General features: G+C 39.2%; 1 protein-coding gene and 2 pseudogenes across 1 annotated transcript; 2 read left to right on the top strand and 1 right to left on the bottom strand.

Annotated features, from left to right (window-relative positions):
• The first annotated feature begins 10,320 nt into the window (after window positions 1-10,320).
• On the top strand, window positions 10,321-74,170 carry LOC130843883 (prolyl 4-hydroxylase subunit alpha-2-like). The gene is given in 7 exon segments (XM_057719789.1): window positions 10,321-10,467; window positions 20,470-20,473; window positions 21,308-21,404; window positions 31,333-31,481; window positions 58,082-58,321; window positions 72,449-72,645; window positions 73,879-74,170. Coding segments are annotated over 7 exon segments (1,125 nt in total). The 3' UTR covers window position 74,170.
• On the top strand, window positions 46,830-47,668 carry LOC130860516 (chromobox protein homolog 1-like; annotated as a pseudogene).
• LOC130860507 (STE20-related kinase adapter protein beta-like) lies at window positions 59,572-61,068 on the bottom strand (annotated as a pseudogene).
• Window positions 74,171-144,179: the final 70,009 nt, after the last annotated feature.

Genomic DNA, 144,179 nt, shown 5'->3' on the forward strand with positions numbered 1-144,179 from the left:
TTCACTAGTTTTACTGTGATGTACCTAGTGTGAGTTTCTTTTTTTTATTTTCTGGCCTGGCGTTTACAGAACTTTTGGAATTTGTAGGTTGATGTCTTTGATCAGTTTTGAAAGTTTCTCAGACATTATCCAGATATTGTTTCTGTCTCATTTTCTGTCTTTCCTCTCTTTCTGGGGTGCCAGTAATCTGGATTTTCATTGTTTTTCATAATGTCTCCTTTTCTATATCTCCCATTCTTTTCCCCTTTGTGCTTCAGACTATTTTATATTGATCTGTCTTCCAATTCATTCATTTCCTTTGTTTTTTTCAGTTCTAGAATATCTTTTCAATTATTTTTAATAGGTTCTAATTCTTTGGGGAATTTACCTTTTGTTTTTTCATGTTTTTCTTTAATAACGAATCAGTAATTTTAAAGTTCTTGTCTGATAAATCCATGATTTCGATTTTCTATGTATCTCTTTCTGTTGTCTTTTTTTCCCCTGTGGTTTTGCTCATTTGGTCCATTCTGTTGATATGCCTGATAATTTTTGATTGAATGCTGGATACTGTGTATGACAAATTATAGAGACTCTGGGTGGTGATAACCTCCTACACAAAGGGTTTACCATTTCCTCTACTAGGCAGAATGAGGATTGATCACCTTAATCCAGTCAGGGCCTGGGCTGACTTAAGGCCGGGTTGCAGGTTTTTAAAGACACTACTTCTGGTTTACTCTTGTTATCCCATCAGGGAGGGGAAAATTTCCCCCTCTACTTCTCTTGAGTTCTTGTGGCTGATATAATAATAAAATTGACACAAGACAGATTAACAGGAGAAAAAAGCATTTTAAATCATGCCTACAGAGGTCTCATAGAAATGCGATCTAAGAAGTGGCCAAAGCAGGCAGCTTTTATACCTTTTAGACAAACAATAAAGTTGTGAAACATTGTCAGGAAAAAGACTTAGATTTTGGGTGCTCAGTTAATAAAAACTCTAAACAGAGTTTGGACTTAGGTTAGTAAATTAAAGAAGTAACAGAGTTTATGCAGGCTCTTCAGCCTGAATTCCCTAACTGTGGTGATAAGGGTGTCCTTCTACCTCCAGATGCAGGGAGGGCACCTTTCACATGAGAGATTTATTTCCTGCTTTCAGGGAGACAGAAAGGAGGGTCAGAGTGTCCCCCTTGTGATGTCTATTTCTTAAGTAACTTTAATTCAAAATAATATGCCATTGAGGTACATTTTGGGGTGGCCTACCCCAGGCCCCGGTACCCCCTTATAGGATATAGTCCACCAGAGGTTTTTTAGTTAACAGCCTGGAGTGTTTCCTGGATCTGTCTCACAGGCAGTTCTACACTTCTAATCCTGGTATTCTCAGTATCTAGACACTTCCCCCAAATCCTTTTTTTTTCTCAGAGGTTTTCTGCTTAGCTTCTTAATCTTCCATTGTGCATGGCTTCAGATTTCAGAAAATGTCCTAATGGGTAAACAAGCTGAGTGGTTGACAAAGTTCCACACCCCTCCCTCCTATTCAATGTTCTAAAAGAATTATAGACCAATTTTTGTCTTTCAGTGCCCTTTGAGACCACTAAGACCTCTGCTGGTTTCTCTGTCTCTTAGCTGTTGCCCGTTGTTTGAGTCCTTTATCTGAATCCTCATGTCTTTTATGCCTAGAATCAGTACGTGATCAAAGGATAAAAGAGACCAGACTTTTGGCTCACCCACCTGAGATTCATCCTTCCCCAGGATATTGATGCTCAAGCCCTTTTTGCTTCAGCAGTCTGTGTCTTCAGATTTTTAAGAGACTTTTAAGAGATTTATCCAGCTTTTGTGGTTGTTCTTCCCATGAAAGTTGATCTACCATAAGCTGTTCCATCTTAGCTAGGAGTAGAAGTCTCTTGTTCATTTGAGTTTTTGAAATTTATTTTCATGTGAAATGAAATACAGATACAGAAAACCTTGCCTTTGATATCTTCCTTTGTTATCTAGTATGACAAGATGTTCCACATTCATCTTAAACATTTCCTACATTAAGCATGGAATCTGCCATTAAGGAATCTGTTATGTGTTGGTGCCTTCCTGTCAATCCCAGTGTGGTCCTGGAAACAAACTGAACATAACCTTATAGATATGGCACTGTTTGCAGTAATCTTTATTAACCTACTTAGTATTAACATGTTCACTGTGGCACCAAAGAGTTGAGGATTTCAGTGTGCATTTGGTAGTGTGCTAGGAATGTTAACAGTCTGTTCTTTCAAACTCCCAACTCTCTGGAACAGATATAGAAGAAGCCGAAGGTCAGAAAGTTTAGATAATGTATCTGAGGTCACATGAGATCTCATCTGGTTAGTGAAAGGCTTGGGAATGAGACCCTGATCTGGCAGTTTCCCAAAGTCTTTGCCCTAAAAAAAGTATATGTTTATTCATTCAGTAGTTATTAAAGATTCGATGTGGTAGCAAAGATAAATACTGCCTTTATCTTTAAATAATTTTGGGTAATGGAAGAGATTCATAAATAGATGTGTAAAGTTTGAGAGGTTTGCAAACAGAGAACCCAGTGCTCGAGTAACAGGAGAGTGAGGTCTCATTTAACCAGGGAGTTGGCACCACATTAGATCTGGGTCTTGAAGCATAAGTAGAATTTTTTTTCTCTGCTATCCCAGTTTAAAATACATGTACGTGGCTTAAAAAATAAAGAACAGAAGGGCTTACCATTAATAATTTTTCCACCCTACTCTCCCCTCCTCTAGTCTCCCTTCTTAGAGGAAACTTTTTCAATTGTTTTTAATTTTTCTGACTATAAATCATATATTTACAAAGTGCTGCCTCGATTTTTCCACTTTAGAAATTTGAGAGATGATCATCTAGCTTTATTCACTATCCTCCGTTACATCTTCCCCCCGCCCTTTGTCACTTTTTGATGGTTATTTATAGTCCTTTCTTCTTTGCCTGGTAACACAAACATCTGTTTTGTTTTGTAAGCCTAAGGTAACATCTCTGACATTTTAGTGTATGAGCTGAAGATCTAGACTAATATTTGACGAAAGAACTGGTCACCATTGTCTAGCCAAATTAACATTTAAAATTAACTTTCACGTGTCCTTTTACTCCACAACTTATGTCAGTTATACTTCGGACACTTTTAATATCCAGGATAAGTTGAGTTTAAAAGTTGAAAAACCAAAAACTATGTATGTATTTTAATTTAATTGAACTTATAGTCATTATGATGTTGATGTAGCCATTGTAAAATGGAATCTGTGCCTTATTTGTCTAATAAAATACAAAACAAATTTACAATGTGTAATAGTTTGCTAGGGCTGTCAAAACAAAATATCACAGACTGGGTGGTTTATTTTTTTAATTTATTTTCTTAACTGGTGAAATATACAGACTTTATTCACTCAGTCCCTTATTTATGGATTTTGTATTTATTTCCAGACTTTTGGTCTTACCAATATTCAGCAGGATTTTAACCAAATCAGACATCATTTGTTCACTCATTTAACATTAGTAGAAAGCCAGTGTAGACTTCATTTTTAAATGGCTTGTACTCTACTACAAAAGGTGAAATTATGCAAATAACTGTAGCACAACGTAGAATTTTCTGGATATCAACTCAGTTCTCCCTAAATTCTAAGGAATTAAGATCACTTTCAGCTGCACCAAGAAGGAAGGACTTAAAGGAGGTGCTAACCAATTCAAGTGGACCTTCAAGATGGTGTCAGATCTTACCAGAGAAAGCATTTCAAGAAGATGGAATGTGAGCTGAGGCATCACGTCAGGAAACCCACCACGTTCAAGCAGAACCTACTTCTGTTGCAGCTTAGACCATAAATTCTCTGAATGTGGTTCCCAGAGCAGCAGCATCAGCACATATACGTGTCAGGCTCCATCCATAGCTGGGAACAGGTCCAACAGTCTGTGTTTCAACAAACCCACCAGGTGATTCTGAACCACAGGCAGAGAGTATATGGAGAGTGGTAAAATAGGAAAGTTGTTCCCCAATTTTTTTTAAAATAAATTTATTTATTTATGTACTTATTTATTGGCTGTGTTGGGTCTTTGTTGCTGTGTGCGGGCTTTCTTTAGTTGCAGTGAGCAGGGGCTACTCTTCATTATGGTGTGTGGGCTCCTCATTGCTGTGGCTTCTCTTGTTGCAGAGCACCGGCTCTAGGCGCGTGGGCTTCAGTAGTTGCGGCACACAGGCTCAATAGTTGTAGCTCACAGACTCTAAAGCACAGGCTCAATAGTTGTAGCGCATGGGCTTACTTGCTCTGCGGCATGTGGGATCTTCCTGGAGCAGGGATCAAACCTGTGTTCCCTGCATTGGCAGGTGGATTCTCAACCACTGCGCCACCTAGGAAGCCCTGGTAAAACATCTAGGGTTATGCATACCCATGTATCTATATTTCTTTGTAAGGTAATATGCACTGTATATTAATCTTATGTAAATTGTAAGACATGACAATAGATATAAAAAGATAAAATAAGTAGGAATACAAGCTCTAGTATGTTCTTCCAGCACTCCACAGATCATCTTGACCATCCCAGTTTGGAGGCCACTGAAGTAGGCAGTAGCTGTGTGGTTCAGGCTCTCCTGTTCCAGGCAGGGTCCTTCTCCATCTTCCACTGCAGACCTTCTAAAGGTTGTGATCCCAAACGCTGTCTGCTCAGCGCCTGGGCCCACACATCACACCATGCAGCTGCCTCTGCTGCTCTGTCGGTAGCCTTGCTTGGGAGCCCCACCTGTCCTCCCACCTTGAGGTCTGAATGGGGACCCCCGGAAGTCAGCCCAGCGCCCCCAGCCCTAGGCTGGGTGTTTGAAAACAAGTTTATTTTCTCACAGTTCTGGAGGCTAGAAGTCCAAAATCAAGGTGTCAGGAAATTTGGTTTCTTGAGGTCTGAATGGGGACCCCCGGAAGTCAGCCCAGCACTCCCAGCCCTAGGCTGGGTGTTTGAAAACAAGTTTATTTTCTCACAGTTCTGGAGGCTAGAAGTCCAAAATCAAGGTGTCAGGAAATTTGGTTTCTTCTGAGGCCTTTCTCCTTGGCTTGCAGATGGCCACTTTCTCACTATGTGGACACAGACAGCACATCATATGGTCACCCCTTGATGTGCTGTCTGTGTCCAAATCTCCTCTTATGAGGACACCAGTTATATTGGATTAGGGCCCACCCATATGACCTCATTTTACCTTAATTACCTTGTTAAGGCCCTAATTCCAAATACAGTTGCATTTCAAGGTACTAAGGGTCAGGACTTCAACATATGAATTTTGGGGAGATACATAATGCTGCTAGGAAATGATATTAGATCTGAAACACTATTGAGAATAAAAGGAACAAAATACTTTCCCTTTTTGTATGCCAGATATAGCCAAACATGAACAAGTATGTCAGATTATTAAGTATGTTTGCATTAAAAATATCATAACAGAGTCTTCTCTGCTGGTCCAGTGCTTGGGAATCCGCCTTCCAATGCAGAGGATTGGGTTTCATCCTTGGTCAGGGAACTAAGATCCCACATGCCCCAGGGCAACTAAGCCTGCATGCTCTGGAGCCCACGCACCACAACTAGAGAGGCTATGCCCCACAACTACTGAGCCTGTGTGCTCTGGAGCTCCTGTGCCGCAATGAAAAATCCTGCATGCCGCAACTAAGACCTGACGCAGCCAAATAAATAAATATTTTTTAAAAAAGAATATCGTAACAATAGAAGAAATTTTTATTTTACTTAAGAGATTAAGGTATATGAGCCATCTTATGAAATGAAATTCTTAATAAAAAACCTTTAAGGACAGGGTTATGTTAATGGAACAAATATTGCAGGTGTGTATATAGGGTATACAAGCCATTATTTCCCCCCCAAAATGATTATGCCAGATTTGTGCCTTGGTCGGCTCATAATTTAATGTGCAAAAAGACTGCTTTCAGTGACTTCAAATATAACCTTTTTAGTACTGTACAGAAGATATATATATTGATATAGATACACATACAATTCAATGAGCAGTTAGAATATTATGACCATTCTAAAAACTACATTAAAACACAAATACTAATCCTGAGGGGCATCAAGATCAAATGCAATCAAGGCACTTCACACAAATTAAAGATGTTTGTCAAATGTTAAAAGATAACATCAAATGACAACATACAAGGTGCTGAAACATAAAACATCGTGGTGCAAACAGGTTACAAATTTTTATGCAACTTATCTGGGATGATGTTTTGAACTAAGAAAAAGTTTTTAAAAAATCACAACTATATACAAAGCTGCATGCTTAATAAAGTCCTATCGCTTAGCTTATAACAAATGAGAGCAAGTAACTGAACATGTTTGATTAACGTTAAACTTTAGCAAGAGATATGAATATACTTCTTGAATTTGAAAGTGAAAAGAAATTGGAAATGTAAAAATTATTGGATGAGTCTATCAATTATTATAGGAAAAGTTTATCAAATGGAAATTAAAGAGATTATAGATATCCTAGATATGGACTTATCAAATGAAGTGTCTTCAGATATTTTGAATTTTTACCTGGAGAAAAGTTATTTTCTATGAATACATCTGATTTACAAAAAGTAGCCTCATAAATAGTCTGATAATTTAAATACTGTGGGAATTCCACCTGAAGTAATTTTTAGCAGAATACAAAAGCAATGATTTGTAATATAAAATCAGCATTGTGTCTGGATCCTCTAAAACTGATTCACAAATTTTTCTTAGTGCAGTCTTATCCAAACTTGTAAGTGGTCTAGGGATTTTTATTCTAAATATAAGTCACAGTGGCATCCTACAAAACAAGTTTCAGTAAACTGAAGCTAATTTAAGATGACTTAAGATTGCACTTGGTCAAGAGGTAAATTTTGAAATTTTTACTGACAAGTTTGCTTCCATTAAAACCAGGAAAACAGAACATAAATACTTTTTATTTTTGGTATAAATAAAATATTTAAACTTAAAAATAATGTGAATTTTAATATACCAATCTTTTCAATTTTTGCAATATTTACTACTTTGGGCACACTAACAAAAATACACAAAAACATGTATATGAAGGGCATGCGATTTCCTCTGCTCTAATATGGCTTGGCAAAGCACCATTCTGAAGTTCCCAAACCTAGCATCTGAACTCTAACATTAGCGTTGCCAGATTTAACAAAATACAGGGCACCCAGTTAAGCTTTAATTTCAGATAAACAAAGAATAATTTTGCATGAGAGATAATAAAAAACTATTCGTTGCCTATCCGAACTTCAAATTTAACTGGGCACCCTGAATATTATCTTCCAACCCTAAACATTATTTTACATGGGCGAGAAAGCTGTCTGCCTGCTTCTGGGTCCACCAAGGCCGTCTCGTCACGCTGACCACTGGTTATGCAGAGGTGACTAAGGCACGTCGGGGCAGTTGCGCGGCTTAGAGTCAAGCTGAGCGGCCTGGGGGCACGTCCAACTCTTCCAGGTTGGAGGACCCCAACCCTAACCCTAACGGAGGGCCAGGGGCTGGGGAAGGCGGAAAGCACCTTCGGACTCCCACCACCCTCCCTCTTCTCTGCCTCCGCTCCAAGACTATGGCCTCCTCAGGCCTTTGGGCTTGCTGGTCCCTCTGTCTGGAATGTTCTTCCCCCATGTAGTGAAGAGAGTTTCTATCCTCAGTCCCTTCAGACTGACCGAGTCCCACCTGCTCAGACACCTCCTCAGACAGGCCTTTCAGGACTTCCGTGAAGACCTGCTTCCTGATTCCCGCGCCCCGCCCCGCCCCGCCCTGCCCCACCCCACCCCACCCTGCCCCACCCCACCCCACCCCACTTTTCTTTCTCCATAGCACACACTGCCGCCATTAAATGACATACTTATTTGTGTGTCAGGCTTTAACTCAACTCGAATATAAGCCCCCTGAAGGAAGGAGCTTTGTTTTCCCACTTTATCCCCAGCGTCCGAGATAGCGCTTGACTACCAGCAGCCCTCTCTCAACAGTCGCTAACGCTGGGCCTTATGGAGGCAGCTAAGTCCGCGGATACGGCGGGGCCTGTGGGCAGCCTTGGGAAGGGGCGGGGCTCGTTGTGGGAGTCCGCAGGAAGGGCGGGGCCAGAGGTTTCTGGAAAGGCTTCGGGCTTGTGTTGCGTGTTCCCAGAGGTGAGGTGGTGAGAGCTGGTGCTGTGGGCCTCGAGGTGAGGCAGTCTGTAGCCGCCCTGGTTTAGGGCTTCTGGGCCGCCCCTTCGTTCAGGCTAGTCCTGTCGGAGCAGCGCCCCAAGTTGGTCCTGCCTGGGCCTGTGGGGCTGTGTCCCTGTAAGCGGCTCTCAGCGCGCAGGGGGCGTGGAGTACGCCCTCTGAGGGAGGGCTGGGGAGTACCCGGCGCTGTCTGGGACGTCATTTCCAAGGCGGAGGCTGCCTTGAAGAGGTCTGTAAACTTTTGTGAAAGTTTTTTATTCCTCTAAACTCGGGGAAAACTTTGTGTGTGTGAAGCGTTTGAGGATTAAGAGACTAAGTGGAAGGAAGAGGACACGGGGATTTGGCAAACCCAAAGTTGTGTGTTTCTGAAAGTGCTGTTATAGTATAGGGGCTCAGCAAACCCCCAGGTGGTCTCTTGTCCCTGATAATACTCTCTTCCCTGAAAAGTCAGCCTTTCTTTCCCTTGCTTCATGAATTTGCATTCACTAGGCGTCACTGAAGTCATAACCAAAACCCCTGATGGGCTCACAGCTGTCCTCTTGTCTGTTTTCTTGGTTTCATTGGCAAGCTACTTAAAACTATATACTATATTTACTGTCCTCTCACCTCCCATTCTTTATTTTTTGACATGCTAAATCTACCGCAACTAATTCCCTGAAATTGTCTGTTGAAGTGTTCAGGGTCCTCCTAGTGGCCAAACTCAGTAGACACTTTTGACTTTTTTCATTCAATGCAGGAAAAATAACTTCACGATGCTTGATTTTTCTTTCTTTCTCAGCTTCCCTTGCTCACTTCTCTTCATTGGACTACATTTCTCCTGTATATGTTCCCTAGTGCATGTTTCCTTTTCACAATGCTGTACTTTAAGAGGAAAGATCTTATTTACTCTCAGTGCTGTAACAATCATTTATGTGCTTATGATTTATTAAACTGCGCTCAAATCTTTCTCTTGGAATTTGTTCTAGACCCTCATGTCCAATTTCCTAGTGGACATATCTACCTGGACCTTGCACATAAGTCTGGAATGGATGTCACAAATTATTTAATGAATGATCACCAGTAGGGCCTGAGGTAGAAAAAAAATACTCAGTTCATCAGACTTATTTATAGAAACGTGGTCTTTAGCAGTAGAATCAAAAATGAAAAGCCTGGAGCCGAAAGAAGAACATTTCTGATTAACTGTGTAGATTTTGTGTATCACAGTCCAAATGGGATCTGCCTTAGCCTGGTCAGAGATCAGGGTCTGCTGCAGACCTTTCAGAAAGTGCTTGCTAGTGAAAGTGTAGCCTCCTTCTCTCCTCTGAGTACAGATCTGAAGCCTGAGTAAGGAGGCAAGAATGATAGAGGTGCAGGAGAGTTCAGGTTTGTTGTTTTAGCAGAACTTTACTTCTTTGATGATTCGTAGGGCCAGTGATCAGTGGTTTCTCAGTTCCTGAGTAATTCCCTTCAGTGAGTGCTACTTTGAGATTGACCCCACTCTCTCCTGAATTAAATCTATTTCATCTCTTTTGTTCTCGTTCCAGTAGTCTACTTAATATATATATATTTTTTAATAGAGATGAGATTTAAGGAAACAGTAGCCGCTTAAAAAAAAAAAACCTTCTCTTGGCTTCCATGAGAAGCCAAAGCAGTTGCCTCCTGGTTTTTCTTCTATCTCTTTGACTACAACTACTCAACTCTCCTCTGGCCCTTCCTTGTCAATCCTCAGTTATGGCTTAGAGTTTCTTTATAGCCATATTGCTTTCCCTGATGGCTTATGATTTCCAGATACTGCCCATGTATTGACAACTCTTGAATCTTTAATTCTAGCTTTTATCACTTTCCAGCTAGCAGCTGTAGCTCTACTTAAAGGGCCCACAGTTTCTTCCATGTTAATATATCCCAAACCAGATTCCTTACACTTCCCTTAAGTTGTTCCTATTTTTGTTTTGCCTGTTTTTGTGAATGGCAAAAGAAACTGATCATTTCTTGATGACTCTCTGAGCCCCACTCGTGTGTCTATCCACACGTACTCTTTTTCCTCCTAATAAACACTTTACTTGTTTCACTACTTTCTGTTTCTTTGTGGAAATTCATTTTCTGCAAAACTGTATGTGCCAGGGCCTTGTCACTGCCAACTGACCTAGTGGCTAGGATTCAGGGCTCTCACTGCTGCGGCCTGATGTCAGTCTCTGGCCAGGAACTGAAACTTCAAGCTGCTGCAGATCAAGGTCACCTGAGATCAAAGGCAGCAAGTAGCCGGGCCACCAGGGATGTAGGGATAGAAGATGAAGCTGCAGTCTTGGGCAGGACCACAGAAGTTCTGAAGGTCAGAAGTCCAAAATGACTCCCATGGAGCTGAGATCAAGGCATCTACAGGGCTGGCTCCTGCTGGAGGCTCCAGCAGAGAATCTGTGCCTCACCTCTTTGACCTGCTAAAGGCTGCTTCTTGCCCTGTCCTCCATCTTCAAAGCCAGCACTACAGCATCTTCTCTTCTCCATGACCTCCTGCTTCCCTCTTGTAAAGGACCCTCATGATTACATCAAGCCCACTCTGATCATCTGGAATCAGCTCCCCACCTCAGGATCCTTAATCACATCTGCAAAGCCTCTTACCAGGCAAGGGAAGACATTCACAGGTTCCAGAAATTAGTATGTGAATGTCTTTGGGGGGAGGTGTTTATTCAGCCTAAGAAGGTTGTTATAAGCATAAATGAGATAATATAAATGGAGGGCTACAGAACACCATCTGGCATGTTGCTATATAAGTGTTAGCTGCTGCTATTAATAAAAGTCTCTACCTCCCCCACCACACACACACACACACACACACACACACACACACACACACACACACACACACATGAGGTGTGTATCTAAGATTTGAGCCCATGCCAAAAAAAAGCCCAGATGTCAGAGGAACCATAAAATCCCAAAGTGAGGTGAAAAATTCCAGATGGGGGAAAAGTCTTGCTTGGTTCTGAAACAGACCCAGCAGTGTCTGTCTGGATTCCTTAATTAGGAAGTGCCTTGGATTTACAAGTCAGTTGATTTCGACTTCGACCAAGAAAATAATACAAAATGTCAGACATGATCTCTGAATTATGGAAGGAACTGGGTCCTCAGCTTTTATCAGGGTCCAGATGTTTCCCAGGGCATAAGGGAAATTGAGCTGTAAACTTAAACAGAATCACGAGTCACACCCTCAAGTGTTACTAGTAAGTTGGGGAGATTCCCCCATCTTTTGAAAGGGCAAATAGGCTCTCATTAATTTCATTCCATCATTTAGCCTTTCTCATGGTTTTGACATTCTAAAACAATGAGTTACTGCTAAAAATAAATAAAAATAAAAAAATTTTAAAAAAGGCTACTATTTGGAAGACTGCCTGGTGAAATAGAAGGAGGGAAGAAGTGGGTTGGGAGCCACCAGGTGTGGGCTCCCATTCGGGGTCTGAACCAACATCTGCAACCAAGGATGAGCCCCTTCTGGGCCCCTCCCCTGGCGAGGCCTCAGGCCTCAGTTTCCTCATCAGTAAAGTGAAGGGGCTGAGGTCCCCCCAGGGTCTGTTATTAGATCATTCGTTGATTCAGTTTCTTCTGAAATGCCTTCCTCTTTACCGTGCTCCCTCTCTTTCTGTCAGAGCACCAACAGTTTCATCTTTTTCCCCCCACCAAGGGATGTGTTTTACTTTGAAAACACTCATTATTTTTAATTTACACAACAAGTTTAGCTGGTTTGAACAGATAGTAGAATAAACACAGATTTGGGTTCTGGCTCTGTCATTTACCAGCTGTGTGATTTTGACCAAATTACTTAATCTTTCTGTTTCCCCAGCCCTAAAACGCAGATCATTCTTCCTCACAGGAGTGTCATGAGGCTTACATAAAATACGTGCAAAGACCTTAGAATAGTGCCTCCTGCATAGCGAGTGCTTAATAAAAACTGACATTAACTGTTATTATCGTTATATATGATGTTATTATCCTTTTCGTTGGCAAATCTCTTAAATCCCACCTTTTGGTGATTTTAATAAAGGCATTTTGAAAAGATCATTTCAGATGGAGAAAAAAAAGTAACTGATCATTTCTCTAGCTACAAACTCGTGTGATCCCAGGTTCCATCTTCTCTCTCCACTGCTCTTCATAACTAATCATGTGAACTTTCTCACTTTCATTGTTTTGGTTTTCTCACTGCACCAGGAAATTGATGATTTATTTCTATTTTGTTTTTAGTATTTACAGTAACCTTGAAGTTTAGGCATGTACTTCCCATTTTACGCATGAGAAAATAGCCTTGTTTTTAGATTATTAATTACATAAAGAACATGTATGTATATATTACCACTAAGCAATTTAGGCAAAGCAGAAATAGAGCAAAATGTTACAATATTGCATCCCCCCATTTTCCTCTTATCTCTAGTGCAGTGGTTTTCAACTGGACACTATTTGCCCCACAGGGAACATTTGGCAAGGTCTGAAGATAATTTTGATTATCATTACTGAGAGGATACTATCGGCATCTAGAGGAGAGAAGCTAGGGATGCTTCTAAATATCTACAGTGTGTAGCCCCCACAGTAAATAATTATCGAATCTCAAATGTCAGTAGTGCCGAGGTTGAGAAACACTGTTCTAGAGGTAATCATTATATATTTAACTATAACTACACTATCCAAATTGTAGACACCAACCACATGAGGATGTTTAAATTGAAGGTAATTCAAATTAAATTAAAAATTCAGTTCCTCAGTTGTATTAACTACATTTTAAGTGTTCAACAGCCACATGTGGCTACTGAATTGAACAGTAGATTATAGAACATTTCCATTATTGCTGTAAGTTTTATTGAACAATGCCTCAGGTATATATCATGCAAATAAATTGTTTTACATAAATAGAATCATTTTAAACATATTGTTCTACAGTTTACTTTTGTTAATACGTCTTGAAGATTTTTCTGTTTTTAGTATATACAACTAAATATTTAAGTGTTGTGGTCTTGTGAGATAATTCAATTTTATAATTCAGCAATATACTTTAATTTTACCTTTTTAAAAGTTTCTGTTCATGAACTCATACACTGTGTATTCTATTTGGTCTAGTTTATTTTATTCAGTGTTATGTTTTTAAGATCTATCCATGATATTTTTGTGTATCGTGTGTAGTTTGTATAGTCCATTCCTTTTGAGTACTCTGTGGTATTCAATTGGATAGAAACAGTGGTATACCGTGGTTTCTTTATCTGTTCTACTACTGATGGACGTTTGAGTTTCTTCCACTTTAGGAATATAATGAACTCTGGTGTGAATATTTTTTTTTAAAGGAAGTTCTCTTTTAAATTTTAATTTAATTTTTATTTTATATTGGAGTATAGTTGATTTACAATTTTGTGTTAGTTTCAGGTGTACAGCAAAGTGATTCAGTTATACATATACATATATCCATTCTTTTTCAGATTCTTTTCCCATATAGGTTATTACAGAATATTGAGTAGAGTTTCCTGTGCTATACAGTAGGTCCTTGCTAATTATCTATTTTATATATAATAGTGTGTATATGTTAATCCCAAACTCCTAATTTATCCCTCCCCCCCCCACCTTTCCCCTTTGGTAACCATAAGTTTGTTTTTTGTGTCTGTGAATCTGTTTCTGTTTTGCAAATAAGTACATTTGTATCATTTTTTAGATTCCACATATAAGTGATATCATATGATATTTGTCTTTCTCTGTCTTAACTTCACTTAGTATGATAGTCTTTGGGTCTACCCATGTTGCTGCAGATAGCATTATTTTCATTTTTTTTATGGCTGAGTAATATTCCATTCTATACATGTATATGCCACATCTTCTTTATTCATTCCTCTGTTGATGGACATTTAGGTTGCTTCCATGTCTAGGCTATTGTAAATAGTGCTGCAGTGAACATTGGGTCCATGTATCTTTTTGAATTATGGTTTTCTCTAGATATATGCCCAGGAGTGGGATTGCTAGATCATATGGTAGCTCTGTTTTATTTATTTATTTATTTATTTATGGCTGCACTGCATAGCATGCAGGATCCTAGTTCTCTGACCAGGGATTGAACTGGTGGTGCCCCCTGCAGTGAAAGTGTGGATTCTTAACCACTGGACCACCAGGGAAGTCCCTCTATTTTTAGTTTTTTAAGGAGCCTCCATAATGTTCTCCATAATGGCTGCACCAATTTATAGTCCTGCAAACAGTGTAGAAGGGTTCTCTTTTCTTCATACCCTCTCCAGCATTTATTGTTTGTAGACTTTTTTTTTAAGATTTATTCATTATTTTATTTATTTATTTTTGGCTGCATTGGGTCTTTGTTGCTGAGTGTGGGCTTTCTCTAGTTGTGGTGAGAGTGGGGCTACTCTTAGTTGCTGTGCATGGGCTTCATTGTGGTGGCTCCTCTTGTTGTGGAGCGTGGGCTCTAGGTGCGCGCACTTCAGTAGTTGCAGCACGCAGGCTCAGTAGTTGTGGCACACGGGCTTAATTGCTCCGTGGCCTGTGGGGTCTTCCAGGACCAGGGGTTGAACCCATGTCCCTGCATTGGCAGGCGGGTTCTTAACCACTGCACCACCAGGGAAGTCCCTGTTTGTAGACTTTTTGGTGATGGCCATTCTGACCAGTGTGAGGTGATACCACATTGTAGTTTTGATTTGCATTTCTCTAATAATTAGCGATATTGAGCATCTTTTCATATGCTTTTTGGCCACCTGTATGTATTCTCTGGAGAAATATCTATTTAGGTCTTCTGCCCATTTTTTGATTGGGTTGTTTGTTTTTTTTAATTTTGAGCTGCATGAGCTGTTTGTATATTTTGGAGATTAATTCCTTGTCAGTCACTTCATTTGCAAATATTTTCTCCTGTTCTGTGGGTTGTCTTTTTGTTTTGTTGATGATTTCCTTTGCTGTGTAAAGGCTTTTAAGTTTAATTAGGTCCCGTTTGTTTATTTTTGTTTATGTTTTCATTACGCTAGGAAGTGGATCAAAAAAGATATTGGTGCAATTTATGTCAGAGAGTGTTCTGCCTGTGTTTTCCTCTAAGAGTTTTATAGCATCTGGTCTTACATTTAGGTTTTTGATCCATTTTGAGTTTATTTTTTGCGTATGGTGTTAGAGAATGTTCTAATTTGATTCTTTCACATGTAGCTGTCCAATTTTCCCAACACTACTTATTGAAGAGACTGTCTTTTCTCCATTGTATATTCTTGCCTCCTTTGTCAAAGATAAGGTGACTGTATGTGCTTGGGTTTATCTCTGGGCTTTCTGTCGTATTCCATTGACCTGTATCTCTGTTTGTGTGCCAGTATCATGCTGTCTTGATTACTGAAGCTTTGTAGTGTAGTCTGAAGTTGGGGAGCCTGATTCCTCCTGCTCTGTTTTTCTTTCTCCGGATTTCTTTGGCTCTGGTATAAATATTCTTGTGCTTGTTTCTTGTACACATATTTCTATTCAATTCATGGGAATGAAATTACTATTCATTTCATGGAAATGGAATTACTGGGTCATTGAAATTTATTAGATTGTGCTGCTTTCTCGAAACAGTTGTATTTTCACTTCACCAGTCATGTGCAAGAGTTCCCATTGCACTGCTGTCCTTACCAGTGTTTTGTATTTATCAGACTCTTAAATTTTAGACTTTCTGGTGGTGTGTAGTTGTATCCCATAGTTTTATTTTGCATTTCTCTGATTATGAATGATACTGAACACCTCTCATATTTTTATTGGCCATATGGATATCTTCTCTTATGAGTTCTTTTTGAATCTCTAGCCCACTTGCCATTGAGTTGTTTTTCTTACTCATTTATAGGAATACTTTATATATTCTGGATACAAGCTTTTTATTGGTAGTTTATGTTGCAAAAATATTCTTCTGCTTTAGTGGCTTGCTTTTTCTCTCTCTTAATGGAGACTTTTTTGTTTTTTGGAAGAAGACTACCAGGGTTTCTTCCTAAGATCATTCAGCAACAGTAAAATAACAATGAGAAACTGCTTTCAGTTTAAGTGAGTTTAGTTCCTCAGTTCTACAGTTTATAATCACTTTAATATACTCTGAGAAGAGAAAAGAAAAATATTTCTATAAATCATGGTCTGTGTAAAAATTAGTTAAACTGTCTCTGTTCTCTTACATTGTATTCCGGGTTTGGAGATAGACACCAGTAAACTGTCTATACATGGATGTATCACTTAAATGTTTAGAGCACTGGGTTCTTCCAAACAGTAGAAAAGACCTTGTCTTATCTACCTTATAGAGTTTGTTGGATGCTATGTTAGTGCTAGTTAATAGTTAGAACATGATTACTCACTTTTTAAGCTTTTAAGCTCTTCATATCCTGGTTAGACAGTAAGATATCTGACTCCACCACTGAAGTGTGTGACCTAGGGCAAGTTAGCTTAATGATGTTGTGCATTAATTTCCTTAGCTATAAAAGTTGGATAATATATCAATTCCGTAACTTTATTGTTACAGCAAGTAGTCTATTCTTTAGATAGAACAATTGAGAGAATTTATAAACGAAAGGACTAAACAGATGGTTTAGTTTTCCTGATTGGTCATCTCAAGGGGGAGAGTTATAAGGACTGTAGAGTTCTAGATGAAATTACAGCATAACCTCAAAGAGACAACCACTTGTCTCTGGTTAGATGTTCTTCCTGAAGTATTTCTTGGGGATGGGGATGGGTGAGGATGCAGTCATGAGCCTGACCTCAAGTTACTAGTAGGGAAATGAGTGGTCTGCCAATTTATTTCAGGGGACTAAGCATAGATGTCCTTTAGGGAAGACTTCCCTTGTCCTTCAGGTAGTGTAAGTCCTTCAAGTTCATTCTTTTTCAAGATTTCTCAGGATTTTTCAAAATTTTGGTTATTCTGGTGTGAAATGTGAAATAAACTGGAGTCACTTATGTCAAGGAATTTTTTAATGGAGAAAGGAGGTCATTAAGGAGGTGAACTTTACTTATGTCCTTACCACATGGAACTGAACTTTTGAACTGGGCCAAACCACAAATATTCAAAGGACTCTGCAAGAACACCTACAACTTGTCACAGTAACAAACTTTTACTTGCTTCTGGTGATAGCCTTAGCACTCAATCATATTTAGCCAAGACTAACTTCTGCCTCCAGCTCCAATTATAATTCTTTGTAATGTAAACCTCCTTTCTCTGCCTTTAAAAGCCTATGACTTTTACTCCCTACTGGGACACTGGGTTGCTGCCCAAATCTGTGTGCCCCATATTGCAATTCTTTGATCCCAAATAGTTGCTTTTTGCTTGATTATTGCCTCCTAAGTTTGTTTGGATTGACACCTTGCACTTCCATATGAATTTTAGAATCAGTGTGTCAATTTCTGCAGAAATACCAGCTGAGATTTCAATAGGTATTGTATTGAATCTTTGAATCAATTTGGGGAGTATTGCCAACTTAATATTAAGTCTTCCAATCCACAAACATGGCATGTTTTTTCATATGTTTAGAGTTTTAAAAATTTCTCTTAGCAGCGTTTTGTAGTTTTCAATGTATGTCTTATACTTTTGTTAAATTTGATTCTATATAGTATATGCTTTTTGATGCTATTGTTAATGGAATTTTTTTTTAGTTCCATTTTTGTTATGTTCATTGTTAGGATATATAAATACAATTGATTTTGATATATTGATTTTATACCATCACCTTGCTGAACTTTTCCATTAGTTCTAGTAGTTTTCTTGTGAATTCCTTAGATTTTCTACCTGTTGTAAATGACAGTTTCATGTCTTCTAATTCTTAAAAATTATCTTATTTCTCTGGGTAGAACTTCTAGTACAGTGTTGAACAGAAGTGGCATGAGTAGACATCCTTACTTTGCTCCTGTTCTTATTAGCAGGAGAGCATTTGGTCTTTCACCATTAAATATGTTGTTAGCTATGGCAGTTTCACACATGTCTGTATCAGGTTAAGGAAGTTCTTTTCTATTTACGTTTTGTTGAGTTTTTTTTTTTTAAGTCATGAATGAGTATTCAATTTCGTCAAAATTTTTTTCTACATCTAATGAGGTGATTGTGTTTTTTGTCCTTTATTCTAGATAGTATCGTACAGTAATTGAATGTTAAACCAACCTTATATTCTTGGGATAAATCTCAATCATGGTGTTAAATTGTTTTTACATATTGCTGAATTTGGTTTGCTAATAGTTTAGGATTTCCATGAGGCTTCTTTAGTTTTCTTTTCATATGATGCCTTTGTCTAACTTTGTTATCTGGGTAATATTGACATTATATATTGAGGTGGGATGTGTTTTCTGTTTTCTGAGAGGGTTTGTGAAGGGTTAGTATTATTTTTTTAGTTAAGTGTTTAATAGAATTCACCAGAATTCACCATCTGGGCCTGGATATTTCTCTGTGGTAATATTTTAAATTACCAATTCAATGTATTTAATTGTTATAGATCTCTTTAGATTTTCTGTACCTTCCTGAGTTCATTTTGGTAATTGTACCTTTCTAGGAATTTTACTCTTTCATCTAAGTTGTTTGCTTTGTTGGCATAAAGATGTTTATCATATTCCCTTATAATTTCTTAAGTTTCTGTAGGGTTGATACTGCTATTCTCTGTTTCATTACTCTATTCCTTTATTTATTTGCCTATTTACTTTTAAATTTTCTTTTTTTCTTGTCATTTGAACTAAAAGTTTGTTAATTTTGTTCATCTGTTCAAATAAACAGTATTTGGCTTCCTTTATATTCTCCATTTTTTTTGTTTTCTATTTCATTCATTTCTGTTCTTATCCTTATTATTTCATTTCTTCTACTTGTTTTGATTTGTTTAATTTGCCTTTTTTTTTTTAAGTTTCTTAAGGTGGAAGCTTAGGTTATTGATGGGAGACCTTTGTTTTCTGATATAGGCATTTAAAGCTATACGTTTTCTTCTAAATATTGCTTTAAGCTGCAGCCCATGATTTTGATATGTTGTAGTTTTTATTCAGTTCAGAATATTTTCTAATTTCTGCAAATTCTTCTTTGAGCTATGATTTATTGAGAAATATGTTGTTCAGTTTCCAAATACTTGAGGATGTCTAGGATTCCTTGCAGTTTTTTATTTTTAATTTTATTCCATGTGATTGGAGAATGTATGGTTTAAATCCTTAAAAATTTATTGAAACTTATTTTATGACCTAGCTTATGATCTGTCCTGGAGAATGTTTTGTGTGAACTTGAAAGATATATGTATTCTGCTGTTGTTTGGTGGAGTATTCTATAGATATCAGATCATGTTGGTTGATATTGTAGGGGAAGCAAAACTTTACTCTCTTAGGGCTTCTGTCGGGGCCTGAGAATTAAATTGATGTAAGACAGATTAACAGGAGAAAAACACAGAATTTAAAATGTACATGAGAGTCCCCATAGGAAAATGAAGATCCGCAAAATGGATAGGCCCAAGTGTTTATATACTAGGTTGAACAAAGAGTAGCAGATGTGGAAAAGTGACCAAAATATATGGGGAGACTAAAGGAAATTAGGAGTTATTTTAACAGGGTCTGTTTATACAGATTTCTCTTGGCCTCTACTTCCAGTCTCTGGAATTAGAATGTTGCTTTCATCCTGGTGTACAGAGGACATCTTTCACATAGGAGTTTTATCTCCTGCTTTCCAGGAGAGAAAAGGAGGTCAGAATGCTCTACTTGCACTTGCTGTTTTTTTAGGGTCTTTAGCTCAAAATAATTCTTATGCCAAAGTAACATAAGGGTGCCGTATTAGAGTGCCATATTCTACCACTTCAATAATATTGTTCAAGTCTTTTGTATTCTTACTGATTTTTTGTGTAGTTGTTCTATCAGTTATTAAGAATGGGCTATTCAGTGCAGTACTATTTACAATAGTCAGGACATGGAAGCAACCTAAATGTCCATCAACAGATGAATGGATAAAAAAGATATGGTACATATATACAATGGAATATTACTCAGCTGTAAAAAGCAAGGAAACTGGGACATTTCTAGAGACATGGATGGACTTGGAGACTGTCATACAGAGTGAAGTGAGTCAGAAAGAGAAAAGCAAATACCTTATATTAACACATATATGCGGACTATAGAAAAATGGTACAAATCAACCGGTTTGCAAGGTGGAAATAGAGACACAGAAGTAGAGAACAAACATATGGACACCAAGTGGGGAAAGTGGGGAGGGTTGGGGGGGAATGAATTGGGAGATTGGGATACCAAATTGTACACTCTAAATATATGCAGTTTATTGTATGTTAACTGTATCTCAATAAAAGTTCTAAAAAAAAAAGAAGAATGAGCTATTCAGATATCCCGCTATTGTTGAATCATCTGTTTCTTCTTGCAGTTCTGTCAGTTGTTGCATCATATATTTTGGGGCTGTCATTAAGTGTGTATGAAGTGATAACTGTTATCTTTCTGATATATTGACCCTTTTTACATTATAAAATGTTCCTTTTGTCTCCAGTACTATTTCTTGTTTTAAATTTTTTTTCCTTTTTGTCTCTAGTACTATTTCTTGTTTTAAAATTTATTTTGTCATACTCATATGTTTTTACCTATAACTAGGGGATAGTGAGAAAGGGATTTCCAGAAATTAATACTTTTCATTTTGGAGGCCATTAAGGGATTGGACCTCGCATAGCCCAAAGGTTTTTTTCTGGGAAACATGTGTTTGTAGTGTGTATCCTTTTTGTGAGGTCTAGCTATATTCTCAGGACCTTTAGGACTGTTCAGATACTTTTTGTGGAATGTCAGTGATTGTAGGTAGTGTTTATTGTATGGCCTGAGAATCCAGTCTTGCTCTTTTCTTCCTCACCTGAAACTTCAGAGTTCATTCCTGTGTATTGAAGTGGTTTTATCCTCCAGGGTTTCCATGTCCTACATGATAAGATTACCTATAGAATGAAAGGATGAGATAAAGGTCCTTTCCTGATGACAGAGTTCACTGTACGGGGAAAGTGTTGAACATCCCTCTGGGAGTGCCATTCTCTCTTTCTTGAAGCCAAAGGCTAGAACAGTGTGACCATCAGATCTCCTTTAGCTCCTCAACTCAGTGATCCAGAAAGAGCTGATTCTCTCCTGGCTCAGGGGACCTGCCTTTCATTGGAGCTTTTGTCCCAGTGAAGCAAGCTGGGAAGCCACTTGTCCAGTTCTGATGGGCCCTTTCTTCTGTCCCCTTGTAGGGCACATGGCTAGCTTGATTTCTGTAGAAGAACAACTGGTCCAGGCTCTGAAAGAATATATCGTTTTGGATGAAGCCAAACTGTCTGTGATGAAAAGGTAAAGATAGTTCATTGTTTCCACAGTCAGTCTAGGACTTTGCCCTCTCTTTACTCTCCAGACATAGAAATTGACATGAATATGATCCTCGAGCATGCCTAGCAGAAGTAAATGCAAATCTTCTCTGAAGGAACACACTTTAAGTCCAGGCCACACAGGCCCTGATGAACATGAATTCACAATTCTAAATTCCAGAACCCGTTCATTGTAAGTGTCAGCAGAAACAATAGAAAACAAAATTAAAATTAGACCCTCAAGAACTTGAGATAATAGAGGCTTATAAGTATGTTTACAATAACTAAACATATAAAAAATGAAATAGAAAACATTAAAAAGCAACAAAATTCATCAGAAGGCCATGCAGATTAGAAAAGAACCAAATATATATTCTAAAAGTAAAAAGTTCTTAAAATTGAAAGCTCACCGAATGGGTTAAATAACATGTACTGGTTATTAAGCTATTCAAGAGATATCTTGGATCCAGACTTACCTTTCTATATTCTGCTTTGGTCCTGGAGATGGGACTTGGCAAACTACATTTCTCCTTTATTAGTTGGCTTCCTGTCAGTTTCTGCCAACTGGAGGGCACTAAAGGTAGAATGAAATGCAGCAAGAAGAAATGACCTGTACTTTTCCTGTTTTGCCTGCTGTTCCTGTGAATGTCACTCCATCAATAGTTGTAAACTTCAGCATTGGTAGAAGTTTCCAGTTTTTTCCCAGTCTTCTAGAAGCAGTCTTTTTTTTTTTTTTTTAATTTTATTTATTTATTTATTTTTTTTGGGGGGGTACACCAAGTTCATCTGTTTTTATACACATATACCCGTATTCCCTCCCTCCCTCGACTCCCCCCCATCCTCCCCCTCCCAGACCTCTAAGGCATCTTCCATGCTCGAGTTGAACTCCCTTTGTTATACAACAACTTCCCACTGGCTATCTGTTTTACAGCTGGTAGTATATATATGTCTGTGCTACTCTCTCGCTTCGTCTCATCTTCCCCTTCACCCCCCGCTCCCTCCCAAACCTCGAGTTCTCCAGTCCATTCTCTGCATCTGCATCCTTATTCTTGTCACTGAGTGAAGTAAGTCAGAAAGAGAAAGACAAATATTGTATGCTAACTCACATATATGGAATCTAAAAATGGTACTGATGAACTCAGTGACTAGAAGCAGTCTTGTTGTGTGTTCATAGATAGCAGTTTCATCAAGTCAGTGCTCTTTCTTCAAAGACTTGAGTCTCAGACCTTTCGTGCCCCCTGCTCCAGCTCCAGAAATAGTCAGACGGCATCATCCTCTTCAGAAGTCTGTTTTATAGCTCTGCAGGGTCCCTAGGTTTAAGCCAGGGTTGGCCTTGTACTTCTTCCCTTGTTCCCCTAGTTGTAGGGATGTGAGCTGCTTCTGCAGTTACTATCACAGTGTTACTTCAGTGTTCCTTTTCTGTCTTTTCATTCCCTGTAGTGAGTTCTCTTTGATTTAATGGTGTGGTTTCATAGCAGATACACAGCAGATTAGGCAAGCTAGGGAAGGAATAGGTATCCTGGAAGATTTCCTGGAGAAGTCAACCAGACATAAAAGGCCACGTATTGTATGATTTCATTTATATGAAATGTTTAGAGTAGGCAAATACAGAGAGATGGGTTTTAGGTTAGGGATTGCCTAGGGCTGGGTGGGAGGAAGGAGATTGGGAGTGAGTAGAGGGTTTCTTTATGGGGAGATGAAAATGTTCTGCAATTAGTGGTAATGTACAATTCTGTGAGTATACTAAAAACTACTCAATAGTACATGTTAAGTGGATTCACTTTCTGGTGTGTAAATTATATATCAATAAAGCTATTATTTTAAAAAGTGAGTTCACTCAGTTTTACATATAAGACAAAAGATCCCCAATTATGGTGAATGAGAGAGCCCATTTACTTCATCAAGGCAAATATGTTGACCAAAGAACATTTCAGTGAAGGATTCCATCAGTTCTTGGATTTCCTGGTCAAGATGGAACTGGTTGGCTAGCAAGAAAAAGCCATAATTTTTCAGAAATTTACCTTTTGTTCTTTAGATGCTCTACTATTTTTAATATGCATTAAAAGTAACATTGTAGAAATAAATCTGAATATAATGATAATCACAAGGAATGTAAATTTTAAACTTAGCAATTAAAAAAAGTCACTATTCAACGAATACTCATGGAGTGTATACTTTATGCTAGGCTCTATTGTAAACACTTGGGACATCAGTGAGTAAAACAGACAAGAATTCCCATTCTTACAAACTAACGTTCTAGCTGAGGGAAAGAGACAATACAATATACTGGGTAAGTGTGTTATATAGTATGTGAAAATATAACAAGTGCTGTGAGAAAAGAAGAAGAATAGAATAAGGTAAGCAAGACTGAAGGTGCTAGGAGGCTGCAATTTAACTGATACATTCTCAGATTCAATAAAAAAAGTTTAACTATATTATGTTTACAAAAGAGACAGAAAACCCAAGAATACAGAAAGGTTGAACAGTAAAAGAATTGTAAAATATACTCCAGGCAATTATTAAAGCCAGTATGGCAAATTAATATCAGACAAAATGATCTTTATGGCAAAATAATGATATTAGGGATACTAAACTTGTTTGGGTGCATTATAATATAGTATACAGATACTAAAACAAATGTTTATAAAATTGCTGGGAAGAATTGATAAAGCCATAATTATTGTGAGATATTTTAACATACATACATAGTCCTTGATAGACCAAACAGATAAAAACACATTAAAGTAGTAGATGATTTGAATAACACAGTCAATAAGCTTGGTATAATCAGTACATATAGAACTTTGCATGCTCATTTCAAGTGCATATAGAACATAAAAAAAAAATTCCTTACACAGTAGGTCATGAGATAAACTTTAGTTTTAAGAATAGGTATCACTGATGAACCCAATGACAGGGCAAGAAGAAAGATGCAGATGTAGAGAACGGACTTGAGGACGTGGGGGAGGTGGGGGCAAAGGGGAAGCTGGGACAAAGTGAGAGAGTAGCATTGACATATATACACTACCAAATGTAAAATAGATAGCTAGTGGGAAGTTGCTGCATAACATAGGGAGATAAACTGGATGATGGGTGATGACTTAGAAGGCCAGGATAGGAAGGGTGGGAGGGAGTCGTGGGAGGGAGGGAATATGGGGATATATATATAAATACAGATGATTCACTTTGGTGTACCTCAAAAACTGGCACAACAGTGTAAAGCAATTACATTCCAATAAAGAGCTTAAGAAAAAAAAAAAGAATAGGTATCAGACCATGTTCTCCATTCACCATTCTTTTAAACAGTTTTGTTGATTAGCACATGAAGACATAATACCTCGATTGTCAGGAAGATAACCAATGTCTGACAAATATAGTTTATATCTTTAATGAACATATAGCCCTTCTACAGCAATTATTTTTAAAATCTTCCTTTCTTATAGCAAACCCTTATAGTCTCAGAGGTATAAATTAAACATACTTTGAAATTATTAAAACAAACTTTTCAACATGACTCAGAAACTTGATTACATGTAATGACAAGATGAAAAATAAGTATACATGTAAGTTAAACTTTGTAAGAACAGACATTAAAGATTTGGTAACCTTTTCCTTATTGAGCTAACTAGTTGTAATTGTGACATGGCTTCTCTTTTCAAAATACCTTTAAAAGTCTTCTATGCTTTCAAAGTTAGTTCAGGTTGTTAACTGAGACTTGCCAACTCCTGACTTCATTTATTTTATTTATTTATTTTTTAAAATTTATTTTTATTTATTTATTTATTGGCTGCGATGGGTCTTCACTGCTGCTCGTGGATTTTCTCTAGTTGTGGAAAGCGGGGGCTACTCCTCATTACGGTGCCTGGGCTGCTTATTGTGGTGGCTTCTCTTGTTGCAGAGCATAGGCTTTAGGCATACAGTCTTCAGTAGTTGCAGCATGCAGGCTTCAGTAGTTGGAGCATGCAGGCTCAGTAGTCGTGGCTCGCGGGCTGTAGAGCACAGGCTCAGTAGTTGTGGTGCACAGGCTTAGTTGTTCCACGGCATGTGGGGTCTTCCCAGACCAGGGATCTAACCCCAGTCCTCTGCATTGGCAGGTGGATTCTTAACCACTGTGCCACCCAGGAAGTCCTCCGTCACTTCATTTAAACTTTTCTACACAAACTGAGTTAGCAGCTATGGGGCTTACAGTTTTCTGTTTCCACAGTGTGCCAGTCAGAGAGTTAAAAAAATAACAGGGGAAACCCCCAAGAAAGTAGAAGAAAAGAAACAATTCAGATAAAGCAGAAATTAGTGAAGCTGGGAAAAAAACATGCAATTTAGAGAATCATCAAAACCAGAAGCTGGTAATGTTTGTAAATATTAACAAGATAATCTTCTGGCTGGGATGGTCAAGAAAAAAAGAAAAAATACAGATAAACAATATTAGAAGTAAAACTTGGGACATAACTGTACATACAGTGAGCTTAAAATGAATGTACAATGTGATTCAGGTGATTCAAAAAATGGGCAAAGGAATTGAGTAGACATTTCTCCAAAAAATATACTCAAATGGCCAACATGTATCTGAAAATACACTCAGCATCACAAGTCATTAGGGAAGTGCTAATCAAAACCATAGTGAAATACCATGTCACACCTGTTAGGATGGCTTCTATCAAAAAACAAAGCCAGAAAACAATCAGAAAATAACAAATATTGGCAAGGATGTGAAGGCATTAGGACACTTTGTACACTGTTGGTAGGAATGTAAAACGTTGCTGTCCCTATGGAAAAAGGAATGGCAATGCCTCAAAAAAATTTAAAATAGAATTACCATATGATCTGGCAATTCCACTTCCAGTGTATACCCAAAAGAATTGGAGGCAGAGTCTGCAGGACTTATTTGTACACCTATGTTTATAACAGTATTATTCACAGCAGTCAAAAACTGGAAGCAAACCAAGTGTCCATGTACAGATGAATGGATAAACACAATGTGGTGTAGACATACAATGGAATTTTATTCAGCCTTGAAGAGGAAGAAGGTTCTGGTACATGCTATAATATGGGTGAACCTTAAGAATATTATGCTAAGTGAAATGAGCCAATCATAAAAAGACTAATACTGTATGGTTCCATTCATATTAGGTATTTAGAGTAGTCAGATTCATAGGAACAGTGGAATAGTGGTTGATGGGGGCTGCAGGGAGAGGGGAAAATGGGGAGTTGGTTAGTGGGTAAAGAGTTTGTTTTGCAACATGTAAAAGTTCTGGAGATTGGTTGCACAGCAGTGTGAATATATTTAACAGTGCTGAACTGTACACTTAAAAATGTTTAGGATGGTAAATTTTATAAGTATTTTAGCACAATTAAAATTTTTAAATTGATAAATATTAGTAATTTAAGAATTATGAAAACTGTATCCTAATAATTTTGAAAAGTTAAATGAAATGGACAATATCTTAGAAAAATGTAAATTACCAAAGCTGAAAACATGAATAGACCTATAATTATTAAAGACATTAATTCAAAAGTTTAATACTGCCCAAAAAGGGTAAAACCACTGTTGCTTTCATTCCCACATTCTTCCCTGACTGACCTCAGCCCTTCTCATCTCTGCTAGTGACCCTTCTCATCTCTGCCAGTGAGAGTTGTGAGGGAAGAGTTCATGAATCAGCGTGTTAGAGCCTATGTCCCTTCTCCATGTGGTCCCAGCCACCTGGAGCTTTAAATCCCATTGCTTCCCTATACCCACCCCCTGCTTCAATCAGTCTGATGTCGTCAGTCTTTCTTCATAGTCTCTGTTTTGAAACTGTCTTTGTATAGCTTCTGCTTGGAAGCCTTCCTTTTCATTTATTTTTCCAGTTGTCCATTATTACAGTCCATTTAAAATCTCCACTGATCAAAGGGCTTGATAAGACTCTAGGAGGCTGTCCTACTAGCCTAGTCCTTGATGGTTCATACTTAAAAAGTGTGGATTTGACATTTCACATGCTTACTTTGAAATTGCTCATGTTGGAACTTCCCTGGTGGTGCGGTGGTTAAGAATCTGCCTGCCAGTACAGGGGCCACGGTTTCGATCCCTGGTCTAGGAAGATCCCACATGCCCGGATCAACTAAGCCCATGCACCACAACTACTGAGCCTGTGCTCTAGAGCCCACGAGCCACAACTACCAAAGCCCGTGCGCCTAGAGCCCATGCTCCACAACAAGAGAAGCCACTGCAATGAGAAGCCCGCACGCTGCAACGAAGTGTAGCCCCTGCTTGCCACAACGGAGCAACACAGCAGCAACAGAGCCCCAGTGCAGCCAATAAATAAATAAATAAATAAAAATTAATTAATTAAAAAAAAGAAATTTCTCATTTTGCCCTGTCCTATTTTGGATTTTACCAATGTCACCTGTTCGATTGTATTCCCCCTGGTGTCATGGGTGATACTTGGATAGTTAGGGCGTGAGTTCAGGGTTCTTGAGGTTGGGGGAGAAGGGGACAGTTACTCTGCTAAGAATGCTCACCTCTTCAGCTAAGCTTCTGATGACCAGACTCCCTTCCAGGCTCTATGTCTGCTTGTTGCCTCCCTGGGGTTCTGATTACACCCTGAAAGCCCAGTTCACAGCATTCTTCCTGCACTGTACTCAGCTGTCTGACCTATTAAGATACACGTGGATAGTTTCCTGACTATCTTAAGTTTCTTGTTTCTCAGATTGAGAGATATTTTTGGAACAATGGCAATTGTTTCATCACCTCTCCTCCATTTATTCATGTGTTCACCATGCAACAAATATTTAGTGAGTAATTATCATGTGCCAGACACTGTTTTTGGAGCTAGTATACAGCAGTAAAAAACAAACAAAACAATAATTCCATTCCCAGTAGCAAGGGGAGACAAAAAACAAAAAACAACCGCCAAACATATATATAAGTAAATTATTTGCTGTTGTAGAAAGTGTAAAGAATCATGGTAAAAAAAGTAGAACAGGGTAAAGGGGATCTGGAGTGCTGCAAGTAGGGACTGTTTGTACTACTAAATAGGATGGTCATTGTAGTCTTCATCAAGGAAGTGATATTTAAGCCAAACAGTGATGTGAGGAAGATAGCCAGATGGCTGTACAAGGAGGCAATATTCTAGGTATGAAGAACATCTGCAGCAAAAGTCCTAAAGGAGGAGTTTGTCTGGTGGGTTTAAGGAGTAGTGGAAAGCCAGGAAGCCACAGAGTAAGCAAGGGGGAGAGTAGTAGAAGATGAGGTCAGTGAGGCTGTGAAGAGCCAGATTATGTAGTACTTTGTAAACCATGGAGACTAATTTTTACTGAGTGAAATTTGGAGTTTTTGAAAGATTTTGATCAGAGGAGTAACATGGTCTGCTCTCATTTTGAAAGGATCTCTCTGGCCCCTATATTGAGAATAGATTGGCCTGTTAGGAAAATTACTGGAAAAATGTAACTAAGAGAACATGGTGGCTTGGACCAGAGTGGCCATGGAGGAGTTGGTGAGAGGTTGTCATATCCCAGTGTAATTTTGAAGGTAGAAGTGTTGTTATTTTGTGATGGAGTAGAGAAGGAAAGACAGAAAATGAAAGTGAATCTAGTTTTTGGCCTTAAGAGCTAGAAGAATAGAGTTGTTAACTGAGATGGGGAAGGCAGTGAGTGGGTGGAACATGTTTGGGGGCAAAGTTCAGCAGCTGAATTTGAGTTATCTATTATAAATAGAGATGTTAAAATCACACATTAACATTGTAAACAAATTTGACTATACAAAAGATTTTAATTAGAGATGCTTTTGGCAAACGATAATACCTTAAACAATGAGGAAAATGTAATATCACATGTAAAAAGAAATCCCAAGATCAGGCAGTTTTAGGGCTGGTTGATGGGGAGGCTCAACCATGTTATGAACTCAGGTTTTTTTCTTCTCTTTCTTCTCTTGTTAACGTATCTGCTTCTTCTCAGTTTAGCTGTCTTTAGTTAAGGTATCTTTAATAGCTTTAGGTATCATATTTAGAGACAGCACAATAACCAGCCAAAGAGCTATTTTTTTACTTTTATTTATAACACTGAAGAAACCTTTTCTGATGTCTCCCAGTAAACTTATGTCTCATTGGCCTAAACTGCATTAGTTGCCCATGCTGAGACAAATCACTAGCAAGGGGAACAGGAACATCGTGATTAATTTAGACTACTTAATACATGATCAGTGGATGGCCCTAGCTCTTCTTGAAGCATATTTCTATGTGGAGGGGGTTGGATACCTGAACAGAGTTATTTTCATGGGAAACGAGAAGATTATCAACATGACAGCAGAGTTGACAGCCGGCATGACACTTGTAGCAATAAAAAAGTAAAAAACACCTGTAATCTACCTGATAAAAATAACCATGATGAAAAAAAAATAGCCATGATGTCTATGTTTACAGGCTTTTTTTTCCCTCACATACACTGATATAAAAATATATACAGGCATACCTCAGAGATATTGTGGGTTCAGTTCCAGACCACTGCATTAAAGCAAATATTGCAATAAAGTGAGTCACGTGATTTTTTTGTTATCCCAGCGCATATAGAAGTTATGCTTACACTATACTGTAGGCTATTAAGTATGCAATGGCATTATATGTAAAAAACAATGTACATACTTAAGTAAAAAATACTTTATTGCTGAAAAGTGCTAACCGTCATGACAGTAGAGTTGCCACAAACTTTCAGTTTGCAAAAACACAGTGTGAATGCAGGAAAACAACACTCAATAAAATAAGGTATGCCTGAAAAAATAATTTAAAAAAATAAAATAAGGTATGCCTGTATTTCTTTTAACCAAATTTAATGAAATTAAGTTTTAACCAAAATTGGATCTTAATATTTACTATTTTATAACATGATTTGCTAGCTAGTGCCTTTCTGTTAGTAAATATGGATTTCATCATCATTTTGATGGTGCCCTATTCTATTATGTATTTGTATCATTATTAATTTAATAAAGTTCCTTCTGTTGAACATTTTGAATATTTGGAAAAACGCTTCAGTGAACAGTGTGTGTTATTCTTCCATCTTTGCACACTTCCTCATTGTAATGTCATACAAATGAAATTGCTGAGAGGCTTCCTAGGTGGCGCAGTAGATAAGAATCCACCTGCCAATGCAGGGGAAACGGGTTTGATCCCTGCTCAAGGAAGATCCCACATGCCACGGAGCAACTAAGCCCATGCGCCACAACTGTTGAGCCTGCGCTTTAGAGCCCGTGACCCACAACTGTTGAGCCCATGTGCTGCAACTACTGAAGCCCACATGCCTTGAGCCCTTGCTATGCAACAAGAGAAGCCACAGCAATGAGGAGCCCACATGTCACAACGAAGAGTAGCCCCCACTCACCGCAACTAAAAAAAGAAAGCCCACGCACAACAAAAAAGACCCAACACAGCCAATTAAATTAATTAATTAATTAATTGAAAAAAAAACATTTAGAAAAGAAAATGAAATTGCTGAATCCTAGACTTGCACAGTTGTCCTTCAGAAAGGTTGGTTCTAGCTAACTGTGGATGTACTTATATTTCCTAACCTTTTCAACCAGATATTGCTGATATATTTGTTGATCTGTGAAGCAGTTATAACTTAGTGATTAAAGCATTGGTTTAGGAGTTTACAGCTACCTGGGCTTATATCCTAACTCTTTTATTTATTGATTGTATGACTTTGGGAAGTCATGTGACAACTTTTCTGAGCTAGTTTTATCTGTATAGTTGGGTAGGGGAGGTGTTAATACTTGATTTACGGGATAGTTGGGAAGATTAATGGAGATTATTTTTTAATTCCTTATTCTAGGGCCTGGTATATAGTAAAGTCATAGTATATGAGAGATGCAGTTTAAATTTAAGATAAAATCTCTTAATTTTGATTAATTATTCTTACCTTCTTGTTTATCCCCCCAACAAATCCCAAAGCTGGGCTGAGAAAAGAGATGCACTGAACCTTGTAATCCCTGAAGATAAGGAAGAATTTGGCAAATTAGTGGATGTGTACAAGGTGCTAAAGCATCTAAATAAAGATTGGTCATTCGTGGAGAGCTTTGTCCTTCAGGACCCATCCATTGGTGAACTGGTTTTGTATGTGTGTCCATGTGCATGTGCATATGTGGGTGTATAAACGTGTGTACTTGAGCTTTCTCTCATATTTCTGAATCTTTTTCTGAGCTTGTGAGGGTACTTGAGAATGTGTTCCCTGAACGTTTAGTAGATCTTACAAATAAAACTATTAAGACCCAGGGAATTTTTTAGAGACAGGTATTTGATGTATTTTTATTTCTGTAATGTTTGTTGGTCTATTTAAGCTTTGTGTTTCTTCTTGTACCCACTTTTGTCATTTTGTCTTTTCTAAGTTTTAGAATTTATTGTTCATATTTGTTCATATTTATTCCTTTATGATACTAGATATCCTTTGCATTGTTGATTATTTTTATTCTTTTTTCACTATTTAATTTATATCTTTTATTCTTGACCATTTTGACTGTTTAAAAAATGTTTTTAAAGAATCAGCTTTTGGTTTTATTTTTCCTGTTCTTTATTGTGGTAAAATAGACATAACATAATATTTATCATTTTAACCACTTAAGAGTGTATAATTCAGCGGCATGAAATATATTCACAAGATAGTGTTGTACCCATCAGCACTATCTGTCTCAAAACTTTTTCTGTTGTTATCTCCAATATAAACTATGTAACCATTAAACAATAACTCTCCCTTCTCCTCTTCCACTAGCCCCTGGTAAGTGCTATTCTGCTTTCGGTCTCTGTGAATTTGCCTATTTTAGGTAGCTCATATAAAAACAATATTTGACCTCTGTGTTTGGCTTAAGTCAATGTTTTTGAGGTCTATCCATGTTGTAGCATATATCAAAATTTTATTATTTTTTATGTCTGAATAGTATTCTAGTGTGTGTATGTGCCACATTTTGTTTATCCCTTCATCTGTTGACAGACACTTGAGCGGTTTCCTCCTTTTGGCTGTTGTGAATAATGCTGCTGTGAATATTGGTCTACTGATACCTATTTGAGTCCCTTCTTTCAGTTCCTTTGGATGTATACCTAGGAGTTGTATTGCTGGATCATGTGATAGTTGTATGTTTAACTTCTTGAGGTAGCTGAGAACTGTTTTTCACAGGGGCTGCACCATTTTACTTTCCCACCACCAATGCACGAGGGTTCCAACTTCTCCACATCCTTGCCAACACTTCTTATTTTCCATTTTTCAAAATTATAACCACTTATTAAGTGTGAAGTGGTATCTCATTGTGGTTTTGATTTGCGTTTCCTTATTGACTAATGATATTGAGTATCTTTTCATGTGCTTATTGGGCATTTATATATCTTCTTTGGAGAAATGTCTACTCAAGTCTCCTGCCCATTTTTTAATTGGGTTGTTTTGTTGTTGAATTTTAGGAGTCCTTTATCTTTTCTGAATATCAATTCCTTATCAGGTATGATTTTTAAATATTTTCTCACAATCAGTAGGTTGTTTCTTCACCTTCTTGATGCTCAAAAGTTCTTTATTTTAATGAAGCTGGGCTTTTTTTGTTGCTTGTCATTTCTTCATATTGTTGCCAAAGCCAATGTTATGAAGATTTTCCCCAGTGTTTTTTTCTAAAAGTTTATAGTTTTTACTCTTAAGTGTAGCTCTTTGACTAAACTTAATGGATTAAACTAAATGGATTTTGAGTTAAATTTTGTATATGATAGAAGGCAAAAGTCCAATTTCATTCTTTTTCATGTTGCTATTAATGCCGTTCATTTTTAAGACTTCTTTCCTCATTCAATGATCACATCATTTTTGTTGGAAATCAGTTAACAATACATGTGAGGGTTTATTTCTGGGCTTTCTATACCATTCTCTTGGTTTATATGTGTGTCCTTAGGCCAGCTACATACTTAAAAAAATTTTTTAATAGTGTTAAAATACACAAAACATAAAATTTACTGTCTTAACCGTTTTTAAGCATATAGTTCAGTAGTGTTAAGTACACTTCACATTTGTCCAGCCAATCTCCAGAAATATTTTTATTTTGTAAAAATGAAACTCTATACTCCATTTCCTCCTTTCCCCTGGAAACCACTCTTCTACTTTAGGTCTCTATGAATATGACTACTCTAGGTACTTTATATACATGGAATCATACAATATTAGTCTTTTTTGTAACTGGCTCATTTCACTTAGTGGGTTTCCTCAGAGTTTATCCACATTATAGCATATGTCAGAAATTCCATCTTTTTTAAGGCTAAATAATATTACATTGTATGTATATATCATATTGTGTTTATCCATTCATCTGTATTTTTTTTCCTTCATCTGTCTTTGAATACTTGAAGTGCTTCCAACTTTTTTCTTTTGTGATTAATGCTGCTGCGAACATAAGTGTACAAATAAATCTTCGAGACCCTGCCTCCAATTCTTTTGGGTATATATGTCCAGAATTGGACTTGCTGGATCATATGGTAATTCTATTTTTAATTTTTGAGAACTGCTATCCTCTTTTCCATATTGATTGTACTATTTTAAATTCCCCCCAACAGTACACAAGAGTTTCAATATCTCCAAATCTTCCTTATCACTAGGTTTTTGTTTTTGTTTTTGTTCCAGTACTGTGTTGAATAGTAGTGGTGACAATGGACATCCTTGTCTTGTTCTGGATCTTCGGGAGCAAGTTTTCAGTCTTCTGCCAATGAGTATGATGTTAACTGAATTTTTCATGAATAGTCTTTATCGTATTGAGGAATTTTTCCCTCTATTCCTAGTTTTATGAGTTTTTTTTTTAATCATAGAAGGATGTTGGATTATGTCTAATGAGAATCCTGCATCGAGTTGATCACATGTTCTTTTTTCCCCTTTGTTCTATTAATGTGATATATTGCATTGATCCACTTTCTTATGTTGAACTACCCTTGCATCAGGAGATAAATCCCACTTGGTCATGGTGCATAATCCTTTTAATATGCTGTTGTATTTTACTTGCTAATATTTTGTTGAGTTTTTTACATCTATATTTATAAGGGATATTGGTCTTTAATTTTCTTCTTGTAATATCTTTATCTGCCTTTGGTATCAGGGTGATACTGGCTTCATAGAATGAGATAGGAAATGTTCCCTTCACTTCAGTTCTTTGGAAGAATTTGAAAAGAATTGGCGTTAATTCTTCTTTAAATATTTGGTAAAATTCACCAGTGAAGCTATCTGGTCCAGGACTTTAGTTCTTTGTGAGGTTTTTGATTACTGTGTCAACTATAAATTGGAACTTGCCATCTGCCATAGAAGAATTAAATCACTTTGTGCTGCTGTAGCTGCTGACCTTCAACATCCCCTGAAGGGAATTCAGGGTAGAGATCAGGAATGAGGCACTCTGTGCTTTGGAAAATGGGTGGAACAGGTCTTCAGATTAGTTAGATGTTTTCAGGAGCTGATTCTATGAGCCCAACGCTTACATCTCATATCTAGAAAAGCACTAAATCCCTACATGCTCCTTGTGACTAGCAGAAACCCCCTACAAAAAAAATGTATTTGATTGCATTTACTCCTCCTTTACCAAGAATACATATATACTAATCTTCCCCCTGCCTCTTTGGAACAGTTTCTCAGAGCTATCTGGGATGCTGTCTCCCCGGCTACAGTCCTAATTTTGCCTCAAATAAACTCAACTCACAACTCTCACGTTGTGCAATTTTTTTTAAGTCGACAACTGCTTTGATCTTTTTGCTTGTTGTAGGTCTATTGAGATTTACTATTTATTCTTGAGTCAATTTAATTTATGTGTTTCAAGGAATTTGTCCCTTTCTTCTAAGTTATCTAATTTGTTGGGATACAGTTCATAGAATTCTTACATTCTTTTTATCACTGAATATTGGTAGTGATGTCCCCACATTCATTTCTGATTTTGGTTATATGTGTCCTATCTCTTATTTTCATTGCCAGCCTATCTGAAGATTTGTCAGTTCCATTAATCTTTTCAAAGAGCCAGCTTTGGTTTTATTGATTTTCTCCATTGTTTTTCTGTTCTCTGTTTTGTTTATATCTGGTCTATCTTTATTAGTTCCTTCTTTCTGCTATCTTTGATTTTAGTTTGTTCTTCTTTTTCTAGTTCTTTAAGTTGTAAATTTAGATTGTTGATTTGAGATCTTTCTTCTTTTCTCATGTAAGCATTTACAGCTATAAATTTCTCTCTTACCACTGCTTTCACTGCATCCCATAAGTTTTGGTATGTTGTGTTTTTTTCATTCGTCACTAAGTGTTTTTTAATTTCTCTTTTGATTTGTTCTTTCACCAATTGGTTGTGTAAGACTTTGTTGTTAATTTCTCCATATTTGTGAATTATCCAGTTTTCCTTCTGTTATTTATTTCTAACTTCATCTTCTTCTAGTCAGAGAAGATGCTTTGTGTGATATCTATCTTTTAAAATGTGCTGTGGTTTATTTTGTGGCCTAGCATATGAAATAGCTTGGAGAATGTCCAGTGTATAGTTGAGAAGAATGTGTACTTGAAAAGAATATTTTGCTGTTGTTGGATGAATTGTTCTTTATATGTCTCTTAGGTCTCGTTGATTTATTGCGTTGTTCAAGTTCTCTGTTTCTTTATTCATCTTCTGTCTGGTTGATCTATCCATTATTGAAAGTGGAGTATTGAAGTCTCCAGCAGTTTCTGTAGAACTATTTATTTTGCCCTTCTGTTTTGTGAATTTTTACTTCATGTGTTTTGAGGATCTAAGTTGTGTAAATGTTTGCAATTGTTTTATCTTCTTGCTGTATTGACCATTTTATTAGTATATAATGTCCTTGTTAGTCTGTTCTAATTTTGGGTTTAAAGTCTATTTTTTTCTGCTTGCTTAAATCTGCCTTTATCCCTTCTAGTATATTTTTTCACTTCGGTTATTATACTTTTCAACTCCATAATTTCTTTTTGGCTCCTTTTTATAATATCTGTCTCCTTATTAATACTCTCCTTTTGTTCATACATCATTTCTTATCTTTGTTCATGTCTTCCTTTAGCCCTTTAAGTATCTTAAAGAGAGTTTTAGTCTAGTGGGTCTGAAATTTGGGTTTCCTCAGATACAGTTTCTATTGATTTATTTTGTTCTTTTGAATGGCTATACTTTCCTGTTTCTTTGTATGCTTTCTGATTTTTTGCCCTTGTTCAAAACTGGATATTTGAAGATTATAATTTGGCAATTCTGGAAATAAGATTCTTCCCCTTCCCCAGGGTTAGCAGATTTTGTTGTTATTATTATTATATAGGGTATCTCTTTGCTGAGGAGTAGCCTAAGATGAAACCTTAAGTTCTCTTTTCTGAGCCTACATCTTTCCCTGGGCATGCACAGTGGCTTTCTAAATTCCCCCATATATGTGGTTGTTTTGAATGTCCATAGAAATAGATGTAGCTCTTTTAAATCTCCTGGAAGCTGCTTTAGCTGGTGGAGATTGGAACAATGACAGCCAGCTTCTGTACCTGGAGGACAAGGTTTTTTTTATCCACTTTGGCTTCAGCCATGCCAGAAATGTGGGTAGCTCTCCCTGCTGCTGCCTGACATAGGAATGGGTAGTTGCAACTCAACTGAGGTCTGAAATCAAATGATATCAACTGCAGTTTACCAGCCAAGCTTTCCTCCAGAAGCTGCAGATTTTCAAATACACTTCAGAGTTCCATAACAGTCACTTAAGACAATTTCTGGCAGTGCAATTATTGTCTAGATGGAGAGAGAGAGAGATTCCTGGCTCTTCTTACTCTGCTGTCTTCCCTGATATCACTCTAGGCTCTGTTTCTCTTCACTCTTTTTTTCTCTACTCTTTTTTTCTCTCTCTGTTCCTCACAGTGAGTAATCTCATTTGACCTGTCTTCAAGTTCAATGATTCTCTTTTCTGCCAGTTCGCATCTGGTGGTGAGCCCCTCTAGTAAATTTTGTGTTACAGTTCTTGTATTTTTCAACTCTAGAATTTCCATTTGGTTCTTTTTTATAATTTTACTCTCTTTATTAGTATTCTCTCTTTGGTGAGACATCATGATTATTCTTTTATTTATTTTTGTAGATATGATTGCCCTTAATTCTTGGAAAATATTTATAATAGTTGATTTAAAGTCTTATTTAGTACGTCTAGTGTATGGGTTCTAGACTGCTTTTCTTCTGTGTAAAAACTGTACTTTCTTGTTTCTTTGCATGTCTTGTATTTTTGAGGTATGAAAACTGGACATTTTAAGTAATATAATATGGGAACTCTAGAAATCAGACTCCCCCTCATCTCACTCCCAGGGTTTGTGGTTGTTGATCTTGTTTGTTTAATGACTTTCACATTATAATTCTGTAATGTATGTGTTCTTTGTCTTGTATGGCCACTTAAATCTCTGTTTGTTTAGTCAGTCAGCTAATTTTTGGACAGATTTTCCTAGTTATCTTGAACCAGAAGTCTCTCAGCCTTTGCTTGAGGGACTCTGTGTGGGTGTCAGAGCATACTTTCAATACTCTGGCAGAGGGTTTACAATTCTGCCTTAACTTTCACATCCTGCTGGTACAGAGACTCAAAGGACAGAGAGAAGTGAGAGAGTAGGGCATTCTTAGGTCTTTCCTAGGAATGTACACAGCACCGTACGTGTGAGGCATTCTACATCTATTGAGATGATCATGTGGTTTTTATCCTTCAATTTGTTAATATGGTGTATCACATTGATTAATTTGTGTATATGGAAGAATCTTTGCATTCCAGGGATAAACCCCACTTGATCATGGTGTATGATCCTTTTAATGTGTTGTTGGATTCTGTTGGCTAGTATTTTGTTGAGGATTTTTGCATCTAAATTCATCAGTGATATTGGTCTGTAATTTTCTTTTTTTGTAGTATCTTTGTCTGGTTGTGGTATCAGGGTGATGGTGGCCTCATAAAATGAGTTTGGGAGTGTTCCTTCCTCTGCAATGTTTTGGAAGAGCTTGAGAAGGATGGGTGTTAGCTCTTCTCTAAATGTTTGATAAAATTCACCTGTGAATCCATCTAGTCCTGGACTTTCATTTGTTGGAAGATTTTTAATCACAGTTTCAATGTCATTACTTGTGATTGGTCTGTTCATATTTTCTATGTCTTCCTGATTCAGTCTTGGAAGGTTATACCTTTCTAAGAATCTGTCCATTTCATCCACATTGTCCATTTTATTGGCATATAGTTGCTTGTAGTAGTTTCTTATGGTGCTTTTTATTTCTGCAGTGTCCATTGTAACTTCTCCTGTTTCATTTCTAGTTTTATTGATTTGAGTCCTCTCCCTCTTTTTCTTGATGAGTCTTGCTAGAGGTTTATCAATTTTATTTATCTTCTCAAAGAACCAGCTTTTAGTTTTATTGATTTTTGCTATTGTTTTCTTTATTTCTATTTCATTTATTTCTGCTCTGATCTTTATGATTTCTCTCCTTCTACTAACTTTGGGCTTTGTTTGCTCTTCTTTCTCTAGTTTCTTTATGTATAAGGTTAGATTGTTTATTTGGGATTTTTCTTGTTCCTTGAGGTAGGATTGTATCACTATAAACTTCTCTCTTAGAACTGCCTTTGCTGCATCCCACAGGTTTTGGATCGTTGTGTTTTCATTGTCATTTGTCTCTAGATATTTTTTGATTTCCTCTTTGATTTCTTCAGTGATCTCTTGGTTATTTAGTAGAATACTGTTTAGGCTCCATGTGTTTGTGTTTTTTACTGTAATTGATTTCTAATCTCATAGCGTTGTGGTTAGAAAAGGTGCTTGATATGATTTCAGTTTTCTTAAATCTACCAAGGCTTGATTTATGACCCAAAATGTGATCTGTCCTGGAGAATGTTCCATGTGCACTTGAGAAGAATGTGTAATCTGCTGTTTTTGGATGTCATGTCCTATAGATATCTATTAAATCAAGCTGATTTATTGTGTCATTTAAAGCTTGTGTTTCGTTATTAATTTTCTGTGTGGATGATCTGTCCATTGGTGTAAGTGGGGTGTTAAAGTCCCCCACTGTTATTGTGTTACTGTTGATTTCCTCTTTCATAGTTGTTAGCATTTGCCTTATATATTGAGGTGCTCCTATATTGGGTGCATATATATTTATAATTGTTATCTCTTCTTCTTGGATTGATCCCTTGATCTTTATGTAGTGTTCTTTCTTGTCTCTTGTAACATTTTTTATTTTAAAGTCTATTTTATCTGATATGAGTATTGCTACTCCAGCTTTCTTTTGATTTCCATTTGCATGGAATATCTTTTTCCATCCCCTCACTTTCAGTCTGTATGTGTCCCTAGGTCTGAAGTGGGTCTCTTGGAGACAGCATATATATGGGTCTTGTTTTTGTATCCATTCAGCCAGGCTGTGTCTTTTGGTTGGTGCATTTAGTCCATTTACATTTAAGGTAATTATTGATATGTGTGTTCTTATTACCATTTTCTTAATTGTTTTTTTTTTCCCTATAGGTCCTTTTCTTCTCTTATGTTTCCCACTTAGAGAATTTCCTTTAGCATTTGTTGTAGGGCTGTTTTGGTGGTGCTGAATTCTCTTAGCTGTTGCTCGTCTATAAACCTTTTGATTTCTCCATTGAATCTGAATGAGATCCTTGCTGGGTAGAGTATTCTTGGTTGTAGGTTCTTCCTTTTCATCACTTTAAATATATTGTGCCACTCCCTCTGGCTTGCAGAGTTTCTGCTGAGAAATCAGCTGTTAACCTTATGGGAATTCCCTTGTGTGTTATTTGTTCTTTTTCCCTTGTTGCTTTTAATAACTTTCTCTGTCTTTAATTTTTGTCAATTTGACTACTATATGTCTTGGCGTATTTCTCCTTGGGTTTATCCTGCCTGGGACTCTCTGCGCTTCCTGCACTTGGGTGGCTATTTCCTTCCCCTTTTCGGGAAGTTTTCAACTATAATCTCGTCCAGTATTTTCTCAGGTCCTTTCTCTCTCTCTCCTTCTTCTGAGACCCCTATAATGCAAATGTTGGTGTGTTTAATGTTGTTCCAGAGGTCTCTTAGGCTGTCTTCAGTTCTTTTCATTCTTTTTTCTTTATTCTTTTCTGCATCAGTGATTTTCACCATTCTGTCTTCCAGGTCACTTATTCGCCCTTCTGCCTCAGTTAATCTGCTGTTGGTTCCTTCTAGTGTACTTTTCATTTCAGTTATTGTGTTGCATATCTCTGTTTGTTCTTTAATTCTTCTAGGTCTTTGGTAAACTTTTCTTGCAATGTTTTGATCTTTGCATCCAGTCTTCTTTCAAAGTCCTGGGTTATCTTCACCATCATTATTCTGAATTCTTTTTTTGGAAGGGTGCCTATCTCCTCTTCATTTAGTTGTTTTTCTGGGGTTTTGGCTTGTCCCTTCATCTGGTACAAAGTCCTTTGCCTTTTCATTTTGTCTCTCTTTCTGTGGCTGTGGTTTTCAGTTCCACAAGATGAAATGCTGCTGATACTGCTTGATACTGCTGTCTTCCCTCTTGTGGAGGAAGCTATCTAGGAGGCTTGTGTATGCTTTCTGATGGGAGGGACTGATGGTGGGTAGGGCTGGGTGGGTGGAGCTCAGTAAAACTTTAATCTGCTTGTCTGCCAATGGGTAGGGCTTTGTTCCTACCTTGTTGGTTGTTTGGCCTGAGGCTACCCAGCGCTGGAGTTTACAGGCTCTTTGGTGGGGCTAATGGCGGAGTCTGGCAGGGCTCATGCCAATGAGCACTTCCCAGAACCCCTGCCGCCAGTGCCCCTGTCTCCTCGGTGAGCCATAGCTGCCCCCCACCTCTGCAGGCAACCCTTCAACACCAGCAGGTAGGTCTGGTTCAGTCTCCTATGGGGTCACTGCTCCTTCCCCCTGGGTCCTGGTGAGCACACTATTTTTTGTGTGCCCTCCAAGAGTGGAGTCTCTGTTTCCCCCAGTCCTGTGGAGGTCCTGCAATCAAATCCCACTGCCTTTCAAAATCTGATTCTCTTGGGATTCCTCTTCCTGTTGCTGGACCCCCAGGTTGAGAAGCCTGACGTGGGGCTCAGAACCCTCACTTTAGTGGGTGGACTTCTGCAGTATAATTGTTCTCCAGTTTGTGAGTCACCCACCCAGCATTTATGGGATTTGACTTTAACGTGATTGTGCCCCTCCTACCATCTCATTGAAGCTTCTCCTTTGTCTCTGGATATGGGGTGTCTTTTTTGGTGAGTTCCAGTGTCTCTGTCGATGATTGTTCAGCAGTTAGTTGTAATTCTGGTGCTCTTGCAAGAGGGAGTGAGTGCACATCCTCCTACTCTGCCATCTTGAACCATCTCCTCATGTGTGGCATTCTGAAAGTCCTAAAACTGTGTCAGAATTTTTCAAAGCTCTCTGGGGACATCTTATTCCCCAGTTTTTCCTTTATGATGGGAAAAGTAGACAAAATGCAAGAACTGTTGAGTAATGTAAGCAGAGAGATGGAAACTCTAAGAAAGATTTAAAAGGAAATGCTGGGAGAGGGAGATAAATTGGGAGATTGGGACTGACATATACACACCACTGTATATAAAATAGATAACTAATAAGAATGTACTGTATAGCACAGGAACTCTACTCAATACTTGGTAATGACCTATATGGGAATAGAATATAAAAAAGAGTGGATATATGTATGTGTATAACTGATTCACTTTGCTGTACAGCAGAAGCTAACACAACAATGTAAATCAACTATACTCCAATAAAAATTAATTTAAATAAAGGAAATGCTAGAAATAAAAAAATGCTCTAACAGAAATGAAGACTGCCTTTCATGGGCTTATCAGCATGCTAGACAAGAATGAGGAAAGAAACAATGAGCTTGAAGATATGGTAACAAACTTCCCAAGCTGAAAAGAAAAGAGAAACATGTTAAAAACAGAGCAGAATATCCAAGAATTATGAGAAAATTACAAAAGATGTATCATATGTGTAATGAAAATACCAGAAGGAGAAGACAGAGAGAAAGGAACAGAAGAAATATTTGAAATAAGAATGGTTTAGAATTTTCCAAAATTAATGACAAACACCAAACCAGAGATCCAATAAGCTCAGGGAACACCAAGCAGGAAAAAAGCAAAAACTCTACACATAGGCATTTCACATTCAAATTGCACAAAATCAAAGACAAAAGTTTGAAGGACGACATAGGAAAACACACACACACACACACACACACACACAACACTTTACCTATAGAGGAACAAGGATAAGAGTTACATCAGATCTTTGTTCAGAGTTATGCAAACAAGAAGAGAGTGGTGAAATATTTAAAGTATTGAAAAGAAAAAACCACCCACCTATAATTCTGTATCCAGTGAAATTAACCTTCAAAAGTGAGGTAAAATAAAGACTTTCTCAGACAAAAACTGGGGGAATTTTTTGCTTGTAGACCTACCTTGGAAGACATGTTAAGAAAGGTTGTTCAGGGAGAAGTAAAATGGTATGTGTCAGAAACTTGTGTCTATATAAAAAAAGGAAATGTTCGATAAATAATGAAGATAATAGTTTGTTCAAAATAATAATAGCAAAAATATATTTGATTATTATTGTTAATGCACAAATCAAATGATAGCAATGTTATAAGGGATAGGAGGAAAAATTGAGAATACTCTGTTATAAGGTACATGCAGTATCCAAGAAGCAGTACAGTGTTCTGTGCAAGTGGATTTATATTCATTGTAAATGTATGTTGCAAACTCTAAGGCAACGACTAAAAGTTTTTAAGTTGATATTCTAATTGGGAATAGAGAATTATATAAAACTCTCAGTTAAAACCAGAGAAGGGAGAAAGAGTAGAAGACAAAGAAACAAAGAACAAGGGCAATGAATAGAATAACAAATATGGTATATCTTAATCCAGCTATATTAATAATCATTTTGAATGTGAATGGTCAAAATTCACCAGTTAAAGGACAGACTTATCAAAGTGGATTAAAACAACAACAATAAGACCTAAGCATTTAAGTTATCTACAAGAAACCCGTTGTAAATACAAAGGCAAATATATTTTAATGTAACAAGATGGAGGAATTATAGTAAGCTAACGCTAATCAAAAGAAAGCTGAAGTAGCTATATTAGTTTCAGACAAAGTGGATTTTGGAGCAAAGAAAATTAGTAGAGCTAAAGAGAGATCATTATATGTATTAAAGGAGTTTATTCTCCAAGAAGACATAACAAGCCTGAATGTATACGCTCCTAACAGCATAACATCAAAATACATGAAGCAAAAACTGATAGAACTGAAAAGGAAAATAGGAAAATCTACTATAATTGTCAGAGACGTCAACATTCCTCTGTCAATAATTCACAAATGTGACAGGCAGAAAATCAGTAATGATATAGTTGAACTGATCAGCACCATCAGTCAACTGGATCTAATTGGCACTTATAGAATACTTCATCCAACAAGGGCAGCATACATATTCTTCTCAAACTCACATAGTACATTCACCAAGATAGACCATATCTTGAGACCTAAAACACATCTTAACAAAATTTTTAAAAAGCAAATTAAAAAAATATGACATACAAAAGTATGTTCTCAGACCACAACAGAGTTAAACTAGAAATCAACAACAGAAAGACAGCTGGAAAATTCCAAAGTATTTGGAGATTAAACAACATACTTCTAAATAAAATATAGATCAAAGAAAAAGTCTCAAGAGAAATTTAGAAATTTTGATTTAATGAAAATGAAAATATTACAAGGTATCAAAATTTGATGCAGCAAAAATAGTGCTTAGAAGAAAGTTTATAGCATTCAATACATATATATTGGAAAAGAAGAAAGGTCTAAAGCAGGATTCCAAGCTTCTACCCTATGGAACTATAAAAAGAAGAGCAAATTAAGTCAAAAGTAAGCAGAAGAAAAGAAATAATAAAAATTAGAGCATAGGGAATTCCCTCATATTCCAGTGGTTAGGACTCTGCACTTTCACTGCCAAGGGCCCAGGTTCAGTCCCTGGTCAGGGAACTAAGATCCTGCAAGCCATGTGGCATGGCTGAAAAAAAAATTAGAGCAGAAATGAATGAAATTGAAAACAAGAAAACAGTAGTGAAAATCAACAAAGTCAAACCTGGTTATTTGGAAATGTGAATGACATTGATAAGCTTCTTGAAGAAAAAAGAAAAAAGACACAAATGACTAATATCAGAAATGAAAGAGGGGCCATCAGTAGTGATCCCATGGACATTAAACGGATAATAAGGGAAATGTTATGAACAATTCAGGTCTACAAATTTGATAACTTAGATGAAATGCATTAGTTTTTTTGAAAGACTCAATCTACCAAAAATCATGCAAGGAGAAAATAGGTAATCTGAATAGACCTATAGATATTAAGGAAATTGAATCAGTAATTAATAACCTTCCAAAACAGCACCAGGCATAGATAGGTTTGCTGGTGAATTCTACCATACATTTGAAGAAGAAATAATACAAATTCTGTACAGTATCTTCTAGAAGATAGAAGCACAAGAAATACTTCCTGACATTTTATGAGGCCAGCATTATTCCAATTTACAAATCATAAGAAGGCATTACAAGAAAACTAAAACCAATATCTCTCACAAACAATGCAAAAATGTTAAATAAACATAGGCAAATCTAATTCAACACTGTAGAAAAAGAATTATATACCACAACCAAGTGGGATTTATTTCAGGAATGCAGGACTGGTTCAGCACTCAAAAATCAATTAATGTGGGACTTCCCTGGTGGTGCAGTGGTTAAAACTCCAGGTTCCCAATGAAGGGGGCCCAGATTCGACCCCTGGTCAGGAACTCGATCCCACATGCATGCTACAACTAAGAATTTGCATGCTGCAACTAAGGAACCCTCAAGCTGCAACTAAGGAGCTGGCGAGCTGCAACCAAGGAACCCACCGACCTCAACTAAGACCCAGTGCAACTAAATAAATAAATATAGATAAATAAATAAATATTTTAAAAAATCAACAGATGTCGTCCACTACATCAGTAGGTTAGGAAGAAAAATGATATATCAACAGATGCAGAAAAAACATTTGACAAAATTCAACACTCATTTATGATTTAAAAAAAACTTATGGAAACTAGGAATACAGAGAAACTTTCTCAATTTGATAAAGAACATTACAAAAAACCTACAAGGAACATCATACTGATGAGAAATTAGATTCTTTCCCTCCCCCTAAGACCAGGAACAAGAAAAGGATGTCCTCTTTCACCACTCGTGTTCAGCATTGTACTAGAAGTCCTAGCTAATGCAGTAAGACAAGAAAGGAAATAAAAAGTATAAAGATTGGAAAGGAAGAAATAAAATGTCTTTATTTGCAGTAGAAAATTCCAAAGAATCAACAAAAACTCCTAGGACTAATGATTATAGTAAGGTTGCAGGATTTAAGGCTAATATACAAAAGTTAATTGTTTTCCTATATACCAGCAATGAACAGTTGGAATTTGAAATTAAACACAACACCGTTTATATTAGCATACACAAAAAGAAATACTTAGGGACTTCCTAGGTGGCGCAGTAGATAAGAATCCGCCTACCAATGCAGGGGACAAGGATTCGATCCCTGCTCCAGGAAGATCCCACATGCCACAGAGCAACTAAGCCTGTGTGCCACAATTGAGCCTGTGCTCAAGAGCCCGTGAGCCACAACTATTGAGCCTGTGTGCCACAACTACTGAAGCCCACACGCCTAGAGCCCGTGCTCTGCAACAAGAGAAGCCACTGCAGTGAGGAGCCCGTGCACCATGATGAAGAGTAGACCCCACTCACCACAACCAGGGAAAGCCCATGTGCAGCAATGAAGAACCCAGTGCAGCCAATAAATTAATTAATTAAATAAAAAAAATACTTAGATGTGAATTTAGCAAAGTATGTGCAAAGTTTATGTGAAGAAAACTATAAGACTCTGAGGAAAGAAAGTGAAGAATATATAAATCTGAGGAGAATGCTGTGTTCATGGATAGGAAGACTCAGTTTTTTAAGATGTCTGATATTTCCAAATTGATCTATAATAGGCCCAACACAATCCAAATTTCAATCTCAGCAAGTTATTTTGTTGATGTTGACAAATTGATTCTAAAGTTTATTTGGAGAAGCAAAAGACCCAGCATAGCCAAGTCAAAATTGAAGGTGAAAACAAAGTTGAAGGACTGATGCTACCTGACTTTGAGACAATATAAAGCTACAATAAAAAAGACAGTGTGGTACTGGGGAAAGAATAGACAATGGAATAGAATAGAGAGCTCAGAAATAGAATAAATATAGTTAACTGATCTTTGAAAAATGAGCAAAGGCAATTTAACAGAGAAAGAATAGTTTTTTCAACAAATGATGGTGGAACAATTAGATGTCTACATGCCAAAAAAAAAAAAAAAATGAGGTGAGAGGTCTCTCCTGTTACTTAAAAGAGTTTTTATAGGATTGAATTATTTCTTTTCTTTTCTTTTTTTAAAAAATATTTATCTTTTGTTCGTCTGAGGGAGGGCCGTTGGCCGGGGCCTGCGGTACACCGCTTCAGTGAGGGGCTCGACCGCGGTCCAACGGCTTGTTGCCTTTCTGATCGCCACTCCCCCGGCCGGCGTGACAAGACGCGCCCGTAGCACGGCACCGATTCCTCTCGGGTTCGTGGGCGCTGCTCTGAGCAGCGTCACCTTTTATACCAGAAAGCTGGCGGGCACTATGGGGAAAAAACAAAACAAGAAGAAAGTGGAGGAGGTGCTAGAAGAGGAGGAAGAAGAATATGGGTGGAAAAAGTTCTCGACCGTCGAGTGGTAAAGGGCAAAGTGGAATACCTCCTAAAGTGGAAGGGGTTCTTAGATGAGGACAACACATGGGAGCCAGAAGAGAACCTGGATTGCCCTGACCTCATTGCCGAGTTCCTGCAGTCACAGAAAACAGCACACGAGACAGATACATCAGAGGGAGGCAAGCGCAAAGCTGATTCTGATTCGGAAGACAAGGGGGGAGGAGAGCAAACCAAAGAAGAAGAATGAAGAGTCGGAAAAGCCACGGGGCATTGCCCGGGATTTGGAACCGGAGCGGATTATTGGAGCTACAGACTCCAGTGGAGAACTCATGTCCCTGATGAAATGGAACAATTCTGATGAGGCTGACCTGGTCCATGCCAAGGAAGCCAATGTCAAGTGCCCACAGGTTGTCATATCCTTCTATGAGGAAAGGCTGACGTGGCATTCCTACCCCTCGGAGGAGGATGACAAAAAAGATGACAAGAATTAACTCTCCTGAGTACCAGCCCCTGTCACATCTGACTGTGGGTTTCAGGTGGGGAAAGAAGGAGTTCTACTTGTCCTGACACCATAGAGGTGGCTTGAGAAGATGTCCTTTGAAGAACCAATATAGTTTCTGTGCCCTACAGCAGCCCAAGTGCTTTAAAGCAGTTCCATGCTGTATAGTTTGCACACCCATCCCGGTGGAGGGGAAGGAGGGTCAGTGTTCCAAGGCAACCCATTCTGAACTTTGCTGAGAAAAGCAAAGGGCCTTCTGTGAAGGACAAAACTTGCAGAATGGGATGTGGGAGAGCAAAAGATACTGTAGATCTTCAAAGAGCATCTCCACAACCCACAGCCTTCTTCCCAATAGTGTTAACTCTGATTTTTACAGCGTAGCATGTGTGTAGTTTTTGGCTATTACTGATGTATAATTTGGGGTGGGAGGGATGGGGTGGGAAAGAAGGGAGATGGGTTAGGAACATTTTTGTTAAAATTTGGGGCCTGATTGGGGAAATGGTGAAACAAAGGAAAAAACAACTAATGATGATTTGGTTCTGTGTCCAGAATATTTTATCCTTTCAAAATATCTCATTGGTAACCTAAATGAGGACTGTGAGAGACTGTTTAAAAGCTATGAATGCCTGAAACTTAGAAGCCAAGGTGTTCCCTGCCTGAGCTTAATGCTGTTCCCAACAAAAGACTAAGCCAATTAAGAAGTTACCAAAGCTGCCTTTTGGGGGATGGAAACTGGTTGAGGAGGAAATCTTATTGGAGTGTATACACAGGTAGATGATTCTGTCTTAGAGGTGCTGATTCTTGAAATTGACAAGAAGACCCTTTCTTTTCCAGTTTTGAAGTTATAAATATCAGCTTCTCCATCCAAGCCACTGGCTGAAGTATTTGGGGAAGGGCAGAAGGTGGTACAGGAGGTGAGAGAATAGGGAAAGATAAGGGCCGGTGCTCTTAGGGTGGAAACTCTTGGAGCCTCTGTTTTTTGAACTTTGAAACCATTGGTGGCAGGGTTCAGTCACTGACAGCACAAGTTCACTGTATCACTTCAAGAGTTTGAATTATTTCAAAAGCCCTGGTCTTAGGAGAAGATTAAATTTTCATACTGGGGCAGTGGTTCACTTTAAAACAATTTTTTTTAATCCTAAGAATTAACTAAAACCCAAAACGCTGTCTTGAATCATGAGATCCATCAGTTCTTGACATCGTCTAGACCTGCATCTAGAACTCTGTTGTAAAATCTTTTTACATGTGTTAGGTTTGTGTGAAAACTTTTGTTTAAATGTAAACTTCATACCAACACTGTCAGGTTTTGTCTTAATAAAACTATAGATTTATAAAAAAAAATTTTATTTATTTATTTGTCTGTGCCAAGTCTTAGTTGTGGCACGTGGGATCTAGTTCTCTGACCAAGCATCAAACCCGGACCCCCTGTATTGGGAGCACAGAGTCCTAGCCACTGAACCACCAGGGAAGTCCCAAATTGCTTCTTAAATATTTGGTAAGTTCTATTGTTCGTATGTGAGAGTTTTAAATTACTAATTAAAATTCTTCAATAAATATTGGTCTTCTCAGAATTTTGTTTAGTTTACTCGGTTTTTGTAATTTGTGTTCTTTAAGGGATCTGTACATTTTATCTAAACTGTCCTATTTCTTGATATAAAGTTCTTTGTAATATTTTCATTGTATTTTTAATGTAGTGGGATCTGTAGTTACATTTCCTCTTACATTCCTGATTCTGGCAGTTTGTTTCTCTATTATTTTGTGATCAGCCTGGCTAGAAGTTTATTAATTGTATTGATCCTTTTCAAAGAGTCATCTTTTAGTTTCATTGGCTTTTTTGGTATTCTTTGTCCATTTTCTGTATTATCAGTTCCTGCTCCCATCTTATCATTCCCTTCCTTCTATTTATTCTGAGCTTAACTTTCTCTTCTTTTTCTGGATTCCTGAAGGGGAAGATTACATCATTGATTTTTCACATTTCTGACTTTTTAATATAAACATTAAAAACCATAAAATACCCTCTGAGCATTGCTTTAGCTACATTCCACAAATTCACATAGTTTGTATTATCATTTAATTCAAAATAATTTTATGATATTCCTTGTGATTTCTTCTTTGACTCTTGGTTAGTTTAGGAATGTTATATTTTCTAAATTTGAGGGGATTTTTCAGATACCTTTTGTTATCGTTTTCTAATTTAATTCCACTGTGATCAAAGAACATTCTCTGTATGTTTTTAATCTCTTGATATTTATTGAGACTTGTTTTATGTTTAAAAATATGGTTTATTTTGATTAATATTTTATTTGCTAATGAAAATAATTCTAATTCTGTTCTTGTTAGGTGGAGTATTTACATCAGTGGGTGAAGCTGTTTGATAGCATTCTCAATTGTTCTATATTTTATAGCTATCCTGTCTACTTTTCTATCAGTTACTAAGAGAACATTTCAAAATATACAACTATAATTGTGGATTATCTATTTCCCCTTTTAGTCCTGTCAGTTTGTTCTTCAGGGTTTGTTTTCTGTTATTGTTTGTTTTTTTTTTAAATGTTATTTAGTACATGCACAGTTAGGACTGATATAACTTTTTGAGGAATTGCTCCCTTTATACAGGCATACCTCATTTTATTGTGTTTTGCTTTATCACTCTTTGAAGATATTGTTTGTTTATTTTTTTTTACAGATTTAAGGTTTGTGGCAACCTTGCATTGTCAGATGATGATTAGCATTTTTTAGCAATAAAGTATTTTAAAATTAAGGTATGTACATTGTTTTATTGTAGACTATGATGTTGCACACTTAATAGACTACAGTATAGTGTTAACATAACTTTTATTTGAAATGTGAAACCAAAAAGTTCATGTGACTCGCTTTATTATAATATTCACTTTATTACAGTGGTCTGGAACCCAACCCCCAATATTTCTGAGGTATGCTTATATTTATGAAATCTCCTTTGTCCATGGTGATATTACTTGTTCTGAATTCTACATTGTTTGATATTAATATAGATACTCTGGCTTTCTTATGATTAGTTTTTGCATGATATATCTTTTTTCATCTTTTTACTTTTAATGTATTATTGTTGTTATGTTTAAAGTGCTTTTCTTATGGACAGATGGGCAGAAAAATGTTATCATGGCAGATCTGAGACTACTGATCTTAGAAAGGCCTGCTTGAAGAATTGACCTTTGACTGGCATCTGGAACTTAAATTTTGGAAAGGTTCCTCCCCCCATTCTCTAACTGATAATCGTGGCTCACTGTGTGTAAACACTATAAACAGTTTATACTGAATGCCTGCCATCCTTATGGGACTCTTTTGCTATGCGCTAGTCAGAGTGTGTAAACAACCAGTCTGTAATAAAAACCTGTGACATTGAGTCTCTAAGGAGCTTCTTTGGTACACAACATTTTCATACGTTTTGTCACAGTTTATTTCCAAAGGATTAGTGCTTCCTGTGTGACTCCATTGGGAGAGAACTCTTGGAAATTTGCACCTGGTTTCCTCCAAACTTTGCTCCATGTTCCTTTTTTCTTTGCTGATTCTGCTTTGTATTCTTTCACTATAAAAGTCATATCCACAAATACAATTGTATGTCAAGATATGGATCTTCCTAGTGAGTCACTGAACCTGTAGATGGTCTTGGGATCTTCAACACAGCAGCATGGAGTTGGGTTTTTCTTTTTTATCCAGTTTTATTATCTTTGCCTTTTAATTGAGGTGTTTAGACCATTTACATTAAGTATCTAAATAGTTTGGTTTAAATCAACCATCTTGCTGTTCTATCTTTTCAGTATCTCAATGATTCTTTCTCCTTTTGGATTTGCAGAGTATTTTGCCTCATTCTGGATTTACAGAGTATTTTTATTATTTGATTTTATCCACACCATTGGTTTATTAGCTCTAACTATTTTTAAAAACACCATGCCTCCATTTGCTCCTTCTCTTCCTTTTTGCTCTTGTAGTAATACATTTTTCTTGGACATATGTTATGAACCACACAATACCTTGCTATTATTTTCCTTTAAACAGTCAATTGTTTGCTTTTTTCAGAAATTAAATAATGGGGAAGCATCTTTTATATGTATAAAATAATAATATAAATATTTTATATTTTACAATTACCATTTTAAGCACTCTATTCCTTTGTGTATATGTAAATTTCTGTCTGGTATAATTTTCTTTCTGCCCAAAGAACTTTCTTTAGTTTTTCTTGTTATGGAGGTCTGGTGATAAGTACTTAACTTCTGTCTATCTTAAAACTGTTCATTTCAGTTTTATTTTTTAAAGATATTTTCATGAAGTACAAAATACTCTATTGGCTTATTTTCTTTCGACAATTTAAATATGTCATTTTCCTCTGGCTGCATACTTGCATATTTTCAGTAAGATATCTGATGTCATTTTGTTAGTGCAAGTTCGTGTGCCCAGCGCAGTGAGGCCAAACAAACCAAAGCGCCACAGTTTGGAGCAGAGAAAGATTTATTGCAAGGCCATGCAAGGAAATGGGTGGCTCACACCCTAAAAAGTCCTGAGCTCCCTGAAGGCAAAGCATTTTTAAAGGCCAGGTGAGGCTTCCCTGGTGGCTCAGTGGTTAAGAATCCGCCCATCAATGCAGGGGACATGGGTTTGAGCTCCTGGAAGATCCCGCATGCCACGGAACAACTAAGCCCGTGTGCCACAACTGAGCCTGCACTGTAGAGCCCACAAGCTACAACTACTGAGCCCACATGCTGCAACTGCTGAAGCCCCCGTGCCTAGAGCCCATGCTTCACAGCAAGAGAAGCCACTGCAATAAGAAGCCCTCCCACCACAACGAAGAGTAGACCCTACTCTCCACAACTACAGAAAGCCCGTGCACAGCAACCCAACACAGCCAATAAATAAAAATAAGTAAGTAAATAAATAATAAAATAAAATAAAAAATACATACAGTAATTAAAAAAATAAAATAAAAGCCAGGTGAGGGAGGGGGGGTCACAAGGTAAGTGATGAACTGGTAATTCTCTGATTGGCTGATGGTGAGGGAACAGGGTAGTGTTACAGGGGTTAACTTTATCAGTCTGTAGGCTCCAGGAGGCCTGGGGCTATGTGCTCACAGTCATCAAGTAGTTGACATCTTCCATTTGCTGGGGGGGGGGGAGGGTCACATCTTTACAACAACTCAGGAAATGTGCATCAAATTCTATTACCTGGGTACTTCAGAGAGGAGCTAAAGCAGAGGATATGGGAGAAGGCCTGTTCTGGGAAAGCCCCATAGGGTCCTGCTCGGTTAAAATTTTGTCTTTGTTCCTCTAGACATAGTGACTTCATCTTCATGTCTGTTTTTTTTTTAATAATTTGGTTATGATGTGCCTTAGTGTTTTGTTTTGTTTGGGTTTTTCTGTGTGTGTGTGCATGTGTTTATCATAGTTGGGTTCCTTGATGCTCTTAAATCTGTGCATTTATAGTTTTTATCATTTTGAAAAATCTTGACTATCAGCTTTTTAAACACTTTTCTTTCAGTTCTCCTACTCTTTCTTTTCTCTTTCTGGGAATTTGCATATATATTAGCCTGCTTTATATTGTCCTACAGATCACTGAGGTTTTGTTCCTCTATTTTCAGTGTTTTTTGTTTGTTTTTAAATCTCTGTTTTCATATTTGGATTGTTCTGTCACTGTTTTCTCATTCACTAATCTTTTCTTCTGCTAATCTCATGTAGTGATAATTTTATTTCAGATATCATATTTTTGATCTTTAGAAGTTCCACGTAGTTCTTTTTAAGTAATGTTTACTTCTCATTATGTTCAAGTTTTTCTTTATTTCTTTGTACTTATTCATAATATTTATAATAACTATCTTAAAGTCCTTGTTTAGTAATTTATAATCTATCAGTGTTGGGTCTGTTTCTACTGATCGATTTTTCCCTGATTATGGTCTATGTTTTCCTGTTGTAAGAAAGAATTTAAGAGTGAGCCATAGTAAAATGAAAGAAGGTTTATTTAGGGAGATACACACTCTGTAGACAGAGTGTGGGCCATCTCAGAAGGTGAGAGAGGCCCCAGGGTATGGGGGTTGCCAGTTTTTAAAGGGGCGGGTAATTTCATAGGCCGATGAGTGGGAGGACTTTTCTAGCTATTTTGGTGAAGGGGTGGGGATTTCCAGGAATTGGGCCACTGCCCACTTTTTGACCTTTATGGTCGGCCTTGGAACTGTTATGGCACCTGTAGGTTTGTGTTTAACTTGCTGATGTGTTACAATGAGCGTATTCTGAGGCTCAGGGTCTAGTGGAAGTCATGGAAGTTGTGATGAGGAAGGTTTGAAATCTGTAGTTTGAGGCTTGCTGTGTGAACCCTGCCTGTTAATAATTGCATGGAAATGATTGAATAAGTATAAAATGTACTGTTCCTGCTTCTGCTTGCCTTTGTCTGAACTCCCGCATCCTGTAACCCCTAGCAACTCCTGTGGCCTGTAACCCTTAGCAACCCCCGCGTTCTGTAACCACCTGTAATTTATAGAAACTGTGTAACCAATCAGTTAGTACCAACTGTAGCTATATGTCTTAATCTATAAAAGGAGAAAACTGGCCCAAAACGGGGCCCAGAATTTTTGGAGTGTTAGCTCGTCTGGGTCCGCCAGCTCAATAAACCTAAGTTCTCCAACTCTTTGAGTGTGGTGCTTGGTTTTATGTGGGATCAATTTCTGTAACATTTTACTTGGACCTATTTGGTTCTAATCAGTTTATGTTGTGTCCTCAGGCTATGTCATTCTTTTAAAGGTTGTGCCCTGCCCACTTTCTGTCTCAGCATGTCTAGTAGTTTTTTATTGGGTGCCAGAATTGTGGATTTTACCTTGATTTTTGTGATATTCAAAACTTTTAACTTTTGTTGTGGTGAATTTAGAGTTGTCTATATTCTGTGGATTAACTCCTCTTGCAAGACCTGTTTTTGGTGGGATCGCTAATGAGTGCCCTTTATATTCAGCACAGTTTACCCATTTTGATGGTGGGAAGTCAAATGATTCCCTGTCTTGTGTAAATGATGAGAATTGTTTGGATTTGTTTCTTGATAATGTTTCTTTCCTCTACAGTATTTCTTTGTCTAGCTTTTGGATTTTTGCCTGATGCAAGTACAGAATAGTATTTAGCCAAAGAATAAAGGAGAGAAGAATAACATTTCAAGATTTTGTGTGTGTGTGTGTGTGTGGTTCCCTCTTCTTTGGTACTCTGTTCTGCAGTTTCTTATTGCCTTGGCATCCCCAAACCCTGATCTATACCCCTTCAATTAATGTAGATCACTGAGCTCTGTTTGGGTTACTGCTCCCTACAGTGACATTAAGAAATTTGTCTCCAGGCAGAAAGATGGGGCTGTCTTTGGGTTCTCCTTACTCTTTCACTTTTCTTAGGGATCAGTCCTGCTCTGCTCTGCTTTTTGTCCCATTTGACTTATTTTGTCCAGTTTTCTAGTTGTTCGTGGTGGGAAGGGAAAGTCTTATAGCACTTAATATTTGTGGGCAGAAGCAGAAGACAAACTATTATTTATTTTGATTTTCTAAGTCTAGTATGATGAGTTATTTTGAATTTCTTTTAAAAAAATCATTTTGTAGACAGAAGTCCCAAATAGAACTTATTCATTCTTTAGCCCTATTTCAAGCATGCCAAAACTGAGGGAATTTTGCCTCAGAACTTTTGTTGTTCTAGTGTCCAGTATGGCTGATGGACAGACTGATACTGGTCTGATTCTCCTTTCTTTGTAGAATACCTATTTTTTTTTTCCTCTCTTGCAAGGTCTTATCTTTATCCTTGGGTTGAGATTTTACAGTGGTATTTTGAACATTGGGAGATTTTTGTTTATTTCATTTTCTCAGACTGACATTTACTGAGTGCATTCAGTATAAGACAGTGCATTTTTCTTTAGCTCTGGAAAATCATATGGTATTTCTGATAATTTCTTTTCTTCTATTTTCCCTCTTCTCCCTTTCTGGAATTCACATTACTTGGATGGAGGATCTCCTGCATTGATTCTCTTTTTCTCATATTTTTCATTCCTTTGCCTATTTTTTATACTTCCTAGAACTGACAGTTTTACTTAGAATTTTGTTTTTTGGCAGTCATTTTGAACTTCTAAAATCTTTTTATTTTTATGATCATTGTTCTTTTTACATGGTGTCTTGCATTTGTGTTTTGGATGTACTCTCTATCGACTTAAATACCTCTAAGTGTTATTTAATAGTTTTAAGAAAATTTTTATATATTCCCATTATTATGTGTTTTATCCAAGAAGCTTTTTTCTCCATGTTTGTATTATTATAGATTCTGATGTTGGAGGCTTTCATTATATGCCTGGTGAATTTTTTTATTATCTGTTCATATCAGAGAAGATTGGTATCAGAGAGTTCAAGTTGAGGGAGAAAACTTAAAACCTCTGAAAATACTGAAAATGTGAGCAGAATGTTTATACTGGTAGATTTTGGCTTAGCTGTTGGGCAGGGCACTGATCATACTCTAGGAAGCATCAAATGCCAGCATATCTGGTCTTTTCCGTGGCTTATTCAGTTCCTTATAGAAGAACACTCTGATTTTTTTAAACAGATTTATTGAGGAACTATTTGCATACCATAAAATTAATTCATTTTAGGGGTACAATTAAATGGTTTTGGAAAATTTAGGTTGAGTATGGAGCTTACCTCTAGTGTCTTCCTTCTCTTAAGGAATATAGATAGCCTCCAAGTCAGTTTACATTCATTGCTATCCAGTGCCTTCAAATAATTGTTTTATTGGTTCTGTTCATATTTTATAGTTGCTTTTGGTGGGAAAGTTAGTTCACTGTAAGGTACTTTATTATGGCCAAAACCAGCAGTCCCAATCTATTGAGTTTTTAATTCAGTTATTATATATTTCAATTTGGATAGTGTTTGGCACCTTCTTGCAGTTTTATCATATTTCAAGTCCCTATTCCATTTCTTCAGATGTATTAATATATTTTTTCATATTCCATGTCATATAATTTTAACATCTGAATTTTTATGGGACTGATTCTGCTTTTTTTTTTTTTTTCCCCTTACTAGGAGCTATTTGCTTTCCTTGGAATTTTGTCTGAAAATTCTTTGAGATCTGCTTGAAAGTGAGTTCCTCTAGAAACAATTTACATTTGCATTAGTAAGCTACCTTGCAGCACTACCAATGACTTATTGTAAGGATATTCTAGAAGTCTGTGACAGAATCTTATCAATTTTTTTCAATTCCAGGAGTTGTTTTAGAGCATCACTGTACAATAAAACCTTCTGTGATGGTGGAAATAATCTGTATCTGTACTATCCAACATGGTAGTCACTAGCCGTATCTGGCTACTGAACATTTGAAATGTAATTTAATTAGTATGGCTGAGGGATTGAATTTTAAATTTTATTTAATTTTAATAAATTTACATTTTAATTGCCATGTGGTCTGCAGTTACTGTATTGGAGCATAGTTTTAGAAAGTCATTGCCCCAGCACCCTCATTCCCACTATTTCCAGATGATTTCAGTTTTGTGTAAAGTAGATTACATTGAGGTCTGATAGTATGCTGCGGTCTGTTCTTTACTTGATTTATTTCCTTTTAATTTCATGTGATCTTTTTTACTCTCTCCTTTGCTTTTTGCTTGTTTGGTGTGTGGAAGGGTTTACCTCCAGGCTCACATCACTGAGCAGGTTTTTCCCTACAGAGGAGGATGTGACTGGGGCTGCTAAGGCCCCGCTGCTTCTTCAATGAACATACAAACTGGATCTGAAGATCCTTCCAAGGGACCCTGCCAAGTAAGCAATATCCATGGGTTCCCTTTGTTAACATTTGCTTTAGAGCTGCTTTTCTTGCCTTTAGAATTTGTTAATTTTTCCTGCAGAAATATAGAAAGAAATATAGAGGAAGCTACTTTTTGTCTTTTAGAATATCAGTCATGTGGCTATGAGGTATTCTGGGAACTCTGGGCCTTTCGTGGGAATCTAGGAGATGAAAATCAGGAAGGCTTCATGTTCTAGGAAGCTGAGATCTGATTTTAGGAAATACAAGAGAAGTTGAACAGTTATACCTGGGTGGATTTGGTATAGTAGGCAGATAACTTTCAAAACCCTGCTTCATCAAATATAGTCTTTATTGATGTCTCATTCTTGTATTATCTTAGATTAGAACCTGCCCAGATCTCCTGATTCATACTTATTCTCCCTACCCCACCCTACCCTTTAAAAAAAATTGTATTCCCACTAATAAGGTGGCCTGTGGGAGCTCATTTCTGTCTTTTCTATGGGGCTACACCCCATACCTTAACCAAACATAGTTCCAAAAATAATTTGATCATTTTCTGAAGCATGTACTCAGAGATAAAATATGAAGGGAAACAACTTAAGTCTGGCAGTATTTGGGTAGTGGGAATGGATTGGGTGAATGATCTCTTTATTGACCTCAGTGATCACCCTTTGTGTCCTTTATCAGGAATATTATTGTTCTTGCTTCTAGGAGCCAAGTATTGTTCTACCCTGAGTTTTGGTGATTGCTTCAGGTTGGGCCAGACAGCCCACAGCATCAGTGACTTTCACCACTCAATGCTTTGGATGCAACAGGTACTGAAGCAACTAAATGCAGGGGAGCACAGCACTATCTCCAAGATCTAAGTCCTGGACTGTCTTAATAATGTCAGCTTCCAGCTTGGGGACCTGTACAGGGCAGTGGACTTCACCCAGCAACTGCTTTCTCTTGGTAAGACTTTTGGGAGCTAGGAAAGCAAGTAGTTTGCTCTGTGTTGGCCTGCTCCTTCATCCCACTTACCAACTGACCCCCCTCCCCAGCCTTGGGTGGAATATTCCACTGAGTTCTTGTGACTCAATTGTATTGGTCGGGGAAGGCTAGACTATGTATGATAATAAATAAACTCCCACATCTTTAAGACACAAAGGGATAAAATTATAGTTTTCATCCACGCAAAGTCCTTTGCATGTTAGGTGACTCCTTTAAATGTTGACTCAAGAATTTATGTTTTTTTCTAGGGAATTTCCTGGCTGTCCAGTGGTTAGCACTCTGCACTTCCACTGCAGGGGGCCCGGGTTTGATCCCTGATGGGGGAACTAAGATCCTGCAAGCCGTGTGGCGTGGCCAAAAAAACAAAGAATTTAGATTTTTTTTTTCCACTCTAGAATCACTCTGCTATTTTGGAGTCCCTTCATGCTAGCCATGTAAGGGATTTCATGACACATGTTATAGGGCAGGCCTGTAAGTGGCATCCATCACTTCTATCCACATTCTCTTGGGAGAGCTATTATGGCCCCAGTCTCATTTCAAGGAAGGTTGGAAAATGTAAAGTTTCTCTGTTTACAGGAACATGAATTAGATTGGTGAACAACTAGTTAGTCTTGATGCAGTAGTGGAAATTCACTAAGGAGCTCTTTTTTTTTTTTTAGTATAAACGCAATTCAATAAATCTTTATTGAGCTCCCACGGGGTGCATGAATTTAGGATCGATAATTTACATAAGTAGAAAAGTCTTACTTTCGCCCCTTAAAAATAAAAAAAAAGCAAATTACAACTTCTCTATACATTTCAAGTGAATCATTTAATGTGAGTGAGGCTCAGTTTGATATTACTGTAAGTAGTAACAGAAGAAAATGGAAAAGTAGAAACATTTTCCCGTCTATCAAAAAAGGGTTTGATGCCAAGATAAACTAGCCTGTTGGTTTAACAGTAGCTGATTAAAAAGGCTAGAGAATCTGGAAGTAAAAAATGTACTTGGAAGCAATGTCCTCTAAGGGCTCATTCCCCTGAGGGCAGCAAAATGCTGAAAAATTTAACTGGCTCAAAAATTATATTGAGAGATCGAAAAGAAGTTAGTCACAGCTTGGGATAAAATTTTGAGAACAGAGGACACTAAATGTAGTTAATTAATAATTCCAAAGTTTCCCTGGAGTTATAATAGCACTCTGAGCTAACCAAAGGGGCTATAAACTCATGCCCCTTTGAACAGAGTGGTTTTAGATGATAGATTCTCCAGTGCACCAACTGTATTTTCAAGTATAATTCTAGTATTTGTACCTAGCGTTACAGAAGAAAAAGCAGCAGGGAGAAAGTGTCAAGTACATAGGACATAGAAGGATTTGGCAGCCCTAGAATTCCCAGTTTGAATCTTTTTCATCAGGAAAATCACATTCCGGCTCAGTCCAAGGTGATGCTGGAGGCAAGTGCTATTGATGTGACTGATGGCTTGTGACAAGCAGGAGGCAGCAGTGAAAGTATTGAACTCTGGCTTTCTTCGTTCGTCTGTTTGAAGAAAACATGGGATAATAAACTGCTTGCTGATGGCCTTTTCTCAGGATCTTGTTGCAAACAGAGCTGTACCAAGCTAAGGAAGGCAGGAGAGAATGTTTTTGAGGATGGTGTTTGCAATCTGTCACTATTTACTGTGCGAGTTCCACTGGAGACATGTACACTTTCCCCAATCCCAGAGTCTACACCTGATCAGGAGTTTTTCATTCTGGATTCTGATTGAGGGAAAATACTGATATCCAGTGGGCTATAAGGAGGACCTTTCAGTTTCTGTAACAACATCTGAGTCCTGTGCATGTCCTGGAAAGGTACCTGCCCACTGGCCAATTCACATGCTGTAATCCCAACGCTGTAAATATCTGACTTTACATTATATCCATGTAAATCCTGTCTCAGTAGTTCTGGACTCAGCCACGGCTGCACTGATGTGCTGAATTGTGGGAAATCATATACAACTCTATGACTCTGTCTGTGCTTAACCAAACTATGCAGATGGGACAGACCAGAGAGGGTCACTAGGCCATCACCAGAAATGAGGATATGGCTGGCTTTAATACTCCTGTGTATACAGCCATTTTGATGCAGATAGTTCAACCCTCTCACTGCTCCAAAGAGAATGTTTCTTATTAAAGTTTCACTCATTCTTTCAGGAAAGTAAGTCCGCAAGAGTTGACTTGCTGAACCATAGGCCATAAAAGGAGAAATAACCCAAAGTCAGCTGCCAACAGTGAAAACAGTCCAGTAAGTTGTAATATTGGGATGCCAGAAAAAAGTGGGATAGAATCCCTGCTTTCTGTAAAGCTTTCAGGCGTTCTTCAGTGCAGTTTTCCAGATTTGTAATTTTTATAGTAACCAGTGTCCCTGTAGGAGTATGCCGTGCAAGATGGACAGAAGTCAAGTTGTCAGATCCTCTTCCTATTTCCACTTGGAGTTCATAGTGAGAAACGTTGGTAGAACAGATCACTTCACTGGCTCTAGTGGATGGAGGCAACAAGGAAAGGCCTGGCATATCAACCAAGTTTTGACAGGTACTGGTTTTAGACTGTTTTTCAGGTCTGAGTGATTCAACTTGTGTTTGTGAAGTACAAAAACAATCCAAAAGAGACATTGAATCGCTTTAGTTCACAGAAAGTGACAAAAATCCATCTACTCCAAAGAAGATTTCTGCTTTATCTTCAAGACACAGAAATATCCCAATATCTCTTTCACCTAAATTGTGGTTCATTATTTCATTTTAATGAAATCCCCAAGTTTGATCAAGGCATCTGCAAACATCCTGGCGGCAACCAAAGCCAGCAGCTCTCCTCAGGTGGCCAGTGGTGCGGGACCTGGGCGCCCGGCCCGCCCAGGGGCAAAGCGAGCACGCAAGGCCTGCTCCCAGTACGGGTCACAGAGCCAGGAGCGCGGCGCAACCCGGACTGGGGAGGTGGGCCTGGAACCCTGCCCCAACCCTGGGCAGCTCGTGGGGACTGGACTAGCCTCACTGCTCTGTTTAGCAGTGAAAACTTCTATGTGTTTTGGTATGGTCATCATCAGTAATGCATTGTATTCTTGAAGACATGGTTGCTATAGGGCCTTCTTGTTTTTTCAGGCCCTCTGTGCTAACTTAGGTGTCATGATAAAGTAATCATTTTCTTTTTCTTTTTTTTTTTTTTTTAATATTTATTTGTTGGCTGCATTGGGTCTTCATTGCTGCACACAGACTTTCTCTAGTTTCGGTGAGTGGGGGCTGCTCTTCGTTGTGGTGCATGGACTTCTCATTGCTGTGGCTTCTCTTGTTGCAGAGCATGGGCTCTAGGCGTGCAGGCTTCAGTAGTTGTGGCATGTGGGCTCAATAGTTGTGGCTCTCCGGCTCTGGAGCACAGGCTCAGTAGTTGTGGCGCATGGGCTTGGTTGCTCTGTGGCATGTGGGATCTTTCTGGCCCAAGGATCGAACCCTTGTCCCCTGCATTGGCAGGTGGATTCCTAACCACTGCACCACTAGGGAAGCCCTACAGTAATCATTTTCTGATGCATGAATTTAGCAATAAAATATGAAAGGAAAGAACTGAAGAAAGTGGCTACTGTCGTGGCTTGAGCAGGGGTTGGAAAAGAATTTCTAGACACAAGGCAGAATGTAAGGAAGATAGAGTTTATTAGAGAGAAGGGACACTGCAAAGATAGCGGGACGACTTCCTGGCAGACCAGGGATAGCTGACCCCTTCATGGGCTCACAGCCAACTTTTATAACTCCTAGACAAAGAAAATTCCTGCTAGGAGAACGGCATTAATCAATTGGTCAGTGTGCCATAAGGCAAAGGGTGTCATTAGGTGATAGGCCAGGATCCTGTGTGTCAAATACCTTCCCTAATATGGGGTCGTGTTATCAGCTAGCCTGAGTCAAGAAATATAGCCTAAGTTAGGATACACATCTTGCTGCGTGGGGTCGAGTTAACTCTGGAATTGAGTTGCTAGGCCATAAATTAACTCTGACTTTGGTTTAGGGCTCCACAGCTACCTTTGGGACATGGGAATGGAAAGGTGGTGTAGGAATAGATGGTTCCATTTTGTTTTTTAATTAAGCTTTCAATAAGTATTTGAATTTAAAATACAGCCATGTATAAATTTTTTTTTTTTTTTCATGTATAAATTTGATAGAGGTAAGTTATAGGAGGTAAAAGACAAAATTCCATTGGGACATGTCGATTGAAAAAAAAACGTACAACCTAAAAGTTGAGAGTTATGCTTTATTCAGTGGACATTCTTAAGACTTCAGGCCTGGGAGATAGCCTCTCAGATAAACCCTGAGAAAACTGTTCTGAAGAAGAAGGGGGAGAAGCCAGGGTATATGAAAGTCTTTGCAACAACACCATGTAGTCGGAACAAGAAGCTACTGGTTTTGGGGTTTTCTTTGTTTGTTTTGTTTGGGTTTTTTTGGCCAGTCCGCATGGCTTGTGGGATCTTAGTTTCCCAACCAGGCACTGGGCCCATGGCAGTGAAAGCACCAAGTCCTAACCAGGGAATTCGCAAGAAGCTACTGTTAATAAAAGAAAACTAGATATTTCAAGTTAAGGAATTAGTGCTTTTCTAGGTATGGAAAGATGAAAGAGTCTGGGCTCACAGAAATCATTCCTTTGATATGCACCTCAGCTATCTAGGGCCAGTGTCCTTTGTTTTCTCATCCTGAGTTTCCTCAAGCTGCATCCTCAGGGGTAGCTGCAGTCTGATGACTCCTAAGTAGCAGGTATTCTTTGTTTCCTTCCTGAGTTCCCTCAGGGCTCATATTTGGGGTGGCTGTAACATGATGGCTTGATGGCTGCAACATCCTTTGTTTACTAATGGTAGGCAGTATTTTATTTCTCAAAGCAAAGACTAATTTTTAACTTTTTTTGCATTTTCAAGCTCCAGTGTAGTGCTAGACACTTAGTATGATCTGTATTGAATGAATGTGATATTGTGACTTATAGTAAAAACTATGTGTTTGGGTTCGTCCCAGTTCCTGGCACAAAGCTCACAAAACCCTTGGAATTTCCTAAATGATGAGAGAAATAAAGATGTCTTTGTTATGGTAATGAGGTGACTTTTAGAAAACTTCTAGGAAACCTAAGGATGAGAGCTAGTTGCCAGGGGAACTAGCCTTGTGATTTGAAAGTTGAAACTTCCATGACCTCCAGGGAAGAGGAGAGGGGCTGGAGGTTAAACTGACCACCAGTGGCCAGTGATTTAATCAGACATGCCTATATGATGAAGCCTCCGTAACAACCCAAAGGACAGTGCTCAGAGAGCTTCTACGTTGGTGAACACACGGAGATGCTGGGAGAGTGGCAAGATCAGAGAGCGTGGAAGCTCCATGCCCCTTGTCACATACTTTGCCTTATGCATATCTTTTATCTGACTGTTCCTAAATTATAAACTGATAATCTAGTCAGTAAAATATATCTGAGTTTTGTGAGCTGCTCTAGCAAGTTAATCAAACCCACAGAGAGGGTTGTTGGAACCTCCAATCTACAGCCAATAGGTCAGAAGCACCAATTGGCCACTGAAAGGGGATACAGGTTGGAGACAGTTTTTTTTTTTTCTTTTTGAGGTACACCAAAGTTAGTCAGCTGTGTTTATACACATATCCGCATATTCTCTCCCTCCCGCAGCTCCCCCCCACCGTTCCCCATCCCGGCCCTCTAAGGCATCATCCATCATCTACTTGATCTCCCTTTGTTATACAGCATCATCCCACTGCCTATCTATTTTACAGTTGGTAGCATATATATGTCTATGCTACTCTCTCACTTCGTCCCAGCTTCCCCTTCTCCCCCCACCCCCCAGCCTCATGTCCTCCAGTCCATTCTCTGCATCTGCATCCTTATTGTTGTTTTGTCACTGGGTTCATCAGTACCATTTTTTTTTTTTTTTTAGATTCCATATATATGAGTTAGCATACAATATTTGTTTTTCTCTTTCTGGCTTACTTCACTCTATATGACAGACTCTAGGTCTATCCACCTCATTACATATAGCTCCATTTCATTCCTTTTTATAGCTGAGTAATATTCCATTGTATATATATGCCACAACTTCTGTATCCATTCATTTATTGATGGGTATTTAGGTTGCTTCCATGTCCTGGCTATTGTAAATAGTGCTGCAGTGAACATTGTGCTGCATGTTTCTTTTTGGATTATGGTTTCCTCTGTGTATATGCCCAGTAGTGGGATTACTGGATCATATGATAGTTCTATTTTTAGTTTTTGAAGGAACCTCCAAACTGTTTTCCACAGTGGCTGTACCAACTTACATTCCCACCAACAGTGCAGGAGAGTTCCCTTTTCTCCACACCCTCTCCAACATTTGTTGTTTCTAGATGTTTTGCTGATGACCATTCTGATCGGTGTGAGGTGATACCTCATTGTGGCTTTGACTTGCATTTCTCTGATGATTAGTGATGTTGAGCATCTTTTCATGTGTTTGTTGGCCATCTGCATGTCTTCTTTGGAGAAATGTCTATTTAGGTCTTCTGCCCATTTGTGGATTGGGTTATTTGCTCTTTTGGTATTAAGCTGCATGAGCTGCTTGTATATTTTGGAGATTAATCCTTTCTCTGTTGCTTCACTGGGAACTATTTTTTCCCATTCTGAGGATTGTCTTCTTGTCTTGTTTATGGTTTCTTTTGCTGTGCCAAAGCTTTTATGTTTCATGAGGTCCCATTTGTTTATTCTTGATTTTATTTCCATTATTCTAGGAGATGAGTCCAAAAGGATGTTGCTTTGATGTATGTCATAGAGTGTTCTGCCTATGTTTTCCTGTAGCAGTTTTATAGTGTGTAGCCTTACATGTAGGTCTTTAATCCATTTTGAGTTTCTTTTTGTGTATGGTGTTAGGAAGTGTTCTAATTTCATTCTTTTACATGTTGCTGTCCAATTTTCCCAGCACCACTTATTGAAGAGGCTGTCTTTTTTCCATTGTATACTCGTGCCTCCTTTGTCAAAGATAAGCTGCCCATATGTGCTTGGGTTTACCTCTGTGTTCTCTATTGTTCCATTGATCTACCTTTCTGTTTTTGTGCCAGTACCATACTGTCTTGATCACTGTGGCCTTGTAGTATAGTTTGAAGTCAGGAAGCCTAATTCCACGAACTCTGTCTTTCCTTCTCAAGATTGCTTTGGCTATTCGGGGTCTTTTGCATTTCCATGCAAATTGCAAGATTTCTTGCTCTAGTTCTGTGAAAAATGCCATTGGTAATTTGATAGGGATTGCGTTGAATCTGTAAATTGCCTTGGGTAGTACAGTCATTTTCACAATGTTGATTCTTCCAATCCAAGAATGTGGTATGCCTTTCCATCTGTTTGTATCATCTTTGATTTCTTTCATCAGTGTCTTATAGTTTTCTGCATACAGGTCTTTTGCCTCCTTCGGCAGGTTTATTCCTAGGTATTTTATTCTTTTTGTTGCACTGGTAAATGGGAGAGTTTCCTTAATTTCTCTTTCTGCTTTTTTGTTGTCAGTGTATAGGAATGCAAGAGATTTCTGTGTACTAATTTTGTATCCTGCTACTTTACTAAATTCACCGATTAGTGTTAGCAGTTTTCTGGTAGAGTCTTTAGGGTTTTCTGTGTATAATATCATGTCATCTGCAAAGAGTGACAAGTTTACTTCTTCTTTTCCAATTTGCATTCCTTTTATTTCATTTTCTTCTCTGATTGCTGTGGCTAAAACTTCTAAAACTATGTTGAATAATAGTGGTGAGAGTGGACACCCTTGTCTTGTTCCTGTTCTTAGAGGGAATGCTTTCAGTTTTTCACCATTTAGAATGATATTGGCTTTTGGTTTCTCGTATATAGCTTTTATTGTGTTGAGGTAATTTCCTTCTATGCCCATTTTCTGGAAAGCTTTTATCATAAATGGATGTCGAATTTTGTCGAAAGCTTTTTCTGCATCTTGAGATTATCATATGGTTTTTATCCTTCAATTTGTTGATATGATGTATCACATTGATTGATTTGCATATATTGAAGAATCGTTGCATCCCAGGGATAAACCCCACTTGATCATGGTGTATGATCTTTTTAATGTGCTGTTGCAGTCTGTTAGCTAGTATTTTGTTGAGGATTTTTGCATCTATATTCATCCGTGATATTGGCCTGTAATTTTCTTTTTTTGTGACATCTTTGCCTGGTTTTGGTATCAGGGTGATGGTGTCATCGTAGAATGAGTTTGAGAGTGTTCCTCCTTCTGCTATAATTTGGAAGAGTTTGAGAAGGATAGGTGTTAGCTCTTCTCGAAATGTTTGATAGAATTCGCCTGGGAATCCATCTGGCCCTGGGCTTTTGTTTGTTGGGAGATTTTTCATCCCAGTCTCAATTTCTGTACTTGTGATTGGTCTGTTCATAGTTTCTATTTCTTCCTTATTCAGTCTTGGAAGATTGTACTTCTAAGAATGTATCCATTTCTTCCAGGTTTTCCAATTTATTGGCATATATTTGCTTGTAGTAGTCTCTCATGATCTTTTGTATTTCTGCAGTGTCTGTTGTTACTTCTCCTTTTTCATTTCTGATTCTGTTGATTTGCGTCTTCTTCCTTTTTTTCTTGATGAGTCTGGCTAATGGTTTATCAATTTTGTTTATCTTCTCAAAGAACCAGCTTTTAGTTTCATTGATCTTTGCTATTGTTTCCTTCATTTCTTTTTCATTTATTTCTGATCTGATCATTATGATTTCTTTCCTTCTGCTCACTTTGGGGTTTTTTTTCATTCTTCTTTCCCTAATTGTTTTAGATGTAAGGTTAGGTTTGTTTATTCGATATTTTTCTTGTTTCTTAAGGTAGGACTCTATTGCTATAAACTTCCCTCTTAGAACTGCTTTTGCTGTGTCCCATAGGTTTTGGGTTGTTGTGTTTTCATTGTCATTTGTTTCTAGGTATTTTTTGATTTCCTCTTTGATTTCCTCTTTGATTTCTTTAATGATTTCTTGGTTGTTTAATAGCGTATTGTTTAGCCTCCATGCGTTTGTATTTTTTGCAGTTTTTTTCATGTAATTGATATTCTATTCTCATAGCATTGTGGTCAGAGGAGATGCTTGATATGATTTCAATTTTCTTACATTTACCGAGGCTTGATTTGTGACCCAAGATGTGATCTATCCTGGAAAATGTTCTGTGTGCACTTGAGAAGAAAGTGTATTCTGTTGTTTTTGGATGGAATGTCCTATAAATATCAATTAAGTCGAGATGGTCTAATGCGTCACTTAAAGCTTGTGTGTCCTTATTTATTTTCTGTTTGGATGATCTGTCCATTGATATAAGTGGGGTGTTCAAGTCTCCTACTATTATTGTGTTACTGTCAATGTCCCCTTTTATGGCTGTTAGCATTTGCCTTATGTATTGAGGTGCTCCTGTGGTGGGTGCATAGATATTTACAATTGTTATATCTTCTTCTTGAATGGATCCCTTGATCATTATGTAGTGTCCTTCCTTGTCTCTTGTAATAGTCTTTACCTTAAAGTCTAATTTGTCTGATATAAGTATTGCTACTCCAGCTTTCTTTGGACTTCCATTTGCATGGAATATCTTTTTCCATCCCTTTACTTCAGTCTACATGTATCCCTTAGTCTGAAGTGGGTTTCTTGTAGGCAGCATATGGAAGGGTCTTGTTTTTGTATCCATTCAGCCAGTCTGTGTGTTTTGGTTGGAGTATTTAATCCATTTACATTTAAGGTGATTATTGACATGTGTGTTCCAATTGCCATTTTCTTAATTGTTTTTGGTTTGTTTTTGTAGGTCTTTTCCTTCTCTTGAGTTTCCTACTTAAGAAAGTTCCTTTAGCAATTGTTGTAAGGCTGGTTTGGTGGTGCTGAATTCTCTTAACATTTGCTTGTCTGGAAAGCTTTTGATTTCTCCCTCAAATCTGAATGAGATTCTTGCTGGGTAGAGTATTCTTGGCTGTAGGTTTTTCTCTTTCAGGACTTGCAGTTTATCCTGCCATTCCCTTCTGGCCTGCAGAGTTTCTGCAGAAAGATCAGCTGTTATCCTTATGGGTTATCCCTTATATGTTATTTGTTGCTTTTCTCTTGCTGCTTTTAATATTTTTTCTTTGTGTTTAATTTTTGTTAGTTTGATTAATATGTGCCTTGATGTATTTCTCCTTGGGTTTATTCTGTATGGGACTCTCTGCGCTTCTTGGACTTAATTAATTATTTCCTTTTCCATGTTGGGGAAGTTTTCCACTATAACCTCTTCAAGTATTTTCTCAGACCCTTTCTTTTTTCGTCTTCTTCTGGGATGCCTATGATTTGAATGTTGGTGCGCTTAATATTATCACCCAGGTCTCTGAGACTGTCTTCCATTCTTTTCATTCTTTTTTCTTTTTCCTGCTCTGTGGCATTTATTTTCCCCATTCTATCTTCCAACTCACTTATTTGTTCTTCTGCCTCAGTTATTCTGCTGTTTATACCATCTAGAGTATTTTTAATTTCAATTATTTTGTTGTCCATTGCTATTTGTTTGTTCTTTAGTTCTTCTGAGTCCTTATTAATTTTCTTGTATTTTCTGTATTTTGTTATCGAGATTTTGTATCATTTTTACTATCATTACTCTGAATTCCTTTTCAGGCATTTTTCCTATTTCCTCTTCATTTATTTGGTCTTGTGAATTTTTTTCCTGCCCTTTGCCTCCATGGTGTTTCTTTGTTTTCTCATGGTAGTCCAAACTTCAGAGGTTGCTTGTCCCGGCAATAAAGGGGTTTAAAGGAGACTGTCCAAGCCCCAGACTAATGGCAGAGTGTTGAGTGTTGAGTCAAACAAATCCTAAGTCAAGGAAACACATACATGTATAAGATAGACAAATATTGAATCCAATAGAACATAAGGCACTAGAAAGACCTGACAGAAGAACCCCAGTATGCTATCAGACATTCAAAGAGAAAGCCAGCAGGAATTCAAAACCAAAACAGAATAAAACAGAAATAAAAGCAAAAACAAACAAACAAACAAATAATACCACACACACACAAACACTAATCCAGGGAGATATTGAAAGCTAGGATCAAATATAATAAACACTAGAGTACCACCAGACAGACTGAAGATTCTAGGAATGAAATCAGGCAATTATACTAAGAACTAGGATAAAGACAAAAACCTAATAATAAATACCAAAGCAGTGTGTCATCTGGAGCATAAAGCAAGGAGACAGAGCAGACCGATAATATTGCTTATAAGTATATTAAGATAAAATAAACTAAAAAAGGATAGAAGACAGGGCAACAGAAGAGTGTAGTGTGACTGGAGATATGAAAATAAAAAGAAAGGAAATGTATAAAGGATAGCGATGTAAAGAAGGTAGGAGAGATATAGTCAGCACTACAAAAAACTTAGCTAGAAATATATAAAAAGGCTGAAAATAAAATTAGAATAAAAAATAGAATAAAAAATATGTTATAAAACTTGTAGTTCCCTTAGGACTAAGATCGTATTAATAAAAACAAAAAACAAAAAACAAAAAACAACAAAAAAAACTGGAACTGACCCCAGAATGGACCAGTTCAATAGAATTAATACTAATATTTCTGTTTCCTTGGGGTCTCAGTTGTAAGTGTCCTTTTACCTGCCTTGGGTTTTTTGTGTTCTTCTGCGACCAGCAGAGCTTCCTTTATTGTTCGTCTGTAAGCACTGGTGTGTGGGGAGAGAGAGGGTACAATAGTGGCTCCTTCCCCTGGGAGTGAGTGAGCAGTGGCGCCCTGTCTGGGTCTTGGAGGTTCAGTTGGGCATGGCGGTGCCTGTTGCAGAGGGACACCTGTGGCTCAGGTGTAAACAGAATGTCTCAGTTGGGCCACCCTGCAGGCTTTTGGCTTTCGGCTGCAGGCACTCTAAGCCAGCCCCACCCGGGGGCCTTTGTTATCCCTGAGTGTGTTAGCCAGGCCCACAGTGGTCCTTCCCCTGTCCATTGCAGGCAGCAAGAGAGAGGCTGCACCTGTGACTTCTCCCCCCTGCTTATGAGTCAGCAGTATCCAGCTGCCACTATGGTCTCGCAGCTCTCTGTGGTAGGCACTCTTTGCTGCGGATTTCTTCCCTCCTGTCCTCTCAGTCCATCTCCCCACTGCTAACAATGTTCCTCACCCTGAACCAGTTCTCTGGTTGCCACATTCCGGCTCCCAGACCCCCTGCTCAGCTGTGAATCGATGTCTCAGTCTGGGCATGCTGAGCTGTGGTGTGGACCCTCTGTGTGTTTCTCATTCCCTCCTGTCTGCCACAGCTCAGCTGCTTCACCCTGCTTGAACCATTGTAAATGCCTCCCCAATGACCCAAGGAAATTCCCTGTTGGAAAAGGGGTTTCCCCATCAGATAAGGGACGTTCCCCGAATTCGACAGTCTCCCCCTGTCCCAGATCCCCCCACCCTAGGGTGTGGGACCCGTCCCTTTCCTTTCTTCTCCTCCTCTTTCTCCTTTTTTTTTCCTTTCCTCCCTCTGTCCTACCTGGTTATGTCGGGATCTTTACAGTCCTCTCTGGTGTCCGAGGTCGTTTGCTGGTGTTCAGCTGGTTTTCTGTGGGTATTATTGCGTCTTTTGGTGTATTTCTAATCCATCTGTGGAGAGGGATGCATTCCACGTCCTTTTACTTCACCGCCATCTTTCTTCCTCTGGAGACAGTCTTGTAGGACTGAGCCCTTAACCTGTGGAATCTGACTCTACCTCCAGGTGGATAGTGCCAGAATTGAATTACAATGTAGGACACCTAAGCTGCTGTCAGAATTGCTTGGTCATGTTAGAAAACTTATAAATTGAAATCAGTGTCAGAATCTTGACAAATAGTTGAAATTATTGGAGGAAGAAAGGATTAACTAAAGAATTAGAGGAATTGATTATGTTTGTTCTCTGTGGCCCTTAGAGTTAGCCCTAGAACACATGAGAAGAATATGCAGACTGATAAACTTGGGTTCTGTTTGAAGAAAAACTTAAGATAATTGCCAAAAAGTGGAAGGAGCTCCTTGACAGGTGGTATATTCCCTTTCTTTTCAGGGAGATGTTCTGTCATAAAGACTACCAACAGATGGGGATATTACAGAGCCATTTTATTGTTAACTAAATGTAGCAAACTTATTGAGATCTGTTACATGCTAGATGCTGTACTAGGCAAAAAAGTTAAATATGTGTGGCCTATTCCCAGAATATTTTAAGGTAAATTGGGGATGGTAGTGGTAGATTAGACATGTAAACAGATAAAGTCAATGGATTGATGGATTGTAGAAAGTAACATGATAAAGGTTCACAGCACTGTGAGAGCTTAGTGAAAGGTACTTCAACTCTGGATTCATAATCATTCTAGGATGACCAAAGGGCTACATCTAATTTGACTGTAATATGTTTTCTTTTGAAAAGGACATTTACATTATCATAACACACCTGTTTTATATTCATAACCTTGGTATGATTTCACACTTTTAGACTTTGCTGCCCTGACTCAGGTTAGGAAAATCTTTCATGTGTTGACATTATTGCCACAGCTCTTTCATTGACTGGCTAACATGGGAGTGTCCTTCATGACTGATATGTGAGATAAGCTTTGTAAATTTTTTTTTGAGTATTTTGGTAAGAGCCTTAGTGTTAGACATCTGGGCTTTAGTTCTGATTTGTCCTTTTCTTTCTATACGATCTTGACCTAGATTCCTTGTTATTCTGTGTCTTGATATTCTAATCTGAGGAATGGGGAACAAAATCCTTCTCTCTTGTATATTGTGAGGGCCCATAAGATGATGCTTGTGGAAGTTATCTGGGACTCTAGTGTACATTCTAACTGTAGTTATTAGCACATGGTATATAACATTGTAATGAAAACACATTAGGAAGCAGATGTGCTCAGCATAAAACTGAGTTGTGAGTGTGAGGCAGGACCCCTGGTTGCCTGTCTGCTAGCACCCTTGGGACTGGTGAGTGAGGCACAGTGGGGTGGATTTTCTCCATCCCAGTTTTTGTTTTTCTCTCAACTCTAATTCTGAACAATGTTCAAATTCCATACAGGTTTATCAGCATAGTTTGAAGAAGAAGAATTGCAGAGCTTCCCTGAATGATCTCCCTGATTATTAACTGTTTGCCTTCCTCTGTCCAGACTCCTCTCATGAACAAGCCCGGTTGAATCTCCCATACTTTGTGAAGTTTTTGGAGGAAGAAAGGGCAGGAAAACTTGGGAATGCGGCATTAGAGACTAAGCAGGAGACATTGAGCAGTGGCCCTCAGGATACCCTGGATCATATGCAAACCCACGAGGTCTATGAGAGCCTCTGCCACGGAGACAGTATCAAGCTTGTAAGATGGGAAAAGGGAGTCATTGGGGTTGCTTAGGGTCCTTGGAAATTGTAAGAGTTGCTTAGGGTCCTTGGGAGACCTTCAGATGACCTGGCAATATGATTACTGGGAACTCTGGGCTTTGGGAGGCCAGATTTGCTAGAGAAGATATTCTAGTCCTTGAACCTGTCCCTTGAATGAACCATTGGGTCTTTTTCAGCCTTATAATTATATTGAACACTTATTTTAATTGATAGTTAATTAGATGTTAGGCATTAAGACCATTATGAATATTACTTATTCAACAATTTTTATTACATGCCTGTGGAAGAAATTAAGCAAAAATGAGTAATATATGGCCCTGTTGTGGAAATGTGTAGTCTATTAAAGGAAAATTTTAAATATAAGTAAGTAATTTTAATACAGTAGTTGCATGTGCAAGATTTGGTAGCAACACACAACAAAAAGTTATTAACTCTAAGACAAAGAGCGATAGAGTTCATGGGTAAAAGACCCTTCAACCATGTGGACAATGTAGTAAGAGAAGTTTTAGGCTGAGATCACACCATGAACAAGTGTACAGTGAGAAAAATTATTTTGTATGTTGAAAATAGCAAACATTTTTTATATTAGTGGAGCATAACATTTGAGAAAAGAAGTTATAATGTTTAGAACTGAACTTTAATACAGACAGGCTCATATCATGGAGGGCTAGGTGAATCATGAGTAGATCTTGGACTTGGCAGTGTCTCTCAAAATTTAATGTGCTTGGGAATCACCTGGGATGTTGTTAAAATGCAAATTCTGATTCAGTAATATTGGGGTAGAACCCAAGATTCTGTATTTCTAACCATCTCCCAGCTGACGCTGGTGCTGCTGGTCTGTGGGCCACAGCATGAGTAGCAAGGCTACAGAGAATGGACCATTAAAGGGTTCAATTGGGGGAGTGAACTGATCACCCCTGGACATTGTGGGGAGTTGGATGGGAGAAAAAGACTTTTTTTCAAACCCACGTAGGGTGAATTGTCACTGTTTTTTAAGTCCAGTATAAGAATGACTTACCTCCAAGGGCTTGTAGATGTAAGAAGGAATGTTTCTGAAAGAGAAGGCATTGAATGATTTGTGTTCCTGACCAAGAAAAGGGCTTTTGTTTCCCTTCTGAGAGGAGAGGGGGGAGGTGGGCATAAAGAGTGAGGCTAGCTCCTGCAGGCAGAAAAGCCTGGGACTTAGGGCTTGTTGCTCTGTGCGTCCCAGACACCACAGAAGCAGAAGAGGCTTTTCTGCAGGTACCACTGTGGCAACAGGAGGCCACAGCTGGTTATGGCCCCCTTCAAAGAGGAGGATGAGTGGGACAGCCCACACATCATTAGGTACCACAATATCATGTCTGATGAGGAAATCAGGAAGATCAAGGAGATTGCAGAACCTAGTGTAAGTTCTCTTTTGGTAGTGACCACATTTCCCTCTGTTACTTCCTGGGACTTACCTTGCTGTCATTATTTGGGGACACTTAAGGGAAAAGCTGATAGCAGATTGCCATTTTAAATTTTTTTTAAAAATTTTTTAGAGCAGTTTTAGGTTTACAGTAAAATTGAGAGGAAGGTACAGAGTTCCCATATACCCCCTGCCCTGACACATACATAGCCTCCCTAATTATCAACATCACTTGCTAGAATTGTACATTTTCACTAAGGATGAACCTATATTGATGGACACATCATAATCTCCCAAATTCCATTGTTTACCTTAGGTTTCATTCTTGATGTTGTACTTTCTATGTATGGGTTTGGACAAATGTGTAATGACATATATCCATCATTATAATCTCATACAGAGCAATTTCGCTATCGTAAAAATACTGTGTTCTGACTATACATGTCTGCCCCAACTCTCCAAAGCAACCACTGATGTTTTTATTGTTTCCATATCTTTGCTTTTTCTCGAATGTCTTATACTTGGAATCATACAGTATGTAGCCATCTCAGATTGGCTTCTTTTACTTACTAATATCCATTTAAGGTTCCTCCATGTCTTTTCATGGCTGCATAGATTATTTCCTTTTAGTGCTGAATAATATTTTGTTGTCTGAATGTGTTACAGTTTATTTATCCATTTACTTACTAAAAGATATCTTGGTTGCTTCCACATTTTGGCAGTTATGAATAAAGATGCTGTAAACATCTGTGTACAGGTTTTTGTGTGGACATAAGTTTTCAACTCTTTGGAGTCAGCTATTATCAGTCCTCCACCTTTGTTCTTTTCCTTTGATATTGTGTTGTCTATTCTGGGTCTTTTGCCTCTCCATATAAACTTTAGGATCATTTTGTCGATATCTACAAAATAACTTGCTAGGATTTTGATTAGGATTGCATTGAATTTATAGATTAATTTGGGATGAACTGATCTTGACAATACTGTCTTCTTATCTATGAACATGGGATCTCTGTTTATTTAGTTCTGCTTTAATATCTCTTCAGAGTTTTATAGTTTTCTTCTTGTATATGTTTTGTTAGTTTTTATACCTATTTCAGCAAAATTGTTTCTTTCTTTTTCTTTCTTTCTTTCTTTCTTTCTTTCTTTCTTTCTTTCTTTCTTTCTTTCTTTCTTTCTTTCTTTCTTTCTCTTTCTTTCTTCCTTCCTTCCTTCCTTCCTTCCTTCCTTCCTTCCTTCCTTTCTTTCTTTCTCCTTCCTTCCTTCCTTCCTTCCTTCCTTCCTTCCTTCCTTCCTTCCTTCCTTCCTTCTTTCTTTTTCTTTCTGGCTGCAGTGGGTCTTCATTGCTATGCACAGGCTTTCTCTAATTGCAGCAAGTGGGGACTACTCTTCATTGTGGTGCAAGGGCTTCTAGTTGTGGTGGCTTCTCTTGTGGAGCATGGGCTCTAGGCTTGCTGGCTTCAATAGTTGTAGCACAGGGGCTCAGTAGTTGTGGCTCGCAGGCTCTAGAGCATGGGCTCGGTAGCTATGGTGCACAGGCTTAGTTGCTCCGCGGCACGTGGGATCTTCCCGGACCAGGGCTTGAACCCATGTCGCCTGCATTAGCAGCCGGATTCTTAACCTCTGCACCACCAGGGAAGCCCTCAGCAAAATTCTTTATGAACTGGTCTTCCAAGATCTCTCAGAAGAAATGTATATCAGTATATATTATCTTCTAATTTAGAGTCTCAGGAGATTTTTTTGTAAAGAACCTTTTTTATTTATTTATTCATTTATAAAGTTTTATTTTAGTTTTTAATTTTAATTACATGTGGCTTTTAAAAGTTGGTTACATGAATGAATTATGCAGCAGATTGCACATGTTTACCTCATGAACACCATACCTACCTGTGACCAAACAGAGGAAACCTTTTCTGCTCTTCCCATGGAAATCCTGTGTCACCTTCAGAGATCCTTAAGGATAAAACTTATCTATTCATCCTTAGTTAACCAAATCTCTGGTATGTTGTTGTTTATTTTTGGGATGGGGGTGTTGTTTTTTTTCCTGGCATCTGGGGAAGAATTATTTTTTTCATATTCTAGATGATAGATGACAAGCTCAATGGAGGCAATTTTTCTTCCTAAAACAGTTTCATTAGTTTCTTTATCACAATTATTGGTTACCCTTTGGTAATTAGAAAGGATCTTCTTGCTCTTTCTTTTTGTATTCTTATGGGGATATAATCTTTATATACAGCAGGAGATCTTACTTCTCAGTATTTTATTTGGATATTTTCTCTTTTCTACATATTGGATAGTATCTGTTGGTATACCTCCAACTCAGTGATTCTGCCTCTGTCATCTCCATTTCCATGTTAAGTGCATCTAGTGAAGTTTTAAATTCAGATATTGTATTTTTCAGTTCTAAAATTTTCTTGTTTTTTTTCTTTTTCGCTATGCCACACAGCATGCAGGATCTCAGTTCCCCACCAGGGATCAAACCTGGGCCCTCGGCAGTGAGAGCACAGTGTCCTAACCACTGGAATGCCAGGGAATTCCCAGTTCTAAAATTTTCAATAGATTCTTTACTCTTATTATTATTGACTGAGATTTCTCTTCTCATTAATTACAAGAATTATTTTTCTTTACATCATTGAATATGGTTATAATAACTGCTTGAAAATCTTTATCTGCTAATTCCAACATCTATTTCATCTTTGGGTTGGTTTTGTTTCTGTCTTTTCTCTAGAGAATAGGTCACATGTTCCTGGTTCTTCATATGTCATGTATTTTTTTTATTATTATATCTTGGCTTCTGCAAATATGATGATGTTGGGACTCTAGATTCTATTATAGTCCTTTGAAGAATGTAGTTGTTTTATTGAGATATAATTGACATATAACATTGTATTAGTTTTAGGTGTATAACATAATGATTTATTATATGTGTATATTAGTAAATGATTAACACAATAACTTGTTAACATCCATCACCTTAAAAACTTACAATTTCTTTTTGTGATGAGAACTTTTAAGGTTTATTATTGGAAATTCCCTGGTGGTCCAGTGGTTAAGAGTCTGCCTTCCAGTACAGGGTGGGTGTTGTCGATCCCACATGCCATGGGGCAACTAAGCCTGCGTGCTACAAATACTGAGCCTGCATGCCACAACTACTGAGGCCTGCGTGCTCAAGAGCCCACACAGCACATCTAGAGAGAAACCTGAACAGCACAACTAGAGAGAAGCCTGCGCAGCACAAGAAAGGATCCCACATACCGCAATGAAGATCCCACATGCTGTAACTAAGACCTGATGCAGCCAAATAAATAAATAAATAAATTTTAAAAAAGATTTATTCTCTTAGCAACTTTCAAATATACAATACAGTATTGTTAACTATAGTCACCATGCTGTATATTACATCCCCAGGACTTATTTATCTTATGACTGGAAGTTTATGCCTTTTGACCACCTTCACCCACCCCCACTCTCCAGCTCTGGCAACCATCAATCTGTTCTTTGTATTTATGAGTTCAGTTGTTGTTGCTGGTTTTTTGTTTTTTGGGTTTTTTTAGATTTCGCATGTAAGTGAGATCATACAGTATTTGCCTTTCTCTGTCTAACTTATTTCACTTAGCATAATGCCTTAATATCATCCATATTTTTGCAGAAGGCAATATTTCCTTCTTTTTATGACTGGATAATGTTCCATTGTATATATGAATACCACATTTTCTGTTCCATTCATCTGTCAGTGGGCATTTATGTTGTTTCCATGTCTTGGCTATTGTAAATAATGCTGCCGTGAACATGGGGTTGCAGATATATTTTCAAGATTGTGATTTCTTTTCTATTGGATAAGTATGCAGACATATAATTATAGGATCATATGGTAGTTCTATTTTTAAAATTTTGAGGAATTGCCATACTGTTTTTCTTAGTGGCTGCACCAGTTTACATTCTTACCAACAATGTACAAGGTTTCCACATCCTCACCAGTACTTGTTATTTCTTGTGTTTTAGATAAATAGCCATTGTAGCAAATGTGAGGTGGTATCTCATTGTGGTTTTGATTTGCATTTCCATAATTATTAATGATGTTGAGCACCTTTTCATATATCTGTTGGCCATTTTTATATCATCTTTGGGAAAGTGTCTATTCAGATCTTCTGCTCATTCTTTAATTGGATTGTTTGTTTTTTTCCTTCATTGAATAGTATATAATTTGGATATTGTCCCTTAATCAGATACATGATTTCCAAATATTTTCTCCCATTCCATAGGTTGCCTTTTCATTTTGTTGGTGGTTTCTGTTATTGTGCAGGAACTTATTAGTTTGATGTAGTCCCACTTGTTAATTTTTTCTTTTGTTGCTTTCACTTTCATGTCAAATCCAAAAAATCATTGCCAAGGTCAGTGTGAAGAAGCTTACACTTTATATTTTCTTCTAGGAGTTTCGTGGTTTCAGGTCTTGTGTTCAAGTCTAATCCATTTTGAGTTGGTTTTTTTTGCTATGGTTTGAGATAGTGGTCTAATTTCCTTCTTTTGCATGTGGCTGTCCAGTTTTTCCAATACCATTTACTGAAGAGACTATCCTTTTCCCATTGTATATTCTTGGCTCCTTTGTTGTAAATTAATTGACCACATATGCATAGGTTTATTTCTGGTCTCTCTCTTCTATTCCATTGATCTGTGTGTCTGCTTTTCTGCCAATACCATACTGTTTTGTGACTTATAGACTTGTAATATAGTTTGAAATCAGGAAACATGATGCCTTCAGCTTTGTTCTTTTTTCTCAAGATTGTTTTGCCTATTCAAGGTCTTTTGTGGTTCCATGCAAATTTTAGGATTTTTTGCTTTATTTATGTGAAAAATGCCATTGCAATTTTGATAGGGATTGCATTGAACCTGTAGATTGCTTTTAGTAGTATGAATATTTTAACAATATTATTTCTTCTAATCCGTGAGCCCAGAATATCTTTCCATTTATTTGTCTTCTTCAGTTTCTCTCATCGTATAGTATATTTACAGCATACAGTTCTTTCACTTCCTTGGTTAAATTTATTCCTATGTATTTTGTTCTTTTTGATGCAGTTGCAAATGGGATTGTTTTCCTAATTTCTTTCAGATCGTTTGTTATTAGTAAATAGAAATACTATTGATTTTTGTATCCTGCAACTACTGCATTTATTTGTTAGTTCACAGTTTTTGGTGGGGTTTTTAGAGTTTTCTATATAAGGTCATGGGATCTGCTGCCAAAGCAATCTTTTTTTTTGTTTTTTTTTGGGGGAATGTAAATTTTTTTTTTTTAATTTTTTATTATTTTTATTTTTTTATATTTTTGGGGGTACACCAGGTTCAATCATCTGTTTTTATACACATATCCCCGTATTTCCTCCCTTCCTTGACTCCCCCTCCTCGAGTCCCCCCCACCCTCCCTGCCCCAGTCCTCTAAGGCATCTTCCATCCTCGAGTTGGACTCCCTTTGTTATACAACAACTTCCCACTGACTATTTTACACTTGGTAGTATATATATGTCTGTGCTACTCTCTCGCTTCGTCTCAGTTTCTCCTTCACCCCCCGCCCCCTCCCATACCTCGAGTTCTCCAGTCCATTCTCTGTATCTGCTTCCTTGTTCTTGTCACTGAGTTCATCAGTACCATTTTTAGATTCCGTATATGTGAGTTAGCATACAATATTTGTCCTTCTCTTTCTGACTTACTTCACTATGTATGACAGATTGTAGTTCTATCCACCTCATTACATATAGCTCCATCTCATCCCTTCTTATAGCTGAGTAATATTCCATTGTATATATATGCCACATCTTCTGTATCCATTCATTTGTTGATGGGCATTTAGGTTGCTTCCATGTCCTGGCTATTGTAAATAGTGCTGCAATAAACATTATGGTACAAGTTTCTTTTGGGATTATGGTTTTCTTTGGGTATATGCCCAGGAGTGGGATTACTGGATCATATGGCAGTTCTATTTGTAGTTTTTTAAGGAACCTCCAAATTGTTTTCCATAGTGGCTGTACCAACTTACAGTCCCACCAACAGTGCAGGAGAGTTCCCTTTTCTCCACACCCTCTCCAACATTTGTGGTTTCCAGACTTTGTGATGATGGCCATTCTGATTGGTGTGAGATGATACCTCATTGTGGCTTTGACTTGCATTTCTCTGATGATGAGTGATGTTGAGCATCTTTTCATGTGTTTGTTGGCCATCTGTATGTCTTCTTTGGAGAAATGTCTATTTAGGTCTTCCGCCCATTTGTGGATTGGGTTGTTTACTTTTTTGGTATAAAGCTTCATGAGCTGCTTGTATATTTTGGAGGTTAATCCTTTGTCCTTTGTTTCATAGGCAATTATTTTTTCCCATTCTGAGGGTTGCCTTTTAGTCTTGTTTATGGTTTCTTTTGCTGTGCAAAAGCTTTTAAGTTTCATGAGGTCCCATTCGTTTATTCTTGATTTTATTTCCCTGATTCTAGGAGGTGGGTCAAAAAGGATGTTGCTTTGATGTATGTTATAGAGTGTTCTGCCTATGTTTTCCTCTAGCAGTTTTATAGTGTGTAGCCTTACATGTAGGTCTTTAATCCATTTGGAGTTGATTTTTGTGTATGGTGTTAGGAAGTGTTCTAATTTCATTCTTTTACATGTTGCTGTCCAATTTTCCCAGCACCACTTATTGAAGAGGCTTTCTTTTTTCCATTGTATACTCATGCCTCCTTTGTCAAAGATAAGGTGCCTATATGTGTTTGGACTTACTTCTGAGTTCTCTATTCTATTCCACTGATCGTCCTTTCTATTTTTGTGCCAGTACCATACTATCTTGATCACTATGGCCTTGTAGTATAGTTTGAAGTCAGGAAGCCTGATTCCACCAACTCCGTTTTTCCTTCTCAAGATTGCTTTGGCTATTCGGGGCCTTTTGCGTTTCCATACAAATCATAAGATTTCTTGCTCTAGTTCTGTGAAAAATGCCATTGGTAATTTGATCGGGATTGCATTGAATCTGTAAATTGCTTTGGGTAGTACAGACATTTTCACGATGTTGATTCTTCCAATCCAGGAACATTGTATGTCCCTCCATCTGTTTGTGTCGTCTTTGATTTCTTTCATCAATGTCTTAAAGTTTTCTGCATACAGATCTTTTGCCTCCTTAGGCAGGTTTATTCCTAGGTATTTTATTCTTTTGGTTGCAATGGTGAATGGGAGAGTTTCCTTAATTTCTCTTTCTGCTCTTCCGTTGTTAGTGTATAGGAATGCAAGAGATTTCTGTGCATTAATTTTGTATCCTGCTACTTTACTAAACTCATGAATTAGTGCTAGCAGTTTTCTGGTAGAGTCTTTAGGGTTTTCTATGTATAATATCATGTCATCTGCAAAGAGTGACAATTTTACTTCTTCTTTTCCAATTTGGATTCCTTTTATTTCTTTTTCTTCTCTGATTGCTGTGGCTAAAACTTCCAAAACTATGTTGAATAATAGTGGTGAGAGTGGACACCCTTGTCTTGTTGCTGTTCTTAGAGGGAATTCTTCCAGTTTTTCCCCATTGAGAACAATGTTGGCTTTTGGTTTTTCATATATGGCTTTTATTATGTTGAGGTAATTTCCTTCTATGCCCATTTTCTGGAAAGCTTTTATCATAAATGGATGTTGAACTTTGTCAAAAGCTTTTTCTGCATCTATTGAAATGATCATATGGTTTTTATCCTTCAAGTTGTTGATATGCTGTATCACGTTGATTGATTTGTGTATATTGAAGAATCCTTGCATCCCAGGGATAAACCCCACTTGATCGTGGTGTATGATTTTTTTAATGTGCTGTTGGATTCTGTTAGCTAGTATTTTGTTGAGGATTTTTGCATCTATATTCATCAGTGATATTGGTCTGTAGTTTCCTTTTTTTGTGAGATCTTTGCCTGGTCTTGGTATCAGGGTGATGGTGGCCTCGTAGAATGAGTTTGGGAGTGCTCCGCCTTCTGCAATATTTTGGAAGAGTTTGAGAAGGATAGGTGTTAACTCTTCTCGAAATGTTTGATAGAATTCGCCCGTGAACCCATCTGGTCCTGGGCTTTTGTGTGTTGGGAGATTTTTAATCACTGCCTCAATTTCCGTACTTGTGATTGGTCTGTTCATAGTTTCTATTTCTTCCTGGTTCAGTCTTGGAAGATTGTATTTTTCTAAGAATTTATCCATTTCTTGAAGGTTATCCAATTTATTGGCATATAGTTGCTTGTAGTAGTCTCTCATGATGTTTTGTATTTCTGAGGTGTCCGTTGTGACTTCTCCTTTTTCATTTCTAATTCTGTTGATTTGCATCTTCTCCCTTTTTTTCTTGATGAGTCTGGCTAATGGTTTATCCATTTTGTTAATCTTCTCGAAGAACCAGCTTTTAGTTTTATTTATTTTTCTTATGGTTTCTTTCCTTTCTTTTTCATTTATTTCTGCTCTGATCTTTATGATTTCTTTCCTTCTGCTCACTTTGGGGTTTCTTTGTTCTTCTCTCTCTAGTTGTTTTAGGTGTAAGATTAGGTTGTTTATTCGATCATTTTCTTGTTTCTTAAGGTAGGACTGTATTGCTATAAACTTCCCTCTTAGAACTGCTTTTGCTGCATCCCATAGGTTTTGGGTTGTTGTGTTTTCGTTGTCATTTGTTTCTAGGTATTTTTTGATTTCCTCTTTGATTTCTTTAGTGATTCCTTGGTTGTTTAAGAGTGAATTGTTTAGCCTCCATGTGTTTGTATTTTTTGCAGTTTTTTTCCTGTAATTGATATCTAGTCTCATGGCGTTGTGGTCTGAAAAGATGCTTGATATGATTTCAATTTTCTTGAATTTGCTGAGGTTTGATTTGTGACCCAAGATGTGATCTATCCTGGAAAATGTTCTGTGTGCACTTGAGAAGAAAGTGTAGTCTGTCGTTTTTGGATGGAATGTCCTATAAATATCAATGAAGTCGAGATGGTCTAATGTGTCATTTAAAGCTTGTGTGTCTTTATTTATTTTCTGTTTGGATGATCTGTCCATTGATGTAAGTGGGGTGTTCAAGTCTCCCACTACTATTGTGTTCCTGTCGATGTCCCCTTTTATAGCTGTTAGCATTTGCCTTATGTATTGAGGTGCTCCTGTGGTGGGTGCATAGATATTTACAATTGTTATATGTTCTTCTTGAATGGATCCCTTGATCATTATGTACTGTCCTTCCTTGTCTCTTGTAATAGTCTTTACTTTCAAGTCTAATGTGTCTGATGTGAGTATTGCTACTCCAGCTTTCTTTGGACTTCCATTTGCATGGAATATCTTTTTCCATCCCTTGACTTTCAGTCTATATGTATCCCTTGGTCTGAAGTGGGTTTCTTGTAGGCAGCATATAGAAGGGTCTTGTTTTTGTATCCATTCAGCCAGTCTGTGTCTTTTGGTTGGAGCATTTAATCCATTTACACTTAAAGTGATTATTGACATGTGTGTTCCAATTGCCATTTTCTTAATTGTTTTGGGTTTGTATTTGTAGGTGTTTTCCTTTTCTTGTGTGTCCTACTTAGAGAAGTTCCTTTAGCACTTGTTGTAAGGCTGGTTTGGTGGTGCTGAATTCTCTTAACTTTTGCTTGTCTGGAAAGCTTTTGATTTCTCCCTCAAATCTGAATGAGATTCTTGCTGGGTAGAGTATTCTTGGCCGTAGGTTTCTCTCTTTCAGGACTTTCAGTATATCCTGCCATTCCCTTCTGGCCTGCAGAGTTTCTGTAGAAAGGTCAGCTGTTATCCTGATGGGTTTTCCCTTATATGTTATTTGTTGCTTTTCTCTTGCTGCTTTTAATATTTTTTCTTTGTGTTTAATTTTTGTTAGTTTGATTAATATGTGTCTTGGTGTATTTCTCCTTGGGTTTATTCTGTATGGGACTCTCTGTGCTTCTTGGACTTGGTTCATTATTTCCTTTCCCATGTTGGGGAAGTTTTCCACTAGAACCTCTTCAAATATTTTCTCAGACCCTTTCTTGTTTTCTTCTTCTTCTGGGATGCCTATAATTTGAATGTTGGTACGTTTAAGGTTATCATTGAGGTCTCTGAGACTGTCTTCTAATCTTTTTATTCTTTTTTCTTTTTCCCGCTCTGTGGCAGTTATTTCCCCCATTCTATCTTCCAACTCACTTATTCGTTCTTCTGCCTCAGTCATTCTGCTGGTTATAGCATCTAGAGTATTTTTAATTTCAGTTATTTTGTTATCCATTGCTGTTTGTTTTTCTGAGTTCTTATGAACTGTTTCTTGTACTTTCTCTATTTTGTTATCGAGATTATGTATCATTTTTACTATCATTACTCTAAATTCTTTTTCAGGCATTTTTCCTATTTCCTCTTCATTTATTTGGTCTTGTGGGTTTTTTTCCTGCTCCTTTGCCTGCTTGGTGTTTCTTTGTTTTATCATGGTTGTCCAGACTTTTGGGGTTGCTTGTCCTGGCGATAGAGGTGTTTATAGAAGACTGTCCAAGCCTCAGGCTAATGTCCAAGTATTGGATTAAATGAATATTAAGTCTAGGAAACACATACATGTATAAGACACACAGTTACTGAATCTGTTAGGACATAAGGCTCTAGAAAGACCTGACAGAACCCCAGTGTGCTATCAGATATTCAAAGAGAAACCCAGCAGAAATTGACAACTGAAACAGAACAAATCAGAGACAAAAGCAAAAGCAAACAAACAACAAATAATACCCTACACATACAAACATCAATCCAGGGAGATTTTGTAAGCTAGGATCAAATATAGAAAAGAGCTGGAGTACCACCAGAGAGAATGGAGATTCTCAGAATGTAATTAGACAACTGTACTAAGAACTAAGATAAAGACAAAAGCCTAATATTAAATACCAAGGCAGTGCGTCATCTGGAGAATAGAGCAAGGAGTCTGAGCAGACCGATAGTGTTGCTTATAAGTATGTTAAGATAAAATAAACTTAAAAAGGCTGGAAGAAAGGGGAACAGAAGAGCGTAATGTGGTTGGAAATATGCAAATAAAAAGAAAGGAATAGAAATGTATAAAAGATAGGGATGAAAGGAAAGTATGAGAGATATTTTGTCCGTACTACCAAAAACTTAGCTAGATATAGAAGTATATAAAAAGGCAAAAAAAAAAAAAAGAATAAAAGATATCATTAAAAAATTATGTTATAAAACTTGTAGATCCCTTAGGGCTAAGATCGTATTTAATAAATCAAAAAAAAAAAAAAAAAAGAGAGAGAGAAAAAAAATAAAATCCAGAACTGATCCCAGAATGGACCAGTTCAATAGGTATTGATACTACTATTTCTGTTTCCTTAGCGTCTCAGCTGTAAGTGTCCTTCTCCTTGCCTTGGGTTTTTTTTGCGTTATTCTGTGACCAGCAGAGGTTCCTTTATTGTTAGTCTGTAAGCCTCGGTGTGTGGGGAGGGAGAGGGTACAATAGTGGCTCCTTCCCCTGGGAGTGAGTGAGCAGTGGTGCACTGTTATTTCAGTCAGGCTTGGAGGTGCCTGTTGCAGAGGGCGCTGGTGGCTCAGGCGTAAACAGAAAGTCTTAGAGTTGGGCCTCTCTCGGGGTTTTTTTCTTTTTGTTGCTGTTTTTTTTTTTTCTCCCGGCAGCCTCCCTGATGCTGGCGTTGCAAGGGGTTTTAATCTAGCCCTGCCCGAGTGCCTGAGGGTGCTTGTTATCCCTGAGTGCCTTAGGTGGCCCGCAGGGCGTCTCTCCACTGCCTGTTGCAGAGGAGCCGAAAGAGAGGGAGAGGCTACGCGCGCGGCTCCTCCCCCCCGCCTGTGAGCCTGCAGCCTCCAGCCGCCATCATGGCCGGGCAGCTCTCAGGGACGGGCACTCCTCTCTGTGGACCTCCTCCCTCCTGTCCTCTCGGTCCATCACCCTACTGGCAACAATGTTTCTCACCCTGAACCAGCTCTCCGGTTCCCACGCTCCCGCTCCTGGACCCTCCGTCCAGCTGCGGATCGATGTCTCGGTCTGGGAACGCTGAGCTGCGCTGCGGACCCTCCGTATGTTTCTCACTCCCTCCCGTCTGCCACAGCTCCGCCACTTCACCCTCTTTGAGCCCTCGTAGATGCCTCCCTACCGGCTATGTCGGGCTCCCCGCAGCCCTTTCTGGTGTCCGAGGCCATCTGCTGGTGTTCAGCTGGTTCTCTGTGGGAATTACTGCGTCTTCCGTGCATTCCCAATGCATCTGTGGAGAGGAATGCACTCCATGTCTCTCTACTTCGCCGCCATCTTTTCTCTCCGGTGCCAAAGCAATCTTGAGGAAAAAGAACAAAGCTGGAGGCATAACCCTCCCAGACTTTAGACAGTACTACAAAGCTATGTATTCAAAATAGAGGTGGTATTGGCACAAAAACAGACATGTGGATCAATGGAACAGAATAGAGAGCCCAGAAGTAAACCCATACCTATGGTCAATTGAGCTTTGACAAAGGATGCAGGAATATACAGTGGAGAAAAGACAGTCTCTTCAGCAAGTGGTGTTGGGAAAGCTGGACAGCTGCATGTGAATCAGTGAAGTTAGAATACTCCCTCATGGCATAAACAAAAATAAATTCAGAATGCCTTATAGACTTAAATAAAAGATGTGACACCATAAAACTCCTAGAAGAGAACACAGGCAAAACATTCTCTGTCGTAAACCATAGCAATGTTTTCTTAGGTCAGTCTCCCAAGGCAATAGAAATAAAAGCACAAATAAACAAATAGGACCTAATCAAACTTACAGCTTTTGCATAGTAAAGGAAACCATCAACAAAATGAAAAGACTACGGATTGGGAGAAAATATTTATAAACAATGTGACTGACAAGGGATTAATTTCCAAGATACACAAACAGCTCATACAACTCAATAACAGAAAACCCCATCCAAAAAAAAAAAAATGGGCAGAAGACCTAAATAGACATTTCTCTAAAGAAAATATACAAATGACCAATAGGCACATGAAAACATGTTCAGCATTGCTAATTAGCAGAGAAATGCAAATCAAAACTATGATGAGGTATCACCTCACACCAGCCAGAATGGCCATCATCAAAAAGTCTATAAATAATAAATGCTAGAATGGGTGTGGAGAAAAGGGAACCCTGCTGCGTTATCAGTGAGAGTATAAATTGGTGCAGCCACTACGGAGAACAGTATGGAGGTTCCTTAAAAAACTAAAAATAGAGTTATCACATGATCTAGTAATCCCACTTCCATGAATATATCCAGAAAAGATGAAAACTCTAATTCAAAAAGGTACATGCACCACAGTGTTTATATCAGCACTATTTACAATAGCCAAGACATGGAAGCAGCTAAATGTTTGTTGACAGATAATGGATAAAGAAGATTAATATGTGTGTATACACACACACAATGGAATACTACTCAGCCATAAAAAAGAATAAAATAATGCCATTTACGCCAATATGGATGGACGTAGAGATTATCATATTAAGTGAAGTAAGTCAGATAAAGATGAATATTATATAATATCACTTACATGTAGAATCTAAAATATGATACAGATGAACTTATTTACAAAATAGAAACAGACAGACATAGAAAATAAATTTATGGTTACTGAAGCAGAACAGAGAGAGGTATAAATTAGGAGTTTGGGATTAGCAAATAGAAATTACTATATATAAAATAGATAAACAACAAGGTCTTACCATATAGCAAGGAAACTATACTCAATATCTTGGAGTAAACTATAATGGAAAAGAATATGGAAAAGAAAATATATGTATACATATATAACTGAATACATTTATAACTGAATCACTTTGCTGTACACCAGAAACTAACACAGCATTGTAAATTAACTATACTTCATTAAAAAAAAAAAAGTCATGGCATTTGCAAATAGAGATAGTTTTACTTCTTTCCAATTTGGCTGCGTTTCATTTCTTTTTCTTGCCTAATTGCTCTGGCTAGGACTGCTAGTGGTATATTTAATAAAAGTGATGAGAGTGGGCGTTCTTGTCTTGTTCCTGATCATGGAAGAAAATCTTTTGAGTTTTTCACCATTGAGTATGACATTAGTTGTGGGCTTGGCATATATGGCCTTTTTTATTTTGAAGCATGTTTCCTCTATACTCACTTGTTGAGAGTTTTTGATCATGAATGGTGTTGAATTTTTCAGATGATTTTTTTGCATATATTGAAATGATCATGGCTTTTTTCGTTCATTTTGTTAATGTGGTGTATCACAGTGATTAATTTGCAAGTGTTTGACCATCCTTGCATCCCAGGGATAAATCTCACTTGATCATGGTGTGTGATCCTTTTAATGTGTTGTAGAATTTGGTTTGCTAATAGTTTCTTGAGGATTTTTGCATTTATGTTCATCAAGGATATTGGTCTGTATTTTTATTTTCTTGTAGTTTTTTTGGTCTGGTTTTGGTATCAGTGTAATTCTGGGATAGTAAAATGAGTTTACAAATATTCCCTCCTCTTAGAATTTTTGAAAGAGTTTGAGAAGGATTGTTACTAATTTTTCTTTAATGTGTTGTTGAATTTACCAGTGAAGCCCTGTGGTCCTGGACTTTTTGTTGGGAGGTTTTAAATTACTGATTCAGTCTCCTTACTAGTAATTGTCTATTCAGATTTTCTGTTTCTTCATGATTCATTCTTGGTAGGTTGTATGTTTCTAGGGACTTATCCATTTCTTACAGGTTGTCCCAATTTGTTGGTGTATAGCTGTTCAAAGTAGCTTCTCATGGTCCTTTGTATTTCTGTTGTATTGGTTGTAACACCTCATTTATGATTTTATTTGAGTCTTCTCTTTTTCTTGTTGAGTCTACCTAAAAGCTTGTCTCTTTTGTCTGTCTTTTCAAAAAACCAGCTCTTAGTTTTACTGACCTTTTCTATTGTCTTTTTAGTCTCTATTTCATTTGTTTCCCCTCCAATCTTTGTTATTTTCTTCCTTCTACTGACTTTGGGCTTCATTTGTTCTTTTTCTAGTTCCTTGAAGTATATAACAAGGTTGTTTGAGTTCTCTCGTTTCTTAATTTAGGTGTTTATTGCTAAAGCAGTTCCTCTTAGAACTGCTTTTGCTGCATCCCTTAAGTTTTGGTATGTTGTATTTTCATTTTACTTTTCTCAAGGTTTTTTGGATTGATTTCTTCTTTGACCCATTGGTTATTCAGCAGTGTGTTCTTTAGTTTGCCCACGTTTGTGAATTTTCCACTTTTCTTCTTGTTATCGATTTCTAGTTTCATACTGCTGTGGTTGGAAAAAAATGCTTGATATGATTTCAGGCTTCTTAAATTTATCAAGAGTTGTTTTGTGACCAACATATGATGTATACTGGAGAATTTTCCATGTGCACTTGAGGAGAATGTATATTCTGCTGCTTTTGAATGGAATGGCCTGTAAATGTTCTGTTAAGTCCTTCTGGTCTAATGTGTCATGTAAATCCAATGTTTCCTTACTGATTCTGTCTGTATGTTCTACCCATGATGAAAGCAGAGTATTGAAATCTCCTACTAATGTTGTTTTTTGCTCTCTATAGTTCCCTTTAAGTCTGTTAATATTTGTTTTATATATTTTGGTACTCCTGTGTTGGGTACATAAGTATTTACAAGTGTTACATCCTTGTATTACATTGACCACTTTATCATTGTATAATGACCTTTTTGTCTTTTATTATAGCCTTCGTCTTAAAGTCTATTTTGTCTGGAATAAGTATAGCACTCCTAGCTTTCTTTTGGTTTCCATTGCATGGGCTGAATTTTTATATCTGTTCACTTTCAGTCTGTGCATCTCCTTAAAGTTGAAGTGAGTCTGTCATAGGCAGCATATTTCTGGGTTTTGCTTTTTTTGTCCATTCATCCACTGTATGTCTTTTGATTGGAGAATTTAGTCCATTTACATATAAAGTAATTATCAACAGGTATAGACTTATTGCCATTTTGTTAATTGTTTTCTGGCTGTTTTTTAATTCCTTTATTCTTCTCTTGCACTCTTTTTTTTTAAATATAAGTTTATTTATTTATTTATTTATTTGTTTATTTATTTATTGGCTGTGTTGGGTCTTTGTTGCTACATGTGGGCTTTTTCTAGTTGCAGAGAACGGGTGCTACTCTTCATTGTGGTGCACAGGCATCTCATTGTGGTGGCTTCTCTTGTTGTGGAGCACAGGCTTTAGGCGCATGGGCTTCAGTAGTTATGGCACACAGGCTCAGTAGTTGTGGCTCTTGGGCTCTGGAGTGCAGGCTCAGTAGTTGTGGAGCATGGGCTTAGTTGCTCCACGGCATGTGGGATCTTCCTGGACCAGGGATCAAACCTGTGTCCCCTGCATTGGCAGGCAGATTCTCAACCACTGCGCTGCCAGGGAAGTCCCTCTTGTACTGTTTTGTAATTTGATGATTTTTTTTTTTAATTTTTTTTTTTTTTAGAGACGGGGTCTCGCTATGTTGCCCAGGCTGGAGTGCAGTGGCTATTCACAGGCGCGATCCCACTACTGATCAGCACGGGAGTTTTGACCTGCTCCGTCTCCGACCTGGGCTGGTTCACCCCTCCTTAGGCAACCTGGTGGTCCCCTGCTCCCGGGGGGTCACCATATTGATGCCGAACTTAGTGCGGACACCCGATCGGCATAGCACACTGCAGCCCAGAACTCCTGGGCTCAAGCGATCCTCCTGCCTCAGCCTCCCGAGTAGCTGGGACTACAGGCGCGCGCCACCGTGCCCGGCGTAATTTGATGATTTTTTAAAATAGTGGTATGCCTAGATTCTTTTCTGTTTATTTTCTGTGTATTTACTATAGGTTTTTGCTTTGTGGTTACTATGAGGCTTACATAAACCCCATCTTGTATTTATAACAGTCTATTTTAAGTTGTTAATGGCTTAAGTTTGAATGCATTTTAAAGCTCTATATTTTGGGGATTTCCCTGATGGTGCAGTGGTTAAGAATCTGCCTGCCAATGCAGGGTACACAGGTTCGAGCCCTGGTCTGGGAAGATCCCACATGCTGTGGAGCAACTAAGCCTGTGTGCCACAACTACTGAGCCTGTGTTCTGCAGTTACTGAAGCCCCCACACCTAGAGCCCATGCTCTGCAACCAGAGAAACTACTGCAGTGAGAAGTAGCACTTGATGAAAAGCATCCAGAATAGTCAACAGAAAACACATAATTTTCTATCAAGATACTGCAAGACTGCATGTTTCTTTGATGACCAGGCAAAAACTGTTACAGCTTGTCTGGGAAGTTCTGATTCATCCGCCATATTCACCAGACAGTGCACCTTCGAATTTCCATTTATTCTAGTCTTTACAAAATTCTCTTAATGGAAAAAATTTCAATTCCCTAGAAGACTGTAAAAGGCACCTGGAACAGTTGTTTGCTCAAAAAAGATAAAAAGTTTTGGTAAGATGGAATTATGAAGTTGCCTGAAAGACAGCAGAAGCTAGTGGAAAAAAGGGTGAATACATTGTTCAGTAAAGTTCTTGGTGAAAATAAAAATGTGTCTTTTGTTCTTACTTAAACCGAAAGCAGTTTTTGGCCCACCCAATATCTTCCAGGGACTGTCTCTTGATTTATTCCCTTAAAACCAGCAACAGAATATGTTCTGATAGGCCATCTCTTTCCAGGGGACAGCCATATTCTGGTAACCTTCTGCAGAGTGGGAAAGGCAACCATCTGACAAAACAGTCTGCCTGTCCTGTGCTTGTGGGCTGCAAGTGGGGTGAATGATATAAGATGAGAGATTAGTCATCGTGGCCTCACAGTGTGTTTTGGTGGTCAGTCTTAGACTCTGTGCTGGGAGTGAATCACTGCAAAGTTCTTCTAAAGCTAAGACAGTTTCCTTGTATAGGATTTTCTGTACTAACTACTTTAGAACCCTCTTTCAGCATTAGTTGTCTACCCACTTAGTTGGTTGAGAGTACCAGGACAACTGATTGAGTTTCCCTTGAACACTCTCATAATACTGTGGGAATCCTGTGGAGGCTTCTTGAATATGGGCTGCCAAGAGGAGTGGACTCTGGCTAGGGTTCTGAGGTAGCGGTGGGGGAGAACTGGAATCAGGGAAAGGGGTGTCCCAGGCAAGCAAAGCCCACATGGAACAAAGCACAGGCTAAAATCAACATCATAGGTGTGGGGACTGGCTGCTTTTGTCTCTTGCACAAGGGGAGGCCTGTGGCACAGGGGCCAAGAGATGTGGCTCGAGGCTGGGCCCAAACCCTGAAGGCTAAAACTTGAGCTTTGTTCTGGAACAGCTATGGTGAGCCATGGAGAGACTTGAAGCAGGATGTGACAGGAAGTGGTCACAAAGAGATGAGTTTATAGCCCTTTTGGAGAGTTATGGGGATAAATAGTGATAGGTTCACAGAAAATTAAGTAAATGAAAAAGGAAATGAGGCAATTGCTGACTTCAGGAAAAAGAAAAAGTTGTACAAGAAAGGAAATATAAGTATAGTTGAGCCTTGAACAATGTGGGGGTTAGGGGTACTGACCCTCAGCACAATTGAAAACCAACATATAATTTATAGTTGGCCCTCCATGTACATGGTTCCTCCATATCTGTGGTTCTGCATTCACAGATTCAACCAACTGTGGATCATGTAGTACTGCAGTATTTACTATTTTTTAAAAATCCACATATAAATGGACCTATGTGGTTCAAATCCCTGTTGTTCAAGTGTCAGCTGTATAATCTATTAGATGGCTCAGGTGTGAGCAATATTTACATGACATAATAATGTAAACACTGAAAACTTAACCAAAACTTGTGATTATACTGGGGGATAGAAGGGGAAAATACGTATTTCAAGAGTGGTGTAAAAAATTCCAAATCTCTGTCTTCCACAGTAGACTATCAACATATAAGATCTAAAATTGAAAGTCAAGAAATAGCACTGCAAATATATTATTTAGAAAAATAAGGATAAATATCAGAAGAAACAGCTAAAGGAGTTGAATGTCCTTTGGAAGTGGGAATTGGTGGTAGGAAGGGATAGGTAGGAGATCGCTGTTTACCATTGTAAGTCTTGTAGAACACTTTGATTTTTCCAAATAAGTACATGCATTACTTAAAAATTATATTTTTAAGTATAAGTATTATAAATTATATTTTAAAGGTATTGTGAATTCATTAGTGTATTAAAATCAATTTTTTAAATTTTATGAAGGAGGCTATAGTGAGAAATGAAATTGTGGTTCATGGGCATTTAAGACACAGCTTTTTTTTTGTTTTTAGCTTTTGCACATATATGATTTTAATTTAAAGCCAGGAACTACTCTGTGATTTTAAAAATATTTCAGATCTGTGAAGATATACTACAGATTTACTACAGATTTATTTATAGTAGATTTATTACAGAAAGAACAGAAAACCATTATCTAGCTTCAAGTATTTGCTCCTCACCCCCCATACTGGTATGGAGAAAAAAGCATAAGACACAGCTTTAAGTGATGGAGAATGCTAGCACCAGCTTTGCTTCTCTGTATACCCACAGCACACAGATTGATCTGCTGGTCCAGAGCTCCTGAGGTTGACATCCAGGCCCTCCACCATCCTGACCTCCATCCTCATCTCCTACCTCTCAGTTCCCACCCACCACATGGCAGTAATATCAAACTTGTTGGGGTCCCTGACACACACCAGGGTAAATCATGCCTTAATGTCTTTCTCATCCTGTTTCTACTTCCTAGACCCCGTTGGTATAGGAACCATCGGATCTGTCCATCTTCTTCCCTGGATAACTCCTACTCAGCTTCATATTCCAGCTCCGGGGTCTCCTTTTCTTCTCTTACCTGGTTAGATGCCCTTTGACCCTGCTTCCATGGAAACCTATACACACCTGCCTTGTGTCACTGGGAGAATTCTGTACATATTATTTATCTGTTTATACATCTGTCTTCCTCCAGCTTATGAACAACTTGATGCCTGAAACTCTGTCTTATTTGTGTGTGATTTCTGGGCCCACCACAGGACTTGAGTTAAAGGGGTCATTGATTTTGGCTACTGAGTGAACAAAGGATTTTAACACTCTTTCTGTTCACAGTTTCCAACAGGTGGTTCCGTGAGCGAGGACAAGAGTTCTTGAGGCCATGTGGACCAACAGAAGTTGAAAGACATCCGTTTCTGCCTTTCACTTGCAGACTCTAAGCCCACATCTTTACGTACAGTGTGATAGGCACCTTTCTGTGTTCCAGCCCCAGTCAGGTGAGAATCTGGAGAAGTGAATTTCTGGAGCAGAGAGAAGGCAGGCTAGGGTAGGTTTTAGGTGAGATGAATCCATGCGGATCGGGTAGCTTCTCTGGTTAGTCTGTGCTATCTCTGTACCTCGAGAACGGGTCAGGCTGCAATAGAGTCAAACTTTCTAGTGTCTAGTGATGTCTTTGTACTATATTTTCATGAATCCAAGTTCGGATACCTTGTTTACACATTTGTTTATATGGCATTTCCATGTTTTTTGGTTGCACCTTTAACCAAAACATAAAGTATCTCTGTAAAAAGCCTTGAAGGGCCTTGTTTTGGGTGTGTTTTTAAGAGTGGAAAAATTTTACCAAGTTCAGCATTTCTTAAGCATCATCTCTGTGGAGGCCAAACTCAGGAGTTTGAGCAGTGAATGCCGTAGAGGTTAAAAGCCCCAGCCTTGGTTTCTCGACCCAGGTTCAGTGGTCTCTGTTTTTCAAGCTTGTGTGTCCCTGCTGCAAAGTGGAGGAGATATTTCCTTCTTGCTTCACAGAGAATCATGAGAACTGTGATGCTGTTATAATTTATAATATGTTTATTTTAAAATTTATTTTTAAATGTACTTAAAAATGCATGCATAAATCATATAGTTTAAAGAGTAATAATGTGAACACCCATGTAACCACCACCCAAGTTAAGAAAAAGGACAATATAGTCAGTACCTTAAAAGCCTCTTGTAAGAGACTTCTGATTCTGGAAAGGTGAAGTAGAAATACTTTTCCCTGTTGCTAACTACAGCTGAAAACCCTGGATATTATATTTAAAACAAACATGAGAATACTCTGAATGGTAGAGAGAAGAAGGCCGACTAGCTAGGAAGGAGTGAAACTGCAGTGAGTTCTCTGGGTTTCCTTTTTGCCTCATACATCTTGGAAGCTGGCAACCTGGAAATGTCAACAGGTGCAAACAAGAGGAGCTCAAAGAAAAGCCTGCTTCCCCTAGCCACAAGACTGGAAAAGAGGCAGCCCAGCAAAACAGAAAACTTTTCTTACACTGACAACCGAACTAAGTAATACATTTGCCTCTAGCTTTAGAGGCATTCTACATGTTTTAAGATGTTATATTTTTATTGTTACTCAATCCAAGATATTTTTTATTTTCCATGTGTTTTGTTCATATTTATTTATTGGCTGCATTGCTTCTTCGTTGCTGCGAGTGAGCTTTCTCTAATTGCAGGGAGCAGGGGCTATTCTTCATTGCGTTGTGTGGGTTTCTCATTGCGGTGGCTTCTCTTGTTGGAGGAGCACAGGCTCTAGGTTTGCAGGCTCAGTAGTTGTGTCACACGGGCTTAGTTGCTCCATGGCATGTGGGATCTTCCTGGCCCAGAGATCAAACCTGTGTACCCTGCCTTGGCAGATGGATTCTTAACCAGTGTGCCACCAGGGAAGTCCCCATGTGTTTTGTTCTTTAATCCATAGATTATTTAGAATATTTCTTAATTTCCAAATTAAGGGTTCTAAAATCTTTTGTTATTAATTTCTTTTTTAAATAATTTTTATTGGAGTATAGTTGATTTACAATGTTGTGTTAGTTTGTACTGTATAGCAGAGTGAATTAGTTATACATATACATATATCCATTCTTTTTTAGATTCTGTTCCTACATAGGTCATTACAGAGTATTGAGTAGAGTTCCTTGTGCTATACAGTAGATTCTTATTAGTTATCTATTTTATATATAGTAATGTGTATATGTCAATCCCAATCTCCCAATTTATCCCTCCTCCTTCTTCCTGCTTTGGTAACTGTAAGTTTGTTTTCTACATCTGTGACTATTTCTGTTTTGTAAATAGGTTCATTTGTAGCATTCTTTAGATTCCACATATAAATGACATATGATACTTTTTCTATATTTGACTTACTTCACTTAGTACGACAATTGTAGGTCCATCCATGTTGCTGCAGATGGCATTATTTCCTTCTCTTTTATGGCTGAGTAATATTCTATTGTATATATGTACCACATCTTCTTTATCCATTCCTCTGTCGATGGATATTTAAGTGCTTCCATGTCCTGTCTATTGTAAATAGTACTGCAGAGAACATTGGGATTACATGTATCTTTTCGAATTATGGTTTTCTCTGGATATATGCCCAGGAGTGGGATTGCTGGATCACATGGTAGCTCTATTTTTAGTTTTTTAAGGTACCTCCATGCTGTTCTCCATATTGGTTTTACCAATTTACATTCCCACCAAAATGTAGGAGGGTTTCCTTTTCTCCTCAACATCTCCATCATTTATTGTTTGTAGACTTTTTGATGATGGCCATTCTGACTGATGTGAGGCAATACCTAATTGTAGTTTTGATTTGCATTTCTCTAATAATTAGTAATGTTGAGCATCTTTTCATGTGCCTCTTGACCATCTGTATGTCTTCTTTGGAGAAATGTCTATTTAGGACTTCTGTCCATTTTTTGATTTTTTTGTTTTTATTGAGCTGTATGAGTTGTTTGTATATTTTGGAGAATAATCCCTTGTCGGTCGTTTCATTTGCAAATATTTTCTCCCATTCTGTGGGTTGTCTTTTCTTTTTGTTGATGGTTTCCTTTGCTGTGCAAAAGATTTTAAGTTTAATTAGGTCCCATTTGTTTATTTTTGTTTTTATTTTCATTACTCTAGGTGGTGGATCAAAAAAGATATTGCTGCAACTTATGTCAGAGTGTTCTGCCTATATTTTCTTCTGAGAGTTTTATAGCATCTGGTCTTACATTTAGGTCTTTGATCCATTTTGAGTTTATTTTTATGTATGGTGTTAGAGAATGTTCTAATTTCATTCTTTTACGTGTAGCTGTCCAGTTTTCCCAACACCGCTTATTGAAGAGACTGTCTTTTCTCCATTGTATAGTCTTGCCTCCTTTGTCATACATTAATTGACCACAGGCACACAGGTTTATCATTGGACTTTCTATCCTGTTCCATTGATCTATGTTTCTGTTTTTGTGCCAGTACCATACTGTTTTGATTACTGTAGCTTTGTAGTATAGTCTGAAGTTAGGGAGCCTGATTTCTCCAGCTCTGTTTTTCTTTCTCAGGATTGCTTTGGCTGTTTGGGGTTATCCATTCATGAGATGATGGATACTTGGATTGTTCCTCACTTTTTTACTATTGTTAATTGTGCTATTATGGACATTTGTGTGCAAAGTTTTGTTTAATCACCTCTTTTCAATTCTTTGATTATATACCCAGGAGTGGAGTTTGCTAAGTCGTATGGTAATTCTATGTTTAACTTCTTTTTTAGGAACACCAAACTATTTTTTATAATAGCTGCCTCATTTTACATTCCAATTTCTCCACATTCTTGCAAACACTTATTTTCCTATTTACAAAATATATAGCCTTTCTAGTGGTTGTGAAGTGGCATCTTATTGTGGTTTTGATTTGTATTTCAATAATGGATAATGGTGTTGAACATCTCATGTGTTTACTGGCCATTGATATATCCTTTAGAGATGCATCTGTTCAAATCCTTTGCCCATTCTTTAGTTGGGTTATATGTCTTTTTATTGTAAGCGTTCTTTATATATTCTACACAGTAGACCCATATCAGATAATATGATTTGCTTTCTCCCATTCTGTAAGTGTTCTTTTCTTTCTTGATGGTGTCCTTTGAAGCACAAATGCTTTTAAATTTTGATGAAGTCCATTTTATCTGCTTTTTTCTTTGGTTGTTTGTGCTTTAGGTGTCATACCTACCCAAAGTCATGAAGACTTACCTTCTAAGGTGAGTTTTCTTCTAAGAGTTTTATGGTTTTAGCTCTATGTTTAGGCTTTTGATCCATCTTGAGTTAATTTTGTATATAAGGTAAGGGTTCAATTTCATTCTTTTGTGTGTGGATATCTAATTATTCCAGCCCTATTTGTTGAAAAGACTGTTCTTTCTACATTTAATTGCCTTCACACTCTTGTCAAAAATCAATTGACCACAGGGCTTCCTAGGTGATGCAGTGGTTAAGAATCTGCCTGCCAATGCAGGGGACACAGGTTCGATCCCTGCTCCAGGAAGATCCCACATGCCGTGGAGCAACCAAGCCTTTGCGTCACAACTATTGAGCCCATGTGCTGCAACTACTGAAGCCCATGCACCTAGAGCCCTTGCTCTGCAACAAGAGAAGCCACGGCAATGAGGAGCCTGCGCATCACAATGAAGAGTAGCCCCCACTCACCGCAACCAAAAAAAGAAAGCCTGCGCACAGCAAAAAAGACCCAACACAGCCAATAAAATAAATAAATAAATAAATAAATAAATAAATAAATAAATAAATTTATTGAAAAAAAAATCAATTGACCACAGATGTATAGATTCATTTCTGGGCTCTCAGTTCTATTCCATTGATCTATATGCCTATTCTTATGCTAGTATCACACTGCTTTAATGGTAAGTAGCTTTGTAGTAACTTATTTATTTATTGGCTGTGTTGGGTCTTTGTTGCTGCATGCAGGCTTTCTCTAATTGTGGCAAGTGGGGGCTACTCTTTGTTCCGGTGTGCAGGCTTCTCATTGTAGTGGCTTTTCTTGTGCGGAGCACAGGCGCTAGGCACATGGGTTTCAGTAGTTGTGGCACTCAGGCTCAGTAATTGTGGTTTGTGGGCTCTAAAGCACAGACTCAGAGGTTGTGGCACATGGGCTTAGTTGCCCTGCAGCATGTGGGATCTTCCCAGACCAGGGATTGAACCCTTGTCCCCTGCATGGGCAGGCAGATTCTTAACCACTGCACCACCAGGGAGGTCCCTGTGGTAAGTTTTGAAATCAATAAATGTGAGTTCTTCAGCTCATTTTGAATATTGTTTTGTCTATTTTTGTTACCTTGAAACGCTGTATGAATTTTAGAATTGGTTGTTCAGTTTGTGAAAAAAAGCCCATTGGGATTTTGATTGGGATTGAACTGAATCTGTGGATTTCTTTGGGGAGCAGTGCCTTCCTAACAATACCATATTCCAATCCATGAACAAGGGATGTCTTTCAGCTTATTTAAGTCTTCCTTAATTTCTTTCAGCAATGTTTTGCAGTTTTCAGTGTACCAATCTTGCACTTCTGTGATTACATTTATTCCTTAGTATTTTATTCTTTTTTATTCTATTTGAAATAACATTGTTTTCTTAATTTTCTTTCAGATGTTCATTGCTAGTGTATAGAAATACAACTAATTTTTGTGTGTGCTTGGATTTTGTTTGGGATTACATTGAAGCTGTAGGTCAATTGAGGGAGAATTAACATCTTAACAATATTGAGCCTTATAATCCATGAATACAGTCTCCGTTATATAGGTCTTCTTTGATTTTTTAATCAGATTTTTTTGTTATTGTAGTTTTCAGCATATAGAACCTCTACGTATTTTGCTACATTTATGCCTAAATACTTCATGTTTTTGTGCTGTTATAAATGGTACCCTATTTTGAATTTCATTTTCCAGTTGTTCCTTGATAATATATAGAAATACAATTAATTTTTTATTTTGACTTTTTATCCTGTGACCTTGCTTAACTTTAGTTCATTAGTAGCCATGTTAGTTCATTCTAGTAGCCATGTTAAAATTTCTTCAGATGAACTCAGTGACAAGAACAAGGATGCAGATACAGAGAATGGACTGGAGAACTCGAGGTATGGGAGGGGGCGGGGGGTGAAGGGGAAACTGAGACGAAGCGAGAGAGTAGCACAGACATATATATACTACCAAGTGTAAAATAGTCAGTGGGAAGTTGTTGTATAACAAAGGGAGTCCAACTCGAGGATGGAAGATGCCTTAGAGGACTGGGGCAGGGAGGGTGGGGGGGACTCGAGGTGGGGGAGTCAAGGAAGGGAGGGAATACGGGGATATGTGTATAAAAACAGATGATTGAACCTGGTGTACCCCCCGAAAAAATAAATTAAAAAAAAATTTCTTCAGAATTTTTTACATAGACAAGCATGTCTACAAATAGAGACAGTTTTATTTCTTCATTTCCAGTCTGTAGTCCTTTTATTTCACTTTCTTACCTTATTGCACTGGCTATGACCTACAGTATGATAGTGAATAGGAATGGTGAAGGCAAATCTCTCTCTCACTTTCAGTCTTAGGGAGAAGCATTCAGTTTTTCATCATTAAATATGATATAAGCTAAAAGTTTTATGTAGATGATTTTTTTCAGTTTATGAGTATTTCTTTTCCTAGTTTGCTGACAGTATCATAAATGGAGGTTGAATTTGTTAAATTCTTTTTCTTTAACCACTGACATAATCATTTGACATTTTTCTTCTTTAGTTTGTCGATGTCATGAATTATTTACATTAAATGAGTTTTAAATGTTGAACTCACTTTGCATTCCTGGGATAAACCCCACTTAGTTTGTCCATTTGATATATTGTCCATTTGATATATTGTTGGGTTCTATTTGTTAATATTTTGTTGTAGATTTTGGTGTCTACGTTCAGGAGGAATGTTGGTTTATTGTTTTCTTTTCCTATAATGTTTTTCTCTGGTTTTGTTATCAGGGTAATTCTGACCTCATAAAACAAGTTGGAAAGTGTTCTGTTCCATTTTTTATCCCAGAAGAGTTTGTGTAGAATTGCTAGTATTTCTTCTTTAAGTGTTTCATAGAATCTACCAGTGAACTCATTTGTGCCCAGGGTTTTCTTTGTTGGAATATACTTTAATAAGTGTAGAATTATTCAGGTCATTTATTTTTTCTTGCATGAGCTTTTGGTAGTTTGTGGAATTTTTCCATTTCATCCAAGTTGAATTTATTGATATCAGAGTGGTCTATAGTGATAGCCCTTCTTTCATCCTTGATATAGGTAATTTGTGTCTTCTTGTTTTCAGTATCAGTCTGACTAGAAGTTTATGTTTTATTGATCTTTTTCAAAAATTAGCTTTTGGTTTTATGGGTTGTGTCCATTGTTTCTGTTTTCAGTTTCATTGATTTCTGTCCTTACTAAATAATCTCCTTCCTTCTGCTTGCTTTGCATTTAATTTGCTCTTTTTCTGTACTCTAACAAAAGTTAGGTTGTTGATTGGAAACTTTTCTTCTATTCTAATTGACAAACATTTCCTTGTAAGCACTATTTTGGCTGTATCATGCAAAAAAATTAATAAGACTTTTTATATTGGGGTAATTTTAGATTCATAGAACAGTTACAAAGATAGTACAAAGAGTTCCCATGTATATAATTTCATCCATTTTCCCCTAATGCTAACAACTTATACAACCATAGTATATTTTTCAAAACTAAGAAATTAACATTGATATATTACTATTAATTAAAGATCCAGACTTTATTCAGATTTTACCAACTTTTCTACTAATGTCCTTTTTCTGTCCCAGGACCCAATCCAGGGTACCACAGTGCATTTAGTTACCATGTCTCCCTTATTATTCTTTCCTTGTTTTCAATGACATTAACAACTTTAAAGAGTACTGGTTAAGTATTTCATAGGATGGCCATCAACTTAGGTTTGTCTGTTTTCTTATGATTAGACTGAAATTATGGGTTTTGGAGCAGAATGTGCCCTTCTTATTGTATAATTTTAGAGGCACATGTTATCAACATTACTTATTATTGGTGACAAATCTTGATCACTTAGTCAGGATTGTCATGTAAATTTTGATATATTTTCATTTAAATTCAATTCAAAATATTTTCTAATTTCCTTTATGACTCCCACTTTGACTCATGAGTTATTTAGAAGCATGTTGCTTAATTACCAAATGTTTGGGGATTTTCCACATATTTTTCTATTTTTTACTTCTGACTATTCTGTCATGGTCAAGGGACATACTTTGTATGATTTTGGTTTTAAATTTGTTGAGGATTGTTTTATGGCAAAGAATTATGGTATACTTGTGAATGTTTCGTGTACACTTGAAAGAATGTGTACTTTGTTGTTGTTGGGCTGAGTATAATATACACATCAACTGGGTTAAGTTGGTTGATAATGTTGTTTAGATTTTCTATATCCTTGCTTATTTTGTTTGTTCTAATGATTACTGAGGGGTGTTGAAGTCTAACTACAATTGTGGATCCTGTCTGTTTCTACTCAGTTCTGTCAGTTTTTGCTTCATGTGTTTTGAAACTCTTTGTTAGGTATATACACAATTAAGATTGTCTTCTTGGTTAATTTACCTGCTTTTCATCATATAATGTCCCTCTTATACCAGGTTATGTTTCTTCTTCTGAAGTCTATTTTGTCTGATATTAATATAGCCACTCCAGCTGTCTTTTGATTTGTGTTTTAATACTATATCATTTTTCCATCATTCTACTTTTTAAAAATTGTTTTTTTTTAGAGAAATTTTAGGTTTACAGAAAAACTGAGCAGAAAGTAGTCTTCCCATTTACCTCCTTCAAACACAGTTTCTGCTATTATTAAAACATCTTGCCTTAGTGTGATACATTTGTTACAGTTCATAAGCAAATATTGATATATTATTATTAACTAATGCCCATAGTTTCCAATAGGGTTCACTCTTTGTCTTACACAGTTCTGTGGGTTTTTACAAATATATAATGACATGCATCTGCTATTAATGTATCATACTGAATAGTTTAACAGCCCTAATCTAGTAATGCCCTGTGTTCCACCTGTTCATTCATTCCTCCTCCCTCCTTGAACTTTTGGGCACCATTGATCTTTTTACTGTCTCCATGGTTTTGCCTTTTAGAGAATGTCATGTAATTGGAGTCATACATTATGTAGCCTTTTCAGATTGGCTTCTTTCTCTTAGCGATATGCATTTTAGATTCCTCCATGTCTTTTCTTGGCTTGGTGGTTCATTTCTTTATATTGATAAATAATATTTTATTAAATGGATATACCACACTTTGTTTATTCACCTATTGAAGGACATCTTGGTTGCCTCCAGGTTTTGGCAATTATGAATAAAGCTGCTATAAACATTTATGTGCAGGGTTGGGTTTTTTTTAATGTATTTATTTATTTATTGGCTGTGTTGAGTCTGTTGCTGCATATGGGCATTCTCTAGTTGCAGTGAGTGGCAGCTACTCTTTGTTGCAGTGCGCGGTCTTCTTATTACAGTGGCTTCTCTTGTTGTGGAGCATGGGCTGTTGTAGGTGTGTGGGCTTCAGTAGTTGTGGCATGTGAGCGCAATAGTTGTGTCTTGCGGGCTCTAGAGTGCAGGCTTGGTAATTGTGGCCCATGGGCTTAGTTGCTCCGTGGCATGTGGGATCTTCCCTGACTAGGGCTCGAATCCATGTCCCCTGCATTGGTAGGCGAATTCTTAACCACTGCAACACCAGAGAAGTCCCTATATGCAGGTTTTTATGTGGACATAAGTGTTCAGCTCACTTGGGTAAATACCAAGGAACGCAACTTCTGGGTCCAATGGTAAACTATGTTTAGCCTTGTAAGAAATTGCCAAACTATTTTGCCAAGTGACTGTTCCATTTTTCATTCCCACTAGCAATAAATAAGAGTTCCTGTTGTTCCACATTAGCATTTGGTGTTGGTGGTGGTTTGGTTTCTCAGCATTCTAATAGGTTTTAGTATTTAGTATCTCATTGTTTTAATTTGCAGTTCCCTAATGACATTTAATGTTGAGCATCTTTTCATGCTTACTTGCCTTCTGTATATCTTCTTTGATGAGGTCTCTGTTCAAATACTGTGCCCATTTTTTTAAAATTTTTTAAGCTCTTTATTGGAATATAATTGCTTTACATTCCTGTACCAGTTTTTGAGGTACACCAAAGTGAATCAGCTGTATTTATACATATATCCCCATATACTCTCCCTCCCATGACTCCCTCCTGCCTTCCCTGTGCTGGCTCTCTAAGGCATCACCCATCATTGAGTTAATCTCCTTTTGTTATACAGCAACTTTCAACCTGCTATCTATTTTACACCTGGTAGTGTATATATGTCTATGCTACTCTCTCACTTTGTCCCAGCTTCCCCCTCCCTCCCCCCCCCACCAACCCAGTGTCCCCCAATCCATTCTCTGCATCTGCATCTTTATTCTTAACCTGTCACTGGGGTTCATCAGTACCATTTTTAAAATTCCATATATGTGAGTTAGCATACAGTATTTGGTTTTCTCTTTCTGGCTTACTTCACTCTGTATGACAGTCTCTAGGTCTATCCACCTCATTACATATAGCTCCATTTCATTCCTTTTTATGGCTGAGTAATATTCCATTGTATATATGGGCCACATCTTCTTTATCCTTTCATCTGTTGATGAGCATTTAGGTTGCTTCCAGGTCCTGGCTATCGTAAATAGTACTGCAATGAACATTATGGTACATGTTTCTTTTTGGATTATGGTTTTCTCTGGGTATATGCCCAGGAGTGGGATTACTGGATCATATCGTAGTTCCAGTTTTAGTTTTTGAAGGAATCTCCAAACTGTTTTCCATAGTGGCTGTACCAACTTACATTCCCACCAACAGTACAGGAGAGTTCCCTTTTCTCCACACCCTCTCCAACATTTGTTGTTTCTAGATGTTTTGATGATGGCTATTCTGACTGGTGTGAGGTGATACCTCATTGTGGCTTTGACTTGCATGTCTCTGATCATTATTGATATTGAGCATCTTTTCATGTGTTTGTTGGCCATCTGCATGTCTTCTTTGGAGAAATGTCTATTTAGGTCTTCTGCCCATTTGTGGATTGAGTTATTTACTCTTTTGGTATTAAGCTGCATGAGCTGCTTGTATATTTTGGAGATTAATCCTTTGTCAATTGCTTCATTGGCAAGTATTTTCTCCCATTCTGAGGATTGCCTTTTTGTCTTGTTTATGGTTTCTTTTGCTGTGCCAAAGCTTTTATGTTTCATGAGGTCCCATTTGTTTATTCTTGATTTTATTTCCATTATTCTAGGAGATGAGTCCAAAAGGATGTTGCTTTGATGTATGTCATAGAGTGTTCTGCCTATGTTTTCCTGTAGCAGTTTTATAGTGTGTAGCCTTACATGTAGGTCTTTAATCCATTTTGAGTTTCTTTTTGTGTATGGTGTTAGGAAGTGTTCTAATTTCATTCTTTTACATGTTGCTGTCCAATTTTCCCAGCACCACTTATTGAAGAGGCTGTCTTTTTTCCATTGTATACTCGTGCCTCCTTTGTCAAAGATAAGCTGCCCATATGTGCTTGGGTTTACCTCTGTGTTCTCTATTGTTCCATTGATCTACCTTTCTGTTTTTGTGCCAGTACCATACTGTCTTGATCACTGTGGCCTTGTAGTATAGTTTGAAGTCAGGAAGCCTAATTCCACGAACTCTGTCTTTCCTTCTCAAGATTGCTTTGGCTATTCGGGGTCTTTTGCATTTCCATGCAAATTGCAAGATTTCTTGCTCTAGTTCTGTGAAAAATGCCATTGGTAATTTGATAGGGATTGCGTTGAATCTGTAAATTGCTTTGGGTAGTACAGTCATTTTCACAATGTTGATTCTTCCAATCCAAGAACATGGTATGTCCTTCCATCTGTTTGTATCATCTTTGATTTCTTTCATCAGTGTCTTATAGTTTTCTGCATACAGGTCTTTTGCCTCCTTCGGCAGGTTTATTCCTAGGTATTTTATTCTTTTTGTTGCACTGGTAAATGGGAGAGTTTCCTTAATTTCTCTTTCTGCTTTTTTGTTGTCAGTGTATAGGAATGCAAGAGATTTCTGTGTACTAATTTTGTATCCTGCTACTTTACTAAATTCACCGATTAGTGTTAGCAGTTTTCTGGTAGAGTCTTTAGGGTTTTCTGTGTATAATATCATGTCATCTGCAAAGAGTGACAAGTTTACTTCTTCTTTTCCAATTTGCATTCCTTTTATTTCATTTTCTTCTCTGATTGCTGTGGCTAAAACTTCTAAAACTATGTTGAATAATAGTGGTGAGAGTGGACACCCTTGTCTTGTTCCTGTTCTTAGAGGGAATGCTTTCAGTTTTTCACCATTTAGAATGATATTGGCTTTTGGTTTCTCGTATATAGCTTTTATTGTGTTGAGGTAATTTCCTTCTATGCCCATTTTCTGGAAAGCTTTTATCATAAATGGATGTCGAATTTTGTCGAAAGCTTTTTCTGCATCTTGAGATTATCATATGGTTTTTATCCTTCAATTTGTTGATATGATGTATCACATTGATTGATTTGCATATATTGAAGAATCGTTGCATCCCAGGGATAAACCCCACTTGATCATGGTGTATGATCTTTTTAATGTGCTGTTGCAGTCTGTTAGCTAGTATTTTGTTGAGGATTTTTGCATCTATATTCATCCGTGATATTGGCCTGTAATTTTCTTTTTTTGTGACATCTTTGCCTGGTTTTGGTATCAGGGTGATGGTGGCATCGTAGAATGAGTTTGAGAGTGTTCCTCCTTCTGCTATAATTTGGAAGAGTTTGAGAAGGATAGGTGTTAGCTCTTCTCGAAATGTTTGATAGAATTCGCCTGGGAATCCATCTGGCCCTGGGCTTTTGTTTGTTGGGAGATTTTTCATCCCAGTCTCAATTTCTGTACTTGTGATTGGTCTGTTCATAGTTTCTATTTCTTCCTTATTCAGTCTTGGAAGATTGTACTTCTAAGAATGTATCCATTTCTTCCAGGTTTTCCAATTTATTGGCATATATTTGCTTGTAGTAGTCTCTCATGATCTTTTGTATTTCTGCAGTGTCTGTTGTTACTTCTCCTTTTTCATTTCTGATTCTGTTGATTTGCGTCTTCTTCCTTTTTTTCTTGATGAGTCTGGCTAATGGTTTATCAATTTTGTTTATCTTCTCAAAGAACCAGCTTTTAGTTTCATTGATCTTTGCTATTGTTTCCTTCATTTCTTTTTCATTTATTTCTGATCTGATCATTATGATTTCTTTCCTTCTGCTCACTTTGGGGTTTTTTTTCGTTCTTCTTTCCCTAATTGTTTTAGATGTAAGGTTAGGTTTGTTTATTCGATATTTTTCTTGTTTCTTAAGGTAGGACTCTATTGCTATAAACTTCCCTCTTAGAACTGCTTTTGCTGTGTCCCATAGGTTTTGGGTTGTTGTGTTTTCATTGTCATTTGTTTCTAGGTATTTTTTGATTTCCTCTTTGATTTCCTCTTTGATTTCTTTAATGATTTCTTGGTTGTTTAATAGCGTATTGTTTAGCCTCCATGCGTTTGTATTTTTTGCAGTTTTTTTCATGTAATTGATATTCTATTCTCATAGCATTGTGGTCAGAGGAGATGCTTGATATGATTTCAATTTTCTTACATTTACCGAGGCTTGATTTGTGACCCAAGATGTGATCTATCCTGGAAAATGTTCCGTGTGCACTTGAGAAGAAAGTGTATTCTGTTGTTTTTGGATGGAATGTCCTATAAATATCAATTAAGTCGAGATGGTCTAATGTGTCATTTAAAGCTTGTGTGTCCTTATTTATTTTCTGTTTGGATGATCTGTCCATTGATGTAAGTGGAGTGTTAAATCTCCTACTATTATTGTGTTACTGTCGATGTCCCCTTTTATGGCTGTTAGCATTTGCCTTATGTATTGAGGTGCTCTTGTAGTGGGTGCATAGATATTTACAATTGTTGTATGTTCTTCTTGGATGGATCCCTTGATCATTATGTAGTGTCCTTCCTTGTCTCTTGTAATAGTCTTTACCTTAAAGTCTAATTTGTCTGATATAAGTATTGCTACTCCAGCTTTCTTTGGACTTCCATTTGCATGGAATATCTTTTTCCATACCTTTATTTTCAGTCTATATGTATCCCTTGGTCTGAAGTGGGTTTCTTGTAGGCAGCATATGGAAGGGTCTTGTTTTTGTATCCATTCAGCCAGTCTGTGTGTTTTGGTTGGAGCATTTAATCCATTTACATTTAAGGTGATTATTGACATGTGTGTTCCAATTGCCATTTTCTTAATCGTTTTTGGTTTGTTTTTGTAGGTCTTTTCCTTCTCTTGAGTTTCCTACTTAGGAGAGTTCCTTTAGCAATTGTTGTAAGGCTGTTTTGGTGGTGCTGAATTCTCTTAACATTTGCTTGTCTGGAAAGCTTTTGATTTCTCCCTCAAATCTGAATGAGATTCTTGCTGGGTAGAGTATTCTTGGCTGTAGGTTTTTCTCTTTCAGGACTTGCAGTTTATCCTGCCATTCCCTTCTGGCCTGCAGAGTTTCTGCAGAAAGATCAGCTGTTATCCTTATGGTTTTCCCCTTTTGTGTTATTTGTTGCTTTTTTCTTGCTCCTTTTAATATTTTTTCTTTGTGTTTAATTTTTGTTAGTTTGATTAATATGTGCCTTGATGTATTTCTCCTTGGGTTTATTCTGTATGGGACTCTCTGCGCTTCTTGGACTTAATTAATTATTTCCTTTTCCATGTTGGGAAAGTTTTCCAATATAACTTCTTCAAATATTTTCTCAGACCCATTCTTTTTTTCCTCTTCTTCTGGGATGCCTATGATTCGAATGTTGGTGTACTTATTGTTGTCACCCAGGTCTCTGAGACTGTCTTCCCTCCTTTTTATTCTTTTTTCTTTTTCCTGCCCTGTGGCAGTTATTTCCCCCATTCTATCTTCCAACTCACTTATTTGTTCTTCTGCCTCAGTTATTCTGCTGTTTATACCATCTAGAGTATTTTTAATTTCAGTTATTTTGTTATCTATTACTGTTTGTTTGCTCTTTAGTTCTGAGTCCTTATTAACTGTTTCTTGTTTTTCTTCTATTTTGTTATCAAGATTTTGTATCATCTTTACTATCATTACTCTGAATTTTCAGGCAATTTTTCCTATTTCCTCTTCATTTATTTGGTTTTGTGGATTTTTATCTTGCTCCTTTGCCTGCAAGGTGTTTCTTTATTTTCTCATTTTGTCTAATTTATAGTATTTGCTGTCTCCATTCCTTATGCTCCCTAGTAGTAATTCCTCTTGTTTCTGCCCTCTGCCCCCTGAGGTGGGATTTGTCCAGTGTCTTGAGTAGGCTTCCTGGTGGAAGGGTTTGGTGCCTGCTTTCTGGTGTGTGGCTCTGAGTCCTTTCTTTCTGATGAGCAGGGTCTTGTCAGGTGGTGTGTTTTAGGGTATCTGTGAGGTTAATATGGCTTTAGGTAGTCTGTGTGCTGATGGGTGGGTTTGTGTTCCTGTCTTGTTTGTAGTTTGGTGTGAGATATTCAGCACTGGCAGTTGCAGACAGTTGGATGAAGCCAGGTCTTACACTCTGATAGAGGCCTCCGTGAGAATTCTCTGCAGTTAATCTTCCCTGTGGCTGAGGACTGCCTAGTGGTCTAGCATCCTGGATTTGGTGCTCCCTCCCCAGAGCCTCCTACTTGACTTCTGATCAAGTAGTCCAGACTTCAGAAGTTACGTGTCCTGGCAGTAAAGGGGTTTAAAAAAGACTGTCCAAGCCCCAGACTAATTAATGGCAGAGTGTTGAGTCAAACAAATACTAAATTAAGGAAACACATACATGCACAAGACACACAAATACTAAATCCAATAGAACATAATGCACTAGTAAGACCTGACAGATGAACCCCAGTATGCAATTAGGCAATCAAAGAGAAAACCAGGAAAAATTCAAACCACCCCCCTCCCCCAAACACAAATCCAGGGAAAATTTGAAAGCTAAGATCAAATATAATAAAGAGCAAGAGTACAACCAGACAGACTCATGATTCCCAAAACAAAATCAGACGATTATAATTAGAACTAAGATAAAGACCAAACCTAATAATAAAAACCAAACCAGTGTGTCATCTGGAGAATAAAGCAAGGAAGCAGAGCCGAGTGATAATATTGATTATAAGTATATTAAGAGAAAATAAACTGAAAAAGGGTAGAAGACAGGGCAGCAGAAGAGTGTAGTGTGATTGGAAATATGAAAAGAAAAAGAAAAAATAGAAATGCATAAAAGATAGAGTAGAAAAGAAGGTAGGAGAGATAAAGTCAGCACAAAACACTTAGCTAGAAATAGAAATATCTAAAAAGGCTAAAAATAAAAATAGAAGAAAAAGTAGAATAAAAAAAGTTATAAAACATGTAGATCCCTTAGGTCTAAGATCATAATTAATTAAAAAAAAATCTAGAACTGACCCCAGAATGGACCAGATCAGTAGAATTAATAATAATATTTCTGTTTCCTTAGGGTCTCAGCTGTAAGTGTCCTTCTACCTGCCTTGGGCTTTTTGTGTTACTCTACAACCAGCGGAGCTTCCTTTATTGTTGGTCTGTAAGCACTGCTGTGTGGGGAGAGTGAGGGTACAATAGTGGTTCCTTCCCCTGGGAGTAAGTGAGCAGGAGTGCCCTGCCTGGGTCTCAGGAGCACTCTGCCTGGGTCGCAGGAGCGCTCTCTCTGGGTCGCAGGAGCCCGGGTGGCAGTGGTGGTGCCTGTTGCAGAGGGAAGCTGGCGGCTCAGATATAAACAGAATGTCTGCAGAGCTGGGCCACTCTGCAGACTTTTGGCTTTCAGCTGCAGGCACTCTAGGCCAGCCCCGCCCGGGGGCCTTTGTTATCCCCTACTGCGATAGCCAGGCCCAGAGCGGGGCTTCCTTTGTCGGTTGCAGGCACCGAGAGAGAAAGACTACAACTGCAGCTCCTCCCCACTGCTTGTGAGTCAGCAGTATCGAGCCACCACCATGGCCACCCAGCTTTCCCCAGTAGGCATTCTCCGCTGTAGATTTCTTCGCTCCTGTCCCCTCAGTCCGTCTCCCCACAGCCAACAATGGTCCTCACCCTGAACCAGTTCTCCGGTTCCCACGTTCCAGCTCCCAGACCCCCTGTTCAGCTATGAACCCATGTCTGAGTCCAGACATGCTGGGCTGTGGTGTGGACCCTCTGTGTGTTTCTCACTCGTTCCCGTCTGCCACAGATCAGCCACTTCACCCCCTTTGAACAGTCCCAAATGCCTCCCTTCTGACCGAGGGAAATTCCCTATTGGAGAAGGGGTTTCCCCATCAAATAAGGGATGTTTCCCCAAATTCGGCAATCTCCCCTCTGTTTCAGCTCCCCCTGCCCCAGGGTGTGGGACCCATCCCTTTCCTTTCTTCTCCTCCTCTTTCTCCTTTTTTCTACCCCTCTGTCCTATCCAGTTATGTCAGGATCTTTGCAGTCGTTTCTGGTGTCCGAGGTCTTCTGCTGGGGTTCAGCTGGTTCTCTGTGGGAATTATTACATCTTTTGATGTATTCCTGATGCGTCTGTGGAGAGGGATGCATTCCACGTCCTTCTACTTTGCCACCATCTTTTTCTCCCTGTGCCCATTTTTTAATTGGGTGATTTATTTTCTTATTGTTGAGTTTTAAGAGTTCTTTGTATGTTGGATTACAGTTCTTTGTTACTTATTTATTTTGCATATATTTTTTCCCAGTCTGAGGCTTGTCTTTCATTCTCTTGCCATTGTTTTACTTTTAACCTATCTTTAATTTTAAAGTAGATTTATTGTACACAGCATGTAATTGTCTTGCTTTTTCATCCAATTTGACAATCTCTGTTGTTTGTGTGTTTAGACAATTTATATTTAATGTAATTATGATAGAGTTGGATTAAAATCTAGCATTTTTTCTAGTTGATTCCAATTCGTTCCATCTGTTTTTTTGTTCCTTGTTTCCTCTCTTTCTGCCTGTTTTTAGATTGACTTTTTTATTTTTCTATTTTATCTCCATTATTTGTACCACTTTAAAAAAATTTTAGTGATCCTAGAGTTCATAATATACTCCTTTAATTAACTAAAATCATTTTTGAGTAATATTGTACAACTTTATGTATCATTTAAGAACCTTATAGCAATAATTCCAGTTTCTTTCTCCCAATTTTGTGCCATAGTTTTCATACATTTTACTTTATTATATGTTATAATTCCATAATACTTTGCTGTTACTTTTGCCTTAGATAGTCAATTATCTTTTAGGACATTAAAAATATGAAAAATATCTTTTATGTTTATCTTCATTTATTCTTTCCCAGACACCTTTATTTCTCTGTGTAGATCTAAGTTTTTATAGGGTAGGACTGTGGGTAGTAAATGATCAACTTTAATTTATCTGGAAAGATGTTTCATACTTCTTGTCTTCAGTCCAGCATATAAGGAACTTAGAAGTTACCATTTCATGCTAACAACAATAAATGATGAACACTAAAAAATCATCAGCTCTGCTTAGATCCATCAGAGAAGTGAGGTCACGGGGCAAACCTCTACACCATAAATTGGAACAACAAACAGGTAGATAGAATCACAACTTACTAAAGCAGAAATCTACTTACATGAGAATGAGTACTGTGATAGAAAAATCTTAACAGTGATTAACAAGTTCCTAGAGGCTCAGTGTGGACAAGATAGAGAGATAAAAAATAAAAAACTCCAGAGGGGTCCTAGTCATCAGAAGGCTCTCACACTTCCCTGAGCTTTACCTCCAGGAGCCCTGTCACGTTCGCACAGTGAAGATCCAGAAAAATCGTCTCATGCTTCAGGCAGGCATAGAGAAAACGGAACCATTTTGAATTATGCCAGAGCATTCTGTTCTTAACAAGGCCTGCTCTCAGGAGAATCTATTTTACCAGAGCTTGGGTTTTATCAAAGCCTAACTAACCTAGGGAAGGGAAATACCCAACTCCAGCTTTCTTTAGGCTTCCATGTTGGGGGAGGGAAATACCAACTGCAGCCCCTTCTAGCCATCCTCTCCTACCTAAGAGGGGAAAAAACTGAGAAGCATTGGTGCAGCTGACCATCCACAGGCACAGGATCATCAAAAGACTGAAACCTAATCATGGGATTATAACATGCTTCCACTCTCTCCACACCTTACCACTGCGTTACTAAAGGCCTACTCGCCATGGTTCCTTTTACCCAATACATCACATCCTCCTTTCACAAAACACTATAAAGTATACTAGAGGTGGAAAAAAACAGTTTGAAGAGACAGAAACATCAGAATCAGACCCAGATATGGCAGGGATGTTGGACTTATCAGACCATAAATTTAAAACAACTGTGATTAATATGTAAAGAAATCTAAAGGAAAAAATGGAAAGCAGACAAGACCAGATGGATAATAAAAGCAGAGAGATGGAAACTCTAAGAAAGAATCAAAAGAAAATGCTAGAAGTAAAAAATACTGTAACAAAAGTCAAGAATACCTTTGATAGGCTCATCAGGTTACTGGACACAGACAAGGAAAAAAGCAGTGAGCTTGCAGGTATGTCAATAGTAACTTCCCAAAATGAAAAGCAAGCAAAGAGATAAGGCCTTTTTAAAGGCCTTTAAAAATAATGGAATATCTAGGAACTGTGGGACAAATACAAAAGGTGTAAAAAACACATTATCAGAGTCCAAAGGAAAAAAGAGAGAAAGGAGCAGAAGAAATATATGAAGCGTTAATGACTAAGAACTTAATTTCAGACACGAAACCAGAGATCCAGGAAACTCAGAAAATGACAAACATGATAAATACTAAAAAAAAAAAAAACAAAAAACAAAAAAAAAACCCTACACCTAGGCATATCATATTCAAACTGTAGAAAATCAAAGATAAAGAAAAAAAGCTTGAAAGAAGCCAGAGGCAAAAAATAACTTACCGGAAGTGGTACAGTATTATTTGAAAGTGGACTTGGATTAATTCTAAATGTACAAGGGTGAGTGAAAAATTACCCACACTCTGGCTGTAGAGTTTATTTTAATTAACTTTTGGAAAAAGGCTAATACATCATTTTTCAACGTAATCTCCTTGCTTTTCAGTACACTTTGTCCATCTGTCAATAAGCTTTTGTATTGCCTCATTAAAAAACGTTTTAGGCTGAGCTGCAAGCCACGAATGCACTGATGTCTTCACTTCTTCATCAGAAGTGAATCTTCGTCCTCATAGGACTGCTTTCAGGAGACCAAACAGGTGAAAGTCTGATGGAACAAGATCAGAACTATAGGGAGGATGCTTTAACACTTCAAAACAAAGTTTTTGCAGAGTGTTGACAGTGTGGGCAGAAGTGTGCAGACATGCACACCCTCAGACCACAAAAAAACAAATCACTGCATGCTGCTTTTCTTTCATGCAAATCCCAAGTTGGGCATCCATTTTTGCTCGCACTGCAGTTACAAATGAACTGATGTAACACATTCATACCTGCACCACGGTGACTGGGGAGAGAGTATCCTTGAACAGAAAGTGCTGATAAGACAGTGTAGCCAAGAGAAGTTTTAATATAACCAGAGTGTGGATAATTTTTGACTCACCCTCATATATTGCAAACTCTAGAGTAACCACTAAAAAAGTTTTTTCCTGAAGCAGTATATCAATTATACCTCAATAAAGCTGTAAAAAATTTTAATTGATATGCTAAGAAAAGAGAGAAAATGGAATTATATAAAATACTCAGTTAAAACTACAAAAGGCAGAAAAGAGTGGAAGACAAAAACAAGAACAAAGAACAAGGGCAACAAATGGAAAACTAACAAATATAGTAGGTATAATCAAACTATATCAGTAATGGCTTTACAGCCACCTTGGGAGACAGTTTGGCAGTTTCTTAAAAAAAATAAACAGTCTTACCATATCATCCAGCAGTCACAACTCCTTGGTATTTGCCCAGATGAGTTAAACCTTATATTCACACCTGCACACAAACATTTATAGCAACTTTATCCATAATTGCCAAAACTTAGAAGCAACCAAGATGTCCTTCAGTAGGTGAACTGATAAACTGTGATGCATCCAGACAATGGACTGAAAAGGGCCAGAAAGAAATGAGCTATCAAGTCATGAAAAGACGTGGAGGCATCTCAAATGCATAGCACTAAGTGAAAGAAGCCAATTTGAAAAGGATACATAATGTATGACTGCAACTACGTGGAATTCAGGGAAAGTCAAAACTTATGGAGACATTAAGAAGATCAGTAATTGCTAGAGGTTGTGGGAAGGAGGGATGAATGGGCAGAGCACAGTGGGTTTTTAAGGCAGTGAACTATTCAATATGATACTGTAACAGTGAATACATGTCATTATATATTTGTCCAAACCCATAGACTGTACAATACCAAGAGTGAACTCTAATGTAAACTGTGGACTTTAGGTGATAATGATGTGTCAATTTAGGTTCATCACTTTTTGAACATGGAAGAAGTTGCAACGTAGAAAAATTTTGCACCACTGTGGTGTAAGATGTCAGTAGTGGGAGAGGTTGTGCATATGTAAGGGCAGGGAATGTCTAGGAACTCTCTGTACTTTCTGGTCAGTTTTGCTGGGAACCTCAAACTGCTCTAAAAAAATTAAGTCTATTTTCTGGAAAGTTATTTTTTTTCCTTTAGTTTAAAAGATGGTTTCAGGACTTCCCTCATGGCACCGTAGTTAAGAATCTTCCTGCCAATGCAGGGGACATGGGTTTGAGCCCTGGTCTGGGAAGATCCCATATGCCATGGAGCAACTAAGCCCGTGTGCCACAACTACTGAGCCTGCACTGTAGAGCCCGTGAGCCACAACTACCATGCCTGCATGCTGCACTTACTGAAGCCCACGCGCCTAGAACCTGTGCTCCACAGCAAGAGAAGCCATCACAGTGAGAAGCCTGCGTACCGCAATGAAGAGTAGCCCCGTTTCACTGCAACAAGAGAAAGTTGCAGTGCAGCTACGAAGACCCAAAGCAGCCAAAATAAATAAATGAATGAAATTAAATTTAAAAAATAAAATAAAAATAAAAGATTGTTTCATTGGGTGTTGAATCCTGGTTGACGGATTTTTTTCTTTCAATGCTTTGAAGATCTCACTCCATTGTTTTCTGGGTTATGTAGTTAATGAATATGCCTGCTATAATTTTTAATCTTTGTTTTCTTGTGTGTAACATTTCTTTTTTGTCTTCCTGCCTTCAAGATTTTTCTCTTTGTTTTTGGTTTCCAGCAGTTTGAATATGATGTGTCTAATTGTAACTTTGGTGGTGAAGTGTGTGTGTGGGGGTGTATTTATCCTGTTTGTGATACTTTTCATTGTTTTCTGAAAATTCTTGCCTAACTTATCTTTAAATGTTTCTCTTTTTTTCTTTAACTGTATTTCTTCCTTATGGAATTCTAATTACACATATATTAGATGAGTTGATATTGTCTCACAGCTCCTGGATACTCTGTTCTGGTTTTTTACACATTGTTTTCTCTTTGTGTTTACATTTGAGTAATTTCTATTGCCCTGTCTTCAGGTTCCCTGATTCTTTCCTTGGCTGTGTTGAGTCTACAATGAGCCTGTCAAAGGCATTCTTCAGCTCTTTTATTGTATTTTTTATTTCTAGAATTTCCAGTTGACTCTTTCTTATGATTTCCATATTTCTTCTGCAATTCCCTATCTGTTCATATATGTCATCCATTTTTTCCACTCAAGCTGTTAACTGATTTATCATAGATTTAAATTACCTGTCAGTTTGTTCCAGCATCTGGATTTTCCCTGATTCTGTTTCACATAATTGTTTTGTCTCTTAACAGTGCTTTATTTTCTTGCTTTTTTGTGTGTCATAATTTTTATTGCATACTTATATATAATATAGTGTATATTATCATGATGTAAGTATGATTTTTTTTTCTGGAAGTATGCACATGTCTTCTTTTCCTAAGCCATTAGTTTGGAGAGTTGAGTCAATTTAGTTAGTATGTGACCTGGGTTTGAGATCATTTTTGGTTGTTATATTTGCCTTCAGTGTACCTTCAGCTTCAAAACATTTTGCTTAGGACTTCCTAGGTGGCACAGTGGTAAAGAATCTGCCTGCCAATGCAGGGGACACAGGTTTGAGCCCTGCCCTGGGAAGATTCCAAATGCCACAGAGCAACTAAGCCCATGAGGCACAACTATTGAGCCTGTGTGCCACAGCTATTGAAGCCCACGCACCTAGGGCCCATGCTCCACAAGAGAAGCCACTACAATGAGGAGCCTGTGCACCACAATGAAGAGTTGCCCCGTTCGCAGCAACTAGAGAAAGCCTGTGTGCAGCAACGAAGACCCAACGCAGACAAATAAATAAATAAATAAATAAATAAATAAAATTTATAAAAAAAAACAAAAAAAATTTTGCTTAGGTAGGGGCTAAGTTTCCAGAACTTTTGTTTTGTTTTTTAAATATTCCTGCTTCACCTGCAGCTTTGAGACTTCCCAGTGGACTTGCACCTGAGAAGGATTTTCTTGATGCATTCTTGCTGCTCCCCAGCAATAATCTTCTGTTGCCTGGTACTCATGCTTGCTAGCCTAGTGGTGGAGACCAGTAGGGATCCTGTGTTGTCCTGGTCCAGCCTCAATTATAGACAGTTTGCAAACTCTTCTGCCCTTTGGGAGGTCAGGAAATGATCTGGCCCCAGATCTTTAGAAGTGTTCTACCACTGTGGGAGGGGCATTATACTATCTCCTGTCCAAGACCAACCAAAGATACAAAGAAGAGTTTTGAATGTCATGGAGAGGAGGGTCAGGATCACTGAGAAAGCCCAGGGACAGGAATAGTCTTTCTTGTGAGCATCCAGTGAAGGTCTGTGGAGAAGAGATGTGAGATGTGTGAATTTCTTTTGTGTCTGTGACTCCCAGGAGTCCCATACTCTCACATAGCGCAAACTTTGCCTTTAACAATCTGTTTAAAAGTTTTATGTGAATTCTTCTTACCTTCTGTGGTGCCCAATGTTTCATCCTTTTGTATTCTGCCACAGATGAACATGTGCTCTTTGATTGCTCTATGACTCAGATCTCTGATGGGTTCAGGAAAGGTACCGTTTTGTAATTTATTGGGTTATTGTTGTTAGGATGTGAGCAATACTCTTCCCGGCTTTTTACATCCTGGAATTCTTTGTGTTTTGAGGAATTTTTTCCCTAATCTATTCCATATGTATTTAATATGTAGCATGATAATTGATGTTTCCTTTCATTTACTTGCAATTTTGATTCCCTCTCTGACTTACAGCTATTTAGATAGTGACCTTTTAAAAAAACTATATATTTATTTATTTGCCTGTGCCAGGTCTTAGTTGCAGCATGCGGGATCTAGTTCCCTGACCAGGAAATGAACCTGGGCCCCTTACGTTGGCAGCTCAGAGTCTTAGCCACTAGACCACTAGGGAGATCCCTAGGTGGTGACTTTTAAAAGTCACTGTCATTCTTATGACTTTTTGACCAGAATCTATATTCAATATTTTTGAATATTGAATATATTAATACCTCTATTAAGCCAAGTTTATTAATTATTAATAATAGTCAAGTTCTCTATATCTTTATTTGTCTGCTTGATCTGTGAAAGATTGAAAGACGTTTGTTAAGGTATCCATTACAATAATGGCTTTGCACATTTTCTTTCTTTTTTTTTTTAATTACCTTTCTTTCTTCCTGGCTGTTTCAGTTATTTTGTAAGCTTTTTTTCAGCCCAGAAATATTTATGAATGTCTTTGTTTTGGAATTTCATAACAAAATAACCCTCTGATTTCATTTAGTTGTTTTTCTTTTATATTACAATGTCTCATTTCTTCTTGTTTCATGTATCTTTGCCCATCTCTTTATTTTTAATCTGCTTGTATCCCTATCTACTGAAAATTCAAGTACATGTTTACTGTCCTCCCTTCCCTAGACTACTGCAATAGGTTTCTCATCCATCTCCTTGCTTCTCCTTTTACCTTATTACAATCCATTCTCCACTCAGCAGCCAGAGTAATAATTTTACAGCTGAAAGCTCTCTTGTGGCTTCTCTCACACTTACACTTCTTACCATGGCTTATGTTATGTAATGTACCCCAGCCTCCCTCTCCAACCTCATTTCATCCCACTCTCTTCTTTGCTCCCTATGCTCTAGCCATACCGGCTTTGTTTCTTTCTTATTATTTATTTTATTTATTGGCTGCACTGGGTCTTCATTGCTGCATGTGGGCTTTCTGTAGTTGCGGAGAGCGGGGCCACCCTTCATTGCAGTGTGCGGACTTCTCATTGTGGTGGCTTCTCTTGCTGCAGAGCACGGGCTCTAGGCACTCGGGCTTCAGTAGTTGCAGTGCGTGGGCTCAGCAGTTGTGGCAGTTGGGCTTAGTTGCTCCGAGGCATGTGGGATCTCCCCTGACCAGGGCTCGAACCCATGTGCTCTGCATTGGCAGGCGGATTCTTAACTGCAGGGAAGTCCCATACTGGCTTTATTTCTTTTCCTAAACCATGCCATGTTTTTACTTCAGGGCTTTTGCACAAGGTAGTTTCTCTACCTAGAAGGCTTCTTATCATGACTAATGCTCTCTTTTCCTTCAGGACTAAGTGCGTTTGTCACCTCAGAGAATTCTCCCTGACTAAACCTAAAGTAGCCATTCTATCACCAAGTCACTCTGTTATGTTGCTTTATTTTTTTTCTTTAAAGCATTTACCAGCATCTGAAATATTTCTAACTATTTATTTTGTGAGACCTTGTGTGAGCTGTTTTCTGTTGTATCCCTGGCACCTATAACCCTGTACATCTCAGAGAAATTTTCTTCATCTGTTTCCTTAGATCTTCATCAAATCAGTTTTCTTCTTCTAAAATTTCTTTTGTACTTACTTACCTTGTCTGAAGTTTTCTTCCAGATGTCATAATTTTCTTCTTTTTATGTTTTTCCTTGAATTTCTCAGAATTTCTTTTTAAGTTTGCTCACTAATAAACTGATTCTGTTTTCTGTAGTACCTAGTTCTGTTCACTGCTTCAACTGGTATTTAAAATCTGCAATTCTGTAATCACATTTTTTTCTCTGAGCACCTTTTTTTCTGGTTACGTTGCTCCTCTTGATACAATGTCTTTTTGGAATTTGTTGGAAAAATTATTCCTCAGGTTGGGTCACTTTTTTTGAACTGCTAAATAGTTTTTGTTTGTCTCACATTTTAATTTATTTGTTTGCTTTTCATTACGGAGGGAGACCTGAGTTTGCCCATTACTAGGAGTTGAGGTGACTTTGCCATGGATTGTATCTATCCTCCTTTAACTCTTTCAGGCTCCTGAGATGAGCAAGAGCATTATGGGGAGTGAAATTGTGGTAAAGGGAAGAGTCACGTCTGATATGGGAAACAGTCTTTTTCATCAAAGGGAGACTCTCTAGCCTTGGAGAATCAGAGGAATTGGGGACTGGGTTAGCTGTATGTGAAGATGGGATAAATGTACTACTAAAACCATGTCTCAGTTACCTGTATTGACTCTGGCAGGAACATCTAACATGGCTCCTGGCACAGAGTTAATACTCAGAATATGTTTGTAGAAATGAACCAAAGCACACTGGGTGATTGCTGTATGCCTGGCTCTGTGCTGGGTGCTGTGGGAAATTCAGAGACAATAGTCCCATTCCTGCAGTGTGCTCTATCTGGTAGGAATTATTAGGCATTTGAAGAGTTAAAAAACAAAGGAAGAAATTTCTCAGTAAATCTAGATGAGCTGAAAGAAGGGAGAGATCCCTTTGAACTGTTTAGTTGAATAAGTCTTCCAGAAGGGGACAATATTAGCTGGGTCTTAAAGTGGTTGGAAAAAGGAAGGATGTGGTTAGGGTAAACTAGCTTGTGGGAGTAGCTGATATAAAGATGGTGTAGAGGGCCTAATCAGCATGATGTGTGTGGGAGAGAAGTAAAAGGATCAATTCATCTGGAACAGACAAGACATGGGTATGGGGTAGATAGGCCATGGTCCGGTGAGCCTGAGCCTTGATTGCTAAGCATAGGATTTTAGCCTTTACCTTGTGGCTGCTGGAAAGTGTTAGAGACCTTTGAGCCAGGAAGAAAGAACTATAGTTAGAACTTAGCTATCGCTTCTTGAGGAAGCTCCATTGTACATTGCCGTTGGTGTGAGATGGACAGGATGTAAGATGTCTCCTCTTGTGTTTTTCCTCCTTTCACCTCATCTGTCTCTTCTCTGTTTCTTCTCTTTCTCCAACCTGCAGCAGTCTCCTGGGATATTCCCTGGAGTGACTTCTGATTCCTACCATCTCCAAAACAGTAACAAGGTCAGCACCACACTCTACTTGCTATTAGCTACTGCAATCTGGACCCTGGGTAGTATGCCAGATATAGCAGAGATGTTAGAGTTTTCCGAAGGGAAGTTCTGCATCCTGAACTCTGACCTGGGAGCATACAAAATGGATGTCATATTCTTGTCATATGTCTTCTGAAAATTGGCCTTAAAAAAAGAAATAACAAATGGAAGGAAGTTGTTGTCACTCCATGCCTTGTGGATAGATGATGAGGAGGGAGTATTGGGTTCACCGATTGTCTAAGCTTCTAAGATTTTTTGCACCATCTGAACAACTGCCTTGCCTAAAAGACCCAGGAGACCATATAGTCTAAAGGTTAGAAAATTGAGGCATCTCTCAACCCATCACTCTGCCTTCTGAGTCACTGCCTATGGTTGACAGGGAAGTCCAGTCCCAATACTGTGTCCAACCTGGTGCTTCCTTTGGCTGCTAATGGGAATGGAGATGAAGATTTCACGCAGATATCATTAGGATTATACTGTTCTACCATTCTGAGTTTGTTATGCCTCTTCCACATTTCTCCATTTCAGTAATATACCCCCTTTCCTAGGGTTTTTCTGAAAACATCACCTGGTCAAGGTTTTTGTTTTGTTTTTGATTTTTTTGTGAGCAGCAGATGCTTGAGAAGATTTGAGGTACCACAGCTGTTCTATGCTGTCCTGGCACTTGCTCCAAACTTCATCCATCATGAGGGCTTTGTTTCTCATGTGTTTCGTAGTGTTTTCTGTACCAGCCTCCACTGTGCATCTCTTACGCTTTGGCAAACTCTGCCCAAATAAACAGGACAGATTCAACCTAGAACTGTGCTGTCTAGTACAATAGCTACTAGCCATATATGGCTATTTAATTAAATATAGCTAATTAATTAAAATTAAATAGTATAAAAATTCTCAGTTGCCTTAACCATATTTCAAGTGTTTGATGGCCACGTATGGCTTGTGGCTCCTATATTGGACATAATAGATAGCTATGTATCTATTAGACATAATAGATACATAATTCTCATTATCACAGAAAGTTCTATTGGAATGCTGGTCTAGAATAATATAGCCAGATTCCAGCAGGACTGTCCAGGTAGATGTAGATACTCCAAGGCAGGTTCAAGTTCATTGCCACTATGTGAAGCAGATGTACCTACTTCTTCATTATTTCAGTTGTCCATCTGGTAACTATTAGATTAGAGATACACACACGTACACACACACAGAGTCACTTGTTAATTCTTACAGACTGGATATTTAAAACCATAAGAAAGAAGAGAAGCATTTTCCAAATTGCTCCATAATTTTCCTTACCTACAATACAATTAATACCTCATGTTATTATGCAAGGAAGTCCTTCTTTTTCACTTTTTGTCCCTTTGGGCCTGTCATAAAGAAGAAAATAAGCCCATTTTTTAACCTCTCTCCTTTAATGTCAGACCACTTGGCTCTAAAAGGATGCAATAGAAGCTTTTCTTATTCATTTTAAGAGCCTGATGAAATGCTCACTTTCTTCCCGGTCTCTGCTGAGGCTCTGTAGGTAGAGACCGGGAGTCTCAGCATTGGAAAGGCCTTCTTAGTTACTGTAGTCTTTGTCATTTCACACCTTAACCTCAAAGGAAGCCCCTTTCCTGGGATGGAGCACTTTAGTTCCCACAACTCTTCTCTGAAGTCATTCTAGAGTGGGTGGAGGGAGGTGAGGGTGATGCTTTGGTCTGAACTTTTTGAGTAACCTTAGGAGTGGATCTGTTAAAACCAGAGGGTTTTTTTCTTTACCGCACCACCCCCAGGATTCCATTTCCTGAACATATGGTATCAGCACCTCTAGTTATCTTGGCCCAGGCCTTTGGACCATGCCTTGGGAGGGCTCTGCCCTCTCCCTTGAGCTCCATTTGTAGCTCTCCAGTGGAAACAATGACTTTCTTTGCCCTGACCTGGTAGGAAGGCTCTTTCCTCTCTTACTTGGTTAACCAAAGTGGGAATTAGGATTACTACCCCTGTGGGTAAAAGACATTTTGCTCCATGTTGGAGAAAGAGGTAGGTAGTGGTTTTATCTGCCACAACTACCTATGGAGGTAAATAGAACCTCCTCTTGATGAAGAACCCTGCCTCATCCCTTAGCCCTTTCTCAGCTCCTATACTATATTGACTTTCTACTCACCCTTTTTTTTCTAACCCTGATGCTATCCTAGAACATTTTTTTCTGTCCCTTCTCCTGCCCCTGTTCTAGCTACTGCCTTGGACTCAAGGTGAGTTGAGGGGGACAGTCTCTCAAAATCTGGGTAAAAGTCCTTGGGGGTGGGGTGCTGCTGGGTTGCAAGGTGAGGACATGAGGAGACACACACATAATCTGAATGCTAGTATTTGTCAGCCAGGGCTGGACCTTCCATGGCCTTCCCTCCTTTCTGTCTTTGAACTTCTTTCATAAGAGGAAACTTTATCTTTGGCCCCCTGGCTATCTAGTACTTTATGTCTGCCCCCATTCCCTATTTGGAGACATTCAACTGTGCTGCAGGAGAGAGCCAGCCCATTCCCCTTCCCCACCGCCTCGCTTCAGGGGCCAGGGAGGTCCATGAGCGTGGCAATGAGGCCTAGGCAGAGACATGGCAGGTAAGCAGAGACATCTGGAGTCTAGTCACTCATGGACTGCAGGACCCCCTACAGAGGGATCAGGCTCCAAACTTTAGCTTTTGCTTGGTCAACTCCTAATGATTTTATAAAAAATAGTTTTGTCTTTGAATTACCCAAGTAAATGCATGAATACATTCTCTTCTTGTAACATTTTATAAGAGAATATTATCTTCTTATAAAAAAAGAAAGCAGTTCAGCCTGACAATTATAAAATTGTAGAGGTAAATAAAGTGCTCTTTGACTGCCTCACCTGATCCTAATCCCCTCTCCTAGTTCCCACAAGTAACCACAGTTCTCAGCTAGGTGTATATCCTTCCAGATCTTTTTTATACATTTATTTACTGACCCTGTATATCTATTAAAAAAATAGATAAGGTTTGTGGTTTTCTGCTTCTCTCTCTCTCTCTTTTTCATAAATGATATACCTGTCATTCTGCAGTTGTCTGTCAGTGATATATGTATTGGTTCAAAGAGAGCATGTGCATTTTGGAATTGCTGCACAGTATTCTCTAGCATGAACATATCTCAGTTTATTTATTCACCTCTAGTTGATGGAAATTTTACGTGTCTCCAAAATCTCACTATTACACATGGGCTGCAATGAATAATCTTGCCTATGCTCCATTAAGCACACAAGTAAGCATCTTTCCTGGTAGATACAACATAAGAAATTACAGACTCATGGGGGTATATATATATATATATATATATATATATATATATATATTTACATTTAGTAGAGTCTGCCAACTTGTTCTCTAGAGAAAAGTTAGATCCACCAAAAGCCACTAACTCACATACCAACCAAGAGGCTTTTATATCATTGTCTTCATATTATCAAATGTTACATACGGGATTTCTGTGTATTTCTCAAGTTCTTTAATGATGCTAAACATATCTTTGTATATTATTGGGCATTTTCATTTCTTCTTCTGTTAGTTACCTGTTCATATCCTTTTCCTATTAAGTTGTTAAGATTTTACTTTTTAACTCTTTGGTACTCCTTTTATACTCTGGATATTCTTTGTCTAAGTGTTACAAATGTTTCCTTGCAGTATTTCACTTATCTTTTATTTTATAATATATTTTATTGTACTAAAGTGTTTGATTTTGATGGAGTAAAATGATCAATTTTTAAAGTGACTTGATTTTTTGTGTGGTCTTATTTAAAAAGGCTTCTTCTTCCCTCAAGGTCGTAAACATTTATTCTATATTTTTCTCCTATGTCTATTCTTTATATCTAGGGCTTTAATATCTCTGAATTTATTTTGTGAATGGTATGAAGAGGAATGTATCATTAGCTTTATTTTTCCTATTAAGTTATAATTTTGTAGGTTTGTTGATTGTCTTCCCAGTACTTACTCTTCCGTCCTCCCTTGCTAACAGCATTCTGAATTTCCCAGAAATGTAGTTTGTGTGGGATTGATCTCACCCTCACCTCTTAAAGTAGCTTAAGCCAATCAGTGTATCCCATCCCTCTGGCTATAGGGCGTGAATGGTTCAGGTGGATAAATGACCCTTTGGGGGCCAAGATACACAAAATATGTTTGCTGTGAACTTCTGAGAAAGAGGCTTTCTTTTCAGTATTGGCTCAGTTGCCCCTGACAATCATCTTACTCCCACAAAGGAGCTCATCTTAGGATGAACCAATACAGTAGAAGGCAAAGAAGAGAAATCACGTTCTTGATGACCTCATTGATCTGCTGGACCAATCCTGTTCTGAAATCCAGCCTCTCTCTGAACATTTTTTTTCACACGAGTCAGTACACTTTCTTCATTATTTAAGCCAGTTTAAGTTTTACTTAAAACTAGAAGTATTTCTAACCCTTTTACTTACAGTTGTCTCAATACTGTTCATTGAAAGATTCATCTGTTTCACACTTACATGAAAGACAGCTTGTGGTAGACTCAGCCTTGCTTACTGAAAGACCCAGAGTATACATGAACAGAAAACTCCAAGACTCTATAGCTAGGTAAGGATAGGATGCCCAAAAAACTGGCAAAAAGAATTTCTTTTTTTTTTAATTAATTTGTTTATTGGCTGTGTTGGGTCTTTGTTGCTGTGTGCCGGCTTTCTCTAGTTGTGGCGAGTGGGAGTTACTCTTTGTTGCGATGCGCGGGGTTCTCATTGTGGTGGCTTCTCTTGTTGCAGAGCATGAGCTTTAAGTGTGTGAGCTTCAGTAGTTGTGGCTTGCAGGCTCTAGAGCACAGGCTCAGTAGTTGTGGCACACGGGCTTAGTTGCTCCACAGCATGTGGGATCTCCCTAGTCCAGGGATCGAACCCATGTCCCCTGCATTGACAGGTGGATTCTTAACCACTGCACCACCAGGGAAGTCCCAACAAGAATTTTCAAGGCCTAGAATATACATATTAGGACTCTGTGATTTGACTTCCTGAAGAGCAGAATTATTGCTTTATTTGGTAGTATGAGCTATTTTTGGTGCTGACAAAAGAGGGATTGCAAATGGCAGTGAATGCTCTTCTGACCTGGTGGACATGTCATTCTCTGCAGGCTGCCAAGACCATGAACTTGGGGGATGCCTTTGTAGGAAAGCAAGAAATCTCCACATACATCCTCATCTCACTAATAGCCTTTGTGTGCCTAATTATTAACTACTTCAAGAGTAAACTAAAATAAAACCAGCCTTAAAGAGGGTCCAAGTCAGTATTATCACTCATCTCTGAATCTAGACTTTATCTTGTCCCCATAAATCCCATAAATATGTGGGTCTGTTTCTGGACTCTTCATTCTGAGTTACTTATTTGTTTATTCATTTATGTACCAGTACCAGACAGTCTTAATTCCTGTTGCTTTATGACATATTTTGAAATTATATATGGCAAATCTTCCACCATAGTTCTTCTTCAGAATGATTTCGAATCATATGAATTTTAGAATCAATCTGTCAGGATCCATGAGATGATCTGTAGGGATTTTTTTTTTTGGCGGGGGGCTTTTTTTTTTAAGATTTATCTTATTATTTATTTATTTATGGCTGTGTTGGGTGTTCTTTGCTGCGCACGAGTTTTCTCTAGCTGTAGAGAAGTTGTACTCTTCATTGTGGTGTGTGGGCTTCTCATTGCGGTGGCTTCTCTTGTTGTGGAGCACGGATTCTAGACAAGTGGGCTTCAGTAGTTGTGGCGCGTGGGCTCAGTAGTTGTGGCTTGCAGGCTCTAGGCACAAGCTCTGTAGTTGTGACGCACAGGCTTAGTTGCTCCTCAGCATGTGGGATATTCCTGGCCCAGGGCTCAAACCTGTGTCCGCTACATTGGCAGGCAGATTCTTAACTACTGCGCCACTAGGGAAGTCCTGTAGGGATTTTGATTTTAATAGAATTAGGATAGAATTTATAGACTAATTAGAGGAGAACTGACTTTTGTGGTTTTGGGGAAAGCTGCTAATTTTTTGTTTATTGATCTTAAATCTGGCCACATTGTTCAACTCCTGGGCTTTCTGTGTGAAGTCTCACATCATCAAGAGGTAATATACTATAGTGATTAAGAGTACAGAGTCTGAAGTCAGACTGCCTGGGTTTAAATTCTGGCTCTGCCATTTACCAGTGAAGTACCTCAGCAGCTCTGTTAGTTTCCTCATCTGTAATAATGGCTTCTATACTAATACCTACCTCATAAGGTGGTTGTTAGGATTAAACGAGTTAAATGAAATACATAAAACATTTAATATAAAGCAAGCAGTGATAATAATCATCATTTATTTTAAAAATAACAAGTTTTTTTGTTGTTTTTTTATTCCTCATACCTGTTTTTCTTATCTTAATGCACGGGCTAGGACTTCAATACAGTATTGCACAGTAGCATGGGTATCAGGTATTATTGTCTTGTTCCTGACTTTAATGGAATTTCTTCTAATGTTTCACTATTAAAATATATTTGCTATAGATTTCTGGTATAATCCTTGATCTTATTAAGGATGCTTCCTGATGGTTCTAGTATACAAAGAATTGGCTGAAGCAGTGAACGAAGGCCAAGCCCTGAGAACTAGGCCAACTTTACTTGTATCCTATTAGGCTAAAGTACCCAGGGTTACAAGAGAAGAAGAGACAGGGCTGCAGATGCTTAAAGCAGGCCAGACATCTGCCTTCCTCTGTTGGAGAGGCCCATGCTCAGAAGGGGCATAGCAGAGATGAGCTTGGGCTATGCATATGGTAGTTTGTCTGTAGCAATAGTGAAGGCTCTGGCCTGTGTATACAAGGCATATGGGGGGTATGTACATGTGTGCCTGGGTGTATATGCATGCTCATGCAGGTCCTTGTTCCTGCAGCAGCAGACTCACAGGCCCTGCTTAACCATCTTTTATGCAGTAAGAAGAAGGGGGTTCCTGACTGCTCTATCTCTTTTGGATTGTTGTAGTTTTCTATGTGCAGCACCCCTGTTTCACCTGCCCCACCCCCTAGAGGCAGTAAGCGTGATGACTGAAACATCAGACCTGTGGTTTCCGTAACAGGAAGTGATTTAGATGCTGAAAGCTAATTTTAGATGAGTTGATATGGGGTTTTCAAAGAATGTTTCAGGGGTGGTTTCAGGCTCAGGGTTCAGCCCCCAGCTCCTCTCATCTACAAGGGGCTGGCGATTTCCCAACTGCCATTGTCATTGTCTAGCTGCATGAGCTCATGCCCATCTGGTCAGCCCTCTTGGGTGGAAAGCCAGGGCTGGTTTTCCCTGGATTCCAGCCTGCCTGAGTCATTGTTTTTGGCCTTGAGCTCAAGGCAGACTCTTGTGACTCAGCATAGGCTGGCTGTAGGCTAGGGTGACACAGGGCCTTTTATTCCTGACAGAAGCAGCCTGGATGCTCTGAGGGTCCTGTCAGGACAGGACCATCCACCCCCATCCAGGCTGAGGTGTGGGCCAGTGATGAGATAAGGCTTTTGGGCCAAGAGCAGTGTCATCTTGGATGGCAGGCGTTTAGTGGCATCTTCTCCAGGTCAGCACTTTCTTGAGCTTCTTAGAAGGGAGGACACTCAGACCCATGATAGCTACACTAGAGATTCCATCACTGCTTCAAGCCTTGGAGGTTGGGATTCCTGCTAGTAGCAACAGACACAAAAGCAGAGGAATAGGCACAGAACTTTCAGAGGGTCCTGTCTTCTTAGAGCTAAAGCCGCACTGGTTGGCACCCTCAGAGCTGAATGGTTTCTGTCTCTGCCAAGGCCTGAACACAGGAAATAGGAAACAGGGGCTCTATGATCACCTCCACAAGGGTCTACAAAGCCCATTTCCATCTGTTGTCATGTACCCTAGGGCTTCCACAGCAACCCCTGTAGCACAGAATGCTGCCCCCATTCTAAGGGAAGACAGGCTTCACTTTGCTATGGGAGATGGCGCAGGGTTGCACAGTTAGTGTGGGTGGCATCAGAGCCAGGTTATGTGCTGACCCTTGCACCATACTGCCAATGGGATGCCCAGCATTCAGGGAGGGAGCTCTGCATGTCTAATCCAGGCAGCAGCTAGCCATGAGCCCCTGCCACAAGCCTGGGGCCTCTCGAAAGCTGAAGGAAGGAAGCATAATTAAAGTCTCTGCCAGTGCCTGATCTACTCCTTGCCCTGCTTTTGTGTGAGGTGTATCCTGGGAGAAGAGTCCTGGCCTCTAGGTCTTGGTTGGTACACTAGAAGAGACTCTCTTGTCCCAGAGAGGCTGTAGACAGACTTTCTGGGGAGCAAAGAGCAGGCAGCCTTCTCTTTGGCCTCTGTAGACAATCAGTCCCCTGAGGAGGATCAAGGAAGGCAGGACTGATGACCAGCCCAGGGCCAGAGCTGGACTCTGACCCAGAGATGATGAAGGTATTCTCACAAAAGCACCCGTGTTTGCAGCATATTGACATAGTTTGATGGTATGAGCTAAAGCCTGCTTTGAGAGTTCCATAGAAGGTGTCTTTGACCTATTTTCAAGAGCTGTGGTGGCAGGAAGAATTTTTGGCCACATCATAAAGAGTTTTGTGGCCACCTCTGATAGACCCAGCTCAGGAAGTTGTAATTTTCCACGATTAGGTTATTAGTCACCAAGGTGATCCCTGCCCCCAGCTCCTGGCTCCTGCTCCTCTACAGCAGGCTAACAGAGATGACATTCCAATGTGACAGCCCTGCCTCCTCAGGTTAGGCCTCAGCAGCAGACCAGGAGCCCTAGAGGCCTCGAGCACTGAGGTTGGACCTTCTGTGTGCCTGCCTTGTTTATGGAGCTTCTTCACAGCCAACTTCTTGAGCACTTTGTACTCCTCAGGAGATTTAGTTTGGGCAAGAAATCCCTTATGATCTCAATGAAGGGATGTGGGTAGAGTAGCTCCCAGAAAATCCACTCAAAGGAAGACCCATGTACTTTGTGGTATCAGTAACTGTGAGGGTCCAGTCTATGACCTTTCTGGGGCATTTTCACTTTAAGAAAAGAGAAAGTCTTAAGCTAAGGAATACATTAATGGAGGTCTTTCCTAAAGCACTTTCAGGGAAACTATACAGCATTCAGAGCTCCTTGCCTGTTAGAGAGATGGGGCTGTGTGGTGTTCACACTTGGATCCCCAGGGTGGGCCTCACTCAGGGAGGTAGAATTAGGCACAGGCTACCCCTCTGTGGGAGTTTTGCCTACTCAACCCCTTCTTCCAAATTCCTGGGTTGTCTTATCACAGCTCCTGGGCTCCACTGTGTGCCTCTGAGGGGCTTCCTGCTCCTGGAGTTGATGGAGCACTGCCAGGCTGACGGCTGAGGAGAGCTGACCCCTGAACCTTGTCCCCAAAGCCATGGGGATAATGATGCATCTTGGTTGCCAGCTGGTGGCATTTTCCTAAGTGGAAAGGGCTAGAGTGGGGGTCCACTCTGGCCTCTAGCTCTGGCCTCTAGGCAGGCCTCTCCTCCCTGAGTTTACAGCTGGCTCCGGCTTGTCCTCTGTGATGATCTCTGAGTCGGGGTATGTGTGTGGTGGACAGGAACACAGGGAAGCAGGAGTTGCTGCCTTCGAGGCAGGTGGAGGGGGATGCGGCCAGAGGAACTGGGCTTTTCTTGGTCTTATTTCCATCAGAAATAGCCTTCATGTGGCAACAGGAATTTGCTTGTTTGTTTGTTTGCTTGTTTGAAAGCACCCTTCTTTTTCTGACGTCCTGGCTGCTGACTCAGTTCTGGTGGGGCCAAGGGTTGGCCCAATATCCCAGATGTCTGGGAGCCTCCAAGGCCTTTTTACGTGCCTATGAAGTGACACAACCCACTCACCCACGCTACCCAGGCCCCTGGTGCTGATGTAGGTTAGAGGAGGGGACCAAGAAATAACTTAGCCTCCAAACTTTGGACCGCCTTCTTAGACTATGCAGTCTTCTCGGGGGAGAGAATTCAGGAGGAGGATGGCTTGCTACACACGGGAAGTGGGAGCAGCAAACGAGCTGCCACATCCAAGGACAGGTTTAGAGGGAGGCTTGTCAGACAAATGGTCGTTCACGTACAAACTACAGACAACAAATCAAGACAGTTGGGTACAAGTGAGATGGTCACTCGGCCCTCAGAAGAACAGGAGTCCAAGTTCATAAGGAAGTGACTCTTTTTAGTAACACAGGTGGGCCAGCCCCAGACATTACTCTAAGCTTTCACAGACATCCTTTTCACAGTGTTTCTCATATTCTACCTTAATCAGCTTATGCCTTTCGGGGTGACTCAGGGCCACTGCTCCAGCTGGCCTTTGTGTATTGAACCTAGGGGACGGTACAGTTACAGTTGGAGGTGTGCCCAGCTCTGAATGGTAGACATTTGGTAGAAATAGCCTGATTTTTGGAGTCCAAGGGACCTGGTTCCAACTCCTAACTCAGCCACCTACTAGTTGCCAGACCTTAGATAGTTTACCGACTCTTCATTTTGCCTCTGCTCATTCATTCATTCATTCATTCAACATAAATTTTTTGAGCATCTTCTGTGTACGAGGTACTCATTTAGGTATTTGGGAGTCATCAGTAAAGGAATCAGAGAAGTATTTCTGCCTTCAGAAATGTGTGTCATAGCATGAAAGGCACAAAATAAACAAGCTTGATAACATGTTAGAAGGTGATGATTCCTACAGAAAAAAAAATGGAACAAGATAAGGGAGATTTGAGGTGATGGGAGTGCTGGTAGAAGGAACTGCAGTCTCAAATAGGGTGGGTAGGGCAGATCTCTTTGAGAAAATAATATCTGAGCAAAGACTTGAACGTGGTTGAAGGAGTTTGGCTATTCCAGACAGAGGAAAGAACCAGTGCAAAGGCCCCGAGGCTGTTGTGTTAAAGGAAATGCAAGGGAGCTGGCAGGGCTGGAGCCACATGAGTAAGGGGGTGGTGCACAGGGGAAAAGTCAGAGAGGTAATGGAAAGATGAAGGGGCAGATGACGTTGGGCCTTATAGACCATTGTGGGAACTTTGGCTTTTGCTCTGATAAAACACAGAGCCACTGGAGAGTTTTGAAGAGTCCCACAATCTAGCCTAGATTGTAACAGGATCACTCTGGCTTCTGAGTTGAGAACAGACTATATACAGCAGAGCATAGGTAGAAGCAGGGAAGTTAGCTAGGCATCCGCTGAACCATCGTGGGTGCAGTGGAGATGGTAAGAAATATTGGACTCTCGATATATTTTGAAAGGAGAACCATCAGGATTTGCTGATGGATTAGATGTGGAGTATAAGAGAGAGAGCAGAGTCAGTGTTGACTCCAAGGGTTTTGCTCTGGGCAGCTGGAAAGAAGGGCTTGACATTGCCTGAGATAAGGAAGGCTACAATAGGGCAGGTTTGAAGGGGATCAGGAGTTCACTTTTGAACATATAAAATGAGATAATGATATCCACTTCAGAGGGCTGTAGTGAGGGTTAAATAAGATAAAATGTGAAAGTTCTTAGCACTCATGCATAGCTAGCTCTCAGTAAATGTCACTTTCCCTTTTCCTGTCTCATTCAGGTGGGTGAAGCATGAGCAATTGGGGGTCCTCTAAGCCAATTTGACTAATTGCCTTTCTGTAAAAATAATGAGCCAATTAGATGCCAAAACAGTCTCCTCTCCAGTGGTTTTCTCACCCTTCAGAAAACTTTCACTGTTGCTAACAGGGTCTTTCAATTTGTTGAAGGTTTCTTGGCAATGTTGACACACCAACGTGATGATGAGTTTCTGCATCAGTGGCACCTCGGGGCCCAGGCAGCCTCTCTTCTGTGCACTCATGCTTTCCATGTCCATCACTCTGCAGGTGTCAGCTGAGAAAGAGGCAAGACCTTCCTATCACAGTGGACAGAGATTAAGGGAAGGAGTTTCTCCAGAAGCTACACTTTTTATTATCAAAAGATAGCTGACATAACATTAGGTCATAACTTTCTCTTAGCTGTTTGAATCATTTGTCTCTGAATAAAGTTGCTGGCATGTGGCACATTGCAGTTGCTGAATGAACAAAACAAAAAAGGTTATAACATGTATAGTAAGACATTTTTTTCACAAAGGGTATAAATGTATACTTGATTCTAAGAATAGGGAAAGAGACATTGAAGGATGCTAACCAAAGATCCATCTCTGGATATGGGGTGCTTTTTGCTTTACTTGTTTGGACTTTTAATAATAAATTTATATCATTATTAAGACAATGGAGTAATTTGTAAGAAGTCTGTGAAATGTTCAAGTAAGATTTGTGCAGTGCCCATGTGATGGGTAGGCTTTCTCGTGAGGTGTTTTCAGTGGTGACATTGCTTCATCTGAGGGACAGCCTGACCATGCTGTAACGCAGTGGGACCAGCCAAGCAAGGGCACATGAGATGGCGAGAGCTTAGGAAAAGAGATAACCTTAGAAGTGCCCAAACTTGTCTCTTCCATGGAGGTTGGTGACTGCCCAAACCCAGAGCCATGCTTACTCTCACTCACCCGCCCACTCTTGGAAACAGCTCTTGCTCCAGGCAGAATGTATGAACAACTCTACCCTGGTTGATGGTGTGAGGGCTCCAGGTACATATGGAACATCTTTGACAGCTTCAGGATAACAAAATCTTCACGTCCAGAAGTTCTGTTTGAGGGCCCCTGATAGGACCGGCATATATGAGAACAGTGATCTCTTTCTTATTCTCTTTAAATTCTGGATATTTGGTTTGTGGGCAACTGCCAGTATGGGCATTGGCAAGTGAATCCCCCATATACAGGCTTATTTAGGCTGTAAAATAGTTCAAGGGACAGGCTAAGTTCCCGTATGGTTTCTCAAGAAAGCTATCAAATAGTGCAGAAGCAGAGTGTTTGAGTGTCTGTCTTTGGAGCCTTGGGGTCCTCTAGATTGGAAGCCCGTATCCAACAGTGTTTCCCTAGGCTCATTCTTAGAGTCCAGAGTAGTCCAGTTCCTGGAAATGACCTAATTCTCATACTCTCTGACCTTTGGAGTCCCACTGCAGACTGCCAAACTGGCAAGGGGGAATATCACTGAACGGGTCACAGACACCCAACCTGTCCCTCCTCCCCGCCCCCACTGAGGTGTGCTGATGGGAGTGACTTCCGTGACCGCTTTTGCCTCGACACTGAATGCCCCCACAGGGCCTCTGCCTCAAACCTGATAGTGCCAGTTGTGCTGCAGCTGTCTTTGCCTCTGTTTCTGTCCCCTTCATCTCAGCACCCTAGCCCTCCTGCTCTGGGATCTCTGTGGTTTGGATGCTGAGTGGACATCCTGCCCTTGGTGGTGAGCCATAGTGCGGGCAGGTGGTACGCAGCAAGCCTCTGCTGACTGCTGACTGTTCCTCCTCTGGCAGCTGTCCTCCCCTGGCCCTGTGTTGCTAACCTCTGTCTAACACTCCTCTCTGCTCCCCTGTGGCCAGGAGGTCAGAAGCTGCTCCAGATGGAGAGGGTACCAGCTTAGGTGCCTGATGACCAACATGCTAGAGCTTCAGTGGGCATCAGCCTGGATTGTGGCCAAAGTGCTGAGTGGCAGGTAATCGATGGACAGTGGCTGTGGCATCCACGCTTCAAAGTTCCAGGAGTTTGAGGTACAGGAACATCAGGAAGAAGGGTACTTGCTACATTTCAAGTCCAATTTCTCATATGACCAGAATCAGGATGCCCGAGAGTGAGGAGAAGGCCCGCTGGGTCAGGCCCCTTGCACCCTTGCAATCTGTCCCCACCTCCTTCTGGATACTCTGGCTCTGTCCAAGAGCATTCAACAGAGGCATCCAAGAGGCCAGGGCAGTTGAGGAGCAGAGGGTGGGAAAGTTGAGGCAAGGGGTTTGCACCTGCCAGGCCATTGAGCCCTGCACCCTGCCTCCCTCCTGTGCTCTGTCTTCTGTTCCCTATTCCTTATGACCCCTTTCCTGACCCCTTTTCCCCCTTGTTACCCCTGCTGTCCAGATCAGGTCCTCATCTCTGGCAGCCTTCTCACTGATCCCCCTTCCAATGCTTTTGGCCAGCACAGTAGCATGAGCGATCCTTTAAAAATGTAAGTCCAGCTCCTTTTTGTCAGGTCTCAGCCAAATGTCTCCTCAGAAAGGCCCCCGTTGATTGCTCCAAAGATTCCATGCCATCATCTCTTTTATTATCTTCATTGCTCTTATCTCTGACATTATCTAGGGAATTCTTTTATTTACTGTTGTACTGTCTATCTGCCCCACTAGAATGTAAGCACCAAGAGAGCAGACAATCTATCTTATTTCCCAATTGTCCTCAATGCCCAGGACAATGCATATGCAGCAGGTAGGTACTCAATAAGTATTTATTTGTTGAATGAATCAATCAATCCTTTCATCCATCTATCCATCCTTCAAAAGAACTCACATTCCAGTCACTAGGCTGTTTGATAGTCCTTAGAGTGACCTGGGTGCAGAGTGGAGAGGAGAGAGCCTTTCCTTGGTGGTGAGCAAGGCATGAGCCTGCTGTGACCCCAGGAGATGGGGCTAGGACCTCTAAGTAGGGTGGCCGTCAACCAGTGGTAGGCCATGTGTCTCTTTAAAAGCAGCAGGAAGCCAGGCTCTGAGATAAGAAGCGTGACTTCCAGTGTGATAAAGATGGGGAGAGGGCCAGAGAGCAGAGAGGTTAGGCTGCTCCGTGGGGATGCCCAGGCCTCTGCGGGTGGCTGGCCAGCACCACACACTTCCTGTGGGGAACAAGGAGAGGAGATCCCCTCTGAAGGCCCTGGAGCTGGGGCTGCCCCAGGTGCCTCACCCTTGTCCTCACTGAGGTGGCTGAGACACAAGGCTGCTGTGCCTCATATCTGCCATTCATGGATGCCTGCCCTAGGGCAGGTGTGGGACCCGTGTGCTCTCAACTGCCCTGGCTCCCTGGGCTCCTCTGTGTTTTAGTCTCTCTGTTGGTAAAATGGTTCTACCACACTGGTGGTTGTGAAGAGACTGGGACGTCTGGGAGGAAGGTCTTGGTGGGTTCTGGGGGCTGAAGGCTCAAGGAGGAGTGAGGCTGCAGAATGTTGAGATGTGAGGTATAAGTGGGAGCCCGGGATGCTAGATGGGCCATAAGGCTCACACTGAGGGTCCTGAGGCAGGCAGGAAGCAGACACTTAGAGGGCCCAGGTCCAGCCAGCATCCTGGTGCTACATAGCCAAGACCTGCCATCCCTCTCAATTTCTTATCCTGGCTGATTCTTGCTAAGTGGCAGAGAGGGTAATGGAAGAACACCTGAGGAGGAGTCTTGAGGAGTCCCGGAGACTAGGGTCCAAGTCTCATCTTTGCTACTCTGTGGCTTTATAGCTCTCAACAAGTTATTTTTCTGCTTGCAGCTACAGTTACGCCATCTGTGAAGGAGGGGGGTCATGGTCTCACATGATTGTGGTGAGCATTAAAGAAATGATGTAACTCATTCCAGTGACTCTATGGACTTCAGCGCCCCACTCCTACAGGGTCATCTTCTGGGGTGCAGCTGGTAGGGGAATCTGTGGACAGAAAACCGCTGTCCTGACTCAGTGGCTTGCTCCACCCTGGCCTCTGGCCCAGATTCTGGAAGCCTTAGTCAAGGGGTGGGGGCCAGAATTGGGGTTTCCCTGTAGGTTCCATGGGACAGAAGCACTGTAGCTCACTGGAAAGCCCTCAAAACAGCTGGATATAGCCCTGGCTGAGTAGAGCTCAGAACTGCCAGAATGGATGGGTGGACCAATTGGACCTACCTCTTGGGGAAACCCAGGCATGAGCTGGCACCTGGACCTGAGTACAGTTCCTGTCCATCCTGTTCCAACAAGGCTCTGGGGAAAGCTTGAAAAAGGAAGCTGGAGTGACCCACTGGCGAGGGCTGCTTTACCTGAACCCTGCCCAACCTGCAGCTTGTTCGAAGATCCCAGCCTCAAGGGCCTGAACTATTTAGGCCTCTTCCACTCACATCACCTCCTCATTCCCCGTTGCTCCCTCACCCTAGCTGCCCCAAGGCCCTGCCAGTAGATGCCATCTCACCCTGCACTGACCTGCTCCCTCCAGGATCAGGGACGTCTTCTGACCTCTTGGTCTTCCCTGCCTCCATGATACCACCACTCCTGGCTCCCTCCCTCCTCTCTTACCAATCCCTCCTGGACTCTTCTGCAGTTGCCTCCTTCTCTGCCTACCTTCTAGGTTTGCAAGTTAACTTGGGGCTTGATCCTTTCTCTCCTTGGCTATATAAGTGTCTCAGACTCTGGTCTAAGGGCTAAGTGAGGGCCTTTGCCCTCCAACCAGGGTCTTTTCTTAATATACTACCACATAAACAGCACTTCAGACTTATGGTATTCCCCAAACATGCTTCTGCATGCCCTTCTTTGGGGAGAAATTCCACCATTTTGGACCCACCCTAACTGTGAGCTGCTGGGCCCAGAATTCTCCCATCTGGCTTCAGCTTTCACCCTAGCATTAGCTCATCTCTGCCATGCCTCTCACCAGGACTTCTGCCATGAAGGAAGAGCTCTCTCTTAGGCATCCCATCACAGGCATGTTCTTCCTCACCCCTTTGCCACCTAGCAGATGACTCCTCCTCCCTTCAAAGACTGCCCTGGGACTACCTGCCCAAGACACTATACCCAACTCCCCCACTCCCTGACCCAGATAGGCTTAATCTGCTCCTTGCCTGATGAGTGTCCCTGGTACCTGGAGGCTGAGGCAAAGTGAATGCTCAATATTAAGGAGGGAGGAGGTACCCTGAGGCCATTTCTTCTTAGGAGCTGGGTATCTGAGAATAGCAAAGTGAGGCCCTTGCCTGGGTTTACATGTCCCAATAGGAAAGAGGCTTAAGCTAAAGCAAGAGAATCTTAATGGAGGACTTTTAGGTATCAGCTCCATTTGTCAGGAGCTGGTTTTGTGCATGGCATTTTGAAAGTGGCGTGGTGGATGTTGTGATATGCAACCCAGACACCCATTTATGAATGAAGGATTTATTCCACCAGCTGCTGGGAGAGCTACCAGAAGACTGCCTCAGCCGTCAGCCCTCTTTGGGTCTTGCCTCTGCTAAAGAGAATCACCTTGTGTAAGGTCACGCCTGCAGCTCACATCTAGTTTCTAATAAATGTGAGTGCAAGACTACCCTGGTGTTGCAGTGCTTAAGAATCCACCTACCCAGGCAGGGGACACAGAGTCGAGCCCTGGCCTGGGAAGATCCCACATGCTGCAGAGCAGCTAAGCCTGTGTGCTGAAACTACTGAAGCCCGTATGCCTAGAGCCCATGTTCTGCAATGAGAGAAGCCACCGCAGTGAGAAAAGCCCACGCACTGCAAGAAAGAGTAGCCCCTACTCGCCACAGCTAGAGAAAGCCTGCGTGCAGCAATGAAGACCCAATGCAGCCAAAAAAAAAATAAATAGATAAATAAATAAATATTAAAAGAAAAAAGCTACACTATTAAAAGGAAATATGCAACCATCATTAAAAAAAAAAAAAAAAAAGTGAGGGCATAGAAGCATGGCTCCCTTCCCTATCTTTGGAGAACTCTGAATGATAATCCCTGGAGAGCCTGTGGGGTCAGCTGGAACCTTTGTTGGAACTGAATGGCACCTCAACATCCCTCTGCCTAATCCTGCTTCTGGCCTCTCCTTTCTACAGATGTTGATCCCAAGTAAAGGTCCTGATGCTAATCTCTGACTCAGCGTTTGTTTCCCACAGCACCTAATCTATGGTACTTGGCTCCAGGAGTGATGAAAAAAAATAAAGAAGGTGGCTAAGATGGAATTGTGGAGCTGGATAACCTACGACCTGGCTGTCAGTGAGGACCTACCCCTTCACAGTTGACAGGTGAAGCACAAACAGCCTCTGGCACAAGGTAGTAGTGCAGTTGTTAATACTTCTACTCCTGTTGGAAGAGAATGCATTAGCTGGTGCAGTTTATCAGCTGTTTGAGAAGTACGGGGGAATTAGTTACTCCAATGATAACAGAATTGGGCGACTATTGCTAAGCTTGACTGATTCTCAGAAAAAGATAATGAAAAGCTTAGAGCAAATTTAGATAAAAGTTTATGGATTTGAGATCACTGTCCAAGGATGCAATATTTACAACTGTGGCAAGGACCCCAGGAGGTGGTGCAAATACACCATTAGAATGGTTCCTGGAAGCATGGAAAAATAAGTGAGATAGGTATGTTAGAACTGCTGTGACAGACTGTGGAGGAAGTCAGTGTGCAGGAGTCGATATGCTAAGTCAGGTTGGAAAACCCACCCAAGGGTCCCAAACATACCAAAACAATAAGGAGTGTGCTGAAAAGAAGGGCACCAGCCTCACTAAGAAGTAAGGCGGTGGTTATCCTCTCTAGGTCAGGACTGACAGTAGGAGATATTGTCACAGAACTGAGCTCACTGAGAGCAGTACTGCTTATTCTGCACAATCGAAAGAAATCAATCAAGGATGATGAGCCTAGTCACCCCAGTCACAAGTCCCTTGCTAAGTTTCCAAATCAGATCCAGTTTTCAGACTCAGAATGCATTGATTGAAGAAGAAGCGAGATCTCCAGAAGGAAGGATCCCATGATACCACAGCAAGTGTGCGTATAATGATTTCCCCAGCCCTTTCCCAAGGGAACCTGTGGTCATTTATTTGGATAACTGTAGGTACTAGGAAAAGGAGAATACAGAAGCATTTCAAGAACTATTAAACACAGGATTTGAGTTGAAATTATTCTCTGGAGACCTGAAATAGCACCAAGATCCTCTTGTTAGAGTTGGGGGCATATGTAGTTCAGATAATAAATAGATTCTTCGTCTGAATCCTGCTCATAGCAGGCCCTCTAGGTCCACACACCTACCCGGTGATATAATCAGATAAACATACTTCATATTCTATATTGGATCCTTGGCATTGTGGTAAGAACTATCATAGTGAGGAAAGCCAAGTAAAAGCCTTGAAAACTTCTCCCTATTCCAGCCAAAATAGTAAATCAAAAACAATATCACATTCTAGAGGTGATGGCAGAAATTAGCGCCACCATTAAAGACCTAAAGGAAGTTCATTGAATCTTTTTTTAATTTACCAGTAAAACTCAGGTAGACCCTAGAAGATGGCAGTGGGCTACTACCAATTCAACAAATAGTAGCCACAGTTACAGCCACTGTGCCTGCCAGATGTTTTATCTTTGCTACAGTAGATAACGTGACCTCAGGGATACAGTGTGTGGACACTGATCTGGTGACTCCATTCTTTTCTACCCCCATCAGAAATAGTTTGCATTTACTTGGAACAAACAACAGTATAAATTTCCAGGGTTACGTTGTCGCCCCTTCCCTCTGTCATACTGGAGTCCTAAGAGGTCTGGATCATCTGAACATCCTGCGGAACATCACACTGATCTACTCTATCAATAATGTTATGCTGATCAGATAAGATGATCAAGAAGTGACTTAACACATTGGTGGCCATGACAAGATACACGTACTCCAGAAGATAGCCCTGTGAAGATTCAGAGCCTGCCACATCAGTAAAGTTTTTAGGGATCCAGTGGTCTAGAGCATGTCAGGAAATTTCCTCCGAAGTATAGGACAAATGATTACATGTTGTACTTCTCACCATGAAGAAGAAAGCAGCATGTTTGGTAGGCCTCTTAGGGTTATGGATGTAACCTGTTGCACACCTGGGAATATTATTCTGAGCTATATACCTGGCAGTAACACAAAAGCCTGCCACCTTTGAGTGGGGCCCCAGGTAGGAAAGGACTCTGCAGCATTTTCAGGCTATAGTACAAGTATCCCTGCCATTTGGATCATATGAGTCATCAGATCCTGTGGTTTTTAAAGGCATCAGTAGTGGGAAAATTACTTGGTGTCCCTACGGTTCTGGAACAAGGCTATAGCATCTGCCTTGGGGAATTACACACCTTTTGAAAAACAGCTCCTTTTATTCTGCTGAGCCCTAATGGATCTGGAGGACCTGACTGAGAAAGTCAGGCAAGCCTAGCAACAAGCCATCATAAAATGGAAGTCATACATTGGGAATCAAGTATGAGCAAGGTTGGAAGGTACAAGTAAGCTGCACAAACAAGTAACCCAGGACTTCATGTGTCTGCCTCTGTGGCACCAGAGCCTCTCCCGCAGCTCACACCTGTGGATACAGGTGATGGAGGAGGTAAACGCCCAAACCTGGTTTACAAATAGGTAAGATCAGTATGTGAGTCAAGCCAGAAATGGTTAATTACTATATTACAGCTCCACTCAGGGGTGACCTTGAAAGACAATAGTGAGGAAAAATTGAATGAGCTAGAGCTTCAAGTGGTATAGCTGGCCATTGAATTTGTGTAGAAAGATTGTCTGAAGTTAAAATATATATGGACTCAAGGGCAGTGGCAAATGGCTTGGCTGGCTGCTCAGGGACTTGGAATGAGAAAGACTAGAAGACCTGGGACAAGGAAGTCTAGTACAGAGGCATGCAATGGAGAGACCTTAGTGGTGTGAAGTGTGAATAGCTTCATATTGCATGTTTTATGCCTTCCAGGAAGCATACCACAATGTGAGAGGTACAATAATCGGGTAAACATAATGACTCTACCAGCTAATATTATCCAGCTCTGTCATTGTACCCCAGTGCTGACTCAGTGTGTACATGAATGGAGTAGCCATGGGGACAGGGAAGCAGACTATGCACAAACCCAATTCTGTGAGCTTTTACTTACCACTGTTGATCTAGCTATTACCACTGTCAAATGTCTAGCCTGCCAGCAACAGAGACCAACTTTGATCTCCAGATACAATACAATGAGTCAGGGAGATCAACAGGTCACTTGGTTGCTGATTGACTACATGGCCCTCTAAAACCCTGGAAAGGCAAGTGATTTTTTTTTGACAAAAATAAACACACATTCCAGGAATGGGTTTGCCTTTTCTGTCTATAGGGCCTCAGCCAAATCACTATTCAAGGGCTTTTAGAGTTTTTGATCCACTAGCATGGGATCTCATATAGTATGTCAAACCAAGAGATCCACTTTATGGCAAAGAAGGAGTAAGTCCATGACCGTAGGGACCACTGATCAAATCACATACTACACCATCTAGGAGCTGCTGACCCGATAGAATGTTGTGCAGAAGCTTGTTGGAGGCGTAGTTGGAGCGCCAGCTTGGGAGTGGTACTTTACCAGATAATGAGCCATCCTCCGAGACACGTTTCTCACTATAAGTCAAAGATCTCTACATATGGAGCCATGTTCCAATAGATATAACACAAAAGTCTGAGAACCAAGAGAAAGAAGCAGGAGTGGCCCGTTTTGCCATCACCCGGTGACCCACTGGAAAATTTGTGCTTCCCACCTCTGCGACTCTGGGCTCTGTAGGTTTAGAGATCCTGGTTTCCCAGGAAGGAACTTCCACCTGAGACCACAGCAAGAGTCCCATTAAACTCTAAGCCAAGGCTGTTGCCAGGGAATTTTGACCTCTTTTGTCCAGGGACCTGCAGAAATGAAGTACTCTCGGCAGGGGTACCTGAGCCTGATCATCAGAAGGAGGAAAGGGTACCGCTACACAGTGCTACACAGTGGGATCCACTTGAGTGCCTCTCTGGTACTCCTTCCCCCAATTTTGACACTGAAGGGACAAGTGCAGCAACCCCAGGCTAAAATCAAATCAGATCAGGAATTAGATCCCTCAGGGATGGGGGACTGGGTTATGCCACTGGGGAAGCCACCAAGATGAGTATACACTCAATGCTAACTGACGGAATCAGAAATAGAAGAGGAGGAGGTGAGTGCTAACTGTGGCCCTGGGATCAGCTACAATAGCAGGGGTTGTAGTTCATGTCGATAACCTTCCTCTTTTAAGCTTCCTTCAAGAAGAGAAGCACACCAGATTCATCTGTGACTCAGCCTGGCTGGAGAGAGCGTATTGCTAAGTTTTTGCCAACCAGTTTTTAAACCATTACAAACTTCAAATTGCCTTAGTAGGAGTATTTACACAATGACAGTTTACAAACGTTCAAATTAAGGTTTGACTTTTTTTTTTCCCCTTAAGAGCCAGTTCTTAAACATGTAACAGCACACACAGCACTAGAAACCTGGAGGAGCTGCTCCCAGAACCTGTGGGAAGTGGTTATATGAAGAAGTGGATCCAAACAGCTCAAGGGGTGGACTGTGGTGGATGTGATGGTGTGCTACCCAGAACATCCTTCAGGAGTCAAAGGCTTATTCCCCCAGATTATGAGTGCTGCTGGAAGGCAGCTCTTGGCAGGCATCCCCTCTCTTTGGGGATTTCCTTGGCTGAAAAACATTGCCATGCCGGAGGTCGTGCCTCCTTCCAGGGACAACCTACATCTAATTACTGATCAACATCAAGGACTAAGGCTTAATCTCCTCACCCCAAATTAGGAAAACTCTGAAAGATCATCCCAGCTCTAGAACTCTCCTTTGGGTCAGCTGAGACTCTTCTTGTGACTGCACTGAATCCAGCATCTCCCTCTGCTCAATCCTGCCTCCTCCCCTCCCCTTCCTTCTCCAAACAATCCTACATGCCAATCTCTGTCTCAGAGTCTCCATCCTAGGGACCCAATCTGAGGTGGGCAGCCTGGTAATAGTTTCAGCACAAATGTCCCTTCAAGGTAGGAAAGTCTTACCCCTTGCCAGGGGTTCTTGGACTCTACAGACACAGAGCTGAGTGTGTCCAAGTTAGCCTCAGTCTCTCTACGTATGAAAGAGGCTAATCTTTCCATCCTGTCTGGCCTGGAGTCTCTCCCCTTGGCCAGGATCTTTTAGGTTCTCAGGTCTCTGGGCCCTGGAAGTCATTGAGGTGAAGAGAGAAGCTGGCCAATTGGAGCTAAGCATCCTCTGATAACCATGGGAGCACTGGACTGCAGCCTCTACCTGGTACCATCCACCGTCCCCAAGAGCCGGGACTCAAAGTGGCTCCTAAGAAGACCTTCTGCAGGACAAGCAGTTCCACTGTGCTGTGAGTAGGTGGCCTCAGGAGGGGTGTGGTGGAGCTGTTCCTGTCCCACAAGGTTTGGAAGTGGGGATGGTGACAGGGGTATGAACGGATTCTTGAGTTTGGCTCTGTTGCTGAAACTGGGTTCACCAGAGCCAAATAGAAATGTGAAGACAGATTTTTGGGTGACGTAGAAAAGAATAGTTTTATTGCGTTGCCAGGCAAAGGGGGCCACAGCAGG

The sequence above is a fragment of the Hippopotamus amphibius genome, chromosome 1 (genome assembly GCF_030028045.1).
Source record: "Hippopotamus amphibius kiboko isolate mHipAmp2 chromosome 1, mHipAmp2.hap2, whole genome shotgun sequence".
Lineage (NCBI taxonomy): Eukaryota > Metazoa > Chordata > Mammalia > Artiodactyla > Hippopotamidae > Hippopotamus > Hippopotamus amphibius.